The sequence below is a fragment of the Mytilus edulis genome, chromosome 13, assembly GCF_963676685.1.
Source record: "Mytilus edulis chromosome 13, xbMytEdul2.2, whole genome shotgun sequence".
NCBI classification, from domain to species: domain Eukaryota; kingdom Metazoa; phylum Mollusca; class Bivalvia; order Mytilida; family Mytilidae; genus Mytilus; species Mytilus edulis.
In genome coordinates this window covers 24,586,092-24,713,639 of record NC_092356.1, presented here as the reverse complement: position 1 = coordinate 24,713,639, position 127,548 = coordinate 24,586,092, and the positions used below count along the sequence as shown (strand labels likewise).

The 127,548-nt window shown below is 32.8% G+C and overlaps 4 protein-coding genes and 1 long non-coding RNA gene across 8 annotated transcripts; 3 read left to right on the top strand and 2 right to left on the bottom strand.

The window, feature by feature from the left end:
- The first annotated feature begins 20,574 nt into the window (after positions 1-20,574).
- On the top strand, positions 20,575-34,807 carry LOC139500006 (alpha-1A adrenergic receptor-like). The gene is made up of 2 exons (XM_071288697.1): positions 20,575-21,371; positions 34,018-34,807. The coding sequence occupies exons 1-2, from the start codon at positions 20,960-20,962 to the stop codon at positions 34,737-34,739; spliced, it is 1,134 nt and encodes a 377-aa protein (XP_071144798.1). The 5' UTR covers positions 20,575-20,959; the 3' UTR covers positions 34,740-34,807.
- A 14,002-nt stretch (positions 34,808-48,809) lies between these two features.
- Positions 48,810-50,341, top strand: LOC139501211 (uncharacterized). The gene is made up of 2 exons (XR_011658487.1): positions 48,810-48,982; positions 50,284-50,341. It is a non-coding gene; the product is annotated as an uncharacterized lncRNA (long non-coding RNA).
- Positions 50,342-61,100: 10,759 nt separating this feature from the next.
- LOC139500998 (serine/threonine-protein kinase DDB_G0283821-like) lies at positions 61,101-85,867 on the top strand. 4 transcript variants are annotated; one of them, XM_071289937.1, is made up of 9 exons: positions 61,101-61,232; positions 61,417-61,519; positions 62,273-62,423; positions 65,687-65,826; positions 69,596-69,637; positions 71,063-71,188; positions 78,145-78,280; positions 81,913-82,117; positions 85,478-85,867. In XM_071289937.1, exons 3-9 carry the CDS (start codon positions 62,318-62,320, stop codon positions 85,698-85,700), a joined length of 978 nt encoding a protein of 325 aa, XP_071146038.1. In that variant the 5' UTR covers positions 61,101-61,232; positions 61,417-61,519; positions 62,273-62,317; the 3' UTR covers positions 85,701-85,867. The 4 variants fall into 4 exon arrangements, with proteins under 4 accessions (XP_071146038.1, XP_071146041.1, XP_071146037.1 ...); XM_071289940.1 differs by lacking the exon at positions 61,417-61,519 and having other exon boundaries at positions 61,103-61,232; positions 81,997-82,117; XM_071289936.1 differs by lacking the exon at positions 61,417-61,519 and having other exon boundaries at positions 61,103-61,232.
- Positions 85,868-104,026: 18,159 nt separating this feature from the next.
- Positions 104,027-107,171, bottom strand: LOC139500202 (uncharacterized). The gene is made up of 3 exons (XM_071288941.1): positions 107,070-107,171; positions 104,390-106,898; positions 104,027-104,170 (listed from the first exon to the last, which is right to left on the bottom strand). Exons 1-2 carry the CDS (start codon positions 107,169-107,171, stop codon positions 104,691-104,693), a joined length of 2,310 nt encoding a protein of 769 aa, XP_071145042.1. The 3' UTR covers positions 104,027-104,170; positions 104,390-104,690.
- Positions 107,172-107,206: 35 nt separating this feature from the next.
- On the bottom strand, positions 107,207-107,995 carry LOC139500201 (uncharacterized). The gene has a single exon (XM_071288940.1). It carries the CDS (start codon positions 107,993-107,995, stop codon positions 107,207-107,209), a length of 789 nt encoding a protein of 262 aa, XP_071145041.1.
- Between the last annotated feature and the right edge of the window lie 19,553 nt (positions 107,996-127,548).

Sequence of the window (127,548 nt, the reverse complement as noted above, 5' to 3'; positions counted from 1 at the left end):
TTTCTTCTGAATTTTCTTATTGTGACGTCATAAAAAAATGACGACCATACTTGATGACGTCACATCAAAAGTACACAACGTTCCTAAAATCTTTTAAAAGGAAGGATAAAAATCATGAGAGAAACATATTCCACCACTGTAACTAGTGTATTACGATATTTCTCCACTCTCAACAGTTAAATTTTAATTATTCAAAAAGCTCGACAAGCCTCGCGCTTTAAATGTTAAATTTCTACTGTCTCGAGTGGAGAAATATCGTAATACACTTGTTGCAGTTGTGGAATCTATATATATATTTTTTATGTAATATAATAACAGTTGATGCGAATTTGTATTATGCATGCAATTATTTACATTAAACAAATCTGTTACATATATTTATGTATACTATAATAAAAAAAATCTTTATTCAATCTATTGCATGTGTTTTCTTACCGTAATTAAATCCACAATAAAAGATGACCTTCATATTTTTTTTTGGTAGGATTGTTGTCTCTTTTAAATACTCCCTGTTTTAATTTTCAATTTTATATGATGTATATTTAACAAGCAGCAGACGGTTTCGATCAGATGTGGATTTGTTTTTTTAATACAGACACTCAAAAAACTTTCAATTCAATTCTTAACCTTTTGGTAATATTATTAAAACCGTTAATGTTTCTACACGTTACACTCCTATCACTAATGATCAATTAAAATATCAACCAAATCGTGTCATTTAAAAGAGCTGTTTTCGACAAAAAATGAAAACTTGGATAAAAACTCAATTGTTTTTGGGGTCGTGATCCATCTTGATTTGTGAAGAACCACACGGATTCCGACAATAACATAATACAATACTGGATTTCTTTTTACAGATAACATGTTTGTTCAGATTGCAATTGACAGGTTAATATTTCAGAAGACAGTTGTAATTCCAATTGGAACTTTTCATGAACAACTACTGTCTGATTTTATTTGTACTAATACGAAGCCGAATTCACACAGAACCTTCCCAAAGACTAAGAGTAAACAACTTTGAAAGTCTTACCCTTCCGGAGCACCTGAGATCACCCCTAGTTTTTGGTGGGGTTCGTGTTGTTTATTCTTTAGTTTTCTATGCTGTGTCATGTGTACTATTGTTTTTCTGTTTGTCTTTTTCATTTTTAGCCATGGCGTTGTCAGTTTGTTTTAGATTTATGAGTTCGACTGTCCCTTTGGTATGTTTCGTCCCTCTTTCAGCAGATATAATTTGATGATTTTCTGCAACTCAGTTATTCACATTTCAACGAAAGCGTTGATCTCATATATACCAGTGACCTTTGAGCTAATGATACCACCAAAAGAAGAAGTTCCACTTCATATATTGAACTTTTACTTGATATTGGCACAGATGAAAGACTTTATTATGAAACCTACGATGAACGTGAAAATTTCGAATAACACACTATCGGCTCTGTTGTATGACATTTACATAATAAATATTATTCAGATTCAGTCTCTTAAATGTTTCGATTTGCTGACATCGTTAATAAAGGAATGTTCTCCTTTGAGAAATATTGAGCTAAGAGGAAAACTACTTATATTGATGTGTATGAGTTTCAACGCACTTCAGCTAACGACAAGTTTTCGAGGTATTATATCTTTAGATACCAGTATATTAACCATTCTGTATTGTTATTGTACCGAGTGTGTCCTAACACCGATTTACATTTGTGATGGATTTGCATTGCAGGTTATGTAAGTGAAAGCAGATTACTTACCTTTCTGGCGCATCCGTGTTTGTGTATGACTTTGATTCGTCTTTTCTTAATCAATTTTTCTAGATTAGAACACCGGAAAACTACTGTTACCTTAAATAATAGTAAACTTGTAAGGATAACGTCTGTTTGTAACGAAGGAAATCGGTTATTGTTTTATATTGCTTACTTTGCTGTCAACTGTAATGGAATGATTTTTTTCTCCAAAATTCATATAACTAAGCTAGATACCACATACGTGTAGGTAGGCTCTGTAAAGTGTAACGACCAGGATTATGGAACCCAATTTGGACTTGCTCAATTTGAGTTTAATGGAAGGAAGCAGCAGTTTGGCTGGTTAATTGACCCTCAAAGATTTGCTTAAAGCATTGAGAGACCGTATAGTATTAAACGATGCATTGCACATACTAATTAAGTAGGGCTTAATGCGCGGCGAACTATGGATTCACTTATTTTTGTGGTTATCAATTTTAGTGTATGGAGGATATTGGTGCATTTCGTAGATATTTTTCTTTCGCGGTTTTACCATAGTCTGCATACAATCAATTGTAAATTTGTAAATATTCAAACATGTAAATTCATAGCTTCTCTGTAACGACGAATTCTACGTAAATCGGTATCCGACAAAAATGATGAATCCACAGTATTTATACATCAAAATAAAATGAAAGCTAGAATTATCAATCCAGATAATGCACAACAGGTTCCGCTCACGTTTAATGCGGTCAAAAACATATTTTGACTGAGGAACACAGATGTGCACATATGCCTTAGTTCTTTATTCTTAAAAGTTATGGACTTCGCTAATCGATGAGCCATATTTTCTTCTTCAACGACGTATTAGACCAAACGGTGCATGCATGTGTCAAAATGAGCATTTCCCTGTCTGTGGACAAACACATATTTAGTTGCCAGTGAAAGCATCTTGATGGCTCAACGTGATAGAGACGACATTTTGCAAAAACGCATGTTCATTATTATTGACTAAAAAGGTAGTTTTTCGGCAGAACAATGCCAATCCCCATATTAAGAGTAACCAATGTTTCACTCATCGAAACACCCCTGATGTATGTCCATGGCCCTCAAAGTCTCCGGATTTAAACATCACTGAATATCTTTTGGACAAACATGATAGACGCGTTCTTAAACGCAAACCCTATCCTTAATTACCGTTATTAGACCGACACAATCGAGCATGGTATAGTGATGGCAAGTAATAAAAGCAACCATTGAAAAAGATAATAAAATCTCACATTCAACTTTATTGTAGACCGGCTATGTGTGCAACACATTATTACGTAAGATTATTCACAAGAAATGGGTAAATACTTAGTAGTCAGTCATCATTTATTTTAGTGTATTGTAAGATAGTCGAATAGGAATTAAATTAAAGATCATTCCAATCTAGAAACGCATTATTGTAGAACAGATCTTATGGTGAACATATCTTTTACCTAGGTACACAGATGGGCACATCTGCCTTGGTTCATTTATTCATTGAAGTTATGGACTTTAAGGAACTGTAACGGACTTGATTATGCGATAAGTAGTTTTCTTCTCCAGAAATGTGTTGGACGAATTGTTGTTTTCAAGTGTGAAAAAAAAACGCAACCCTATATGAGAACAAGAAAAATAATTTGTTTGCAGTGAAAGCATCATGCTGGCTGAATGATAACGAATCGATAGTTTGCAGTAACACACAGAAACTTGCATTAGCTGGTTCAATGGCCCTGAACGGTCCCCTCTCATACAATATGCTTGCTTATTGTTGTATTTAATAACGAACATACCACCAGTATTAAACGATGCATTACACATAGTATTTAACGTAGGAACTTGTATCGGGCCTAATGCTTTTTTATAAATCACACACATTTAAAGTTTAAATTGTCAATTCTCTCAAGAACGAGTACAGCTAATAGTATACAGGATTTATAAAGACTTTCAGTCACGATAATGGACAACAGGCTTCGCTCGTGCTTAATAAGATCAAATAGAAGCAACATTAGTATACCGCTGTCCTGCCTATGAGACACAGAACAGTGTTGATTAAGTTGCTAGTATCAATTGATACTGATTTTAAACGCAACGAAAACTGATCAAGGAATTAATTCAAGGCTCAATTAATCAATGCATTGCTGCATAAATGATCTTATGGTGGACATATTTTGACACAGGTACACAGATGGGCATATATACCTTGGATTATTTATTCATTGAAGCTCTGAAAAATTCAACTATTTCGTAGAGCGACGAGTCTTGTTTTTATTCTCCAAAGCTGGGTAGGACAAATCTGTCGAAAGCTTTAGGCGTCTAAATAAGCATTTCGCTGTCTGAGAACAAGAAAATGATATGGTTGGCAGTGGCTGCTTCATGATGGCTCAACGTTAATGATACAATATTTTGCAGTCACACATGTACAATAGTATTGATTGAAAGATGGAAGTGTTTCAGCAGGAAATGCATATCCCCACATTAAGAGTAACCAATGATTCATTCATTGGAAACGTCTTTGGTGTATGTCTATGGTCCTCAAAGCCTTATGATTTAAACAATATCGCATGTCTTTGGGACGAACACGATAGACGCGTCCTTCGACGCAGACACTGTAAAAATCTATTTGAAGTACACTGAATAAAATTGTGACTAAATACACTCTGTATTTATTTTCTATTTTTAGTTCACCTGGACCTTTCTCATCACTTGGCGTCCGTTGTCCGTCGTCGTCCGTCGTCGTTACATGTAACTTTTACAAAAATCTTCTCCTCTGAAACTACTGGGCCAAATCTAACCAAACTTGGCCACAATCATCATTGGGGTATCTAGTTTAAAAATTGTGTCCGGTGACCCGCCAAACCAACCAAGATGACCAACATGGCTAAAAATATGGGTAAAATGTAGATTTTGGCTTATAACTCTGAAACCAAAGCATTTAAAGCAAATCTTACAAGGGGTTAACTTGTTTATCTAGTAAATATCTATCTGCCGTGACATTTTCAGATGAATTGGACAACTGGTTGTTGGGTTGCTACCCCCTAAATGGTAATTTTTAAGGAAATTTTGCCGTTTTTGGTTATTATCTTGAATACTATTATAGATAGAGATAAACTGTAAACAGCAATAATGTTCAGCAATTTAAGATCTACAAGTAAGTCCACATGACCAAAATGTTTAGTTGGCCCCTTAAGGAGTTATTGCCCTTTATAGTCAATTTTTATTAATTTGGTAAATTTTGGTAAGTTTTTACAAAAGGTTTTCCTTTGTAACTAAAGGGCCAAGTTTATTACAGATAGAGAAAATTGTAAGTAGCAAGAATGATCAGTAAAGTATGATCTACAAACACATCAGCATCACCAAAACACAATTTTGTCATGAATCCATCTGTTTCCTTTGTTTAATATGCACATAGACCAAGGTGAGGGGGACACAGTCCCTTGAGAGCCTCTAGTTAGAGTTTATATAAAATCTAAATTGTTAATCGGATACTTGACTATTGAAGGACACCCATTCAAATTGCTGGACCAATGTGATTTAATGAAAGAGTTCAGTGATATCATCTACAATTGTTGACATTAGACGTCTCCAAATAGATATTATAGATTCCATAATGCTGATATTAAATGACATTTATAATGATACTTATCATTATCTCAATAAATGACCTGTTTAATGGCCTATTTATTTAACTGTAAAGTATTTAATATTCAATATTTCAATAATTCGTTTGGTTTTCAATTGATATTGCCTTTTAGATTGATCAATTGAAAGAATCTGAAAAATACTTCTTGACAAATCTTAAACCTTTTTATAATTTTCAAATTATTTTCTTATATCATTACACTCTAGTTTCAAAGCTAAAATATTTTTCTTTTCAAGATATGAATAACGAGAGGTGTACATTGAATACAATCAACTTTGAGTTTTGTCATAAAACAGAAAAAAAATTGTTTAAAGCATTATGCACGAATTGGGGAAGTAGATAAATATGTTTTGTGACAAAACCAAACGACATAAATTAACAACATACATAAATATTTAACCAGATTTAAGTAAATTTGAGGAGTTGATGGATATACATTAATAAAAAAAAGTCGCATAACTAATATCAAAATCCTATCAAAATCGCTCTTTTACACCTTTTTTTTCTTCTAAATATTAAAGACATAACATAAGACAATCTATATGAAGATTCTGAATATGGACATACAAACATTGTGTAGCTGTGGAACCGTAGATAGTAGGTCCTTGTTATATTTGATAGTTTGCGGACCATTTGAACATCTATGATTGTAAAAAAAAGACCATACGGAAGGACCTTTTAATTTTTTTTCTAATAAAGGATATTGTTGTTACCTTGTTTAGCTCATTGCCTCTTAGTCTGTCACGTCTGTTATCCGATACGCATAACATGATATAAATGTATCTATCTAGAAATTAAAACATTTAAATATAGTAACGTGTAATGAGATAAACATAATATATCTAAAATTAGAAGAGTCCGAAAACTAACAGCCATTCACACCTGTATCTTACTAGAGATGCAAATCAATCACAGCCCCTGCTATTCATTTGAGATGTTATCATAAAAATAACAAAGGTAAACGGAAGATACATTTAGCTGAAATCACGGCGTCTTTTCCATCTATCTTATTTTAAGTTAGTAATAAATCCTACGTGTATGTAAGTCAATACGATATAAACAATAGCAAGCACTTGACAAGCCTGTCATATTTTAAATAGAGTTAGTGCAATTTGAATGGGTGTGCACCGAATTAATCCTCATTTGATACATCATTTTAAGTGGTTGTATTTTTTTAGCTGTAATCTCTGTCCTGCCTTTTTTTAAGTTTATCCTGACTTTTTTTACCTAAATTGTTGTCCTGACTTTTTTTTTTTGCAAGTGTCTCATCCTGCCTTTTTTTTTACTCAAAACTCTGTCCTGCCTATTTTTTCAAATTTCATCCTAGCCCCCCTCCCCCCCTAAAAATCAAATGGTAGCTCCCTTGGTTTTTTTCATAATGGTCATCTTGGAAGTACCTGACTTCAAAAACACCTTTAATGAATGTCGTAGTACATGTTCATGTAGCTATATAATTTTCTATATTGTCATCAGAGTTAACAATGATACAGTCCGTGTAACGTAAAAGTTAACAATACGAACGATGCCCGAACCATGAACGGACGATGCCCGAACGATGTACGTACGCTTCCCGAACGGTGTACGAATGCAAACGAAACGCTGACCGAACGTTGTGAGGACGCTGAACGAATGATGTACGAACGAAACCATGTACCATAAACCATACCATAAACGATAACATAAGCGCCCTTTTATCGTATATCCTATGGTTTTGCGTAAATCGTTTCATTTAGCGTATACCGTATCGTTTAGCGTACATCGTTTCGTTTAGCGTATATCGTATCGTTTAGCGTACATCGTTTCTTGGCATGCATAGTTTCGTTTAGCGTATATGTTTTTTTTAAATATAAAACATGAATTGTGTTCTGTTAAATCTTTTTATATAGGTGATAATATGCGTAAAATTCGGATCAATCAACATTTTTTTGAAAATAGCCTAAGGTATCACCCTTTTTTTCAAATGAACAATTCAAGTTATTTTAGATGGAAGTCGGAATTAATGTTATGTTCTTACAAAAATATATTCCGGGTCTTAAGGTTGACTTTTTGTTTAAAAAGATTATTAAATATTTTTTATGTATTCTCTTTTATAGCATGTATTTTAAAATCGACTGAATAGCAGTTTTATCTATATGTCGTAACTAAACCATTTAGTTTTGTATTATAGATTTTTTTATTCATTTCAAAATCAGACGGAAAAAACAAAATATTCCAGAAATTTCATACAAAAACAATTACTCATTATGTGCCTCATCAACTCCAAACATAAATCCCTACCAATGTACAAACGATTGTGTATTATTTTACCAGTCCTATAAATGCACTTTACTTTAAACAATCATCAACAATTGTCCGGCAAAAAACTAGACCATTTCCCTCTATTCCTGATTTTTCTTATACCATTTTCCTTAATTTTCTTTTACGATTTTCCTCTGTTCTTTATTTTGCCCGTTATACTCTTAGACTATTCCAATTTTGTATTGTTTTTTTGCTTTATTTTCCTGTATTTATACCTCCTTAATTCGGAGCAACCCACCCTATATATACATAAGATACACACGGTCTATAGGTCATCGCTTGTGCCGAAATACACATGTTTGCATAACACAGGATGTCCTTGTTCATATTTATTTTAAGTATTGAATGCTTTTTTTGTAACTTCATTGGGGTGTAAAAGCGTTGACCGAAGTACATTTTGTAAGGAGCGCTTCATTCTAAAAATATGCGCACGGTCAACGCTTTTACAACCCTATGAAGTTACAAAAAGAAGCATTCAATACTTATAAATACATTTTTTAGCTAGGATTATGAAAACACGATTTTTATCAAGTTTTTATTAAATTTTCCTGTGCACTCTATTGTGGGACCTCGTGTCATCCTGAATGATACATTTTATTGTGTAATGAAATTGATTAAGGAATAACGCAAGATTGCAGTGCAGCCAATCAGAATAACGTATTATTATATCTTTATTGCCATAAAACTACATATTTATATGTATGTGACACAACATATAATAAAACATACATCTAATTATTATAACATTGTAAATGTCCTCCTAATGATGCATTTAATAGTTGCCACTGGACATTAAACAGCTAACTATAACTTCATCCGTCATATTCTTAGTTTTGTTATAATGTGAAAATCAAACAACATGATAATATGTAATAATTATTGCAGATTTTCAATAATGGGAAATAATTGTAAACAAAACCACTCAATCATATCCCTACGACACAAATTAAAGTCTAGCCTTTTCACCTTAAAATACGTTATTTTTATCTATTTCAATCTATTCTGAATAATTTTAAACAATTTCAAATCAAACGGTCATTTTTCTTATTTGCCATAAAAAAAACCAATTATTTTCATTTCTCATTTTAAACAAATCGATTGTTTTTCAATGGTCGGTGCCTGTCAGCATTTATAAAACCGTGTTTGCCAGAAAAAAAGCTACATAGAACAGGAAAATAGCAATGTCTTAGAAATACTTCGAGTCCCTACATGTATTTTCTAATTTCTGTTGTAATGTGGTGTAATGCAAAGTGGTAGTTCATTGCTGGCGAATGTTAAACATTGATCTCTAGGTTTTCAATTGTTTAGTTGTTAGGTTACTTTCTGATCTCGCAAATCTGACATTTTATGGTAATTATTGTTTGCATCCAATTGCACCAATGCATTCAAAAGATATAACGCGACACCGTACAAGAGTCGTTATTTTACATAAACTAATAAGTATTTTTTTTTCTTTAACGAAAACGAAATACGAAACCACTTCTCGCAATTCGCTTTGGGGTTATTGTGCTTGTCTTTTGACAAAATATAGCATTGTTTCAAAAACAAAACGTATAAGAGTAATATATAAAACTGAACTAGAGTGAAGAGTTGAGAAGTAAAAATTCCGAATTTTAATTGAATGTTCTAAATCTTAGTGTATTTCTGATATATGTCACCGTCACCAGCTAATAAAAGCAACATATAATTATATAATATTTTTAAGATGAACAATTTAAATTTTTTATACCAAACATTTAAAATTTTACTCGACGTTTATAAATAGCATTGAAAGTACAACATCTTATAAACGATAATCATTGATTAAATTAATGTAAATGAGCCACTTTTTCTCAGGTTGAGATGGAATATGTTCGTTATTTGATTCAACGAGTTTAACAATCGAAACCCCTGAAATATCGTCTTATGACAAGCACGAAAAATGGCAAAACTAAACTTCCAACAGCAGACAATGATTTCTTATTATACGATATTCTTTCAATGGATGTTTTAAATGCAATGCAGAACTTATCAAGTAAGACATTTCTTATCCCTTTTCAAATATGAAGTCACATGCACGAAAAAGTTTGTCTGACAGCATATTTCATCCTGGCCACAACCCCCCCACCCCTACCTTGTAAAAATTTAATGGTATCTCCCTAGTGTTGATTTCGACCTCGAGCTTTAATGGTAACCGCAGAGAAATAGTCAATTGTAAGTCGATTTGCCTCTATCCACCACCAACACATTACCACAAGCTGAGTGAGGAGACTTTCTTGCTATAAGACGTCTAGAACTATTTTCAACCTTGTCGTATTATTTTTTAAATTATGTCATTGATGATCTGATCACTACAACGCTTTAACAAAATATTCGTTCTCGTGAAAACTAAAATTTGTTTAACTTTCAAGTTTTATCGTGGTCTCTTCTCATGATATAGCGGCTATTTGTATGTTGGCTTTACAGCTAATTTCCGTATGCATGTAAAGCGAGACTTTGGTTAGCTTGCTTGCTTAGTTTGTATATTTTACAATTGTAATTGGGATAATGTCCAATCAAATTTAAATGTAATATATACAGATTAAAATATGCCTCTATATTGTTTGAAGATGTCAATGTTATTTACAAAGCTGGAATCCATGTTTATACAAACAGAGCAAGGAAGCCTATCAAAGCTTTACTCTACAAGCATTAGGAAATTAGCTGTAAAGTCGACAAGATAACAGGTTAATGTATTCAAGTGAATTTAAGATCGGTTGCAATTACAATGGTTCAATCAATCTTAAATTATCTTTGATGTGCCATATTGGCATCCCTATATAAGATAAGACAGTCTATGCGTGACCCATGGCATTAAATATTATGCATGTCAGTGGATATTTTCTTTGTGAAGCTAGCACTAATAATTAAGTAAGTAAGTAAGTACTCTGTAAGTAAGTAAGTAAGTAAGTAAGTAAGTAAGTAAGTAAGTAAGTAAGTAAATTATTTATTATAGTGACATGTGTTTTTCACAAAATATTATATAATACAGTGAGATATAAAAACAATAATTAGAACACCCGACCTTTTGGGTCTATAAGTCACTTTAAACATAAATTACAATGGTACGACGAACAAAAATAAATAAATGATATCGAAAATTTTCATAATTTTTTTTTCTCTTACTAATAACAGTTATTATTACATGTAACGTGTCTGAAATATTTTGAAAAGTGAAATTAAACTCTTGAACAGACCATTTATGAACGTCGTTTGTGTGAATTCGGGATTTACACGTATTAAAAACTCTTCACTTTTTGGGATTCGAGGAAAATAAATATTAGAAAACACTGTTGAGGAACACAAATAAAAAAATAATTCTGTATCATAAATTTAATTTGTTAATATTTGCAACTCTTAAAACCAGCTGATATTATTTTGTTTCTTCATGTTGAATAACCTAACAAATGGGGATACATGTATAAACGACTTCCCAAATTTAATCTAAAATTCAACTACGTTACCCAACACCTTTAATATTGAAACAATACAAGATATAAATATATATTTTTTTTTATCAAATTTGAATACTGGGAGCTATCTGAATTCGAAGTCTGTTCATAGGATCTCAGTTTTAATATAGGCGTGGCAATCCATCACTTTTATCCAATCAACTGTCCTTAATAATAAACAGTGACGTGCAATTGTGTCTGTTTCAAGTTAGATAAATATTTATAATTATTTATATTTCTGGACGTACATATGTCAGAGTTTAGGCTATTTCATTCGATAATAGTAGATGAAAAAAAAAGGATTTTCTGATATTCTATCTATAACTAAAAAAATGGCATTAAATCGTAGAGGCAGTCCCACTTCATGTGAAGAATAGAACGTATTCAGCTTTTTAGATTTTCTTCTGTCCACTAGCAAATGTCTGCCTGTACCACTGAAAATATATATTACTTCCGGACTAGCGAACACAGGCAACCCAGTTACTAATCTTCCTGCTTCCAACTGAACGACATGTTCCAGATTGTTGGAATCTTGTTCTATTTTAATATCATCCGGAGAAGGACTACAGGAGAATAGCATAGTAATAGTCTTGTTCCGATTAAAATCAATAAACCAAATGAATCCTTAGACCATACTAAAATTTGTTCTAAATTGCTATTTAAGACATTCGCTAATTTGTTAGGACTAGTATTTGAATAAGAAAAGGATTTTTCATCAGCACCCAATAGAGTTAGACTTATCAAATTACCAGCTTTGTCATATACATGAATAAGGAATAGTAGGGAACCTAATACAGAGCCTTGTGGAACTCCTGCATAAGTATTCTCTAAGGGCAAATATGAACTTGAAATAGAAACGCATTTTGTATTTTTGAAATACAGTGTATAACTAATTAAGTGATTAAATACGTTTTTAAATACTGTGTAACATTTCTTTTTCAAATACTTTGCCCACTTCTGATAATAATGAGATTGGTCTAAAATTGGAAATCAGTGATGTGTACCCGGTTTTGAAAATAAATAAATGCTCAAAGTCAACTCATTTTAAAGAAGTTTTGAAAATAAAATGGTCAAATGCATTTTTTTTTTTACATAAAGCACAAATAAATTTACATGTTACATTATGAGATCAAAATACCTTAAATACCCCAGTCCAGAGATATCGTATACCATATCGAGAATTTTACATTCATACTTGTTACGTAACAAGATCTGGGCCCAGGTAAAAAGATCCAGCAGGTGGTGTATATTCTAAAGTGTTTATCGCTTTCCATTATACATGCTGACGATGACATTTAGCTTTAGGGCCATTTTGTTTTCGCAAAGACAAACAAAAATTAAATAATTTTATATGTATAAAATATTCTGTTGAAAATTTGTTTAATCATTTTTTTAAATTAGAGGTAAACAGATAAGCATAACGTCTTCGCAATTTCTTGTTCAGATCCATGGACACAGATGTCAGAATGAATAAGAAAACACTAAATTCGAATTCTTTAACAAATATATTGTAAAATGGACACCAAACACATTTTGATAGAATAGTGTACTGATAAATTTTCTTGTGTATTTTGTATGTTCTAGAAACTTCAACATCCCATCAACAATACTTAAATTAAAGTCCTAAGTTTAATAAAGTAAATATCTATTTTTTTAAATATCATTTGCAAGGCTGCATGCCCATTGCATCTATCGTTTTCATATATTTCTTTTCCGCCATGCATAAGTTTAATCTTTACTTTTACTTTATTCTATATTATATATAATTTGTTTCAGAGATCGATTTATGAACTTTATGCTTAAAATAATTAACCCACAATGTATGTATATGGTATACGGCATTTATATACATGTACATGCATAATAATAATCCCTTAAATATATTTTAGTTGATTGATTGTAAGTTGTTTTATGTCCAGGGTAAACTATGTCAAACATTTTTATGAAGAAAAAGAGTTTCTAATTCGAAGGAAGATTTTACGACATATTTTGCACAATGTAATTTAAAGTATTATTTCCTTGTTTCAAAGTAAAAAAAAAAAAAATATTGTTTTGTTTTTTTTTTACTTTGAAACAAGGAAATAAATATTATTTTTTTTCATATTTAAAAAAAAACGTGGATTTGTTTTGTGAAAAATAGAACTTACTGCCACCGGATTTATAATGAGGTTTATATTTAGGTGTGTGCCAAATAGGGAAACAATAAACTGGTAATTGGTGACCATTTAGACTTCGTTTAGATAACACACGTCTTCAAAATTAATAGTTTAAAATAAAATTTTGGGAAGTTAAAAATTGAAAATTGAAACGCCAAAATGTATATACAAACCTATTCTATCACTTTCCTCTGAGCAAAGTCTTAAGGGAAATATATATATATACTGTAGGAGATCATAGTGGGGTTAACGACAACGAGCCAGCAATCAAACAACAAAAACACATAAGGACAGCTAGTTGGTAACATATATAGTGTTCACCAATAGATAGGTGTATACACAAAATGCCAATTTCTAAATCATCCCTTATTTCTTTATCATTGTGAATAATTTATCCCTGAAAATAGAATACATGTACTACATTGTACATGTCTTTGATTTAACAAATGATAAAAGATCTGGCGTAAAAACGTGATTCTTAATATAATTTAAAAATTGAGGAGAAAGCCAGAATAAGAAAGTTATACAATTTAAAGAATACCAATCTTAAAGTTTTACTACTTAGAGGTATATTGTCCCCCTTCTTTTAGGGCAGTGGCCCGGACAAATAGTCAAAAATGTCTATTCATCCGGCAAGCCGGACAAATAGCATTTTTACGGTTTTTCGCTAATATTTGTCCGGCCAAAAATCATAATGATGAAGATATAGCATTGTGTTTTGAAAGTTTTAAATAAAGCACGAGTTGTTTTAAAATAATTATATTGTCTAACATCGTTTTATGAAAAAAAAACTCATTCTAATAAAAAAAAAAAACTATACATGTGATTCAGATTTTTTTAATTCTAATATTCTAAAGGAATTTGGATAGGAGGGGGGATGATTCTCTCTTTTGTAGTTCTGCCTATGAATTTCATGAAAGGTAAATAGATGGGCCAATCATTATTGGCTTTATCTGTGATTCCTAAAGATCCCGAATTTATTGTTTCTGTGAAGTTTGGTTAAATTAAGGTCCCCATATGATTATGCACGATTCTTAATTAGCGTAAACGTCAATTAATGGACAAGCAACACAACGAGAAAAATATAATTTAAGAGGCATCTACATGTACATGTATAACTAGTTTTGAGTTAGAGAAATCATTCAAAGCCATATGATTCTATTCAGATTTGTGCGTTTTCCGATTTACGAAAAAGTCAATAGGATAAAAAAGTAATTGAAGCAAAAAAAAAATTAAATATCACTTGAATGGGTATTTCTGGTGTATATACATGTATCACACGTGCTATCTACATGTACATTATACGGAAATGACACGGCTGGGTCTTGTAAAGTTACTGAATGAAGATTACTGTCAGGTGTAATATCCCGGGCGAAGAATTTACTGGTTTGTCAAAACGGTTAGGTGTAATTTGTGATATTGTAAAGGTTTGAATCGCGCTCATCTCTTCTTTTTTATAATATGAAATGCGCCAATAAATGGAACTTGACACATTCCCCATTTCCATTCCCCATTTCCATTCTCAATATTTTATTAATTGTGTCATATTAACCTCGAAACGATTAACCTATTTTCACCTTCATGTAACATCAGAATACTGACTTCAACTGTTAAATAACTTTATAATTACTAAAATTACTAAAATTTGAAATTATGTACTTCTCCTTCCGTATGCCATGTTCTTGTGTCAATTCTATCTTTCCATCAGGTCCCTAGTGCACTATTTTGTTCTAAGTGCAATAAGGAGGCCCTTTAAGTTTGCGGTATCTGTACCTGTAAATACCGGAAAGGACCTCCTCATTGCATTAAGAAGAAACATTTGAAAACAAGTCTATAATATTTGCGCAATTAAATGATTGTTTTATTGGCGCAAATTAATGTTGCAGTTTTTAAAATAAAGTGATGCAAAAAAAGAATTGGCGTAATTAACTTGTGGCGCAAATTAATTCTTTTCTAGCGAAACTGGATATCGGCCTTCAAAACATTGTGTGTACACAAACAAAACAGTATTTATCTTTTACGCAGTCTAGCCGGAGAATAAAAGTTTTTGCAATTTGTGTAGGATTTTAATTTTAGAATTTAATGAACAAGTAAGAAGATCGTTAGAGACCTTAAGTGAATCGGAAAATGAGCTATGCACGATGAAAGGGAAAAGTTTGGTGCGTCGATAACAAATTTCATGGATGCATGTGATAACTGTAAAATGTCAAGTCTTTTTAATATAACATCCATTTGTAGAACTGATTATTTCGATCTTTCAAATATGTGTAGAATAATAATAAAAAAATATATTATTTAGTCTCTTTCATATAAATACTGTAGATTTGTATTTGATCATCGATTGCAAACATAACGTCCAGTGAGAAATATTTCATGTATTCGTACAAAGAACAAATCAACTTCTTTTATAATACAATTGATTGGTTATTTAGGTAAATGATTTGAGACAGAATAAGTGAAACTTGGCCAGACGCTTACCTCTAAAATAAAGAAATATAAAAAAAGGTAGAGTTATTTTTTAATTCTGTATTTTACTCATAATGGACTTAAGCACTTTTTACAGTAAAAAAAGCAGTTTTAACACAGACAGCATTAAGCACAAGCGACGCTGGTTCCATAGATATCTTCAACGAATTTTTATATACCCCTGGCAGTTTTCGGTTTATATCATACTCTCACATAGAGGAGAACAAATACCATGCATGGATGTGTTGACTTTTTTTTTTAATACATTTAGATATGAAACATGTACTTCATATAAAGCCTCATTTATAGAGCATTCTTTATAATTTATTGTGTCAAGGAAATATTTGGATCAGAGAAATGTTTGGCGGAGGAGAGAGAGAGAGAAAAAGAGAGCCTGACTTATATCGCGGTATTTGGTCTCATGTTATTCATGTCTAAATGTGATTGGAGGAAACGTTTCCCATTCGTTTTATATATATTCCATAATGATTTAATCCAATCCAAACTAATATTTTTTTTTTATCCCACATCTTTTTTTATATTAAATCACTTTAACTCATAACTATAATAATTGAAATAACTTTCTGAAATAAAACCCTAACAAACGTGTATATCAGACGCTTAACAAAACGATATACCATACGATTGATGAAACGCTAAACGATATCACATACCATACGATAAACGAAACGCTAAACGCTAAACCATACCATAAACCATACGACAAATAAAACGATTAACGATACCCCATGAACCATACGTTATACAAAACCATCAACGGTGACATTTACCATACGATGAACGAACGATGAACGAACGCTGACCGAACGTTGAACGGACGCTATACGAATGATGTACGAACGATGACCGAACTCTATACGAACGATTACCGAACGCTGTACGTACGATTCCCGAACGAAATAAGTGTTAACTTTTACGTTACAAGGACTGTATATGGGCATACATATGTGACGTACATGTATGTCATGCTATGTGTGCTATTCACTGAACCAGTTTGACGCTTAATTAAACAAATTACATACAAAATGTTTACAAAATTGACGGCGGGTAACAATTGTCAGTTTCTTTATAACAAATGTATACACTTAGTTGACATGAGGTGGCCTCTTAGTACTGATACTATCGACAGGTTAAAAATTATTTAACTGACACGATTATGCAGAAGTTTCTACAACCTATAATCTTTGACATTTCAATTGTAATGTTTAAAAAGTAATGTAAAATGTAAAATGTAAAAAACGGAAAGTCCCTTATCAAATTGAAAAATCAAAAGTTCAAGCATCCCAAACGAATTGATAACAGCTGTCACATTTCTGACTTTGTACATGTATTTTCTTATGCAGAAAAATGGTGGATAGAACCTGGTTTTATAGATGGCTAAACCTCTCACTTGTATGACAGTCACATCAAATTTCATTATATTGACAACGATGCATGAAAAAAAAACCCAGACATAATAGGTGAAAAATGTCTAAAATAGGGGTACAGAATTTAAAATTGTGTTATAATCTTAATCACTATAAAATCAAACAAATATGTCAAATCGATGCATATAATTATTGACCATTTACATGTTGTAAATAAAAAGATATGTGGGATATACACCCATCAATTATGCAACTCAAGAACGCGAAAAACAAACAAAACAACATGTTGATCACGTCAACAAGAAAGCTTTATGAGGCAATAAGTTAACAGGAAAAACCATTGTGTTTTTCTTTATTTTCACATACATACGATAACGTGTTCGAACTTTAAAATTTATTTAAATCTCGAATGAAACTAATTGTAAAAATAAATTCTCTTGAGATCTGGGTCAAATCATTACAATATAATAAAGCTTTGATATGTAACGAGTCTAATGACACAATGCTGAGAAATGAATGAATGGATGATTAACATTCTCAGTGGCAAATATTGCAATCGTTTTCTACAATAAAAGTCAATTTCCCTGATTTATGCAAGAGGGGCACGCTAAATATTATTTTAAATTATCCCGCTCATACGATATAAGTCTAAAGATATACAATGATGGTATGTTACATACACTATTCTTGCTGCAATTCGATTATTATTTACGCTTACTCTACGTTCATAAAGGAGCAATGCATACTTGTATCAATCTATTAGGTTAGACCAGCCCAGGAATGCAACCAATGTAATCACAAACTCGAAGCGACCACATGGTCTCAATTCATAATAAATGTATACACGTTGTCTAGTTGGCAATCATACAAAATCTTCTTTTTTATATTGATACATGTAGATACAGTTGTAATTACCAACAATGCTAGTTCTTCTCGTTTTAGTATTCAATTTGTCCGAAGGTTCAAAAGTTAAGACGAAAACACATGGCTCAAATCATCTGAAGATTCATACATGATGTATACATGTACATAATACATGTACAAATAAACCCTAAATACCTACAATGCTAGCGCTTAAAGATTAAGCATTCGACTTATTCATTCGAAAGTTTAAAAGTCAAGATATATTCAAAGATTTTAAGAAATGTAATATAAGAGGATTACAGACAATAAAAGGTATTAGAGTAACAAAAACACTTCGGTTTTAGTATACTAGTCTTATTTGAAATATCACTTAAATTTTGGCAGGGTTAACACTGAATATGTCTTATATATGTCATAACAGAATTACACGATCAAAGATTATTCACACTCTATTAACAGTCATCATTACGACAGATTCGATAAGATTGGTCTTCCCAATTTCCACTAAGTACATGACTGTATATATTGAATTTTGATATAATATTATTAGCAGATTTTGATATGTTTTGCCAAAAGTAGAATCTGCATAGCCATGGAAAATGTAGAGTTATGTGTACAGAGTCGTTTCTTTGTTATGTAATTCTGCTCTTATTAAAAAAAAACATTAAGAATATACCAAATGTATCTGAATGCTCTACACATGCACCTTTTAAATAAAACGTGAAGTGTTGCATTGTTTTAACCGTAAACAGGATTCTCATATTTTTGTATGTGTTCGTAGTACTTATTTCTAATTTTTTCAATCGTATCAAGATGACTGTTTGACGTATATTTCTCATATTCTGAGATTCGTTTTCGTCTAAAACCCGTCCAAGGGTGAACTGGGGTCTACGAAAAAAAATTACCCGAGATTCTTCTATCCGACTATCAAAACATGCAATGCAACATATGTCTGTCAAGTTGGCTACATGTGCAGGATGTATACATACGCAGCCACGTCTCATTCCAATAGGGATATTACAATCATTAGATTCGTTTAGGTATGAAATATAATATTCAACTGTTTAATATTGGTATTCTTCAACAATACACATTTATTATACCTCAGTATGTTTTTTCTATGTAAAAAATAATGAAATAGTTGTGCTAGTTCATTCCACAGACTATATTCCAGTCAATAGTTTCAAAGACTATTACCCCGGTTAATAGTTTCATAATCATCTTTCCCGTACTTTTTCATGCTTATTTTTCATTGGACAATAATGATGTCATTGACTATTTTGCCTGGCAACGTCAAACTCTAATATTGTAAACGGTATCATCTGTTTGTGTCGATTGTAATTTCACTTACAAGAAGCAATAATACAAAAGAGAGAATATTTTCGCGCGATTTTTTTTAAAGAACTATAAAAAAAAAACAACAAAAAAACGTATAGTTCATCTTGTGCATGCCAAGTTATGTGACATTTTTTTCTTTACTTTTAGATGATATATGTACACTTTTAGAAAATTAGTTAATTTGGTATATAAAAACACTTAATGACTGTGTTGTTCAGTATAATAGAACACCTAATAACTGGTTGTGCGGGTAATAGCAAGTTTGTTGTCCCTTCGCATAACAACTATTGCTCTCGGCTTTGCCTCGAGTAATAGTTGGTATCTCAGGGACAAAAAACTTGCTATTACCCTCACACCCAGTTAATAGGTGTATAATATTGCCTTTTTCGCAATCTATGGAGGCTGTCCTTAGAAGAAATAAAGTGGAAAATTAGATTGTGATCTCAAGCAATTCCACCCCCTATATGATCAGAGTTAGAACATGGCTTTAAAAGCGAAAGAAACGAGTCATATCAGAATTTCGATAGTCGGATATTTGAAATGATTTGTTCATGCATTAAATTCATTATTTGTCTTAGTCTATATCTTAACCTTTTCACTTTATAATTAAAAGTCGTATACGCATAAAGAGAAATATTGTATTTCAAAGTAGAGCATTTTAAATAGTTAAAAAATAATTACGTAATCCGAACATAAATTAAACATTAACAAATTTTCTCTCTAGGGAATACATATAATTTTTATTGTTAAACATAATGTACGAGTCCTACGTATTTAGTATGTTCGTTTAACAGATATTTATCAATTTTCTCCAGTCGAATCTTAATTTCTAAATGCGTGGCATGTGAAATGATGTTTAAATTATTTTAAATAATACCCTAATACATTTTGGTCGACGTAAACTCAGAAATTCCTAAAACATTATTTGTTTTTCATTGTGGACATATTAGAATGTAGTGGACTGGAAGAGTAACGAAACGCTCGAAAAGACACTGTTTATGTTTCATTGGTCGAGTAAGTTTTATATCAGCCCCGAGAACCACCCGGGACGGTATTAACTCGTATCTAGATTGTTCTCACGATTAAGGACATCTGATTGTAACATGAAATTTAAATCGAACAGATTAAAATGATTTCGATTTAAAGTAGCTTATATACCCCTTTAATTAACTATCCTTCTTTTGTCATACGTGGTTCCGTTTAAAAAGTTTACACACTCAACACGACAGTGTCATAATACTTGTGTATTAGTTGTAGATAAGTCGATATTTTCGGTTAAATGGATCTTTAAAAGGAGAAGTTTTCTTCAGACGGATACATTTTTTTTCGTTCAATTTTGTGTATAATGTATTCACGTAAATTTTGAAATATATATTCCTAGGTAACAATACTATTTAAAAATCAACAATGTTTAACATATGAGTTTAACAGAGCGTTGTAAACTTTGTATAGTATGAACGACGGGAAAATTTGCAATTTTATTACTAATGGATGTATATTTTATAGTTATATAAATAATTGGATTGCAATTCATCTAAAGATACAGATGTGATTTTAATATCTTTTGTCCACTGATAGTTTATCCATCAATTTATAAAAGATGAATACCACAGTTACAAACAGCGAGAGAAGTGTAGCTGGGACCGTAATTGCTGAAATATTTCTAATTTTCGTGTGCATTTCTGCAATAATTGGTAACACTTGCATGTGGATTATAATTTATCGGACACGTAAACTTCGGACGATCTCCAATGCATTTATTTTGTGTCTAAACAGTGCCGATTGGTTAGTGTCCGTTCTGAATATGCCAACGACTGTCGTGGCACTTGCTCTAGGAAGATGGCCACTGTCGTCTCAGGCGTGCCAAGTTTTCGGATTTTTTAACATGTTCACTTTAGTTCAGAGTGTTCTTTCGTTGTGTAACATTAGTATAAACAGATATGTGATAGTCTGTAAACCTTTCAGGTTTCCATCAATATATACAACTAAAAGATCTATCATGATGATAATAGGTTAGTATGCTTTTATAATCATCATGGGGGTTGTAAGGGGGAGGGAGAGGGATACGTGTACTTGTACATACAGGGGAGAATATAAAAAGTAAAAAAACATTTCGGAAGGCGAAACTCTACACAGTCTTGTCGTGGCCCTTATGGTCGATTAAATGCAAGATACGAATATGCCACGTTCTCCTTACCAATAAAATTGTAAACAATTCTTCCTTATTTAAGATTGCGTATGTTATGCACGTGATTTTATGCATGTTAATCTAGAGTTCTTTCTTTAATAGCTTGACTTACTTAGCTAAACATTAGTCCTTCAAATTTTATGTCCGGTTTGTCAAAGTTATATAATATGATTATTTACGATTACATTAATAAAATGACAATTAAATAGAACCAAATACCTGTTGCACATAAGCTACATTTGTAAAATATAAGAGGCGTAAAGATAAAATGTTACAAATCAGCATAATAAATGATTACATTTACATAATACAATCAAGTTGAAAGGGGTTGTTTTGATTTATAACATTTAGATTTTTGTCCTTCCTTATTTATCAGGTTTAAATAAGTACCCCAAATAAGATACATTTATGACAGTAACCCAAATGTAGATTTGTACGTTTATTGTGCCATAAATCTTTAGATGTTATCGGAAATTTTAAAACTTTTAAAGTGCATCTATTTGCACATAATGGTAAGTGACTTTTTCCATATACCATGTGACGAGCATTAACATATCACACATAGTTTTAAAGATTATGTTTAGGAGAAGAACTGAATAATAAACATCAAATTCCTAGCGTCTCGTTAAACCCTTTCGCATCAGCGCACTATATATGACAGCTCGTTTAAACTTCATGGACAGTTGTAGTTTATATAGAGTAACCAAGTGTGAACAGTAAATTATAGTGTGAATTAATTTGGGCCATCATCTTCTCTTAGAATTTTGCTCTTCGAGTTTGATGAACATAAAGCATTTTATTAATTTTCAAATCAAGCATAACATGTAATGCTCTGAACCAGAGCACGGCTTGCTCTTACCTTTAACATCAACAGAAGTAATAATGCTTACCATTTTCAAGCTTGACCCAGGGGTTAAGTTACAGTTTTCCATGGTCATTTGAAAACATCTTGGACTTTGACTTCTGATAATTAAATTGATACAGTTCATGAGGAATATTTGATCTACTTCTGATAAATTTTGTTCGAGTGTTTTACATGTACATGTAGCTACAATATATGTAGATAATTACATATTGTCAACTATTCATGTGTCGATTGTTGCATTCTGCCATCCATTTCATGTTTTAACTCATCTACATCAAACACACCTTTCTTAATTAATCAGAATTCAAGTATAATTAACATTTTGATGAACTTTGTTTAACTTCCCTTAGAGGACAGTAATTAAATACCAACTGCTATGAAATATTGTCCTGTGGGAGGACACTGTTTTATAACTGTTGCTGTAAAATTCTGTCCACTTAAATAGAAAAGAATCCATGATAATGGATATTACCAGTATTTACTACACAAATTATGTTAGAAACTGTACAGATGGACACTTTTTCGAACTTACACAAAAACACTAACGTACCAGTATGAACCAGATTTATTCAATATACAATTCAGAACGTTTTTAAATTTTTTTTTTCAAAGAAAATTTCGCTGAAGGTGCTCAATGTTAAAATTCCAAAGACATTTTTATTGATCTCATGACAATAACAAATGCCGATGAGAATATCAAGGACATCATTATCTAACAATATTGACTCTTCAAAGATCAGTTTTGTCAGAAGCGTTTAAATGTCTTATTATCATTCCACTTTGTCAAATTTATCTATCATATGTTGTCACCCGTAAAAATAAATATATACCTAATAAATCAACAATCTTTTGAAAGCCATACCTATATTGACATTGGTGTCTAGGGTCCGTAATCCTTGAGACAATAAAACCGGCCTATGAAGAAGGGTATTTACAAAATATAATTTAAACATATACATAAGGGTATAATAAAAAAAATGTCAATTAATGTTGAATGTAAATGTTCATGATAGGTTAGTAAACTCCTAAGTCCTTTCCCAATGGGAATCTATAAATTTACACAAGAAGAAATATATGGGTTTTTTTCTACAAATAAGACACTTGATGCTTTGAGCATGTTGTGATGATGTCAAAACATGCTAGGTATTTGTCTTATTTCATAAATCTAATGGATACATATCTCCGTAGTCTAATCCTGGGGGGAGACATCATTAAAAGAAATATGTGGAGAGTTAATCATTTATATTAGTATTGCTAACATTGATCTTTCAAAGAATTAGGACGAAACTGGGCGCACTACGTTTGCGCGCATTTGAGGATTAAAATGTTTTACGTTTGCGCGCAACTTTTGATTACATTTGCGCGCATTCATTTTACAGGTAAACTCAGGTAAAAATATAAATAAAAATGAAATTAAATTATAATTGACTATATATTTTTTTATTTTCATAATAAATATAACTATCAATTATCAATTTTGAAAATATTTCTTAATTCAAATTATATATTGTTCATATTGAATTATGAAACCAATTATAAAGTGATCATTAGAAACTCCGTAGTTTAATACATGTAACTTCATTGCGAATATTTCAATATTTCAGAGTGAATGTAAACGAATAGTGATCGTTTTTAAAATAAGTAATTCAATTTAAGTTAGTTTGTAAAGATACACTTAGGCACAAATATGGAGTTTCGACACGTACCTACATGTAAAGTAATGAAATTATCAATACTTTTACCTTTAAGATTAGCTATGTTTTAGTATTTTAACATTTTTATCTGTACATATTTCTAGGATTTAGTGCTTGTGCATAATAAAACGGACTTATTTTGCTCGAAATCCCACTTCCACCTCAACATTGGTGAGTAGGGGACCAAGACTAACGGAACGAGTACTTATACTTGTAAATAATTGAACAAATTATAAATAAATTAGTATTATTACCTGTATTTTACCTGAGTTTACCTGTCATAAAAATGCGCGCAATTGTAATCAAAAGCTGCGCGCAAACGTAATAATTTTTGCGCGCAAATGTAATGGTAATGCGCGCAAACGTAATGCACCGAAACTACACGTGTCAAATATGCAACAACTCGACCGTCTTGGGGTACAAGCACTGAGTTAAATCGTATCAAGAGCCTTTTACATATGTCAATAGACTCCAAAAGGTATTCGACGCTAAAACAATTTCAATGGCATGACAAGACTTTGGATTATAAGAGTATCAGAAACGCGAGAAGAAGGCGGTATAATATAAAAAAAGAAGATGTGGTATGATTGCCAATGAGACAACTGTCCACAAGAGACCAACACTGACTACTTCAGTCTGAATAGAGAAACATGGTATACAATACAGTAACAGGGGAGGTAATGACGTTGCTAACGTAAAATGTTATTTTCGCGACGTCAAACTGTGACATATATATCGGGGAAAAGATGCATTTTTCAACTGATTTTTATCATTCAAACTGATTTAATTTGAAAACGAGTGCATGGACTTCTATTTTTTAAAACGAAATTTTGTTTCATTTTGCAGGGAGATTATGTGGACCAAATTTTATAAAACTGTAAATAGTGCAATTTTTTTAATATTGAAAAATATACAGCAAAAAAATACGTTTATTTCTCAATTCATGACCATTTCATAAATATGAGTTATTTCTGAATAAAAAATTAAAAAATGCATAGTTTTTTAGGATATTTATGGAATACAGAAATTACAAATTATTTAACAAAAAACTATTTGTGTTTATCTCTAAAAACAAAAAAGTTATGTCTTTCTTTCGAAAGGAAAAATACGGGCACAAATCTAAATTTTGAGCAAATATACAAAATTTCGACCTCATTTAACTCAACAAGTAGCACATGAAGGTATATTTTTTATTACATATTTGATTTAATCGGGCAAAAAATAGCTTATATGGAAATTTTCATCAAACTGTAAATACGGCATCAAAACTTTATCGTATGCCCTTAATTAAAGTAAAGTATCAAGTTGTATAGAGAAATAAATATATAATCTTTTTTAAAAGAATCACTAGAAAATGAAATTTGACGAACAATTAAGTCAAAAGGGTCTATAGTCCAGGACCTATAATAGATATGTTAAAAACTTCTAACCTTGATAGTTTATTTTTTATGTATATAGTTTAACTGTAATTCTAAAATAACTCAAGTACAACAATGTAACGAGTTCCGGACAATTAAAATAATTTTTGATTCACAAAACCGTTTGTTCCTTACTTTTAAAGTGATTTTTAAGTGTTCTTTCTTACAATGCTTTTTCATAATTTAATGCAATTACAAGTAATCAATGGTATTTCAGAAAATAATTGCTGAAATTATTCAATGGGGGTTTCTGGTGCGATTTACTTAATTTTAATTTTTAAATTTCGGGTCTATTCTTATTAATTTTTGAGATCTAGAGGGATACAAAAATTATAGATATTATTTTGTTAAAATTTAAAAAAGGACTTGTGTTCCATAAATTTAATACTAATCAATTTTTACATTTAACCAATTTTAAAGTATTTGATTAATCACACTAGTGTTTTGTCTTCTTTTCTAATTCGGGAGAATATTCGAGTAGAAGTTTAAAATGAACGGGAGAGCAATCATTATGTATGATAGGTAGTTCAAGTATGATGTTATTTCTTCCCATAACAATATCCAATACGTTCGTAGCACATAACTTATTGTATAAATATTTAAGTTTAGGAAAATAGCGCAAGACTAAAATGTTTTAAAAGTTGTTTGTTTGATTAATATTTCTAAACGTCTAGTTGACAATATTTCATGCCTCCTTTGGACGAAATCTGTTGTACAATAGCCTTGTTTAGATAGAGATTGAACAATGAAGATATTTGAGGATTTTATTAGGATTTGGTACATGTACATGAATACTTCATACTACGGTCTAATTTTGTAGGTTACATTAAGCTTTTATGAATCAAATATAAATATCAGTATCTAAATATAATAATATTCCTATCTATTTTCTACAGTGCTCATCTATGCATTGTATTTCACTTTAAACCAAAGGTATTTATTTTTATTTGACGGATCAAATTTTGAAAAATTAAGGATATTACATTTTTTTTTTATTGCGAAAGACTTGATTAGAATTAAAACCAATTCAGAGCAATTCAAGTATTACAATGTAGTTTTGCTATAAGATTTAAGGTGGAAATACAACGATTAAAATAGACGTTAAGGAAAAAGACAATAAACGTCCTGCAGAAAGTATTACAGTTAATTCTCGGCTAACAAAAGATAATATCCGTTTAACAGAATGTCAACTTTCAAGCGGTCTTTAAAACGTGACCGGGCTGTGAAATAAATTGCTATTAAAAAGCTGAGTTATGTCATGAAAAATATGTGTAACGATTGTGCCTTACTAATTCTAAATAAGTCGGCACCGGCTGCAGTTTGAATTTTAAATCGTCAGGCACAGGCAGGGCAGGTATGTAGACCGCTTCTAGATTTTGATAACTTATTGAAGCTAAGTGTTAACCTAAAAATGTATCAGGGGAGGGAGGGAGTATGTTAAACGATTTGATGTATTACTTTATACAGTATGGGCAACGAAACTTTTGTCCGTTTCATCTAGTCTACGTTCAAACTTAATTCAGGGAGAAGTTGCTTTCTAAGACCAAAAATCGAAAATACTTTTTTTTTTTTTTTTTTACACACCCATTGACAGGGTATATATGAATATCCAACAAAGCTATTCCACCGGAGTGAAGGGTCTCGCCCTTAGCAAAGAGGAAACGTTTATTAAGATTGGGTTATACTTGCCACAGGCCACATGCAAATGTACGTAATTTGCAAAACAAAAGTGGATCTCTCCTTGTAATATATAAGGTTTTCATATTCCACGTCACCATTCCGAAATGTGTGTGACTGCGTATTTATACATCCGCAACTCCTTACAGACGCCCTTCTTATGCATGGGATTTACTGGCGGACGAAGACATTCCATTTGACCATCTGTCAATACCCAACTCATTCATTATTTAATCATACGTTTTTTGATTGAGTTAAGTCTGCCAATTGATATTTTATCGTATGTTTTTCTTTGTTGTGATGTTATGCTATTGTTTCAGAAAAAGGGAGAAGGTTTGGATCCATTAAAACGTTTAATCCCGCTGCAAATGTTTGCACCTGTCCTAAGTCAGGAATCTGATGTACAGTAGTTGTCGTTTGTTTATGTAATATATACGTGTTTCTCGTTTCTCGTTTTGTTTATATAGATTAGACCGTTGGTTTTCCCGTTTGAATGGTTTTACACTAGTAATTTTGGGGCCCTTTATAGCTTGTTGTTCGGTGTGAGCTAAGGCTCCGTGTTGAAGGCCGTACTTTAACCTATAATGGTTTACTTTATAAATTGTTATTTGTATGGAGAGTTGTCTCATTGGCACTCACACCACATCTTCCTATATCTATATAGCGTGGGATAAGAATAAAGAAGATGTTGCATACTAGATATTTTTGAGACAACGTACAACAAAACACGGCCTATATCATTCACATGTATAGATTTTTGTGTATAGTCTCAGATGAATGATCGCTAAAACAAACTTTAACATTAGAGTTTACAATCCACCCTAAATTCAGATTATAATCATTATTTAGAGAACAAAACAAATTTATTGCGTGCAAGTCATGTAGACTAGATAGTATATCTGTACATAGATTGAATTTCAAGAAGAATATTGTGACACAATTAATATTTATGGAGTATTTACATTTTTACGGACCATAAAATACCCATAAGCAAGAAATATTATGTTTACTAAATTGTCAGTTTGTCAGATGATGCAGCAAAAAGAAACCATTAACTGTTTCAGTGTTGTACTATTACGTATTGTTATATACGTTCCAATGTGGGTACATATTTGCTAGTCTATACATAATGAAATATCACTGGGGTCGACCGTTTCAAAACCGTATGGTCGATTTAATCTTCCAAACCTTGCGAAACCGAAACTATAATAATAAATTGTTTGTTTCACTTGTTTTTTTTGTGTATAGGAAATATTTATTGATTTAAAAAAAATGAACAGTAAAGTCAAGTTACCAAATATAACTGGCAGTTGTTTTATCCCTTCCCCTCCCACAATCTTCAAGTTGAAAATTTACAGATATATGCATGGCTACTTTCACATGCTTTAGCTTATATGTAAAGGTGTAAAGCATCTGAAAATAGGAGTCTGAATTATATATATAAAGAGATTTTTAAAGAAAATGACTAAAAGAAACAACACAATTTCGCATGCACAATCAAGTTTTGACGATATGTTTAACCTCAAATAGTGTTTGGCTGTCCATTCGATAAAAAAAAATCCAAATTTTAAATGATACATAATATTACTGATAAATCCCTCCCCTGGGCACTTTATTTTAGTAATCAATCAATTGATCTGTATGTACAGTTGGTTATCTGATTATTTAGATTTATAAGTCTAGCGGCCAATATTACATAGACGTACATACACAATCTAACATCAAAAGTCACTCATGCCTTTTATTACAACAACTATCTTACAAGTTTCTAAACATAAACAATACAAGGCATTCGAAATCTTTTCTAAGTTCTATTCTTGAGTATCAAAGTGAAATTGTAAAATATTTTTACTAGTTAAAATTATGTACTAAGAAATTTTATACCTTTAAGTTCAAAAATGTCACCATAAATTTGAGTAATATAGATAAATACAAAATATAATAAGCGTAAAATTCACCTAATTATTACTATCCTTTAATCCTATATGAAGCAGGTCACATTGGACAATTGGCCTGTGGTTACTTTAAAAATAATTATAGCAAATACCTAGTAAGTGCTTTAATCCTTTTCATGGTTAATTTCAACATCAAGTTGAACAAGTACTTTTAAGCTTAAAATTAAGATATATCTTAGGGGAATCGTTATCTCCATCTTACTAACAATGCATATGGAAGAAGGAATGGACATATAATCCTTAATGATGGATGTTATTCAGTTTGTTTTTTGTTTTTTGTTTATTTTTATAATACCCACGCGAATAAATGACGAGATTTAAAATAGCTTCTTCATCACTTGTTATTTTTATAATACCCACGTACGAGAATGAATGACTGATGTAAAATTGCTTCAATCACCATTATTAGTCAATACCAAGACTACAGTTACCTTTTAGGTTATTTTAATTCGAACGCCAAGCCTAATCTTGAAATGATGTCAGCTTATAACGTATAAACAGACTTTGAGATTTTCAAGTTGTTCCTTCTTGTTTATTTGTTGATAGCGAGGTTGTGGTTTTGTTTTAGTTAGAGTAAAATAATACGAACAGTATATAGAAGAACCAATCTGATATAAAAAAAAAATCATTCTGCTAAAGAGTTAGAAGATGACGTATGAGTGTCAATGAGACAAATCTTCATCCAAGTTACAATTTAGTAAAGTAAACCATTATACTAGGTCAAAGTACGGACTTCAACACAGAGCCTTGGCCTATACAAAGCTGCAAAGGGCCCCAAAAATTACTAGTGTCTAATCTGTATATATAACGAGAAACGAGAAACACATTTGAACCACATGTACATCAGCAAACGATAATCACTGAACACCAGGTTTCTGACTTTAAACACAATATGTGGGGAATGGACTCAGAAAAAGATGAACGGGTCCCTGTTTAGTTAAAAAATTTCAAAATTGGAGCCGGGTATTGAAAGTATGTCAAGTGTATGTACCTTTTAAGGTAGGCGCTGTAATGTTCAGTAAAGACTATTGTACCTCCTAGCATGAAGGGCCGTTCGGGTCATCATTCATTTAAACAAATTGTCACGTGTTCTCCTAGGGTACGTAACAAAGCGCTAGGTGTAATACTTGGGTGCGTGAATTACCTGTTACGCGTACATCTAGCGTATGTCTAAAAGAATGGAGTATTGCCCGAACGGCCTTTCATATCCCAGTGCCTATTTTACCATACTCATATCAATCGCTTAAGAATTTTGTATCAAAAAGATATATTAATAAGCTTTTCGTTTAGGTTCTTGTTTGGTCACATAGCTCGTAACGTGTCTACGTATTAATACAGTGGAGATCACTTCTAACCTCTCATTAAATCTGTCAGAATCTGTCAGGAGAACTGTTCTAGGACAGTACGTAGAACTGTCAGCCTGACACCTTTTAGTCAGTTCTAGGTTAGAACTGTTCTAGCTAGAACTGATTTGGTCAGTTCTACCTAGAACTGATTTGGACAGTTCTACCTAGAACTGGTCCTGACAGTTCTACCCTAGAACAGTTTTAGACAGATTTGGTCAGTTCTACTTCTAGAACAGTTCTGCGGTTAGAATTGATTACAAATTCTACGGCCAGAATTGATTTATAAATTCTACGGCTAGAATTGATTTATAAATCCTACAGCTAAAATTGATTTATAAATTCTACGGCTAGAATTGATTTGGTTTAAATTTAAGAACTCTTTGTCTAAATATAAAGGCTTCGGCAAAATAGCGATTAATATTATAAAGAGTTTTGCTATTTTGCCGGTTTTAACCCCGCCATATTCTGCATGTATGTGACTGTTCCAAGTCAGGAGCCTGTTATTCATTGATTTTCTTTTGTTGATGTGTTACATAAAGTATTTGTTTTTCTTTCATTTTTTGAACATAAATTAAGCCGTTAATATTGGGGGGGGGGGGGGGGGGGGGCATTATTATTTCATTTATTTTACATTTGTCATTCGGGGAGTCAGGATGACTCGTTTTACATAACAAAATTATCTGACCTTAATGTAATACGCTATTCCGGCCCAAACCACCAGTGACGGATCCAGCAGTTTAAAAAAAAGGGGGGGTCCAACTAAAATTTATTGTCCTCATTCAAATGCATTGATCGTCCATAAAAAGGGTGCTGTACAGTAATTCAGTATAATTTTAGGTCAAGAGGGACTGTAATATATACAAGTTATAGCAATATTGGAAAACAATGACCTCAAACTTTTGTTCGCATGAATTTATAGTGCCAGCATGTCCTCTTTTTATTCAAAGTATTGAATCGTAAACAAATATCAGTAGTTTTCATACTTCAGACTGAGTCGTGTAATAAAATCTTTTGACCGCATCATTCCTAACTGACCATATTTGCTCTTTCTTTCTGCAAATCTATATAGCTGTACAGCAATTCAGTTATAATTTTAGGTCAAGAGGGACTGTAATATACAAGTTACAGCAATATTGGAAAACAATGACCTAAAAATTTTGTTCGCATGAATTTATAGTGCCAGCATGTCCTCTATTTATTCAAAGTATTGAATCGTAAACAAATATCAGTAGTTTTCATACTTCAGACTGAGTCGTGTAATAAAATCTTTTGACTGCATCAATCTAAACTGACCTTATTTACTCTTTCTTTCTGCAAATCTATATAGCTGTACAGTATTTCAGTTATAATTTTAGGTCAAGAGGGACTGTAATATATACAAGTTATAGCAATATTGGATAACAATGACCTCAAAATTTTGTTCGCATGAATTTATAGTGCCAGCATGTCCTCTTTTTATTCAAAGTATTGAATGGTAAACAAATATCAGTAGTTTTCATACTTCAGACTGAGTCGTGTAATAAAATCTTTTGACCGCATCAATCTAAACTGACCTTATTTGCTCTTTCTTTCTGCAAATCTATATAGCTGTACAGTAATTCAGTTATAATTTTAGGTCAAGAGGGACTGTAATATACAAGTTACAGCAACATTGGAAAACAATAACCTAAAAATTTTGTTCACATGAATTTATAGTGCCAGTATATCCTCTTTTTATTCAAAGTATTGAATCGTAAACAAATATCAGTAGTTTTCATACTTCATACTGAGTTGTATAATAAAATCTTTTGACCGCATCAACCAAAACTGACCATATTTGCTTTTTTTTATGTGAGTCTATATAGTTGCACAGTACTTCAGTTATATTTTTTTTTACTGTAGTATATATAAATAACTGCAATATTGGAAATTGAACAAACATCAGTAGTTTTCATACCTCAGACTGACTCATGTAACAAAAATATGTGTCTGCATCAATCAAATCTGACCATATATGACTGCATCAGCCAAAACTGATCATTTTGCTTTTTTTAATGTAAAAAAGTGCGAAGCGGGTTTTTTAATAGTGTGCACCATTTTTTATGTTATTTCGAATAGACAGAAAAAATTGATAAGTCATTTCTTATAATTTAATTCTAAATTCCATTTTAAACCTTGCCAAACCATGAAAAAACGTTGATGACATTACGGTCACATGACTAACTTAATATGTCTATGGGCGCTGATAACACAATAACGACAGAAGACCCGTTACATCCAAACTTAAATTATTAAATAATGAACCGTCACAAAACGTGACTTTTTAAGTCAGTAGTTCATGATGGTTTTTTTTTTAAACAAAACTATTTAACGGCATCATCCAACACTCACATCACTGATTCATATACTTTATTTTAAAATGAAAAGTACATGTATGAGAAGTTCTCTTCTTGGAAAGGTATACTGACTTTACTGTTAATATAATTTGAAGAAGGAAAATGATTGGTTTTGTTTGTAGCCTTACGTCCAGTGGCAAATATTTCATTCATGTTCAGATCGAGTATATTTTTCTGACGTTCCAGACTCCCAGATATTATTCATTATCGTTATGGATAAGTTTGGCAACGAGATAATGCAAATATGAGACCTCAGTGCAAATGTACATAGTTTTCTTGCGTTTTTAAAACAACACTGTGTTCATTACTATGATATCCCATATTTCATCCATTGTACAATTTTCGTTTGAACTTTTGTCAAAACAGAATCTTAAATCATGAATGTAAATCCAAGGCAAACAAGGTAAATTACGATTAAAATTCCATGAATTAAATGCAGAGTTATATTTACGAAGAGACTGTTAAAAACGGGGAACGAAGAAACGTAAACAATGATGTTTTATTTGCAATCTCATAAAAATATTTCTCCGATGAGTTGGATAACCTCCTATCCACTTCGATATTTGTACATGTAACTTTTGATCAGTAAAAAATATAGAAACATCTGCTATTATATATAGTAAAGTAATTGGAACTGATTTTTTCTTCTAAATTCTAAATTGCCCTTTCTGCAGTGACGTAATTTAAAACTGTTCTACAGTCCTGACTGATTTAGTCAGTTCTGCTGACAGTTCTACTGTTAGAACTGATTTGGTCAGTTCTACCTAGAACAGTTTTAGACAGTTCTACCCTAGAACTGATCCTGACAGTTCTACCTAGAACTGATTTAGTCAGTTCTACCTAGAACTGATCCTGACAGTTCTACCTAGAACAGTTCTAGGGTAGAACTGTTCTAGCTAGAACTGTTCTAGGACAGGTTAGAACAGTTCTATGACAGAATATTCTGACAGTTCTAATGAGAGGTTAGAAGTGATCTCCACTGTACATTGCTGGTTTTAAAAGGTTCTGTGTTTGGGCTCTCATAACAGGATAAGGAATTATAGTTTATTTGCTGAAATATGCATGCGTGATTTTTTAATGATGATATATGTCCTGTAATCTTGTTTACAATGTTAATAAATTTCATTATTTTATTTTCAGTCTGTACCAGCATATCCATAATTATTTCAATTCCGCCATTGTTCGGTTGGGCCGAGTATGGTTACGTTGATACACAATTTTATTGTTTTTGTTTATGGCCTAAATCTCCATCGTATGCATTTTTCATGATTGGCGTTTGTTTTGGTATACCTCTTACCGTTATGGCTATATGTAACGTTCTCATTTTCACCGCAGTGCAAGCAAGTAAAAAACGAACAGCCCGTTCCTCAAGATCAAGTATGGCAATAAGCAAAAACATTTCAATTCAGGAATCTTCTAGTGACACAGAAGTTCCAACTAAGACCGAAAAGAAGAAAAAAGATAAACCAGAAACAGAAAATAAAAAAGAACGTAAACATGTGGATATGGTCGATGTTCAAGTAGAGATGTCCGATTCAAATACGGAAACTAACGATGTGAAAAAGAGGCTAAGTAAACTGCCGAGTAATAAAGTGAAAGCAGAAGATGTTCGACTTGCACTTGCGTTAGCAATTTGTGTAGTGTGCTTTTTCATTTCTTGGTTTCCATTTTGTATAAGCATGCTTATTGGAATTTATGCTCCAAATTCTGTTTCGAACGATTTCCATTTAGCTACACTTCTTATTGGATATTCAAACAGCTGTATGAATCCAGTGATATATGGAATAATTAACAAAAGAATCGGAAAGGGATTCAAAGATCTGTTTTGTCGATGTCGATGTTGTAAAGAAGAAAAATTATAAGTTAAAGCATTTTCGTCAATAGCATTTATTTTATGATATTTATCCATTTGTTAATAATATATATTATATTAATTAAACTTTCGTGTTTTTTATGTTATATGATTTGAATTTTAAAATATGTAAGAGACATATATGGTCGAAATGCGCATCAGGTGTAGTCCAAATGGTACCATTTACGTTATTACTATCACTGGGTCGACACCTTTGCTAGTTGACGGTTAAAAAAGCCAAGAAGTGATTGTCAGTACCTCTTTACTGGTATTGACATACGGATATTGCTTTTTGTACTGAAGAATATATATCCCTTATGCAAAGCTCTGATTCGTTGTCCGGATTTGGCCATATTTTTAGTCTTGTTTTCGTTTTATCAGCTTTCCAACTAGGTTTTTGATTCTCAAATATTCAGGCCTGGAGGATTTCTGAATAAATAATGATTTTCGATATGGGCATCTAGTGCAGCAAGTGTAGTACCGTTCATGTTAATGCTACCGTCAGGTCGATACCAATACAGGTGGGCTTTTAGTCCCCAGAGTATCACCAGTACATCGATACTGACTGGGTAATATTATTTTGTTAATCAAATTTGAGTGTTAAATTTGTTATTTCGGGACCTTCTAGCTGACTATGCGGTATGGGTTTTTCTCAATGTTGGCTACCGATAGTTGTTATTGTGTAATCATTTGGTCTCTTGTTGAGAGTTGTATCATTTGCAATCATATCACATCTTCTTATTTTTATATAATTAATGGATGTAGCACGGTTTGTCTGTGAGTGCTCAACTTCCCTCAAACCTTGCGCTGGAAATTAGAAAAACGTGCAAGAGATGAAATGTAAGAAACAAGTAAAAAACAACCAGTTGGAAGAGGGAATGGACTCGTCAGATTGACACTAAGCACAGGCTAGTTAAAAGACAAAGTATACACCGTACCAATTCAAAGGGTACAGGAAGTTACTGAAAGCTAACTGAAAGCGCCAATTACAACTTATGTGTATCAACCATTTGATTTCAGACGAAAGTTTTAGCCAGTAGATATTCAAAAGATTTAGTGTTAAGACGTCGTTAACAGTCTGCAAAAAGCATGACCGTTTGCAATGCCAAATCAAGTACATAGACTGTTATAGTAACGTCAGGATCCCGAGTGTTTATAAATGTGCAGCAATGCATGTACAGTTATGTCTTTAATTTAAATGTAGTTCATTTTAAGTTCTAAACACTTATCGTTTTCGTAAAACATTTACATGCATTTGCTTTGGTCAAAATAGTCTTCACCAAATCTATGTTATTTTACGTGAACACTTGGTAAAACTCTGAAAATGTGTTGAGAGTGCATAATTAAGACTCTTTGCTCCGTGTTGAAGGCCGTACTTTGACCTATTATTATTTATATAGTGAATTGGACTGAGAGTTGACGCATTGGCACTCATACCACATATTCGTGTTTCTATTTTAAAACTCAAAGCATTTACCCAATGTGTGAAACAATTTACAGTGAAAAGTGGTTATTTTTATTGTTTTGGTCAAAAGTAATGGTTTTAAATTGGACAGATATACCACATTTACCTTGAAAAAAGAACTATTTAGCTAGCTACTATATGAATTCGTTTTAATTCGTGACTCAAATAGATATAAGAAGTAGTGGTATGAGTGTAAATGAGACAACTCTCAATCCAAGTCATAATTTGTAAAAGAAAAACTATTATAGATCAAAGTACGGTCTTCAACATGGAGCCTCACACCGAACAGCTCATTTATACAAAGTCATTTGAAAAGATGAGAATACAGCTCAATAGACGAATCTACCCGTCTGAACTAAATGCATTTAACAGTTATACTCGGGACAACTATCTGTATGTCTGTGTAGATCTAGAGAGACATATGTAATTATACATTGTCTGTACATATAAAGCACTGCAAACAAATAATATAAGAAGTAATAAGAAGATAACAAACACATATAGAAAGAAATATATAATTATATATTGTCTATACATATAAAGTACTGTAAACAAATATATAATATATATAAGAAGAAACAAACACATATATTATATTATAAAAGAAGGTTGGTCGATATTTTTCTTATCTAAAAGAAAAACCATTTGCACAGTCGATATTAAAAACAGAAATTTTGAACTAAGTATAGGGTTTAATTGATATCAAATCCTCAACAGGTATTTATTATTTAAGTTTCAATTCATACTTTCGTATAGAAGTTAGATTGGCATACAATAACGGCTTTCGAGTAGTAGGTTTAATACATACCCTTCGTTCGACAAGCCTCTTAAACCAAAACCCTACTTATTATAAATGTCATTTATTTCAATTTCATTGTACAAACAAATAAAACTGTCAACCACGGATTAAAATACGTACTGGATACTTTGATATGTTTATATACGAAAGTGTTGTGACTGTTGTAAAATGTCTTAGCTTTTCTTATTTAATTTTACTTAGAATTAAAATCAAACAAAAAATGACACTCTATTCACCTCCAATTTTTAATTGAATTTCCCTTTTATTTCATTTATACTTCCAACTGATTCCTCGTTAAAAACAAATTCTGAAAGACAAAAACATATGCCAGAATTGTTGACATATTTGTTTGATATGGCAATATGAGAAAAAAGACAATTTTAATTGTGAGCTTTCCATTTCTAAATAGCAATTTTTAATCTGCAACTGCATAATTTGATGTGCATGTATATACCTCCCAGTTGATACTATATTCCAGACTTGCATTTCCTATCATGATTTTTGTGATAGCGATTGCTTCATACATGGAAGCTACTTAAACAGAAGTTCTGAGCGGTAAAATTGTACAATTTTGTTCTCAAATTGGAATTTTATGAACGTACGTAGTTACACTTACTAGACCTCCTTACATTATGGATTATCTTTCCGGTATTTGGTCAAATCTCGCTCAAACGTTTGACTGATCAAGAATTCAAACCTTCCGGTGAATCAGATCAAGCGTGATAAACTCTTCAGCATTTTTCGGCGAAATCCAAACAGATTGCCAAAAGAATTACTAATTGGGAGGAGGTGGGTAGTATATCATGTAAGTGTAACTTCGTTCACAAAATTCCAATTAGTGAACACAACTGTACAATTTTGATATTACTTGTTACACTTACCTGATATCCGTACATTATGGATATCATTAGATTCCAAAGCAGTACAAACTCAAGCGATGGACCGTATTTTTTGTTCAAATAACGTATTCTTTATATTATACACTATATACAAAGTCTAAAATGTTGACTGTAAACACATTAATTTTAATAGATGTCTTTTTTCATCTCACACACAATTGTTTAAAAACTTGCATCGCATCTCGTCGGTTACGAACAGTGCCAACACTGTACAAACTATGTTACAAGTTAAAAACTGTACACCATTTTTTTTTCGGTTTTTTTTTTGGAATTTTATGAATTTTTCTTCTTAGTCTTCTTTTTTTTACATGAGGGTCTATGTGACGTAAGTAAAATTTGGTGAATGTGGATTCCCTGCTCCAATCAGCAGCTTCCATGATGTTATTCATTGATGCACCTTTATAAAGAGCCCAAGAAGGACCAATAGCTCTTGTCGAATGAGCTTTAACAGATTTCTTTGTGTCGTTATATGCCATCTGAATGGTACTTACAATCCATGATGAAATTGTTTTACATGAAAATTGGATTATGTGGATTGCTAATTGCTAAACCAATTTACGATCTTGTATGTTCTCACCACGAACATTGTCAGTGCTCTTTGAATAGTAAGTTAATGCCTTTTTTAGGACCAAGACGCTTTTTGCATCAAAAACAGGACTGGTATAAAAATTGCTTGGATGGCATAGTTTTGTCCTTTGCTGATGTAGTAGATTGGTATTTTCATGGGATAATCTGATACAATTTTTAACGGTTCTGGGTACCAGTGTCTTCTCGGCCAATGAGGAGCTACTATAATTAGCTGATAAATGTATCGATTCATGTGTAATTGGAACATTCAGTTCCAGATTTTGGGAAGTGGGGCGCCAATGACTCAGCAAATAAATTTGAATTTGTCTCATATGAATAAGTCTTGCATAGGGAATCATCTCTAAGCAACAAGCCATAATTCCGAGTAATTTCAATTTAATATCTATGAGTGTTTTTTTTTTTGAATTTCAACACTCTTTCTTGTGTTGGCATTACTTTTCCTAAATCCAGATGGAACAATGCACCTTTATATATATATATATATATATATATATCAGTCTAAAGATTTGCACAACGGTACTGATATAAGATGTTATAATACGAAAATGTTGTTATTAAATCGTGCTGACAAATATTTCGGCTCAACAAATGGCCTTCTTCAAGTGTCACAAATTTGCTGGTTGGTCGTTTTTATAGACTTTTATTATATATATATATATATATATGTTATTATCTGTGTTTGAGTTAAAGATGATTTCTTTTGATTTATTATGAAACCCAACTTTACCAGAAGATTCAACACTATCTCTCAATTCTGGATTAACATGAGAGATGCTTGATTTACTAGAAACCAGTCGTCCAGGTATACTACCAGTCTGATGCCTTGTGCTCGTCAATTTGCAGCAACTACCGATACTACTTTGGTAAAAACTCGAGGAGCTAAAGTTGGACCAAATGGTAGAGCTGAATGTGTAAGAAAGGGCTGTTTTTTACACAAAACCTCAGATACTGTGTTTTTTTAAATACAGGGATATGCATATATGTCACGGTCCTTTAGATCGAGAGATATTGCCCAATCTCCTTGATTTACTACATTCAAAACCGTTGAGTTCATTTTGAAGTGTTGTTTTTTTATATACCTGATGAGGGCTTTAGATTTATTACGGGTCGCAAGTCCCGTGCTTTTTTCGGAACTAGGGAAAATGTGCTGTAGAAACCATTTTAAACGTCCGCTTGGTTCTTTTACTTCTAAATGTAAAATTTCTAAATATTGTGCAGGAACAGAAGTTATTTTTACTCCAGTTTTTGGAGTAAACTGTTGAAATTCCAGATTGTAGCGCTCTTTTATAATTGATAAAACCTACTGATCGTTGGTTATATATGTCCATTCCTTTAGAAATAGGCTTAAACGACCACCTACAGGTATCTCACGAAGCAACATTTTCACAAGAAAGTTGCTTACCTTAATTTGAAAGTCATTTCTTTTGTTGCCCTTTTCCATGAAATGAGTCGTTAAAGCGACAAAAATTGTTCGTTGTACCAGAACTCTTGTCGTCCTTATCTGGTCTTGTTGCTGTACTAGTTCTTTGTACCCTGTACAATGTGTACCAGTTTTTGCACCTGTAATTGTAGAACCTTGTTGTGCATTGTCAAATTATGGTGTCTTAGACAAATCATTAGAAAATAAATTGCCTGCAGCTTTCCTTTTCCCTGTTAATGTTTTACTCACATGTAATTCAGGCAGTTACTCTTTGAATTGTTTATTTTTGTCAAACCTGTCTTTAAGAGTTTGTTCCATGTTATCACCAATTACACCTGACTTTGTCAAAGGTAACGACACAAGTGGATGTTTAAGTTCTTTAATATCATTAAGACCTGTGTCCTCTAACCTTGCTTTTCTACGGATGAAGTGGTGAAACGTACCAGCCCGTGGCACTTGGTCTAAATATTTTGTAGACATTGCAAATATGTCTCTTACTAGTTGAATAGATTGATCTAAATTTACTTCCTTTCCTGATAAAGTATTTAACAAAGCTTGTCAGGTATATGCTGTAGTGATAATCCCCATGCGTGAAGCTACGTGGTCTTGATACGCTAACTTTTCAAGGGATTTTAAACAAGGATTGTTTAAATCGCTTTTATGGATTTTCTGGCTTACTGCATAAGTTTAAGAACCATGTTTTTAACTAATAAATCAGGTACTTCTAAAATGTTTTCTCGTAAACAGCAAAACTGTGTCTATACTCATCATTATAGGCTGTCAACCTTTCTGGATTTATACACCTCCAAGAACCAGATAAAATATCAATTGATTTATCAAGAATAAGACCTCCAGAGCTTGTCTCTTTTTTGTCTTAACATCATCCCTAAATAAAGTTTTTAAGTGATCATTATTGTTCGCATCTGGATCACTTTCATTACCCTTCACATCTTACTGAATCTTGATGAAGATTTTTGAGGATTTTCAGTTTCACTTTTAAAGAAGGCTCATCTTCTGCTAGTAAACATATGTCATGTCCTTCTCTATGGCCTGGTGCCAAAGATACAACATCATCAATTTACATTTCACGAACTGAATCGGTTGGAAAATGTTTATGATTAGAATCCGCAACATGTCTGTGCGCTCCCAAAGAGCCACTAGATTGTTCATATTTATTCTGACAAGATATCTGCTCACCCAAAGTGACAGTATCCTTGTTTAAACAAACATCGTTTGAACTAAGTTAATTAATTTTTTTTATCAAACCTGGATTCTATCTGTGAGAAACGGCTATCCCATTTTTTATTCATTTCCTCGACCACATCCTTTTTCTTTGACTTGCGAGACAGTTTTGGACTGCTTGCAGTAGAAATTTCCTTGTCTTCACTTGACGTGCGGTGAACAGTGACTTAAGTCATCCAAGCACGAATAAAAAAAAAAGAAAAAAAAAAAGGGCAAAAATTGTGTCAAAGACAAAAATACTGAAGGGGTTCACACGCTTGATCTGATTCACCAGAAGGTTTGAATTCTTGATCAGTCAAGCGTTTGAGCGAGCTGTAACCAAATACCGGAAAGATAATCCATAATGTAAGGATATCACATAAGTGTAACACGTAATATTAAAATTAAAATCATCCCTCCGAAAATTTTTACGCATCCCATCACGAGTTTGTTAACTGGTATGAAAAGTCTGTTTTTTTAATATATGCAGTCAACCCCTCGGAGTAAACGTGTATCATTTCATTGGTACATTAAGACAATTAAAAGTCTATCTATTCAGCCAAAATAGAGAAGATACAACTTGTGAAGATTATCTATAAATTACACATGACAAGAACTGTTTTATCTTGTAGTATACGATGCATGTATAACCCGACGAAAAACAATATGCTTAAACGGTAGCTTTATTTTCCTTATCCAGTAGTAAAGATGGGTTGCAATAAATTTTGCTGTTATGTTTTAAGATTTAGCTTGGTTTTTCAGCAATTCTGTTAACGTTGTAGTGTACAATTCGGAAAGCATTTATTTTCAATTTACGTAATACCATGCACATTACATTTTTTTAAAGATTGTTTTATTTCACAAACGGCGCACGGTTATTGTGTTCTAAAATATGTATAATGCAATTTTGAAACCTTTCATTTACTATTGTCAACTACATGCATAAACTTAACATGGTCCTTTAAATTGTAATTATCGTTCAAACACCATGAATTCAAATGTTTTTATTTCACATCTGATACATGTTATGACAGCGAAAATTAAATGCAATTTAAAAAAAAGAGCATAAAAACAAGGTCTTTTATGTTTCCGTAGGTTAGAAACGTCACTTCTTTTCCAATAGAAATACATAATTCAAGACTGAGAAAAAGTTTCAAAAATTTTTAACTACCTGTCAGTATTTTTCATACATAAGATAATGAAATTCGATGGAGTATTTAAACTAATTGCAATTCAATTTAAATTTGATATGACACACTAGTTAAATGATTTATCTACAAATTTTAAATCAAAAGATGGAATAAATTAATAGAATATGATTGTGTATATTGCTCTTGAGATTTTTCACAACATTATGATACTATTCAAACATTGATACCTGATTTGGTGCTTAAATATTCAAGCAATTTGAAACAGTTCATAAAATACCATATCAAATTTCCAATAGTTGTACTTAAAATTATTCTATTCACATGGTGTTTTAGTAATGTACTTTTGATGCATTTAATTGCATATGTACAATGTAATAATTATCATAATTATACAGTCTGGGTATATCATTACACGGTAACAATAATGACTTATGTCTAGATCTTTCTTGCATTTATAATTGAACGAAAACTAAACAAATTGGTTAATTAACTCTGATGAATCATATCATATGGTCGTCCCATTGTCTTTATCACTATGCTCAGCCCTTAATAAAATTCACCAACATGGCTTCTTGACGCCAAATATGTTGACCCGGCTTTAATAACTTAGAACCATACATATCAGCGACGTCATAATGTTTGACCGACGTTGATAAGTGTGAGCCGAAATTGTCAAGTCATCCTCTGGTTTGCTGATGAAATAAAAAATACACTTTCAAAAGACACGAGTACAGACCGATAAATCTATTATCAGGTTATCCGAATATTGAATCAGCTGCTTGCCACAATATGAAGGCTTTTTTATATAGTTCGCTGCGCTCACTCGACAAAATGCTTCATATTTGTGAATCGCAGCTGATATTTTCCATTATCTTACCTCCTATACATTTCTAGGAATGTGATTGGTTAAAAGCGCCCTTGTGGAAACCGTGTATATTTGATATTAGGTTAGTAGGGAGGCGGGGCTTATCTCATACACGGTTAGTAGTGGTGTTAAGTCCCTTTATATTCCATATAAGGTAGTAGGGAGGCGGGGCTTATTTCATACATGGTTAGTAGTGGTGTTACGTCCCTTTATAAAAACAAAACGGTACTGAGAAAAAAAACGTAAAGGTTTCAACAGACGAAGAAATTAATGATTCAGATTGAAATAAATTCACAAAACACATTGAAACCTAGCAAGTTGTTATTGTTGGTATCTGTTTTTGTAAGATCATGGAAGTAGTTTCTAAATGCTAACAGAATTGAAGACTTGCTCATTTTAATAGGTCTTAATTTCACACATTAAGATAGTCGGTAAGATAAATTCGTTACACAGTGTGCTAGTGACCTGATATGGTATATATGGGGTCAGTAAATTCCATATGGGGTGAGAGTTATTCGAGCTTCGCTCTCACCCCATATGGGATTTACTGACCCCATATATACCGTATTAGGTCACTAGCACACTATGTAACTAATAATATCAGTATGCAGACATTCTGATAATCGGTACAAACTGAGAAGTGTCAAACCTGATAACTTCTTCACAGATTTATTTATACAAAACCACTGTGTCTGTATCCACTATCTATACTGTTTGCTGTTGTACTAATATTATTCGTCGGATACTAATATTCTAGTTAAAAACTGAGTTTCAAGACTCAGAGCTTTTATCAGAAACTTAAAATACAAAGGTCACATCAAAAGGCCTTCGATAAAGTAACACAAAATTATTTCAACAGAATTTAAAGGATACATTAGCTGTATTTGGCAAAACCTTTAGCAATTTTTGGTCCTCAATGCTCTTCAACTTCGTAATTAATTTGGCCCTTTAAACATTTTTTGATTTGAGCGTCACTGATGAGTCTTTTACGACGAATCGCACGTCTGGAGTAAGTGTAAAATTTTAGTGCTGGTATCTATAATGAATTTATTTATACAATCGTAATGACGTTTCCAAACAGTTTAATTGATGTACCAGACTCATTTTAAGAAACTTCAAGACAGTTCAAACTAGAGAGAAAGTCAAGCTCTCCGCATTTTAACAAACGCTTGCAACAATACCTTGAAGAATCAGTATGTGGCTGGTTACAAAACAAAACTCAATCCACTATACAAAAGAAGCTCATTAGCATTTGCGTCGAAGTTTCAGTTATTTTATACTTAACATGGTAAATAAACTCATCATAGATACCAGGATTTTCGCTAGACGCGCGTTTCGTCTGCAAAAGACTCATCAACAGTTGAAAAGGCCAAAAAAAAGTATGCAGTTGAAGATCTAGAGCATTGAGAACCAAAAGTTCCTAAAATTTTTGCCAAATATAGGTAAGGTAATATATTTAAACCAACTTCTTAGAACCTTCTTCTTTTGTACTTTTGTCTACTCACCCCGACTTTGTGCGATTTTTTTTACACTTAACGCAACGCAAACATCAATAAATAAATCATATAATTGTCTGTACATTAATTGTATTTTCCTTTGTCAATGTTTTCGTCTTGTTGAATTGTCTGACATATCCTACTGGTTGAGGTCAGGACTAAAAATCTTCTTTTTTTATATTTATTGCAGGGTTTTCTACTCGTGCTGTGTGGATGCAGTATAATGCGCCCCAGTGACTCTAGTGTATACCCTTATAATAAAACAGTTAGGGGTGTTTTGCTTGTTAGAGAGGTGTCTACATATTCCATTATTATGATTAATGTTCTATTTCTTTTACTGTATTCTGTGTCATTTGGTCTCTTGTGGAGAGTTGTCTTAATGGCAATAGTACCACATCTCCTTTTTAGCTCACCTGGCCCGAAGGGCTAAGTGAGCTTTTCTCATCACTTGGCGTCCGTCGTCCGTCGTCGGCGTAAACTGTTTTACATTTTGAACTTGTTCTAGAGAACCACTGAATGGAATGGAACCAAACATTGCAAGAATGTTTCTTATGAGGTGCTGACCAAGTGTTGTTACATTGTAGCCGATCCATCATCCAAGATGGCCGCCAGCGGGGGACTTAGTTTAACATTGGACCTTATGGGAAATACATACAAATGTCTTCTTTTAGAGAACTACTGAATGGATTAAAACGAAACATAGCATGAATGTTCCTTATAAGGTGCTGACCAAGTGTTGTTATTTTGTAGCCGATCCATCATCCAATATGGTCGCCAGCAGGGGACTTAGTTTAACATAGGATCCTATTGGAAATACATACAAATGTATTCTTTTAGAGAACCACTGAATGGAATGAAACTAAACATGGCATGCATCTTCCTTATGAAGTGTTGACCAAGTGTTGTTACTTTGTAGCCGATCCATCATCCAAGATGGCCGCTAGCGGGGGATTCAGTTTAACATAGGACCCTAAGGGAAATGCATACAAATATCTTCTTTTAGAGAACCATTGAATTGGATGAAACCAAATGTATCATGAATATTCCGTATGAGCTGCTGACCAAGTGTTGTTACTTTGTAGCCAATCCATTATCCAAGATGGCCGCCAGCCGGGGACTTAGTTTAACATGGGACCCTATTGAAATACATACAAATGTCTTATTTAAAAGAACTACTGAATGAAATGAAACCAAACATAACAATATTAAACCAAATTTGGCCGCAAACACTATTATAAGTACATGTATCTGTTACATTTTTTACATTTTTTAACATTATTTCAAAATCCCAGGTAGAGTCAGGTAAGCGACACAGGCTCTTGAGAGCCTCTTGTTTATATTATCATTACATTTTAATGCAAATCATTTGTTTAAGTAAATGCATCATGAATCACTTGGTACATGTAGTCTTCATTATATAAATTATATATTTTGTCTTCACAGAATTGTCTTGACCTTAAATAAAAACAACAGTAGTATACCGCTAGCTATTCAAAAGTCATCAACCGATTGTAAGAAAACAAATTCTGGTTACAAACTAAAACCAAGGGAAACACATCAGCTATAAGAGGAAAACAATAAAACAACTGAAAGTGCAACAAAACACAAACGACAATGCAACACACAGAAACGAACTATTTCTCGTTTGAATTGTTTTACCTTGTCATTTTGGGGGCCTTTTATATCTGACTATGCGATATGGGCTTTGTTGATTTTTTAAGGCCGTACGGTGACATATAGATGTGTGTCATTTTGGTCTCTTGTGGAGAATTGTCTCATTTGCAATCATACCACATCTTCTTTTTATATATACAAGATAACAACTTGACCTTAAATGGGTGAATTCGTTCTTACTAGTTAAGTGATGTTGCAGTTGAACAAGAATGTGTCAATAGTACACGAATTCTCAAAATACACTTGCATTATCTATTAACAGTGAACCATGAAATTAGGTGCAAAAATTTTCTTAATTTGGCATTAAAATTAGAAAGATCATATCATAAGGAACATGTAGACTTCAACTTCATAGAAAACTACCTTGACCCAAAATTTATTATTAAGCGGAACTGACGGACGAGCGAACGGATGAACAAACGACCGAACTTACAAACAAACATACAGACCGAATTCATAATGCCCCTAAATCGGGCATAAAAATACCAGCAAATAAACTCATCATAGATACCAGGATTCAAATTTTATATTTACGCCAGACGCGCATTTCGTCTACAAAAGACTCATCACTGACCCTCGAATCGTGCATTAAATGTCAAAAAGTCAACAAAAAGTACGAAGTTGAAGAGCATTGACGACCAAATTGTCCTAACAGTTTTGCCAATTACAGCTAAGGTAGTATATTCCTAAGGTAGAAAAACCTTAGTATTTCAAAAAGGCAAAGTGTTGTTAACAGTTAATTTATAATTATGAACATATCAATGAGCAAAATGAATGCCGACTATCTGGATGCCCTTTTAAGTATACAGTATGTGTGTTTTCAATTTGTTGAAGATGACTTATTGAAATTTATTGGTTGTCATTTTCTATTCTTATTCTAACAAACGTCCTGTATAACCCTGGACTAGTTGCTTCTTGAAAAAGGGAAAAGAAAGAGGCAAATACAAAGAGTAATGTCAACGCATAAGTCGATTAAGAACATATATTTGATATTCGTACATGCTTGTGAAATGATTTCGCTTATTTCCCTTTCATCGTGTTGTGTTAGTATTATCTGTAGATCTTTTTTGTATGAGGCAGTAGGTGTAAGTGGTTCGCGTGGTTTGTTTAAGTCACACTTTTCATCTTGTTAGTGTACATTTTTTGATCCAACCTAATTGACCTTGTTTTACTAGATTTTAAACAGTTAACCTTCTCAATTGTTTCAATGTTTACTTTTATCTAATATATGGCAATTCTATAGGCAAACCGTTGTATCATGTGTTGTTTAGCCAGCCTTGTATGTTTCATGGACTTTCAGTAATTAATGTGCCCGAATACAAATGGGTTGATACGTGATGAATCGTTAATGTAGTTTTTGGAAGATATTATAGTAGAGAGCGCCTAGTCGTATATATTATCAAACCAAATGGTATGGAAAGAGCGTTAAATGTAGTAAGAATTTCATAGCTTGCTTCAACAGTTTAGACAGAAAATGTTCACTTACATGTAGATGACGATAACACTGAGAGTTCTGTATCCTGTTGGATAGTAATGCCCGTTGAAATTTATATTGTACCCCTAATTTTGACATTTTTACCTATTTTGTCTTTGTTATGTTCACGCATCATTGTCAATAAAATGGAATTTGATGCACTGTCATACAAGTGAGAAATGTAGCTAGCTATAAAACCAGGTTCTACATACGAAAATGCCTGTACCAAGTCAGGAATATGACAGTTGTTATCCATTCGTTTGATGTGTTTTAGCTTTTGATTTTGCCTTTTGATTTAGGACTATCCGTTTGGAGTCTAAATAAAGGCAACAATATATACCACTGTTAGAAATTCATAAATCGATTGAGAAAAAAAAACAAATCTGGGTTACAAACTAAAACTGAGGGAAACACCAAATCGTTCAGTAATTTCAAAAATGAAGATTGTTAATTAAGTAAAATTGCAAAATAAAACCAACAAACGTAAACATTGTGAATATGGACGATTAATGCCTCACCAGAGTGAATGTTAAATATTACGTTGATTTTATGACAGATATAAATAAAGCAAAGGAATGCTATTATAATTTAATTTCCGGCAACTTATTTTAGAAAATTGAAATTCACAACTCTAGAACATTTATTGTGACAATATTAGAAGTGTTTTTTTTTTCAAAAGTAACTTTAAAAGGAAAGCACAAGTATTATCCGTCACGTATTTGTTCATGTAGTAAGTTCATCAACTCAAATCCATTCAACACGATGCCCACCTTAATACAGGAGAGAATGTTCATAATAAGAAGATGTGATATGAATGCCGATGAAGAAACTTTCCACAAGGGACCAAATGACACATAAATTAACTGTGATTTGTTTACAACTGACACATATTCATTTGTTTTCAACGACACGTATTTTTCGTAATCAGTCTGCGTGATGAGTTCTTATCTAACAAATACATGTGGTCTAGCTGTATGAACTATACCTTCCATCACGTTTTGATTGAACTTTTCCTTATCATATCTTGAACAGGTGACATAATTACCGACATTCGATATATGTCTGTTGTTATTTTGAAACGATTCTAGAATGGTTGTTTCAAAGAAACTTGTCGTTGTATTAGTGTTTTGTTTATATGGTATAATTCATGGTAAACAGGTCGAGGATGTTGAATCTATTGCTGATATGAAGAAGATTCTAGGTAACTATTTTCTTGAATTCGGATTTATTAGAAAACACAATGCAGTTAGTTCTTAAATCATTTAAAGGAAAACGTGGAAATTTGGATGTACACAAGATTCAATAGTTGGACCGGAAACAAGGAAACAACCATTGTGTCATAGGATAATAGATTTATTGCCTCTTTTTTATCGTAAAAATAACATTGTAACTCATTATATTTTAACATACCTTTCTTAAATTCGTAGAAACTGATAAGAACAAAGGTTCCAACTCCCTTAATAAAGGTTAACGTAAGAGGAATTTAGACATTATTTTAAAGTTCCCTGTGACATGTAGCTCCTCGAATATTCAAGTGTGTAAATAACGTTGGGTTTTGTATGATTGTCATTTTGCCTTTGTAGGTTTCCGCTGAAGGCTATTTTATAACTATTTTGATCTGAGTGTCACTGTTCGGCCTTAAGGTAGACGAAACGCGCGTCTGGTGTATTAAATTATAATCACGGTAACTTTGATAACTATTTACACCTCTGGGTCGATGCCACTGCGGGTGGACGTTTCGTCCCCGATGATATCACCGGCCCAGTAGTCAGCACTTCGTTGTTGACATGAATATCAATTATTTGGTCATTTCTATAAATTTACTTTTTACCAAACTTTGAACTTTACGAAAAACTAAGGATTTTCTTATCACATGCATATATTACCTTAGCCGTATTTGAGGCGTGCTTGAGATTTTGATTTTGCCATTTTAAAAAGGACCATCCATGGCTGACTTTCTTTGGAGTTCTGTATTTCTGTAATTTTTTTTTCTATGGGATCTTTTGTCTGTGGGATGTGGAACTCACAAAAAAAAAACAAAAACAAAAACAAAAAAAAACAACGATCCCTGAGAGCTTCGTACGACATATATGTTATTTAGAAATCCATTTGTCGTATAAATTAAAATACTAGAAATAACATTTATACCTTCCTTAGTTGTCATGTAACTTTAATACTGCACTAACCACACTTCCTGTTGACTTTATCTACAAAAATTGTAACAGTTTTATTTCGTGTAAATATTTCATATCACGTCAAGTTAATTCATAATCTGGGTTCTTTAAAGGATGCACTATACGTTTTAAATTTGTTTGATTTCATATAATTACTATGACTGCAGCCATTTTTAACCGCAATGCATCATCAATATTAGTAAAAAGTCACAAAATAACATATGTTTGTATTCGGAACAATTCTCGCCTTTCGCCAATTTGTTACTATCAATACATATCAATATTATATTTATGGAAAAATAATTGTATCAATTATTTGTATTGAAAGACAGGGTATTGGATGAAGTTACTCATCTAAGACTTGAAAACAAAAACATGAAGAGTGATACTAACAAAAAGTCTTTTAGACATATACGTATATAGATTTAATTTTCTTTTTTTTTCATCGTGCTTTAATCATAACAAAATAAGAGGTCCAATGGTGAACTGGAAAGATGCTTTTTTACTGTCCGGGGGCGGTAGAAGACCATGAGAAAATGATTCAAGCATATATATTAAACTATGACATTTTTCCATAAAAGTTCGTCACCCTTATTTGACTCTTGCTGAAACCATATTTTTCTGTTGGAATAAGAATTTGCCTTTTCCTTATTTTAATAAGATAGAGTCGATTAATCATACCTGATTATTTATTATGGTGTTTCCTTGTCACCATTTCGTATTTTACTTAACTTGGAAAACATAACCCTTGTTTTGTGATTAACAGGTAATCAAAATTTTGCGACAATTCATAAGACATGCCTATACTCAATAATCATATATATGCAAATATATGATATTATAATTCTTGCAGTTCCGACTTCAAGCATTGTTGCATTTTCTGTCGTTTTGGACCACGAAGCCACTCTTGGACCACTTCAAGTAGTCAAATACAACAAGATACTTACAAATGTGGGCAATGTGTATGATCCACGTCATGGTCATGCTAATATTCCTATAAAAGGAATATACTTGGTCGCTGTTTCGTCCATGAATCACATAAATGAAGACATGCATGTAGAACTGGTTCGAAACGATGATGTTCAAGGAAGTATGTACACGCCGGCTGGCCAATCATTAGAGTCAATGAGCCAAACACTAGTATTGTCTTTAGAAAAAAGCGATCTTGTTTGGGTTCGTGTTTATAATAGTAATACCTATACTGGACATCGACTTTATGGAAATTCAGCTGCGTTCTACAATTCATTTTCGGCAATACTTTTATTTCCGTTATGAGAAGTATATTGATATTAAAAGTATATTTGTAATTGATTTTTCTTATTTGTGTCTTTGGGTTGCTGTTTATTGTAGTATGGCAACATCTAGATCTCCTTTTATTGATATTGATAACAAAAGAGATACAACTGATAACCATTATTTTTATAATTTAATTCTTCAAAGTCTAGGTTCATATTTAGGAAAAATAAGCCACACAAACAGCTGTAAGCCAGGGAATCGGTTAAATTACAATTTGCTCTCTGTATTCCATGTTTATAAGCTGAGGAGTATGTAGCATGATAGTCAATGAAAATACTATCCGTAGAATAGCTATACAGACAAATAGTAATGTAAACATTTACCCTTTAGTCGAACATTTCACTGTTTAAGTTTGAATTACTAACATTTATATGAATCCTTTCCCGATGGCATTGTTTTATAATTTTATGTTCATAAAGATGAATCATTGTTGAAATCTAAAATGAAAGTTTTCTCACTTTTTCAGTTAAACAAGTAAATAAAAATCTGTTTTAATTGCAAGAAAGTTTAACCTGTTCAGTGGTCTGGTCAAATACAACACCTACATGCACTTGCGGTCAGATTCACCATTACACATAACACAACATAGACAACTAATGACAAGATACTAGTATAAATACATGCATATATTCACCCGGAAAAAAGTATTGACTTCCATTGACAACAATGTAAATTGACATGATTTTAGAATGTGGATAGTTTAGGCCATAAACGGATTAAATTTTTTTGGTATAAACCAATATTATACACACTTTAAAATTATGTCATTTTACATTGTTTTCAATGGAGGTGTTTCTATACTTTTTTTCCAGGTTTAAAGAAAACATTGTGCCTTAAATTGCAGTTATATTTGCAACAAACATCACTTAACCATTTAAATTTCGCATCTGATACATTATATCACAGAGTAAATAAAATGCAATTTAAAAAAAAAAGGTCTTATATTTTTCCGTAGTTTCTAATGCTTTCCAATAGAAATACTTATTACTTATATTGAATAGGAGGAATATCTAACTAAGCGCGGATCGAGTATACAGGTGTCAAATACTTGGGAAAAAATGTCGGATTTAAAAATGTAAAGTACTCGGTATATGGTTCATACATAAGTGAATGAAATTCAATGGTGTAGTTAAACTAAACTAAATTATAATTCTATTTAACTTTATATGATACACTAGGTAAATTATTAATCACCAAATTTAAATCAAAAGATACCCTGAAATAATAGCACACGATTGGTCTTGAGTTTTTTCACAACATTTTAAAAACGGCAAAACATTGATTCCTTATGCGGTGCTAATATATTCAAGCAATTTGATACAATTGTTAAACTAACGTCATTAAATACCAATCTTATCTTTATCAGTTGTAGCTTTAATTCTTCTCATTAGATGATGTTTAAGTAATGTACATGTAATTGTGATACATTTAATTACATATTTGATAAATATTATATGTATACAGTCAAAGTATATCATTACAGTGTAACAATACTGTCAAGGTCTTTCTTGCATTTATAATCAAATGAATCCTTTAAATTTCGATTAGTATTTTAAACTCGAAAAAACATGACACTAAGACTAAAATCGAGGATGTTTTCATAAATATACATGCATAGGATTATAACACAAAAATGTATCGGTATACTTAGTTTCTATAATTATCTATTCTTTGTTGCAATCATATAACAAGCAATCTCTTCGCGTATAATGCAGTATTGTATAACGGTTTTACTGATACTAAACACTTCAGACGATATCAATGCAAAGCTTGCATCACAATGCCTTCGATGTAATTTTACACATTTAAAAAAAGTGTCAAGGAAACATTTATACAACCGAAATGACAGTTTCTAACAGTTCTCCTGACGGTGTCTGACACATTTTTTGTGATGATTGAATTAATTTTAACTGTAGCTATCCCATTGTATAGAAATCGATCCCATTTTATCTGTAGAAGTACGTCTCCATCGTATGGTATACCAGTAAGCCTTTGCGGGATGTAAAAATACGTTGCAACAAAGCAACAAATAGTGTCGGCATGTTGAAGCAATAATACAATGCTTTGTGAAGCTTGTCACGCTCTCAGCATGTAAAATACCCATTGCAATAGGTGACTGCAAGATTTTTAGTTACAGTCGGTTATTCCTAGTTGTCATCACGGTCGACCAACTTGGTAAACCTATACTTATTGTGTTTAGTGTAGTTATCTTGATTATGTATGAAATATTTGACACTAGAAAGAACTTATCCAATCAATAATATAAGTGTTTTGCATTTTAGTACATTTGCCAATTTGAAAGCTTTGTATTTGTTTATTTGTATAACCTATCTTTGTGATCGAGGCATGACAACATTAATTGGCATTATATTCATACTCCTTTGTCTTAGTATGTCTGTTTTAAATAACGAGTCACATACTTGGTAGTCTTCATTGATATATTGTATTAGTTTTTTGTTCATAAATGAGTTACAGGAGTTCGTTCACGACTAGTCCACAGACGGTGCAACTTAAAAGAAATAAAAATAAAACGTATGCCGATTATTCGTTGCCTTTTAATCAAATTCGTTATGTCAGGTTGATATCTATGAATTTTAACTTTTTGTATGTTTTACATTTTATAATAGACATACTTGGTAGGCGTCATAATATTAATTATATCTTTTGTCTGTCATTTTTGTCTGTGAGGACTTGTCTCGACCTTAAATAAAGGCAACAGTAGTAAAACTGCTGTTCAAAAGTCATAAATCGATTTAGAGAAAAATCATCCGGGTTACAAACTAAAACCGAGGAAAACACATCAAATATAGGTCTAAACAACAGAAACACTGGAGTGCAAAAAAAAAAAACAAACGACAAGACAACAACTTTACCTTAACTGAGTGAATTCGTTCTGACTAGCTTAGCGATGTCGGATAAAAGCTCTACAAAGCTTATGTTGTATTGTTGTATTGTTATATGTATAACCGACTTTAAATAAATCTTTTATGCTTTATGCTTTATGCGATGTTGCAGACAATATTCCAAACATGCATTTTATATACCCAAAAGAATTATAAAATTGAAGTCTAAACTGCACGTAATTTGGCATTTAAATTAAAAGGTCACATCATAATGAACATGTTGACTTCACTGAATAATAAACTACCTTGATCAAAAACGTTAACATAAATCGGAACTGACGACCAAATTTGCAATTATCAATGATCTAGTATAAAATCACAATGTATCATCTGTTTGTATTCTGAAGAAATCTGTCGCAGGGCTCGACAATTCTTACCCTTCGCCAATTTGTTCGTCTCATCAAAAAAATGAAATTCTAAGAAATTGACCTGATGATGTATACATGTATATGTATATCAATATTTCATTGATGGAAAATTAATTGTATCCATTGTTTGTATTTAAAGACAGGGTATTTGATGAAGTTACTAATATAAGACTTGAAAACAAAAACATGAAAAGTGACAACAATAATCTTCAAATGAAACTGAAGGAACGGGACAATTCACAGACAGAGTTTTTACAAAGATTCCGCAATGTCGAATAGGACAATAACAAATTGAACGAAAAGGTGCAAAGTTTGTCAATCCTCGTACGAGGACAGTGCAACGAAAACAAACATAATAGAATATTACCAGCCACATTTACGGCCAACAGGGAAAATAAACATACATTGGTGAAAAAACCCGGTGATAGACGAGATTCTGAAAAGGCTGCTATCAAATGGTGAGTCTGCTTTATTGTCATAAAGTTTTAGACACGGAGGCGATACTAAACAAATTAAATGTGAACTTGTAGACATTAATATAGACATCATTATTTTTTTTCATCATGATTTAATTTAAACAAAATAATGAACTCGAAAGATGTTTTTTTATTCATGCAGAAGAGGTAGAAGACAAGATAATAATGATTCCATCATTCACATTAAACCATAACATTATTTAACAAAACAATTAATGCGACTTCGTTACCATTTTCTGACTCTTCCTTAAACCGTAAGAGCAATGATGTAGTGGTAAGTGATCGGACTACTAAATAAAGGCAACAGTAGTATACAGTTGTTCAAACTCATAAATCCATGGACAAAAAACAAAATAGGGGTAATAAACTAAAACTGACGGAAACGCATAAATATAAGAGGAGAACAACGACACAACACTACAATGTAACTAACACACACAGAAACGGACCAAGCATCAGACAAAATCCCACGAGAATTACAAATATAACATCAAAACCAAATACATGAATTTGGGATAGACAAGTACCGTGACACGTCTTATCGCAATGTCAATTTACACTCAAAAATAAGAGAAAACAAACGACGCAACGTTAAATTGTAACACACACAGAAACGAACTATAATATAACAATGGCCATTTTCCTGACTTGGTACAGGACATTTTTAAAGGGGAAAATGGTGGGTTGAACCTGGTTTTGTGGCATGCCAAACCTCGCCCTTTAATGGCAATGTTAAATATAACATAGAAATGACAACATAATATTACAGGACTACAATACAAATAAATAGGAAAACGTATTAGACAAAGAAACACATGATTAATGAATAACAAAAAGCATCAGGTTTAAAATTTAATACGCCATAAACGCGCCTCGTCCACACAAGACTCACCAGTGACGCCCAGATATAAAAGATCGAAAGCGAAAAAAAGTACAAAGTAGTACAGCACTGAAGACCAAAAGTTGAAAAAGGTTGTGTCAAATACGGCTAAGTTTTTATGCTTGGGATAAGAACATCCTTATTATTTAGAACAATTAATGCTATTGCAAACAGTAAATTTTATCAAATGAATATAACAGATATACATAATGAAACTGAAGTATTAACTCCTTTCATAAAACAAACACGAATACATAATGAATGACCAACACAGAATAGACAAACCCGACTCAGTCCAGGCCTCAACGCAGTAAGTTATGAAAATGACGTCACATACGATGGTGAAAAGGCATTAAAAATGACGTCACATTTGAATATATGAAATTTCTGAAACAGCAGAAAAATTACGTCACATATGAAAAACTATATCTTAAACGTAAGATAGAATTAGCATTGATAAAAGATTAAAATAGAACTAAATACTGATATTGCATTTAAACACAATGCATATTGCAATACTTATTAATAGCAATTAACTATATATGTGCAGTTTGTTATGAATCCAACTTCAAACGTAAATTATCGTACAGATTATGTTGACAAAAATTAAATCTAATAAATGACGGCGGTGATTAATTTTTGTTTCCATAACACATAAATATAATAGAAAAGACGTAAACACATTTGACAAAATCCGATGAGAATTACAAATATAACATTAAACATTTAAACTAAATACATGAATTTGGGATAGACAAGTACCGTAACACGTCTTATAGTAATAGATTAGACGACATAATGACAAACCACAATCTACCATGTGGTAAAAATGTCCTTAGCTAGTTTGGTTAAACACACATCGTATGGATCCACCAATTCGTGATTTGCAAACAGTAAATTTACTAACACAAATGTTCCTGTTTCGATTCCCGCTCGGGAGGGGGAATTGGAGGGTCAGAATTTTTTACTGTCCCTTGACACCATTTGCGAGTATGGTCTTGAGGAAACGATGATAGTCCGTCGGAAGTGGACGATAAATGGCTAACCCGTGTTAAAAGAGCAATAACTCTTGCTCGTAAAGGACACCCTTATAGATTTAGAAAAAGAGCAGATTAATGCCGTTACAAAGACAGAACTTCCATCCACAAAGTGGGAAGGATTTAATATAAGTTGCAATAACTTATTTTCCAATCCACTATATATGAATATGTTTAAACTCTTCCTGAAACATCATGATTTTGTTGGATTATAAATTTGCCGTTTTTATATATTAAATATATATTAACATATATTTGGAAAATCCTATCTTCTTTTTTGTATTTTCCAGGTCATTATTGCGTATTTTGCTTAACTTAAAAAAACACACCACTTGTGATAAACAGTATTCAAAGTAAAATCACAAAAATGCTGAACTCACAGGAAAATCCAATTTGAAAGTCCATAATCACATGGCAAAATCAAATGAAAAAACACATAAAAAACGAATGGACAAGAACTGTCATATTCCTGACTTGGTAAGGTTTAAAAGTAAATGTAAAAGTTTGGGACAATTAATAAGACATATTCTACTTGGTTACTGTTTATGAATCACAATAATGAAGAGATGCATATAGAACTGGTTCGGAACGATGATCTTCAGGAAAGTATGTACTTGGCACCTGGCGAACAATATGAATTAATGAGCCACACACTGCATTGTCTTTAGAACAAAGTGATCTTATTTGGGTTCGTGTTTACAATAAGGATACCTATATTGGACATCGACTTTATGGAACATCATATGAATTCTACAATTCATTTTCGGCAATACTTTTATTTCCGTTATGAGAAGTATCTTGATATTAGAATATATATTTCATGCATTTTGTTCATTTGTGTCGTTGGGTTGCTGTTTATTGAAGAATGACAACATCCATATCCGCTTTTATTGATATTGATAACAAAAGAGATACATGTACAGCTTATCACTATTATTTTTATAATTTACTTCTTAGAAGTCTAGGTTCCTATTTAAGGTAAAAAAACATTAAATGGGCCATGTCGAGGATATTGCTATAATTTTGCATGCAACCTTGGCTCGTTGAACTACAAATGAAAATCAAAAAAATAATGCATTTATCTAAAATATTACAAATTATATGCTTTCCATATTGGTGCATATTTGTAGTGAAAACGTAAAAAATCAACGTTTTACGGCCTGCAACGTGATGACGTTACGAGTATTTCGACGTTTTGCTGGACTTTTTCATAAAAAACACAAGCGTGAATGATGTATACCGTTATCTTGATCTTTATTTTGCATCATTAATACGGAAATTTATGCATCAAAAACATATGTTTTTTTAAGAAAAATATATTAATTAGAAATGAGAGATTTTATAATTTTCAGACATATTTTAGAATGTATTTGGCCAATTTTATGTGCTTCCCATACAAATGATCACCAATTTTGAAAGAATTCAATCATTAATATTAAAATGATAAATGAGATAAATTCGTTATTATTTCGATTTTTAGTTATAGTTCATCGAGCAAAAGTTGTATGTAACATTTTACTGAAATCCGTGACATAGCCCATTTACCGTTACTTGACCGTAAGAAACATGAGCAACGCAAAGGTTGTTAGCCAGTGAATTGGTTTGAATACAATTTGCTCTTTGTATTCCCTGTATATGTTGACGAGTATGTAGCATGATAGCCAATGAAAATAATATCCGTACAATAGCTATAAAGACAAATAGTAAAGTAAACATTCATTCTTTATTCGAACATTTCACTGTTAAAGTTTGAATTACAAACATGTATATGATTACTTTCCGCATGGCATTGTTTTATCATTTTATGTTTAATTAAGATGAATAATTGTTGAAATCTAAAATAAAGTTTTATTTTGTATTTTTCAGTCAAACAAGTAATACAAATCTGTGTTAACTGCCAGAAAGTTTAACCTGTTCACTGGTCTTGTTAAATACGCAACTTACATGCACATGCAGTCAGATTCACCAGTACACATAACACAACATAGAAAACTAATGACAAGATACTAGTATAAGTACATCCATATACAAAACATTGTACTTTACATTGCAATATATTTCCAACCATTATCAATTAACCATTTAAATTTCGCATCTGATATGTTATAACAGATTAAATAAAATGAACGTTTTGAAAAAAAGCTCTTATATTTTCCGTAGCATTTGCTGCTTTCTAATAAAAATACTTATTAATTATATTAAATAGGAAGAATAATGGTCCATACATAAGATAATAAAATTCAACGGTGTATTCAAACTCAAATGAATTATAATTTAATTTTAACTTGATATGATACACTAGGTAAATAATTAATAACCAAATTAAAATCAAAAGATGCCGTGAAATAATAGCACACGATTGCTCTTGAGTTTTTTTTATAACATTATAAAAATTACAAAACATTGATTCCTTATGTGGTGCTAAATATTCGAGCAATAAATTTTATTTAATACAGTTGTTAATCTAACGTCATTAAATACTTATCTTAAATTAATCAGTTGCAGATTTAATCCTTCTCATCAAATAATGTTTTATTAATGTACATGTAACTGTGATACCTTTAATTACATATTTGATAATAATTATATATATACAGTCCGATTATTTCATTACAGTGTAAATAAGTACAATGAAATATACCAGAGGGACTTTCAAACTTATAGATCGAAAATAAACTGACAATGCCATAGCTAAAAAATAAGAAGACAAACAAACAAATTAGAGTACAAAAAAACCCAACATAAAAAACTAAAGACTTAGCAACGGGAACCCCACCAAAAACTGGGGTAGATCTCATGTTCTCCGGAAAGAGTAGGCAGATCTTGCTACACATGTGGCACCCGTCATGTTGCTTATGAGATTACAAATCCGGTAAATAGTCTAATTCTGAAGGTCAAAAGGGAAGTGGGTTGTAGTAACGACATATGGAAAATATCCGATATCATCTGTGCAACGGTTATTCCCAAACAGTCAACCAACTCGTGAAAGCTTCCGTAAAATTTACGAAGGAATGATTTCAACTTCACTATTTTGAACTTTTGAATTAATAGCTTCCTTGTGAGCAGCAACCCTATATCAAGGAAATCATAATAGGAACTATACGTTCGGGAATATCGTATCAATTGGGAGATATAATCGTATAAGGTGCTGCTGGAAGGTAGCTGCATAGTAATAGAAAATTCACAATTTGGAAGCTGAAATTATTTCTTTTGTCGTAAAATTTTGGTTTCAACCGACCATTATTGTAAATTTCTAGATGTAAGTCAAGAAATGAGTTTCACTTAACTGTATCTATTGTAAAAAACTTTACTAGATTTTACAGTGCACTTTTTTATTTACTAAATTAAATCTACTTATCATTTAATAATAGTTTCAGTTTATTTGAATGGAGCGATTGAATGACTGATGGATAATACGGCTAAATTTATTAAATGGTTTAAACTAAAAAAAGTATCGACAATTACAGGAGCTAATATGAAAACCATTAAATATCAATATAAACTATTTGAATGGAATTTTCATCATTTAACTAGTAAATACTAATTAAAAGTAGGGTTTCCTGTTCAATATGTGTATTTAAGTAATTGCATTTTTTAACGCAATAGTTGTTATCCTTATTTTATATTCAGGTATTACCTATTTTGAGATTTAATGTTTGATTCCATCCCTCGAAGGGATCATATTGTTTTGACCTTAGCATATAAGTGTGAGGTAAACGTTGAGTTTAGTAAAATATGTTTTACTACAATGCTTATTATTGTGTTTGCTGGTGGTTGTTTTAAATTGCGTTGCTTCTGCTGAACATTAACTTTTTAGTTTGTTTCGTGTAAAATCTAGTATTTGCATGTGATTATATTTTCAAGACATTATTACATACATTATTTTTAATTGAATAGTTTGTAAATAATCGATTTAACTCAATTAGATTACATTGACATATTTTGTTAGAATAATGAAATAGAGAAAGTTTCAGAATTTGTTTAATTTCTTTTATTTTTATTTGAAAATGTATTGAGTTCTGTTTGTAATCATGCTATTATTCTTTAAACGTTGTTAATATTTTATATTTCGTCATATGGTCTTTTAATTGCCAACCATATTTTTCGTATCATAATACAAACGAATCCAAAACCTGAGATGTGTTATTGGCATTTCGCAAGGGTCCCAACGTAATTATTGTGATTATCGGAAATATTGGGAACTAGCCCGGGATCTGTATATCATATTTGAACAGTGCACTCAACCGAGATATCTACATTAACATCCGGTGAAAGCAAAATCGTATTTTCTGCAAGGACTGACTGCTTGAGCTTAAGGTTTGCATTTATATTTTATATATTACATTTATCTACTTATGGTTCATGTTGACCCTTCATTTGAAATGGCTGCATTTTAACTTAGATATACCCCGAGTACAGACAAACTGTGCATCTTGGATAGTATTGAGGCATTGCATGTCCTACCTAGATAGATCAAATTCAAATATATTTTATTTTTTAGAAAATTAAAAACTTTACCAGATTGCGCAGTACACTTGTTTCATTCCACCAGAAAGTACCAAAATAAACTAACTTGGGAAAGAGGTTTCAGATCTTCCTCACAGGTAAACGTTTAACTGTATTGATTGACATGGACAATAGATACCTGACAAATAATTAGCGATTTAAACTGTGTACCTGAGTGAACCATCTCAAGTAAAACTCAACTGTACCTGATAAATCAAAGTTTTGTTGTTGAAATGCAAGACATGCTCTCTTTACGTTCTTTTGTACAATGTTGTACCTTTCGTCAAAATGACAAAAAGCTCTAATAATACGAATCCTAAATCTCAGAAGTGTTATATGCGTTTCTAAATACCTGGAAATCCAGGTAAGTACACATATATAGATTTAAATTTGTTATTAATAAATCAAAACCTAACTAAATGTTATTATTATACACATTACATGTACATTTACGATTACACAATATGTCGATATCTATGTTTGCGCATTGTACAAGGTAATTTTTCATAAGTTAGTACATATCATGGATATATGATTCTTGTACTGTATATATATCACACCAAATTAATAAAAAATATTGCAGATCTCTAGGTATAATTTCTTTCATTGGACTTAATGAAGTAACATGAAGGTTCTTGTTTTTTTAGTGAGAAAATGACAACTAGTTGCTTGTCAGACACTTATTTTGCAAGAAATCAATATATATATATTTTTTTTATTACAATCAATTTTAAATCTATCGTTTCATCTCACATAAAGTCCAATTTGCACTATAGTTTAAAAGCAAATAATACAAATACATTAGTTGTGTAAAAAATAAAAATTAATATGACTAATGTTTTATTTTGAAGGACATTTGTTAAAAAACAAACAAGACAACCTTAACATTTTTTAATATGTATCAACCATCAGCAGCGTCTGTACATTCAACACCTTATCAACCGTTTTTAGAACCAATTTTGCCTACGCAAACACCATTTGTTCCACGGATTGATAATACAGGTACTTTATTATGTGATCGTATTCATCATTTATAGTATATTGACAAATCAGACAATTGAAAAAAGGCATAGCTATATTAATATTATATGACAGTATAAACATATGCACATCCATGGCTCTACACTATGTCGACACCTGTATCTTAGTATTGCAAAGGGTCATGTTTTTCTCTGACTTTTAATGGCGTCTTAATGTTCACTATATATTCTATATATTTATGATGGATGTATACTGATGGATTTGTTAGTCAAAGATGAAAGATTTTTTAAGAGTTGTTATTTGCTTTGAAACTGATTGTCAGTAACTATGAATACTTACATATACAATGTATGTAATTAGTGTCTTTCATGTGAATGTATAAAACCCTGCCACCAGTCTGTGTTTTTTGTCAGATATATATCTACATTGTAATGATTTGATGCGTAAGATGTTTATAGTTTGTTCTTATTTTGTACTGTTTCACCACTGTCCAAAGTAAAGAGAGAGGGATGGGTTTTTTGGTTTTTTAAAACAAGTTTTAATCTGTTTCTTTCTATATGTATAAAAACAAGATGTGGTATGATTGCCTATGCGACAACTTTCAACAAGAGACCAAAATGACAAAGAAATTAACAACTATATGTAACCGTACGGCCTTAAACAATGAGTAAAGCCCATACTGGATAGTCAGCTATAAAAGACCCCTAAATGACGGTGTCAAACAATTCAAACGAGAAAACTAACTAATTTATGAACAAAAAATGAGCGAAAAACAAATATGTAAAACATAAACAAGCAACATGTGCCAACGCAGGAACCTGTAATTTAGTAATTCTCATGTGTTGCTGTTTATTCTATTGTTTTTTCATTCATAACTTCGTACATAAATGAAGCCGTTTGTTTTCTCGTTAGAACTGGTTTACATTTGTCATTGCGGAACCTGCAGAGTTGACTTTGCAGTATGGATTTTGTGCATTGTTAAAGACCGTACGGTGATCTTTAGTTTTAACTTCTATGTTAGTTGGTCTCTGTCGGAGAGTGTTATGATATTGACAATCATACCCTTTTTATAGTGCATGATTCGAAAAAATATAAATTGTTGCATTACAGCATCATTCACCTGAAAGATGATAACATACAATTCAAAGAGTAACAGTTATATGCATATTTTGAACGGTGTTCAAACTTGTGAAATAGAATGATGTGTTTAGGGGTATAATTAGTAACAGAGCAATACACAAATTATTCATTTGTTAAATTCGTAACAGAAAAAACTATATATAAAAGCTAGAAGATGTGGGATAATTGCAACTGCGACAACTCTCTACCAGAGACCAAATATAATATAAAAGAAGTCTACAACTATATATCACCGTACGGCCTTTATAATGGAATAACAAAGGCTTCACTCATCGGATGAAGTAGAAAAAACAAATAACAAAACACCGGACCGGCATGGTATGTATACATCCTTTGTTGTATCCATACAATAATAAAACCCCTACTTTTTACAGAACTGACCGAACTCGCAGTTGTTGACAGCTAGTTCAAAGCTAATAACAACTTATACAAAAATCAAGTATCTAAGACTCAAGTATAAACCAGAACACATCCAACAGTATATGGATTCGATGTGATGTTATAGTCATTAACAGTCAGAGAAAGCATGACGTTGTGCAATGACAAAATGACAGTGTAAAAAAAAAATCATCATAGATACCAGGATTGAAATTTTATATTTACGCCAGACGCGCGTTTCGTCTACAAAGGAACCATAAGTGACGCTCGGATCAGAACATGTTAAAAGGGACAAATAAAGTACGAACTTGGAGAGCATTGATGACCAAAAAATTCCTAAAAGTTTTGTTTAAAATTCATAAACCGATTGAGAGAAAAAACAAGTCTATTTACAAACTAAAACTGATATAAAAAAATATAAGAGGAAAAAACGACACAACAGAAACAGTAAAATGCAACACACAGAAACGAACTATAATATAACAATTGCCATTTTCCTGATTTGGTACAGAACATTTTAAAAAAGAAATGGTGGGTTTAACCTGATTTTGTGGCTAGCCAAACCTCCCGCTTTTATGGCAATGTTGAATATAATATTAAAATGGAAACTTTACATGACAGGAAGCTATCAAAAGGTACCAGGCTTATAATTCAATACACCAGACGTACTACTTAAATAACGAGGCACAATCTGTTAACGGACATGACGTAAAAACGACGAATCAAAGAATAATTCAGCTTCAGATATTACTCATATATGACAATGGTGTTGTTTTAAAAAACACAATCACAGGACACTTATCGTTTTCAATATAATTAAGTTTACTAATCCAAAAAAAAATAAATTGACAGGTTGAATCCGAATCCGATGTCAATACCATAGTATAAGTCACATGAAGATTCCGGTTGCAGTTACCTGTCAGGTTCTGTAAATCCCTCCTCTATCAATAATACCTTGTATAAGTTCAGTAGTTGTTTAATACATATGTTACACTAACGTACACTATTTTATACTATTTGTCTGTTTTCGTTCAACTCAGTACCACTAATAATTTTGAGCATTACAAATTAGTGAAACAAATTAGTTTATAGAAAGTTTATTGTAATAAGAAAACAAGGACGGATGCAAAGAGAAGGTTTTAAAAGCAGAGAAAACTGTGCATCTTATTATCAGCATTATGAAATGTCAATAAGAATAATAAAATTCCAGACTTTATTGTTTGAACCATGTTTCCCAAAAGAACATGTACATACAAACGTACAAACCAAATATTTGTATGTATTCAAAAGAATTTTGTGAATGATTTGAGTAACTTGTGGTAACGAATTCCTTGACTTTATGATTTACCAGTAATACATAGATTGCATTCATTGAAATCCAAAAAAAAAAGACGATACACATACGGGCAAAGCGAATCAGTTGCGAAACATAAGCACCGTAAGATGATACCAAAGGAACATATTTATCGAAAAAAAGGAAGTTAACAATAGGGACAGAAAAATGGTCCCTTTTTGTCCTAAGTGTAGAGTTTCCTGTGTAAAACTAAAATATATTAACATAGGAAAGAACAGTTATTATCTTTTATATTTGATTTATTTAAAATTAGTTCCTTTGGGTAAATTTCGGTGCATCTAGAAAGTCTTGATTTTTTACAATAAAATATCACCAATTAAAAATATATTTGTAGCTCAGAATTTTTAGTCTGAATGTAGATCTGCTGATTTTATTTTTAGCTTTTTGCACTATACATTGCTTTGTTTTGCAGACACCATATATGGATATACCCTTCGCAAATTGATTGGAAAGGGAGGATTTGGAGAAGTTTATTTAGCCTTTGATAATGTTAAAAAACAATATTATGCAATAAAACGTGAAGAAAGGAAACAAATGTCGCAGTCAGAGTTGGTAGGCTTTTTAATCTCTAGTACAGCTTGTATTGTTAATAATGTATCATACTAACGTATATCGATATATATGTTCGCAGTAGCTAGCGAAAATTTCCCTGCATATTCCCAAAATTATCAAAATAACACTATTAATTTTGTAGTCTTTTGTGTTTTTCAACAGAACACAAGAATGAGCATCTTAATTAAAATCTATGTTTTCATAGTTAGTAATTGAATTAGCTTCAAACATATGTGTCACACCTTTTTGACATTTTAGCAATCAGATTCTAATTTGTAACGAGCTATTGTATTGATAGGTGTCATAAACAAAACAATAGACATTTAATGTTGTATTAATAGGACAGGAGCGTTGATATATTTGAGGAAAAAATACAAGAAATAGACCAAAACGATACAAATCATTGAATATGTTTCGAGAATAACAAACAAACACTATTCAGGAGATACATAACCTTTCCTCTACATGCAAAGATAAACAAGAACAAGTAAATGCTGCTACAACTGTGAAGAAATTGATCTTTATACTATTGATTGCCAAATTAAGCCTAATTGTTTCTTCTAGAAACCTAACGGTGACGTATGTAAAGCTTGATTGATTGATTGTTGGTTGCTTAACGTCCAGTGGCAAATATTTCATGCATATTCAGGACGAGAACAAGTTTACAAATGCGCATCTGGTGCAACAAAATTGGTACCGTTGATTTTATTACTACCACTGGGTCGATGCCTCTGCTGGTGGACTATTAGTCCCCGAGGGTATCACCAGCCCAGTAGCCAGTACTTCGGTACTGGCATGAAAATACGGATTTTTTGTGTTATTTAAATTTGCTGTTACAAAATATTAGAAATTATTATAAATTAAGGAATGTATCTCCCTCATGCAAAGCTCTGATTCCTTTCACGAATTTGACTATACTTTTTGGACCTTTTGGATTATAGCTCTTCATCTTTTATATAAGCTTTGGATTTCAAATATTTTGGCCACGAGCATCACTGAAGAGACATATTTTGTCGAAATGCGCATCTGGTGCAACAAAATTGGTACCGTTGATTTTATTACTACCACTGGGTCGATGCCTCTGCTGGTGGACTATTAGTCCCCGAGGGTATCACCAGCCCAGTAGCCAGTACTTCGGTACTGGCATGAAAATACGGATTTTTTGTGTTATTTAAATTTGCTGTTACAAAATATTAGAAATTATTATAAATTAAGGAATGTATCTCCCTCATGCAAAGCTCTGATTCCTTTCACGAATTTGACTATACTTTTTGGACCTTTTGGATTATAGCTCTTCATCTTTTATATAAGCTTTGGATTTCAAATATTTTGGCCACGAGCATCACTGAAGAGACATATTTTGTCGAAATGCGCATCTGGTGCAACAAAATTGGTACCGTTGATTTTATTACTACCACTGGGTCGATGCCTCTGCTGGTGGACTATTAGTCCCCGAGGGTATCACCAGCCCAGTAGCCAGTACTTCGGTACTGGCATGAAAATACGGATTTTTTGTGTTATTTAAATTTGCTGTTACAAAATATTAGAAATTATTATAAATTAAGGAATGTATCTCCCTCATGCAAAGCTCTGATTCCTTTCACGAATTTGACTATACTTTTTGGACCTTTTGGATTATAGCTCTTCATCTTTTATATAAGCTTTGGATTTCAAATATTTTGGCCACGAGCATCACTGAAGAGACATATTTTGTCGAAATGCGCATCTGGTGCAACAAAATTGGTACCGTTGATTTTATTACAATAAATACAATAGGTAGGTCTTGTCATAAAAGAGACCGATCGGGATGATAGGGAAATTTGGACTGCCACTGGAAAATGAGGGTATATTGGATAGGGACAGAAATGTAGCCTTGCAACAGGTCACCTACGGACCCCCAAAGAGTTGTTGAAAGGGTACTTAACGTGCAAAGAGCGTTGCACTCTCTTTACACGAGGCATCGGATTTATCGTCCTTAATCTGACCGGACGTGACTGCGAACTTGATACATCCCACACAGCCAACGGACGCCCCAATTCGGCAAGCGTTTTACTGCCGGTCGGAAGAAGACCAAGTGACCATATTTCTATCCCCCAGTCACCCTTGGGGAACGTATGTAAAGATGATTCGAAGTTAAAAACCATGAAAAACAATGGTATTTATGCAGACGAAATTAAACCACCACTTCATAAATTAAATACGTTCGAGGCGCTTTTCTAAATCCAAATATTTGAAAGCCAATGATGTATAAGAACCGACACAATTAGAGAGCTACATGGACCTACGTAATAGATAAAGGCAACATTAGTATACTCCTGTTCGAAATTCATAAATAAATTGAGAAGAAACAAATATAGGTTGCAAACTAAAACTGTTGAACAAACATTAAATATAAGAGGAGAACCACGACACAACACTGAAATGCGACACATACAAGACATGTTAAGAAAAAAATAGATGGTTGAACCTGGTTTTGTGGCTAGTCAAACCTCCAGCTGTTATAACAATGTTAAACATAACACATAAATGACACCATAACATAACAGGAATACAGTACAAGTAAATTAATGAACGTTCAGGACAGATAATTACGCAAATAATCAATATGATATAGCATATTTCGACAACGAAACAACAGCAGCACTGAAGTGAACAATAACAATAGACAATGCAACACACACAGAAACAAAGTATACGATAACATTTGCCATTTTCCTGCTTTTGTACAGGATATTTACGCGACAGGACTACAATACAAATAAATTAGAGAACATACAGGACAGTGAAAGACACACATACTAGCTATAAAAGAGTTTTAGGCTTATAATTCAATACGCCAAACGCGCCTTTCGTCTACATACGACTGATCAGTGACGCTCAGATTAAAAAGTTCGAGAGCCAAAACAAGTACAAATTTGAAAAGCATTGAGGACCAGAAGTTCTAAAAAAAAATGTGCCAAATACGGCCAAGGTTATCTGCCTGGGACAACATTATCATTAGCACCTAGAATACCCGAGCAAGTCTATCCTCCTTAAACCAAGCAGAGTTGTGGTCAATGATTTTAATGGTCAGTCGATTGAGATCTGTAGCTACTTTACTCTGTCAATTTCAAATATTTTAAAATTTAGATCCTTCAGTGCTGTCTATTTGGTAATTTTACAGACGTTATCATGCTTATACATGTTATACCATCATAATTGTCGTTCCCGATAAAGTTTTAGAATTGTGCTGGTTTAAATCGCACATTATTATTTGTATTTAAAGCATATATGTGAGCTCTGTTGTAATAAGCCATATAACCTATGTCATGTTTAACAATTTTTTTAGAATGATGCAAGCGTCTTAACTGATGTTCGGTTTGACTTTTTTATTGTATAAATTTCAAGATTTAGTAAAAGTTTAATCTAAGAAGACTTGAAGGTGATTCATTTAACATCAGAATCTGACTGACGAAGGATATCTGTTATCCGAAATATTTCTAAATAATTACATTTCTTTGTATTTGGAGTTGTTGTGTACACTTTTTTAGGCGTTTATATAATTTATTTATTGTGTACATGTATCGTCACTCGTAACGATCCAGCGCCCTCGTTGGGAAAATCGTTGACTACTATTCAGACGTTTTATATATATATATAAATATGTGTCCTTTTGTTCTGAATTCATTTGTTGGTAAAGTATTATAATTATGATTTAGTTTCATAGATTATTCTACTGTTCATTTATATTAATAACTATATTTTGTTTCATTTTTCGATAATTCTAAAGATCAACCATCTCTATGACGGGCCTTACTACAGAGAAGAAGGGGTGTGTATCAAAAGTAACACTTATTTTTTAAGACATAAATAAGAGTAACTTAATTGAATTCAAAGATGCCGGAATCTACAACAAATGAAGTTGTATCAATAGTAGTTCACAAATATTATTTCTAGCGACAAAAATATCAATGTAAACAGATTTAAAATGTTGATTCTTCTCTTTTTAAATTGTTTTATTTTGATGACAAGGAAGCTGTGCGATATACTGTGCCCATATCATTGATTTACTAACACAGAACAGGACTGATAAAAATGTCATATAAGCCAATACTGAAAACCAACTAGTTTTCGCGAGATATTTTTTTTTCGCGTCATTCGACAGTAAAATATAACGCGAAATTATAAATTGTCGCTAATTTGTAAGATTTGGATCTTTCCTTATTAAACTACATAAAATAATTAGGAATATAGCGAAATTAAGTCGCTGCGAAATGGAATAGAAAGGGCTATTTTTTCATTTTGTTTTTTTAGTTATGGTTGGTTTGCTTGTGTATAAGAGGGGGAGTAGTTTTATTTTAATCAAAGGCATCTGACCTTTTGAAGTACCCACGCTTAACGCATTTCAGGATATCAATGTATGTTAATGTCTTCAGCGACTTTGCTATTCAATGTGTAATATATTCAGGTGGCATCACTTTCATTCAATTTCGAACTATTCCCACATTTATTGCTAGACGGAAAACACATGTTCATCCAGTCTTTATCAGTGTTAATTATGTCCAGTTATTATCGTAGTGCAGACCAGTATATCAACATTCGGGTCCCCTTTGAGTTGGTTTTGGTTATACTGTAGGGGGACCTTCGAAATTGACTACGGAAAAGTGACTAACTGAACACACTGACAAAAATCTTCCAGAAAAAGTATCTAGATTTAAAGAAAACTGCTTGTCAAATTGCGTAGAAAATACATAAAAACTGTTCAGAATAGGATGAAAATATAGTATGATAAAGATGCCAAGGAAGAGTTTTTGAGCCTGCTGATAAAATACTTGTATGTCTGCTAATACCTGGAAAGAACGGATTTATCTGTTACATTTTGAGCAAAAATACATACAAACTTTAATGATTTCGTTGATATTGATTCCTACTATTTGAATTTAAGCAGTATTATGAATTACGTGTTCAAATATGTCTTAGAATTAGTAAACGTTATGAAAATAGCTATAATTCAAAAATGAAAGTAGTATTTGTTTTAAGTGAATATAAACTTTATTTGAATATTCATTGAAAGCTTATCCATTTTCAAAACTTTTAATTTAATTACATTTCAGTGTTTGTTATTAAACGCATGAATTTTCAATTGAAATTAGAAATATAAGATGATGGTAAACTTTAATCTTGTAATAAAAATGTTGATATTTTGGAATTTCAAAACATGACAACGGTCTTGTTCTATTTTTATTTTCTTCTTCAGGTAGATAAAACGTTGTTTCGGGAATTCAACTTACTCAACGAGTTGTCGCATATAAATATAATCCAAGTTTTTGATTTGTTTAAAACTGATACCCATTGGCATCTGGTTATGGAATTTATGGACATGGTAGGTGTTTTAGTTCTATTTCGTAAATGCCAGATCTTTTTTTTAGTAATTGCAGTCATACATTTACCGTAAATGACGGTTGCAATAAATATCATCAAACCAACACCTGCTATGCGTTATTCAATGCATAGGTTGATCATAGGTATAAGTTTAACCGAGATAGAATTTTTGTATACTCTCCTTAAATGAAGATTTTTCTATGCTCTTTTCAAAAATAAAATAAAAAAGGATGGGTCACCGTAATAGTTTTCGATCTATGAGTCGTTATGATTTGTCTAAATTTGCTTAGAATGATCATGCAAAAGCATGTATTTGTGGATAAAAAGAAATCTATGAGAATAAATTGTGAGAAAGAAGGTTTTATAATATGTTTTCAGAAGATAAAAAAAAAATGGTGTCATCGAACTTGTTTTCTTGCTAAAAATTAAAATTGAGAATGCCCTATCAGATCAGTATATTTTTTTACTAAAAGAGTTATCTCCCCTTAAATGGCTCAGTTGAAGAAATGATTCTAAAACATAAATGTGTGGTAATTGTTTGAATAATTTGGATAATGCAATAAAACAGCAAGTTTTCTTCATATACATAAACAATGTAACCAATAAAATTGCACATCTGTCTACAAATTTGCAGAAATTGGACATATAAATAGACTGATTGTATACTGCGATAGTACAATCCAATTTCGGTATACCACGAATCTACCTAAAATGTAACAATCCTAAGTTTAATTTTATTGACATAATCTTAGTCAATATAAAATCTGAACACGTCATGTTTTACATTTTGTACATTTGGAAAATTTGTTTTTAAAACAAACAATTTGTATTCCTTTTAGAAAAAAATATGTCTGTCTATTATGTTTACATGTATCTCTAATTAATATTAGACATACTCCATACATAAGTTTTTCAAGGAGTATCTTTAATTACACGTCTCATATAAATTATGTCCTTGCACTAAATAATTAAACGTTTAGAAACTATGCTGAATGAATCTTTCCAATCCAATCAAAACTTAGATAAAGAATACTAAAGATAAAGTGAGGTCTGCCTCATATCTTGAGGAACATCTAGACGTCGTCAATGGGGGTCGGTTGAGAACGAAACTATAGGACTAAAGTACACACTTTATAAAAGTAGTGTGCCGATTTGATGCACTGGTTTTGGATTTATCTTCAGAAATTCTCACTTATAAACGTCGAAAGGCCAGTGTTGTCGTCATCGATATCTCTTGTCTTTTATTGTCACGTCTTCAAATTGGAGTATTATACGAAATTGTGTACTAACCCTGCGTAACATGTTGGATTCACACGGGCAACAGGATCTGCAAACTCGTCCGGACCTCATGAGATTACCACTTAGCCTAAAATTTGGTCTGGTTCGTGTTGGTCAATCTTCTTTATATGTGGTGATATGAGGATATGTCTATCTTTTATGCTTATTTCGCCATTTTGGTTGCTTTGTGCTCTTCATCGCATGCTATCGCATGCTATCACATCCTATCTTTCATTTGGTTGCATAGAAATAAGTACAAAGTAGTTATACTCATTTGTGGTAGTTAATGGTATTTGTATGTCTTTTCATTTTTTGCTATTGTGTTGTTACATGTAGTTTCTCTTCCTAGATATACACATATTGCGATATAAACAGTTTAATCGTTGGATGTAAATTCTTTAGCATTTAAATCGTTAAAATATGATTTATTCATTAGTTGTACTAATTGACTTTGAGGTAGTTTTATGATCTTGTAAGAGTATTTTTATTGGTAGGGTACCAATTGTCGTGGTTTTCGTGGATGGCTTTATCGGCGAATTTAAGTGTTTAACAACATATAACAACTGTTGCTCAAATCTAGTTAAAAACAGATCCCATGTAGGTTTTACTATATTTTTGAACACATATTATTGAAACTAAAAGTCAGACTCCAGTTGAAGATATAAGATAGTACAAAGTGTTTTTTTTTTATATCTTTATAATTATCCCACGAATAAAAATGATAAATGTACATTTGGATTGCTTTCTAATTTCATAAGCATTATTTCACTTGTAAGTTTTAATTGAGGTACATTTGAAACATTTTCCATGCACATTTTTTCTTAGAATGAAATGTTTATATTCAATTACCACCTTTGATGATCGTTAATCTGTGGCACATCTGATCACACCACTTCTGATAACACGTGTGCAACAATTAGAATGTTTTATTTTCAAAATCCTTCAATCGATACAATTTGTGAGCAGAGATGAATCAGCTCATTTAAAAAAGGATTTTTTTATTCTAATTTGTTTGAATTATTCACTCGGTTTTGTTGCTTTCTTTCCAAAAAATCAAATGCACGCATATTTAAGTTTTGCTTATTCCAAGAACATTGATACTCGCGAATAAAAGTACTTTCACAGTATTTTTTGTACATCAATTTGCCCACATATTTTCCTGTTTGAACGGGACCGATTTTGACTGATCAGACGATATGGATTATGCTTACTGTTGAGACGATGATCCATATTTTCTCACACCGAAGGCATTTCGTATGTTATGGATGGTTATTTGATAGGTAATCGTACAATTTTTGTTTACATGCACGCATGTCGGCAATTTTAAAAAGTTTACGTTGTAAACGAAGTGCCATTCAATGAACAATCACATGCACCCAGTAAACAGTTAATTACATGTAGAGATTAACTAACTGTATTTGATAATACAACAAATTCTGTACAACATGTCAATCCTTAAAATTACCCGAGTTTAACCAATTGAATGTTTAAGTAAGTTTTGAATAGACTCATAACACCTTAAATGGGAAATACAACATACATAATGAAAACAAAATTACAACCAAGTATTGGTGATTGCCGTACAACTTACGAAGAAATTACCAAAAAATAAGCACTTCGGTGGCCTAGTTGTTTAATTTGTCTACTCCACCAAGTAAGCTTCTAAACAATGAGGTTGAAAGTTCTTACTCCCATGAAAAGGGTGTAAATTACCAACAATCAATCAATCAGTTAAAACAATAATGCTCAATTCATAAGTATAACCACACCTATATATGATCTGTGTTCGCCAAAATAAAGTGATCATTATTTTTTTCTAAGTATAGTTTTTTTTTCGCAGATAGCTCGACATATGGATAGTAATCCGGCGAATTCGGCGGTTATAGTGACTACAGCGGCAGCGCCTGCTGTTAGTTTACTTCCTAAAAACTTTCTATTTTAGAAAGTGGAAGACCTGGATGCTTCATACTTTGTATATATATGCCTCATGTTACGAAGTTGCCTTCTGTCACATGTCAACTGTCCTTGACCTCATTTTCATGGTTCAGTTACTACATGATTTTTTTCAATTAAAAAACTATATTTGGTAAACTGGTTCCTTGCAACGTTAATGTATTGCAATATTAATTTCTCTCTTATTATGAGTAATAGACGTATTAGAAAAGTCGACTCTAATGCTGGCGGTCGTGTTGGATGGACGAAGAATACAATATAAGTACGAATACTAAATATTTGTGTTACGTTTTTTGATACCGCTGAGATAAGTCTTAAACAATAGACAACTTTCGAGTTCGATGCATTTCCGTCAAAAACTCTGGTTTTAGTGAACATCATTCGTGAGTTGAGGGGCATCCTCATTTCCGTTCAAATGTTGAGCGAAAGGCCGGGAAAACTATTATGTAACATTGTACAAAATATTCGGCAAATTACATTCTAATAATTGACAATCAGCACTGCTGTCATTAGGGAGTTGTAATTAAGAACTTACAAAACAAACATTATTTCTAGTTTATCCTGCACAATGACGATCACTTAGACGCTGGATGAACGTTAATAGTTCTGGGATACAGGCGATCCCCTCTATCTGGTAAACGACGTCATAAAGGCGCGCATAATTGACGAGGTTTTTTTTCGGTGACGAATGAACTCGAAAGTGGTCTATTGTATCTGTGATTAAAGTACGCAAGTGAAGATCAAATTAGTATTTTTAAGAACGAGAAAGAGTTCAATGAATACATTTTTAGATAAATTAATATTAGTCATGTTTTAACATCGTGTAAAAATAAGGGAAAAGTGTTTTGTCGTTCATATAAGAAAGACATAAAGGGACACAGACAAAAAGAAACCTCTGTGATCTCGGATTGGTAATCCATGATATCGAATTGACAATCCTGATCTCAAATTGCTAATCTATGATCTCTGATTTTTTTATCGGTGATCTTAGATTGACAATCATGATCTGAATAATTATAAAAATTGAATCACATTTCATAAGGTAAAACTCGTATTTATTTAAAGCTAGCTCAGAGTCATCAACAACTAATGAATACTACAATGTCCCTTTATACAATCGGAAGCCGTAGTTATTACTTTGAGTGAACAGTAACTTCAAGTACTCTAATATTGGTTCTTTGTGTCTTTTATATTTGTGTTAATTTTTTTAACGCTTCCTGTCAATGACGTCATGCCGTTTTCAACCGATTTCTATAGTATGTACTTATGAGTCACTGTTCCAAATTTCGCCACTGTCCGAGGATAAGGGGAGGGTTGCGCGCTTATGAAAATATCTAGCCCCGCAATATTATGTAGGAACCTGTAACACACCAGCAGCCTCTTATTCAGTGATTGACGTTAGTTTTAATTTGAATGCGCAAACTGTTAGTAAACACACCAAATAAATAAATAAAGGTAAGTAAAAAGGAAATGTCAGAACACAAATTATAGAAACACAAAATACCACCCCCTCCCTTTTTTCAGGTCATCTTTTATAAGACCAGAATAGGTGTTTATGATTTTTGTTTCTATATATCACAATCAAACGGTATAAGCTTTTCTAATCATTGATTTTAGAAATAAAACTTTTGAACGATATCGAAAGGAAGATAAAGACAAACTGTGCTTCAGTTGATATTTGACACGCTTACTAGGTAAATTTGACATTGTTTTCCGTAGCTAAAAATTTATACTCTATAACGGGTTTTCATTAATGCAATTCAATAACATTTGTCTGCGTTTCTAATTCCAATGGGTTTCATCCTCTCGCCAACAAAGTTCGAGGGGATCTTGTAACTATACCCTTATGAAAATCTCAATTTATGTTCAAGTTCATAAATCAATTGACCATCGTTAAACTACATAAAAGATATCAGTTAAGAAATAGAACGCCAAGGAAAAACATGTCAAAAAAATAAATAAATAAAAGAAGTGTGAGTGTCAACGGAATAAGACGTTTAGAGACAGTCAGGGTCGTTTGGAACTTTATGGAGACAGCAAAGGAACGAACTAAAAATAAACTCATCATAGATACCAGGACGAAATTTAGTATATACGCCAGACGCGCGTTTCGTCTTCAAAAGACTCATCAGTGACGCTCAAATCCAAAAAAAGTTAAAAAGGCCAAATAAAGTAGGAAGTTGAACAAACAGTTGAATTGTGTGCTAGATTTTCGGCAAACATTAAAGAAAATGCTACCTAATTATACAATGCTATGTTATTATGCAATTGGAAAATAAAACCCAAAATGTGCATTTAAAAATAAATCTTCTTTTGGATAAAGGGAGTTGCGTTTTCCAAAATACTTTTTATTTTCCTTTCCTTTTTTTTTCCTTTTTTTAAAAATTGTACCAGAATGAAAGAAAACGATAATTTGTTTCAATTTGGAGATCAAGTGCCAAAACCCTTGTTCCTTTATTTTTGCAAGAATTTGTTGATTCTGAGAAAAAATAAAACTTCATTTACCGTACAAGGTAAAATGTTGCCCTATTTCTTTTTTTATAATACTTTGCATTCTTAAGTCAAATAATTACAATTACATGTATAGTTATGATTATCTGCAATATACAAATGTACCACGTTATTAATTTTGGTTCTTTAAAATGCTCGATTGATCATGTCTTGCTCACTATAAATAATGTATTTTAGTGGTCGTACAGGTAATATTTTTTTAAATTTTGGAGATGACCCACATCATTTTGTAATCATCTTCTATCCAACACGAGCGCAAACAGTTGTATTGACTTTTCGAATACGTCTAATAGAATAACTATATTTGGTATGTGCCTTCCTTGCAAGGTCTTTATGTTTGTAAAACATTTTTCACTTGACCTCGACCTCATTTCATAGATCAGTGACCAAGGTTAAGTTTTGGTGTCAAGTCTATATCACAGACACTATAGGCAAAAGGTCTAGTATATTTGGTGTATGGAAGGATTGTAAGGTGTATATGTTCAACTGGAAGGTTTCATCTGACCTTGAATTTACCTTCATGGTTCAGTGGTTAAAGTTAAGTTTTTGTGTTTTGATTTTTTTTATATTGTTTGAAATAGGTCTATAATAGTTAGTGAATGGAATGATTGCAAGGTGTACATGTCTTGCTAGCAGTGTCATCTGACCTTAGCCTCATTTTCATGGTTCATTGCTCAGTGTTAAGTGTTTGTGTTTTTGTCTGTTTTTCTTAAACTAAGAGCAATAGGTCAACTTTATTTGTTGAAAGGAAGATTGTAAGCTGTACATGTTTGCCTGGCATAGTTCATTTGACCTTGACCTCATTTTCATGGTTCATTGGTCAATGTTTAGTTTTCTTGTTTAAGGATGTTTCTTAAAAACTATAAGCAATACGTCAAGTATATTTGGTGTATTGATTGATGGTAAGGTGAACATGTATTTCATTTTTGATTTATATGACCTGACCTCATTTTCTTGGATCATGTTAAGTTTGTGTGATAGCTGTAGTAAATTTATACTTAGGACCATCAACATCCTATCAATGATTAGTAAAGAAGGCGAGATATTTCGGCGTGTCGCTCTAAGACTTGTTTTTATTAAACAAACTATTTTGTTATTGATGTATCTTTTAATACACGAAAGTTTGTAAATGTAAAAAGTCAATGAAAAAATAAATAATTATATCCTTCACTGCTGTCATTTTATATCATGTGTTCTATTTAATATATTTAACAGGGATCTATTAAAGGAATAATAAATGGAAAGGTTTTGAAGGAGTTGGATGTGAAGTATATAACGGGACAAGTCTTAAACGGACTTGTTTTCCTCCATTCACATATTCCAAAACCAATTGTCCATAGGGATATTAAAGGTTAGTACAAGTAAGTCAAAAAATTGCTTTTAAAACTCCCCTTCTTTGATATTCAGCGTGTCTTTTCACGTGTCGATTTCAAAACATATAATTTGATTTTCTATTTTTTATTTAAAAAAATCCACACAGCAAACTTGTCAGGTAGAATATCAAACAATCATCATAACCTAAATTTACGATGAATTAATATCTAGTCTGATTACAATACACTAGACTATAAAATTTACAATAAATTAATTTCTAGTCTGATTACAATACACTAGACTATAAAATTTACAATAAATTAATATCTAGTCTGATTACAATACACTAGACTATAAAATTTACAATAAATTAATTTCTAGTCTGATTACAATACACTAGACTATAAAATTTACAATAAATTAATTTCTAGTCTGATTACAATACACTAGACTATAAAATTTACAATAAATTAATATCTAGTCTGATTACAATACACTAGACTATAAAATTTACAATAAATTAATATCTAGTCTGATTACAATACACTAGACTATAAAATTTACAATAAATTAATTTCTAGTCTGATTACAATACACTAGACTATAAAATTTACAATAAATTAATATCTAGTCTGATTACAATACACTAGACTATAAAATTTACAATAAATTAATATCTAGTCTGATTACAATACACTAGACTATAAAATTTACAATAAATTATTATCTAGTCTGATTACAATACACTAGACTATAAAATGTACAATAAATTATTATCTAGTCTGATTACAATACACTAGACTATAAAATTTACAATAAATTAATTTCTAGTCTGATTACAATACACTAGACTATAAAATTTACAATAAATTATTATCTAGTCTGATTACAATAAACTAGACTATAAAATGTACAGTGAATTAATATCTAGTCTGATTACAATACACTGGGCTATAAAATTTACAATGAATTAATATCTAGTCTGATTACAATAAACTAGACTATAAAATGTACAGTGAATTAATATCTAGTCTGATTACAATACACTAGACTATAAAATTTACAATAAATTAATTTCTAGTCTGATTACAATACACTAGACTATAAAATTTACAATAAATTAATATCTAGTCTGATTACAATACACTAGACTATAAAATTTACAATAAATTAATTTCTAGTCTGATTACAATACACTAGACTATAAAATTTACAATAAATTAATTTCTAGTCTGATTACAATACACTAGACTATAAAATTTACAATAAATTAATATCTAGTCTGATTACAATACACTAGACTATAAAATTTACAATAAATTAATATCTAGTCTGATTACAATACACTAGACTATAAAATTTACAATAAATTAATTTCTAGTCTGATTACAATACACTAGACTATAAAATTTACAATAAATTAATATCTAGTCTGATTACAATACACTAGACTATAAAATTTACAATAAATTAATATCTAGTCTGATTACAATACACTAGACTATAAAATTTACAATAAATTATTATCTAGTCTGATTACAATACACTAGACTATAAAATGTACAATAAATTATTATCTAGTCTGATTACAATACACTAGACTATAAAATTTACAATAAATTAATTTCTAGTCTGATTACAATACACTAGACTATAAAATTTACAATAAATTATTATCTAGTCTGATTACAATAAACTAGACTATAAAATGTACAGTGAATTAATATCTAGTCTGATTACAATACACTGGGCTATAAAATTTACAATGAATTAATATCTAGTCTGATTACAATAAACTAGACTATAAAATGTACAGTGAATTAATATCTAGTCTGATTACAATACACTGGGCTATAAAATTTACAATGAATTAATATCTAGTCTGATTACAAAATGTACAATACACTAGACTATAAAATTTACAATGAATTAATATCTAGTCTGATTACAATACACTAGACTATAAAATTTACAGTAAATTACTATCTAGTCTGATTACAAAATGTACAATACACTCGACTATAAAATTTACAGTGAATTAATATCTAGTCTGATTACAAAATGTACAATACACTCGACTATAAAATTTACAGTGAATTAATATCTAGTCTGATTACAATAAACTAGACTATAAAATTAACAATGAATTAATATCTAGTCTGATTACAATACACTAGACTATAAAGAGAATTAAAAGTAAATACCGTTTTTTTTTAACTATATTGTTCAATGATTAATTGATTGATTAGTATCAAAAGCAACCAATAAATCTGAGCATGGATTCTTTTGTAAACGTTCTACGTATAAGCAATGCATCTTTATTGAGGTGATTGTCTTATATGGCCACTCACGCATTACAGTACTTGATATTTCGTTTGCTTTGAAAGTTTGGAAGTGAAGTGGAAAAGTCATTAAAAATTGGCTTCGAAATTTACAACCTGTTAAGGAGGCTCGAGGGTATAAACATTTCAGAAAAAATTAAACATTTGTTTTTCACTACAAATTTTATTTATTACCTTTTGTAGTTGTTACTTTATCATATGGTACAAAAATCATTCGAAACAATCAATTCGTGTTGGCCCCAGATAACATTTAAAATGTGTACATCATTGAAAAAGTTCCAAATTATCTCCCTTTGGTGGAAAAATGCCCTTTTTTGGCTTTAAAATTGAAATATCTTTTTTAACTCATCGGTGACATATATTTTTTAATATAATTTCCATATAAGCTGTACTTAAACTAAATTATTGTAAATTTTGAGCGATTTCTGTAATAAATTTCTTTTTTTATTTCGATATTACCTATATTTCTCCTATTACTTCAACCACCTTTACAAAAATGTATGCTTCTTTCGAAGGCAGATTGTGAGCGCAAGTGAACGGTGACCCCACTTTTTTATTTTAATTTTCTATTAACTATAAGATAAAGTTCATTTATAGAAAAATATAGAGAAATCCTATATAAATGATTTAGACCCGCGAACCCCCTTAACCAGGTTTCTTAGCCCTCATACAATTTTTATGCTGTCGAACTGCAAGTTTCGGAGTATATCATTAACTTAATATTACTCAGTGCTTAGCGTTTGACAAATTATACTACATCAGGTCTTTAAATCCTTCATTGATTAATGTAGAAATCATTATTAATAACAGCTTAAAAGCTCGGACCATTGGCGAAGTTGACTTAAGGAGAATTGGCCTATTATTGATGTCTATTTATTGGTCCATTAGGCTTTTCACGAATTGAGTAGCTAAACATCATAGTTTTGCATAATTCTAGATAAAAGTAATTCAAGCAAACAACTTTGGACATACAAAATGTTCAACGTTTTATGTGAATGTTTAGCATCAATTGGATTTCGCTTCTGTTACATACAGATTGTTAGTCCATGGCGGTATTGTCAGCTCAGTAATTAGGATTGGTGGTACGGCATGATCTATTACATTTTTTTCTGAAATTTGTAATTGATAAATTAGTTTTAATTATCAAGCTAAGAATATATTGAAGAAAATATTTTGACCGAGTATGCTTCGCTAACCTGTTCTTTCTATCATGACATTACAAATGTAGACAGCTAGTATAGTAAAGAGTAAAGTTATGATATTATTTTTCATGTATGTTATATTTTCATCAAAAGAATTTCTAAAGACTCATCATATAACTTTACAGCCGACAACTTACTGTTAAATTCAGCGGGCATAGTAAAGATAGGAGATTTCGGTATCACAAATATGCTTTATCTTATACATGAAGGAAATTATGGACTACAAACAAGAGCAGGAACACCTTCCCACGTGGCTCCAGAAGTTAACCTTGCAGGCACCAATTTGTTTCCCAATTCTCCAAATTCTTATGGTGCTCCTGTTGACATATGGTAAATACATGCATTATAGCACAATTGATATTAGATGTTTAATAAAAATATACAAAAGCTTTACATACATGTTTGTAAAAAAAAAAAATTCCTATATCTAGATATGGTATTTAATTGATTTTATTAGATATTGCTTGTCTAATTTTTAGTTGCAAATAATACACCCATGTCAAATAGTACAAATACAATAATAATTTAATAGGTAGTTTACCTAATAATGGGTCGATCAGGATTATAGGCAACTGACAAGTTTTGATAAATATGCTTTGGTCCTTTTAAAGAGTTTTTACAAGAGTACTTATTTAAACATCTTTTTGAATTCAATAAAACACCTATACAAACTATTGTTTAAAATAAAGAGTTAAAGAAATCAATCAAGTGATATTGTAATACAATGAGTTTCCTTCAATTAACGTATTGCTGTCTTCGAAACCGTTCACACAATCTCATTACAAAATATAACCATTCTCCCTTTTTTCGGATTCTCTGCTATATCATCTTTGACGTTTTAGTTGTTAGATTGATTAATAACCGTGACTTTTGATTTTTTTTAACATTTCGAGGATGTATTTTTTTTTAAGAAAAACAAAACACTGAAGTTTAAATATACTATAGTAACATACACTTGTTTTCTTCCAAAACAATAATATTATGAACATTTATGGTACATAACTGAAAATAGCAATTGATTTTATATCAAAATAATTCAAAATTTCCAACTTTTAACATGTAAATAATAATAAATTAAAGTAACATCCCATATTGGTTTACTCTCACACACTAATATTCCTTATTCTCGTCCTAATCCAGAATTTTTACCAATCTCATATTGTGGAAATTCAAAAAGGGGATTCAGAAAGGTAAAGGGAGAGAAATTTGCATCTTCTCTAATTAACAACATTTGACTAACTAAAATGTACCAATACATATATGGGCAAAAATGTTGGTTCTCAAGTTTTGCCGCTTCATAAATAACACATTTGATAATACTCTAAACTGATGGATAGTTTGATGATATAGTTTACCAACCATATAGTAGAGGTGCATGGGAAATCAAGCTGGCTATGCATTTTTTTCATTTATTAGTTTGGGGCCTCGGTGGCCGAGTGGTTTCAGTATTTAAACGAAATATTATTAAAAACAAATTGTTCAGAAATCAATTGAAGGTCTTCCCACATCAAAGAAATTTTCCTTGGTTTTCGCACCATAACTTTAGTATAAATAAATAGAAATCTATGAAATTTAAACACAAGGTTTATAAAATGTTGGGATTGATTTTGGGAGTTTGGGCCCAAACATTTAAGGAATAAGGGGCCCAAAGGGTCCAAAATTAAACTTTCATCAAAAACTGAATAATTGGGGTTCTTTGATATGCCGAATCTAACTGTGTATGTAGATTCTTAATTTTTGGTCCCGTTTTCAAATTGGTCTACATAATTTTATTAAGGTCCAAAGGGTCCAAAATTAAACTTAGTTTGATTTTAACAAAAATTGAATCCTTGGGGTTCTTTGATATGCTGAATCTAAAAATGTACTTAGATTTTTGATTATGGGCCCAGTTTTCAAGTTGGTCCAAATCAGGGTCCAAAATTATTATATTAAGTATTGTGCAACAGCAAGAAAGTTTCAATTGCACAGAATTCAGTAAAAGCAAGAAATCCTCAATTGCACAGTGTTGTGCAATAGCAAGAAATTTTCAATTGCACAGTATTGCGCAATAGCAAGAAATCGTCAATTGCACAGTATTGTGCAATAGCAAGTATTTTCAATTGCACATAATTGTGCAATAGCAAGAAATATCTAATTACACAATATTGTGCAATAGCAAGAAATTTTCAATTGAAGTTACCTTTCTTTGTCCAGAATAGTAGTGAATCAACTTAAAGCATTGTTTTATACAATATACAATGTATATTCACTTTTACTACCAACTGATAAATTAAAACAATCGTTACCATTTTTTTACATTTTAATATTTTATGATGTATTTAAATGAGTAGTTATTGTGGCAAACTCCATTAGTAATTTGAATTGAGATCAGCTTTGGAATAAGGGAAAGTGGGATGTGAAAAAAAAATTGAGGGGGGGGGGGTTTCAATTTAACTCATTTCAGATTTCATAAATGAAAAAAAAAATTCTTCAAACATTTTTTTGAGAGGATTAATATTCAACAGCATAGTGAATTGTTCAAAGGCAAAAAACAAATTTTAAGTTTATAAAACCACATTCATTCTGTGTCAGAAACCTATGCTGTGTCAACTATTTAATCACAATCCAAATTTAGAGCTGAATCCAGCTTGAATGTTGTGTCTATACTTGCCCCAACCGTTCAGGGTTCAACCTCTGCGGTCGTATAAAGCTGCGCCCTGTTCTGGTTTCTGAACTATAATGAAAAGTATGGTTATAATTACAATAATTTTTTTTTAAGTTAGACATATTTTTTATGAATTTTAATAATTCAACAAATGTTAGAAACAGTTTACATAAAAATGTAATAATGTATCAAAATTCTGTGTTATAAAATCTTAAAGATTTTGTTTTTTCAGGATTTTTCCCAATCTATTTCAAGAAATTAAAATGCATAATTTTTGCTTGTCGATTTTATTTCGGGATTTTGGTAAAAAAAACTCAAAATGCATAATATTTGCTTGTAGATTTTATTTCGGGATTTTTCCCGAAGTGGGTACAAAAAATCAATGCATCAAGTGTGTGCCTGATATAAGTTTTATATTTTCGGGATTTTCCCCGAAATTTGAAAAGAAATTATTAGTCAAGAGATTTAGCATATATACATTTGATTTTTCGGGATAAATCCCGAAATATTTGAAGACATCTGTGTTATGCATTTTGTACTTACTTATTTTTGTCAGGATATTTCCCGAAAATGTGTGTTCAGATCTGTTTGTTAAAACGCTTTGCCAAGATATATATGTCATAAAATTAATGTTGAAAATGATTTCGGGACATTTCCCAAATTAATAGTTGTCATATACATTTTTACCACAAATATTTTAAACTTTCATATATTTTGGGAAATTTCCCGAACATTTATTGTAAGTTTTATCAAGTATGAGAATAAAAGCATGAACTATTGTTAAAGTTGTGTATTTCTTAATGAAATCTGTTTTCATTTATAGTAAACATTGAAAAAGATTATAAAAAGGAATAAAATGGATTTTACTCTTTTAAAATGGAGTCTGTTTTTTATGTTATATAAATCTGGCAATAATAACGAAGGAGAAGGGGTAAAAATGGTTTAACAAATTTATGTATAAAATTTAGCTATGAACTCATAGCTAGAAATGTAAAATATACAGAACAAATATGGGTTTTGTTAAAAAAAATATATTTATTTTTTAGGAGTTTAGGGTGCACTGTTATGGAAATGCTGACAGGGAGATGTCCAAATTCTGAAGGTTACTTCAAATCCATTTACTGGGGAAATCCGCCTTTTGATGCATATCGACCAGCAAACATATCAAACAATTGTTGGTTCTTTATACAAAGCTGCCTTTATCCAGATCCAAATCCGCGCTTAACTGCTTATCTTTTAAAAGGTCACCCATGGCAGATTTTCTGTTAATTCGATCAGTTCATGTACACCTTGATTCAAATTTTATGTCAAAAAAAAAAAAAAAAACTGTCTATCACGTCTGAGGTTGTATTGTGTTTTGGTATGTTCCACTATAACAATTGAAAATTCGTGTTGATTGTTTGATTTTAATATATAAAAGTATAAATTGAAAATTGTATACCGAATTGAAATTTTACTGTACATGTATACATACATATTAATATAATTAACGCGCAATACAGTATTTTTGTAATAATATTCTTTAAAAAATCGAAAGACAACTGAAATAAAAACAAAGAGGAAGATATGGTATGATTGCCAATGGGACAACTCTTCAATAGAGACCAAATATCACAAGTTTTTGCAGCTATATGTCACCGTACGGCGTACAACAATGTGCAAAGCCAAGACCGTATAGTCAGCTTTAAAAGGCCTCGAAATCACAAATTTAAAACAATTCAAACGAAAAACTAACAGCATAATCAATGTACAAAAAAAAAGTAACACAGCAAAAACGACACCCCCTGAATTGTCTATTTCAACATTATTGGTAGTCCCTCAAACAGATTTCATTTGTTAACTTTTTTATTTACTTAATTGTAGAAACCGATGAACATTCTCTATGCAGTATAAGAAACAATGTGTGCAACACAGCAAATGGAGTCTTTGATTTTTTTTTATAAAATTGTCAAATGTTTCACTTCATTTCGATTCAAAACGTGAGAAGCAGTGATGTTAAAAAAAATAAGTTGTGGCAAAATTTTTATATAGTTCAATGTTTGAAGAATTGACCACATGTGGAGCAGCTTTTCATTCAATTTCAAGTCTTTTTTTAGAAACATTGTAATGTAATACTATTTATTCTCTGTTTTACCCAAATCCTCAATTTGTTATAATTTAGAGGGAAATATGTAAAGTCCGTATTATATTGATAATAGTGGAAAGTTAACTGAAAGTTGAAATCCAAATGTTTTCTTCACCATCAGATAATACAAACTATTGTATTGTACTTTTCTGTTGAATTTGTTACATCAATTTCGCCAAAACGTAATACTAAAAATAAATTAAGGACTGAAAGTATATATACATAATACTTATGTTATATGAATTTAAGGCGCAATTACTACATAAGTAAGTCGCCTACCAAAATCAATAACAACAACACCATCAATTTCATTGAATTTGGACTTGGATATGTTTACTATACACAGGCGGAAACCCGGTTGAAACAGAACAAAATAATCGAAACTCTTTGTTAGAGAAGGCGATAAATGCTTACTGTAATGTTTACTATAGTAACAAAAAATTTAAAAGTTAATAGAAACAAAGAAAATGACAATTTTCTTCTCAATAACGAATTGTTCTATCTTATAAACACCATTTGCATAAGGTTTCAATTTATCTATTACATAGTTAAGCAGAACAATTAGATATCAAGTCGACGACATGGGTATCTATCAATTTGGATGTAGAAAATGCATAACCTACGATTTTTTTTGAAAAAAAATACCACGGACGAAGAGCATATTAATCTGTTAGTTCAGCAATTTTCGTGTCTGCCCTTCCACTATGTAATGCAAGAATAAATTCTAAAAAATGGGTAACAGTTGTATCGAAAAGAGAACATCGAATGCACTTTTTTATATTAGGGCGTGTTTGAGTTGAATATTTTGTCTTGAAAACGTACAAAGTTAGAATATTTGATACATCATCTCGCTTCAGATTCTATCATTTTTATATATTAAAGCTACAGGTTGACTCCATAACATAAAAAAATCACAGTACTAAAAGATGAAATATATGGGTCAAGTGAAATACCTATCTAATGAATCATAAAAACAGAGAAGGTGTGTTCGAATAGCTATATTTTTTTACAAAAAGTACTTGACGACAGTCTTTCAAGTTGGGTGATGAAAATGCATATCTTCGAAAAAAAATATTTGTTTTGTGTGTGATAACTACGGTTTATAGTCTTCAACCACTAAACAAATCTAGTCTGCCCTTCCACGAAATATTAAATTAGAATTTTTTGAAATGTTTATGAATTTTCAAAAATTCCACCTGACAACCGATAAGACAATAGTTTTAAGTTGAATCAATGCAGACAAACCATTAACTGATGCTCATTAGCTAGTAGATATATTTGTCTTTTAAAATACAACTGACATATAAGAATCGTGTTGGTGCTATGCGGATAAATTTATCGGTTCTCAAGAGCAAAATTGGCAGCGCGTCATCCCTTCAATGGCTTCAATTTCTACGATTGTGAAGATTAACTGGCGTCATGGGGAGATAATTTTAACGAAGTAGAGTCCTGACTGTTCACTCTTACAGGTAAAATAGATTGAAATGTGTCCAAAAGTGCATATGACCTGATGATTCAATCTAGGTCAGATTAAGATTAAATGAATAAGAAATATAAAAAGTGTTCTTCATGTCTACCTTATTTATCTTGTACTAAGAAGTAAGGTAATGTTAAGGGACAAATGGATGTTCGTAAACTCTGTGATATTTTCATTTTCAAACTGCAGTTGTGCAGGGTTTTGCATTTGTATAGTATGATTCTGTTTCTTTTCTATCGGAATGTAAAAGATTATAGTTTGAAATATATGCATATATTATATAAAGTAAAGACACACAAGAGCATAACAATGTTTCATGAGTGTGGAATACACCAAAAGACATTTATCATCTAAACTGTCTATTAACGGCGTTAACATTTAAAATTACCTGTTACTCCGTTTTTAATTTTTTAGATCTTTTTTGATTCGATGAAAGACTATTGGAAATGAAATTTCATTTGCAAAGTAGTCTAAGTAAATATTTCAAGCAGTTCATTGATAGAAATGATATTTTTAGATGATGTAATGGCGCTTAGTCCCTTCCACTTGATAAGGTAATAATCATTTCATGGTTGAACTAGCAAGGAAGACATAAAGATGTTACTCTGAACTACACGTTTGTTTTAACTTACATACATATGTATGTACATTTTCCAGTTTTTTACATTTATTTTATATTTTCATTTTCCAATCTGCGCACGATCATTGTGTTCTAAATTAAGACTTAGTATAATTCAGTAATTTTGAACGGTATCATTTACTATTTTCAACTACATGCCTAAATATGGTCCTTTAAAGTGCATTTATCATTTATTTAGACAAGAGGAATTCAAAATTTAAATTTTAAATCTAGTACATGTTATAATTCAGTGGCGTAGCGAAGTCATTTTTTCGTGTACGCCCGAACCTTGACAAGGGGAATACTCTTGTATATCCCTAAGTCTAAAAAACAACTATTGAAAGCTGGCTTAACTAAGACATACTCCAGGTAGGCCATTATACCAGAAGAAGAGGTAGTCAAACCCTTATAAATGGCTTATAGCACTTATGTCCTGGATCTACACGAGTTTATCAGCAACGAATTAAAAGGGGCATGCGTTTCGCCGGTATATCACGAAGTAAAAATAAACCTCATTATTGCCAGCTCTTCAAACTAAGAGATTCTCCACGTTGGCCATTATACCAGAGGTATAGGAAGGCAGTGCCTCTTAAATGGTCCATGGGCCATGGCACTTATGTCCTCGACCCGTACGAGTTGATCAGAAGAGGGTAAGGGGAATACTCTAGTATATCACACAGTCCACCAAAAATAGTGACGGCTGCCCAAACTAAGACATTTTTAGGTGCGCCCTTATACTAGATGTTGGAGTAGTCATTCTCTTAAAAATGGTTCATAGCACTTATGCTATAGACCCGAACGAGTTTAGCCTGGTATATAACGAAGTTGAAATAAACTGTTGCCCGCTGGCTAAACTAAGAAATTATCCACGCGGGCCATAATATGAGAGGTAGAGGAAGGGATTGCCTCTATAAAATGACCATGAGCACGTATGACCTAGACCCGTACGAGTTAGTCAGCAAAGTGTAAGGTTGGTACCCTAGTATATAATAAAGTCGAACTAAACTATTGCTGGATGGCTAAGAGATTCTTCACGTGGACCATGATACCAGAGGTAGAGGTTGTCATTGCCTCTAAAATGGCCTAAATCACTTATTCCCTAGAGAAGTACGCGGTATCATCAAAGGGTTTAAAAGGGAGTTGGAACCTCTGTTTACAAAGAAGTCGAAATAAATTATTGCCGGCTTGCTTAAGTACGAGATTCTCCAAGTTGGCCATTAATCCTAGGTTAAATGTGTGCATTGCCTTTTAAATGGCTGATAAAACTAACGCCCTAGACCTGTACGAGTTTGTCAGCAAAAGGTTAAAGGGGGGATGCGATGCCTCTTTTTACAACGAAAATATAAATTAAGCCGACTGGCCTAACTAAGAGATTCTATACGCGGGGTATTATATCAGAGGATGAGGTAGGCATTACCTCTAACATAGCCATAACACGTATGTCCCAGACCCGTGTAAGTAAGGGGGGTACCTAAGTATATCACAAAGTCGAAATAAACTAATTGCTGGCTGGCTAAACGAAGAGATTCTCCACATGGGCCATGATACCAGAGGTAGAAGTGGCCATAGCCTCAAAAATGGCCACTTATGCCGTAGACCCGTACCAGTGCTTCAGCAAAGTGTTAAAAGGGGGAGGTGGTATCTATGTTTACAACGAAGTCGAAATGAATTATTGCCGGCTGGCCAAACAAAGAAATTCTCCACATAGGCCATTATAACAAAGGTAGTGGACATTGCATCTAAAATGGCCCATACTTCTTATTCCATTGATCTGTACGAGTTTGTCAGCAAAGGGTAAGGAGGGTACCCTGGTATATAACAAAGTCGAAATAAACTATTGCCGGATGGCCAAAAATAAAAGATGATCCACGTTTATCATGATACCAGAGGTAGAGGTGGGCCTTGCCTTTAAAATGGTTTATAGCACTTATGCCAGCAAAAGGAAAGGAGGGTATTCTAGTATATCGCAAAGTCGTTATGAAATATTGCCGGCTGTTCAAACTACGAGATTCACCACATGGGCCATGCTACCAGAGGTATAGGTGGTCATTGCCTTTAAAATAGCCTATAGCACTTATATGGCATATACCCGTACGAGCTTGTCAGTAAAGAGCTAAAATGAGGAGGTGGTACCTCTGTTCACATTAAAGTAAAAAAAAACTGTAGCCGGTAGGCCAAACTCCGGGATTCTCTACGTGGATCATTATACCAGAGGTAGAGGTTTATTTCGACTTCGTTGTAAACAAAGGTAACACCTTTTATTTTTAACCCCTTGCAGGCAAAATCGTACAGGTCTTTGGAATTAGTGTTATATGCCATTTTAAAGGCAATTACCATATCTATCTCTGGTAAAATGGCCTACGTGGAGAACCTCTTAGTTTGGCCAGCCGGCAATACTTTATTTCGACTTTGTTGTAATCAGAGGTACCATCTCCCCCTTTTGATTCATTATTGTCAAACTCGTACGGGTCTAGGGCATAAGTGCTATAAGAAATTTGTATGGCAATGCCCTCCTCTATCTCTGGTAAAATGGCCTACGAGGAGAATCTTTTAGTTTGGCCAGCCGGCAATTATTAAAGTGTATTTCGACTTCGTTGCAAACAGAGGTACCACCTTACCCTTTTAATTCATTGTTGTCAAACTCGTACGGGTCTTGGGCCTAAGTGATCTGTGCCTTTTTTAAGGCAATACCTACTTCTACCTCTGGCATCATACCCAGCCGGCAATTGCTTATTTCGACTTTTTTATATACCAAGGTACTTCCCTAACCCTTTGCTGACTTACTCGCTGGCTTATCCCTTATTGTAAGTAAGTAAGTTCAATAAATATAAGACTATATGCCAGGTCTTTCTGACAATTACAAACAAATTGGGGTTTATCTAATGAGGCTTTTCCCAGGATGCAATTGCTCGTAGACTGTATACAGTTGACCAAATAATCCACAAATTCCGCAAAAGGATCTTTTAATTATAGGCATTTAGACATTAAGCAACAAAAGCCCAGCATGACCGATGCATTTGTCTTTAACATCTCCGATATTGATTCCGCGTGGCCTTCCAATTGACATGAGTGTCCATTGGTGTTCATTGTTAAACCTTTGGAGCTATATCAGTTTGTGTGGAAATTAAGAGCACGATGACCTTCCCTTGGTGATAACAACATGACCAACAACCATATCGTGTGTTACCAAAAGCCGTCAGCGATAGTCACACCGACAATTTGCTACCTTCGTGGACAAAAGCCTGGCTTTTCGCTGGATCCTAATTAACATCTAGTGTTGTCACTACCATTTGCTGTAGAGATTTAGTTGCACAACATAACAGAAACATTCTTTGTAAATACTCTATGTTGATATTTTGACATTTGGATGGTTCATATACTAGTACTAATTGTAGCCGAAAAATGATAATGAAACATTTCTGTTTAATATCGATCTATTGTTGGAATTGTAAATTTTCATATTCAATTTTTGTTTGTTTAAAGATGACCATTTTAAATAAAGATTTTAATTTTTTAAAAAGCAAGTGTTCGACTTGTGCTTTTATTGCCACTCAGTTCATATAACCTGTCATTTTAGTCGAGCCTGTAACTTTTGTAGCAGAAAGCTCGACATATGAATAGTGATCCGGCGGCGGCGGCGGCGGCGGCGTAAGTTAACTTCTGAAAAGCTTAATATTTTAGAAGGTGGAAAAATTGGATGCTTCATACTCTGTATATAGATGCCTCATGTTACGAAGTTTCTGTCAGTCACATGTCCAATGTCCTTGACCTCATTTTCATGGTTCAGTGATCACTTGAAAAAAAAGTTCAGAATTTTTGTAATGTTGAATTCTCTCTTATTATAAGTAATAGGATAACTATATTTGGTATGTGCGTACCTTGCAAGGTACTCATGCCCGTCAGACAGTTTTCACTTGACCTCGACTTCATTTCGTGGATCAGTGAACAAAGGTTAGAATAAGTTTTGGTGGTCAAGTCCACATCTCAGATACTATAAGCAACAGGGCTAGTATATTCGGTGTATGGAAGGACTGTAAGGTGTACATGTCCAACTGGCAGGTGTCATCTGACCTTGACCTCATTTTCACGGTTCAGTGGTTATAGTTAAATTTTTCTGTCTTGGTCTGTTTTTCACATACTTTATGCAATGAGTCTACAATATTTGTTGTATGGAATGATTGTAAGGTGTACATGTCTAGCGGGAAGATATCATCTGACCTTGACCTCATTTTCATGGTTCAGTGGTCAAAGTTCAGTTTTTGAGTTTTGGTCTTTTTATCTAATATTATATGCCAAAGGTCACTATATTTGGTGCATGAAAATATCTTATGATCTATATATAAGTCTCCCAGGTTTTATTTGACCATGACCTCAATTTCACGGTTCATTGCACAGTGTTAAGTTTTTGTGTTTTGGTCTGTTTTTCTTAAACTATAAGTAATAGGTCAAGTATATTTGTTGTATCGAAGAATTGTTAGCTGTTCATGTCTGCCTGGTATGGTTCGTCTGACCTTTACCTCATTTTCATAATTCATTTGGTCTTTGTTTAGCTATCTTGGTTAATGTTAAGTTTATGTGGCAGTTGTAATAAATCTTTATACTTAGGGCTATCAACATAATATTAATGATGAGTAAAGTAGGTGAGACATTTCAGTGTGTGCACTCTTGTTTAAATGTGCTTATTTATCCGAGTCCTGGACTGCATTCCAGTGGCTTTCATTCGTTTACTTTTGTGTAAATTTTATATAGATCAGTATTTTTTCAAATGTTTTACCAATATTTTAGCTGCATGTAACATCTTGAACACTCAGAACAGCAAAACAAAATTTAAATTTCAGAAATAAATAGCCTTTAGTCATCGACGAATAGCCGATGATTTCAAGAGTTGTTTCCATTAAATGATGATTCCTTTTTTTTGTGCAATACTTGCTCTTTCGGAGGCTCGAGGGTAATTTCAGCAAAAATTTTATCATTTTTGTTTTCATTACAAATTTTATTTATTACACTATTAGTTATAACTTTATGAATTGGCTCAAAAATCAACCCAAAAAATCGAATGATTTTGGCCTCAGATTTATTTTTCAAATGTTTTATATCACTGTAAAAGCTCCAAATTGTCTCCCTTTAGTGCAATAAAGACATTTTGTTTTGGCATTAGAATTAAAATGTCTTTTTCAACTCATCGGTGACCTATAGATATTTTTCAAATATGCTTTACGTAAACTAAACAGTTGTAAAATTAAATCGATTTCTGTAATTTAGTTCTTTTTTTATTTCGATATATATATCTCTCTATTTCTCCTATTAGTTCAACTTAAAAAAAGTACCTTAACAAAAATGGTTGCTTCTTTCGAGGGCAGATTGTGAGCTTAAGTGAACGATAACCCCATGTTTTTATTTGATTTTTCTATTTAGTATATGATAAAAGTTCATCTATAGAAAAACAAGCAAAATCCTACATGTATATTTAAAAAATAATGGATTAATACCCTCCAGTCCCCTTTCACCTACAGTAGTTTACAACCTCCATTGGTGATACATTATATGTATTTCTGCTGTTGTTTTATATAAGTTATTGTCCGGAATAAACATCTTTATGCGTTTTTGCGTTTTTGCGTTTCAGTTTTTATTGTGAAATTTCTTCAATCAGCCAAGACAAACTTTAAATTTCGCCTTAACGATGTTTTCGCGAGAAATCCATGTATTATTATCGAATTACTACATTTAATCATTGTCTAGTGCCCTAAAATGAGATTTTCCGAGACGGTGGGTTTGAAATGGGATACCCTATTTAATTTAAACAATATTTGCAATCTTTTCAAAAAGATGCAGATGGGAATTTTAGTTCCTTATGAAAGTGTTCGCAAGGAGTTAAATTATAAACTCCTTATAGGATTATCAATAAGCAACTATTAAGGACCCCCTTGGAATAAAGATCTTCCAAGACAACGTGTTCGAGAGTTTGAGTTTAATACATGACTTTTTAAAACTTAATGGACGGAGCAGGATTATCTTACTCTTCCAGTTAACCATACATCATCACAGTTGCATTGGTTCTTGTTGCTCAGATTTTAAATTTCAATGATTTCGTCCGAGACCACAATTGTCGTCCCTTGATTTTCGTTATTAGTCCCTAGTGATAACAGTGGGTTACTTGCCAATAATTTTTATACCCCTTCCAAATTTATTTCTCCTTGTTTAATGCCTCACATTGTAAGTAGGGGGGGGGGGGGGGGGGGAAATTACACTGTAAAAAAATTTGGGTCCAGAATCTTACAGGAAAGTAGTGATTTGGTCCAGCTGAAAAAGGTTAAAAATTAGCACTTCGGAAGCTGTCAAAAGATTTAAAGACACCCTAAACACAAAATTGTCCTTATTTTGAGTTAGACGCGATGAAGTTTTCTATAATTTTGATATAATTTGTCCCAAAATTAGTACAACACACTGTAAAAGTTTCATTGAGAAAGCGCAGGTGGGATTTTTTTAATTTTCATTTATGTTCTAAAAGAAATGCACTACGAATTAATTGTGTTCTCGGACCATTTGTTTTGTGGACTGTTGTGTATCTTGTTGTTTTTCATTCAGCTGCGGCTTTGTTGGTTTGTTTCAACCCTTTTTAGTGTGATTATCCTTTGGTACACTTTGCCTCTCTCTTATATATGATATCGCAATAAGTATATATATGTAAGCGTTCATATACATTTATATGGATACAATATTGAATTAAAATAGACATAATAATTAGATGAGTGAAAAAAAGAAAATGAAGTAATAATTGTACGTGTGAGGAGTTGGCATTCTTATAAAAAAGAAGATGTGGTATTATTGCAAATGAGACAACTATCCACAAAAGACCAAAATGACACAGACATTAACAGCATTAGGTCACCGTACGGCCTTCAACAATGAGGAAAGCCCATACAACATAGTCAGCTATAAAAGGCCCCGATAAGACAATGTAAAACAATTCAAACGAGAAAACTAACGGCCTTATTTATGTCAAAAAAATAAATGAAAAAACAAATATGTAACACATAAACAAACGACAACCACTGAATATACAGGCTCCTGACTTGGTACAGGCACATACATAAATAATGTGGCGAGGTTAAAGTCTTTTACACTAGAAATATTTTAGATCTTGTTATATAGACTAATTCTAATTCATTCTGGTCGTAAGTTAGTCTGTCATCCTCAAACGTGTGAGCAATGGTGTACGTACACCAATTTGTAGAATGCATGGGATATTCAAAGACTTAAACGAACGTTAAGTCTCAGAGGCATGACTTTTTATTAGTTGTTAGTGGCTTTGAAATAGCTGTCAGATAACTGCGAGTACTCTCAGATCTGTTCATTGTGACATTTTGTGTCGGGATGTATAAGTACCCGGCCACGTCCACTTGTATTTGTGTCTATCTGATGAGTTAAGCCTTTTTCAACTGATTTTTATAGTTCGTTCTTATGTTGTGCTGTTATACCACTGTCCCAGGTTAGGGGGAGGGTTGGGATCCCGCTAATATGTTTAACTCCGGCACATTATTTAAATCTGTGCCTGTCCCAAGTCAGGAGCCTGTAATTCAGTGGTTGTCGTTTGTTTATGTGTTACATATTTGTTTTTCGTTCATTTTTTTACTTAAATAAGGCCGTTAGTTTTCTCGTTTGAATTGTTTTACATTGTCTTATCGGGGCCTTTATAGCTGACTATGCGGTATGGGCTTTGCTCATTGTTGAAGGTCGTACGGTGACCTATAGTTGTTAATGTTTGTGTCATTTTGGTCTTTTGTGGATAGTTGTCTCATTGGCAATCATACCACATCTTCTTTTTTATATGCTCGAAACTTTAGAATAGTTTAGAAATTTATCAAATCAAATAATCCTTGAGTGATGGTTTCGTTATTGAAATTCTAAATTGATGTTTAACCGCGCTAAATATTATATATGATAATCATACGAATAAGTCAGGAACAGAGTTTCAATCTGTAATTCAATAGTTGTTGTTTGTTTCTGTATTTGTTTGTCGTATAGTGTTTTGTAAATCAATGGTTTTCTCGTTTGAATAGTTTTATCATTATGTTAAATGGTGTCGGCGTTTGCTACATGTGGAAGTGCACACATTTACGACATGTTATTGCTTAAACGCACAGTTTCTTCTTCCCGCTAATAATATATAGTCACCATTTGCACTTATATGCGAATGGCCGATTGACAGTCGCTCCAAAATATTTTGCAACATTTCAGTTAAAAAAAAACTTTTTTAAGTCTGCTAATATTTTCGTCATATTTCCAACAACTTTATTTTTCTTAAACATTACAAATATTACAAATATAACAAACAAACAAACTTCATTTTTGGAACACTATCACAAAGTTTACGTAATACATGTGTAGCTATTTATTTAGATAAACTGTATTAATCCATACATTTCGGAATTATTTAGCAACTATATCCAAATGACGAGGAAGTTCGAGGTTATTCAAGTAATAAGATTAAGGAAACTTTGGTTAACACAACAGCATTTTCAACAAAGTAGTTTATTTTTGTTTGACAAACTCGAAAAGAGGGGGAAAAGTAATAAAATGGTTACTTAAGCATTACTTAATTTCTATCACGAAATAAATGCGTTTAATATTTTAGATACAGATACAATATAGTGCATTCGTAAATGTAAAACACTTTTTAATAGAAAATTTAAAAGAGATACATCAACAGTGTTTATTTTAGAATTGCTCAAGTCTGTAGGGCTTATTCCCGATTGTCCCACTTTTTTTTAAATTAAGAGCTCATATTGTCCCACATGAAAAGTTCTGACTGGTCCACATTATTTTATGAGGCGAAATGTTCTTATCCCTTGTTAGATTGTCTCTATGGTTTGGTCTCAGATATATAAGCCAAAATCTACATTTTATGCGATGCTCTTCTTTTAGACATTACGGCCATCTTAATTATTGGGCGGGGTCATCGGATACTTTTCTGAAACTAAATACCCTAAGGATGATTTTGGCCATGTTTGCTTTAATTTTGCCAGTAGTTTCAGAAGAGAAGATTTTTGTAAAAATTAATGACGACGACGAATAATGAGAAAATGAGAAAAGCTCACTTAGTCCTATGGTCCAGGTGAGCTAAAAAGCAAAACGGACAAAAAGCAACGGACAAAAAGCAAAAGTGTCGGACAAAAAGCAAAATAATCGGACAAAAAGCAAAACGGACAAAAAGCAACGGACAAAAAGCAAAAGTATCGGACAAAAAGCAAAATTATCGGACAAAAAGCAAAACGGACAAAAAGCAACGGACAAAAAGCAAAAGTATCGGACAAAAAGCAAAATAATCGGACAAAAAGCAAAAGCGGACAAAAAGCAAATCGCGGACAAAAAGCACCGTATCATACGAGTCTAAATTGAAAACTACGTTCAAACCTATGATTGCGTTGAATAAAAACCGCAATTTTTATACGTGTGCATGTAAAACAAATTTCGTTGTAGAAGGGTCTAAAAACAGCACAAAAAACATTTTCCAAAAGACCAAAAAAGTGAAAAAGTATATTTAAACAAAACGCATGCGACTAACAGGTCGAACAACTGGTGTTCTTTAACCCTACTGACTGCCAAATAAAATTGATCACAAGATGTAACAAAATGGATCTTAAAACAAATTTAATACTAAACAGAAAAAAAAGAAAACGATGTTATGCCACAAACATACGGTGTCAATATTTTTGTAGTACACCAGATCCGGATTTCGACAATAAATGTCTCTTCAGTGATGTTAGGGATCGAAACGGTATTTGGAAGGCCATATAAAAAGTACCCTCATATATATATATATATATATATATATAGTGGGTTAGATGGGACGACGCCCCGCGAAGGTTAACGAGATATCAAGAATGATATCTATATAATATCCGTTCTGTCATTATGAACTCAGTAGAAACATATATAGGTAACACCCTGCCACCGAAAGCTTTATTTTTATGAAGCCCAGGTGGTCGTGTGGTCTAGCGGGACGGCTACAGTGCAGGCGATTTGGTGTCACAATATCTCAGTAGCATGGGGTCGAATACCGGCGAGGGCAGAACAAAATATTTGCGAAAGCAAATTTAGAGATCTAACATTGTTTAGTTGATGTTCAGACGAGTTGTATATACATAATGAATACAGACATATATCACCATCACTGCTGGTGATCCGATGGGTAAATCTGTTGTAGAGTTGTCACTGGTTAATACTTTACAGTCTAATTCTTGAAGGGTTCCGTAATATCCTGGGTTTCATCAGTGATTGTTGCTTTCAGTGTAAACGTGTAATGTTGACTGCATCAATTGAATCCAATTTTTCAGTCAAATACAAGATTAAAACAAAACGTTTTCTTTTGATATTTTTTCTTGATCTTGAATATAAGCTACTGCCCAAGTTTCATCACAATGTATGAAGTATTAAAATTTTGTCATTTAAAAAATACACAATCCAAGACAGTCTGTTAATTGCAATTGAAAAAAAATAAATCTGAATGATACTGAAAAATGAAGAAATGAGGATTATACTTTCAAAATTTTGCTTCATAAATAAGTCATGAAAAAAGCTTCTGCTAAAGTTCCATAAAATTGGTTGAAAGTTTGAAAAAATCATTCTGTGAAACAAACTTTACCCAAAACTGTATTATTCTACTTGTTTTACTTATGAGTAAAAGAAATATATATATATATATATATATATATATCAAACGTCTGAATAATAGTCAACGATTTTCCCCACGTGGGAGCTGGATCGTTACAAGTAACGATACATGTACACAATAAAATAAATTATATAAACGCCTAAAAAGTGTACATAACAACACCAATGATATAAAAAGGAACTATAAATGTAATTATTTATAAATATTTCGGATAACAGATATCCTTCGTCAGTCAGATTCTGATGTTAAATGAATCATCTTTAAGTCTTCTTAGATTAAACTTTTACTAAATCTTGAAATTTATACAATAAAAAAGGCAAACCGAACATCAGTTAAGACGCTTGCACCATTCTAAAAATTTGTTGAATATGACATAGGTTATATGACTAATTACATCAGAGAGTTCACATATATGCTTTAAATAAAAATAATAATGTGCGATGTGAACTAGCACAATTTTAAAGCTTTAACGGTGTCGATATTATAATGTTACAAGAAGGATTGCGTCAATAAGAATTCCAAATAAACAGCACTGAACGGTCTAAATTTCTAAATATTTCAGATTTGACAACTGTAGTGTAGTTACATTAGAGTCTGCGATGTTTAAAACAAACGGCCGTTAAAATATAATAACAAATTTTGACTAAAGTAAAATAGTTGGACGTGGCTTGGTACTTATACATCCCTCAAAAAATTAAGCAATTTAAATTGCTATATATATATATATTTAACACTATGCTCTTTTGATAAAAAAAAACTTCTGTTGAACTTTCGTTTTTGATGAAATTTTGAAAAATTTATTGATGTTTACATTTTTTTAATACTAAGCGAAATTATTTCTTCAAACCTAAGCAGATCATGAATAGCTTTAAAAAAAGGAAAGTGTATGCTTTAGTACTATACTTGTGATACATTTAAATAGTACATAATTATTATGCTATCTTGATTGGCCGATAAAAGTGGCTGCCAGCTTGAGTCTGGTAATTATTATTTATTATTTATACAGTCATTGTAAGAATATCATTTCATCATGGTTACTATGTTGTCTAGATCTTCCTTGTTTTTTTTTATAATTAAACAAACACTAAAAGATTCAGTTAATAAACTCAGATATTTATATTAATGGAATTTAATTACGTATACAATAGTTATTATATTCTGTGTGGGTATAATTTCACATGGTAGCAATGCGGTCAAGATCTTTCTTTCATTGATAACTAAACGATACATACAAAATCGGCACATAAACTTAAAAAAATCATGAAACTGAAAAGTATCTACAATAGATATGTTTTATCATCACAACATTGTGTCTGTATCCACTATCTATACTATGATGTGTTGTTCTGTATATGTAGGATACCAAAGTTAATTCGTGTTAAAAAAAAACAAAAAACCTCAACTTATCTATGATGAGTTTATTTAAGACATAATCAATGCAAAGACACATCAAAAAGCTTTTCGATGCATTTACACATATTTTAACGGAATTTTAAGGATATATTTACGACGGTCCCAAACAGTTCTATTAGTGGTGTCTGACCTCTCTCTCTCTCTCTCTCTCTCTCTCTCTCTCTCTCTCTCTCTCTCTCTCTCTCTCTCTCTCTCTCTCTCTCTCTCTCTCTCTCTCTCTCTCTCTCTCTCTCTCTCATCTCTCTCTCTCTCTCTCTCTCTCTCTCTCTCTCTCTCTCTCTCTCTCTCTCTCTCTCTCTCTCTCTCTCTCTCTCTCTCTCTCTCTCTCGATCTCTCTCTCTCTCTCTCTCGATCTCTCTCTCTCGATCTCTCGATCTCTCGATCTCTCGATCGATCGATCATACCTGTATCAGTTTGGCTGTGCGGGGTGCAATTACACCTAGAAACGGCCGGCCGGAATTTCGCCTATGAAGAGCGTCAAGCATGTTTAAAATAGGCGGTGTCATTATTTTGAGAAACTGTGGCTGGTTTGCAAAAGAAATACATTCCCTATTGAACAATCGATCATACCTGTATCAGTTTGGCTGTGCGGGGTGCAATTACACCTAGAAACGGCCGGCCGGAATTTCGCCTATGAAGAGCGTCAAGCATGTTTAAAATAGGCGGTGTCATTATTTTGAGAAACTGTGGCTGGTTTGCAAAAGAAATACATTCCCTATTGAACAAATCTTCATTTGCAGTTGTCTTCGACATTTCCGGCCGTGACCATGGTGAACCAGCTTTGCAGAACCTAGTTTTTGTATTTTATTTGATCACCTTGACTTTTTATGAAATATTTGCGACTGGACATAACACAAACATTAACGAGAAAATCATGTATCATAATTTATGTTTAAGTATCGCTGTTCTAAAATACCAATCACATAACTGATAGTCTTCATTTCTGAAATATATCTTTTAAAAAATAAGGAGATGTGGTTTGATTGTCAATGAGACAACTCTTCAGAAAAGATCAAATGAAACAGAAATTATACAACTATAGGTCACTGTATGGCCGTCCACAATGACTACAGACTTATCTTAACATCGATGGGTGAATTCGTTCACAGCTAGTTTAGAGAAGTTTGTCAATAGAGAAGATTGCCAGCAAAACGTATTTCAAATATTTGTATATGTGTGATGTCAATTTGTTTACTATGACTAATCTACATCTATTGGTTGTCATTTTCTATTCATATTCTGCAGAGGCATTTTCGTTTTGCTACTTAAACAACGAGGAAAAAAATAGAAACTAAAGATTTACTTCAACTCAAGAACGTACATGTTTGTGAAGGCTTTTGCTTATTCCACTTTCATCGTGTTAATGTTGTTTGTATTGTTATGCTTATGCTCAATCCGATAGTATGAACCCTCAACAACTTAATTGACCTTTTTGTCACTGGATTATTAACGAATAACGTTCTCAAATGTTTCGAAGTGTACTATTTCATCAATCAAACGTGTTTCCATGGAACGTAGTTGCAATTCTAAAAACCGAGCCACAATTGTAACATAGTCATCATATATCTAGTTTTCCAAGCTTGTTTTTATTTGTTTACAGTGTGCATTTGTACAATCATTTTTGCTTTTTTCGATAGCTCTGTATGGTCCTAAGACAATCAGTTATATTAATGTGCTGGAACACACAAATGGTTTGATACATAATGATCCGTTAAAGTAGTTTTGGGAGAATGCATTTGCATTGGGCGCCAGGTCGTGTGTATTGTCCAACCAAATAGCGTACAAAAAGTTGTTTTAGGTAAGCACAACATAGATTTCTTCAATAGTTGAGACAGAAACTTTTTACATAGATGACAATGAAGGTATCATTACTGTAATAAACTGTTCGATTGTTACGCACATTCAATTATTATGATAAATTCATCCCCACAGTGATGGTTAACTATTTAGTGTATTTCATGGTAGAGATACGGATATTGTTTGTGGTATTAATATTGATTTTGCCATCAGTAACTTAAAAACATACTGAATATTATTTTTATAATATTTTAATATACATATGACTTGTACATTCATGGCTTTACAATCTGTCGATACCTGTATCTTGCACAAGGTCATGTTCTCTCTGACTGTTAATGACGCCTTTACTCTACATACATTGGATGTTGGATGGGTACTGGCTGATTTTGTAATCGTAGATGCTTGATTTGTTTTATTAGTTGTTATTGGTTTTGAACAAACCGTCAATAACTTTGAGTCGAAGTACTCTCCGATCTGTACTTGTGTCTATTTATTTTTTGGGATGTATAAGTACCCTGCCACGTCTACTCTGTGCTGTTTTTAGTTATTCTGAATTGTATCGATCTGATGAGTTAAGACCTTGTCAACTGATTTTTATAATTTGTTCTTATATTGTACTGTTAAATCACTGGTCCAGGTTAAGGGAGGGTTAGAGAGCCTTCAAACTAGTTTAACCCCACCACATTATGTATGTGTCTGTCCAAAGTAAGGGGCCTGTAAATCAGTGATTATCGTTTGTTACTGTATATTACATATGATGTTTGTCCACCTTTTTGTTCCTAAATCAGGCCGTTAGTTGTCTAGTTAGTTTTGTTTTATAATTGTCATTTTGAAGCCTTTTATAGCTGACTAAGTAGTATTGGTTATATTCATTACCAAAGGAGGTCGGTGACATATACTCTTTTGGTCTCTTGTGGAGAGTTTTCCCATTGGCAATCATACCATATCTACTTATTCTTATAGTAACGAGGCAGAGGTGTGATTTAAGTCTTCTCTGGAAACTAATTTGAAAAAATTGACATAAAAAAGAAAGTCTTATTCGTAACATATTTTCTTTAGGTAGTTAGTTCAAAGTTAGTTCGTCAACTAGTGCCTGAGCAACAAGAGGCCAACACAACACAACGAGAGAAATCAGCTAACAGTGTCATAAGATGATTTTATTTACCACTGACAGAAGTACATTGGCTTTCAACAAAACGCATTATTCTTAGACAGTATTCATTATAAATTTTTATCTAACATTTATATGTAGGTCTTGCTGTATGCACTGCTCCTTCCCACACATATTGATTAAAGTTGTCCTTGTCATTTATCAAACTGGTGAACTACTTATCGACATCAGATAAATGTTTGTTGTTATTTGTATACGGTTCTAGAATGGCTGTATTAAAGGAATTATATGTATTAGTGTATTGTTTATATGGTATAAATCTATGAACACATGCTGAGGAAGATGAATCGTTTGCTGACATGAAGAAGGTGATAGGTATGCTGAGCCGGACTCAACTAGTTTAACCAGGTGACTGCAATCGCAATCTCGATGAATATATAACGAACACAACTTGTTTTGATAAATTGTAATTAATATATTCCACCAGAAAGGTTTACAAGTAGTCAGTAGATTGGTAAACTAAAAGAAATAAAAATACAATATTTTACAATGTGTACGAATTAAATGTGAATGTTAAATACAAGATTATTAATCGAGTCAAAAACGAAAGTAGAATTTACAGTCAATTTCTCGGAAATAGATAACTTACAGTTCGTATGTATTTATATATCACTTATCAAAAAATATCGGAGTTAAAACAGATTAATTTATCACAGTTTATGATTGAATCAAACGTACTTGACAGTGGTATGTCTCGATTTCCGTAGGAAGTTCAAAAGTCGTCCATTTTCCATGTGTTGAAATATTGAAGCGGACGGTGTCTCAGAAATTAAAGGTAGTCGATAATACGGTGATTTGAGAAATCGGTCCAGTTCAATTTGTTCCGGATAAATATGAAAACATGTAATAAACATTGAATGTGAAACAGAATACTCCCCGTCTGAAATCTATCTGATATCACTATTCCATAAAATATAACACATGTGAATGTCCTATCTAAATCCAATATATATATATATATATATATATATACACATAATTACACAGGGTTGTTCTCTACGAGAAGAATCATGTCCACGATAGGGCGTGTGTAGGTTGTGACTTTTCCGTTAACGATTACTCGCACTTCTGCTTTTCGGACATGTTCGTCTGAACTTTTAAATGAGTTCACTATAATTCCAACGGGCCATTGGGTACGGCAAAGGTTTTTGTCCTTTAGAAGAATGACGTCTCCTTCGATGAGATCACGGCGATCTTCGGTCCATTTTCGTCGTTTTTGTAGTAACAGCAGGTACTCTTTCCTCCAACGGGACCAGAAAACACTGGCAAGAGCCTGTACTCGTCTCCATTCGGCAAGACATAGATCTCGTTTATCGAATTCTCCAAGATGATCTGAGGTGAATATGTAGTCGGTTTTCTGTGTCAATAACATAGCCGGAGTTAATATTAACGGATTCTCTGGATCTGTTGATACCGGTACCAGAGGTCTAGAGTTCACTATTGCTGAAACTTCTGCCATTAGTGTGTTGAGAACGTCATGCGTAAGGCTTCTTCCGGCTGCATTTAGAAGCATAGAATCAAGAATTCTCCTGGTGATACCAATCATTCTCTCCCAGGCTCCACCCATGTGAGACGAATGCGGCGGATTGAAGATCCAAGTTGTACCAGAATTGTACAGAAAGTTCTTGAAGGGTCCATCTTCAACGTTGATTGAGTCAATCTTTAAATCGTCGATTGCGCCAATAAAGTTTGTTCCACGGTCGGATCGGAAAATTTTAACTTGACCTCTAATAGCGGCGAATCTTCTGACGGCGTTTATGAAGGCTGAAGAGCTCATTTCCTCGATAAGTTCGATGTGAACAGCTCTAGTCACTAAGCATGTGAAAAGAATTGCCCAACGTTTTGAGTTTGCGTATCCACCACGTGTTTTACGTGAAACAATTGTCCAGGGTCCAGATGTGTCTATTCCAACGTTGGTAAATGGAGGTGACGGTTCAAGACGGTCCTCTGGCAAATCAGACATGATTTGGCACTCAGTTTTTCCTCTAAGTTTGCGGCATTTCACACATTTGTGAATGATAGAAGAGATCAAGCGTTTAGCTCCGACAATCCAGAATCCTGCAGAACGAATCGCTCCATCTGTAAAATGGCGACCTTGATGTTTTATCTTGTCATGGTAGTGTCGGACTAATAATGTCGCTATATGATGACGTCCAGGGACGATCAATGGTTTCTTTTCACGGAGGTTTAAGTCAGATTTAGCAATACGGCCTCCTACTCGTAATAGTCCTCGTTCGTCCAAAAACGGATTAAGGTTAGCTATCGGACTCCGCTTATGAACTTGTTCCTGACGTTTAATGCAATCTATTTCATCTCCGTAAACTTCATGTTGAGCAGATATTAAGATGAAATTTTCGGCATTCGAAAAGCCTTCCAGAGAAGTCACTGGTGCTGTCTGTTTTGACCCGTGTAAACGGGAGAAACGTTCCAAAAAGGCTATCGCTCGCACAAGTGATGTCCAGTTGGAGAATCTGTTGAATCTATCAGTTCCGATACCTTTTTGCTCAAGTGTGGCAAATGTTTTTGCAACATTAACAGTTGCACGTATTTCTCCATCTTCTTCTGGATCTATAAGTTGGTATATGTCCTCAGAGTTCTTCTGTTCTGAGGAAAGAAGTTGTTTTGGTCCCAATAACCATTCACTGCTGTGAATTTCATGGGCTGGTACGGACCTTGTTCCCGAGTCTGCGGGGTTACGGTTAGTTGGTACATAATTCCATTGACTTGGAGAGCTAAATTTCCTGATTTTCTCTACTCTATTGGCGACATAGATAAAGAACCTTCTTGTCTCGTTACTGATGTAACCTAAGACAACTTTACTGTCTGTGTAGAATTTCACGTTGTCTATGTGTAAATCTAAGTTATCCACAATGGTTTGTGTGATCTCAACTGCTAATACGGCAGCAGATAGTTCAAGTCGTGGAATAGTATGACCACTTGTTGGTGCAACTTTAGCTTTCCCAAGAATAAAACCTATGTTAGGTTCACAACTACTGTCGGTCGTGCGTAGATATGCGACAGCGGATATGGCTTTTTCTGATGCATCAGAGAAGACATGCAACTCCTTTGTGGCGGTTTTGCTGAGATACGGCACGTAGGTACGTGGAATGCGCAATGTTTCTATAGCAATTAGAGTATCTCTCCAAGATTTCCACTCAACTGCTGTCTGATCAGAGAGAGGTTGGTCCTAATCAACGGTTTCTGATACTATTTTCCTTAATAGGAGTTTGCCTTGTATAATCACTGGAGCTAAAAATCCAAGAGGATCATAGAGACTGTTTATCGTTGATAAAATTCCTCTCCGAGTGATCGGTTTGTTTTCTGATGATAATTGAAATAAGAAGTTGTCAGTGTTTACGTCCCAGCTGAGTCCAAGACTACGTTGTAGGGGTTTGCTGTCAGATTCTAAGTCTAGATCCTTTAAATTTGAGGCCAAATCGCTGGCATGAAATGCAGACATAACTTCTGCACAATTAAAGGCGAACTTGTGAAGCCTTAAGTTTCCATACTTTGTACTGCTTTCTGTGTGTCCTTCATGAGCTTAATAGCTTCCTCTTTGGTAGGACATGACGTAAGACCGTCGTCGACGTAGAAGTCTCTTGTAACAAAGCTAGTCACGTGACTGCCGAACTCATGTTCTGATGCCTGGGCTGCTTTTCTGAGACCAAGCGTGGCAACGGCAGGTGACGGACTATTTCCAAAAACATGAACTCTCATGCGGTATTCGACAAGGTTTTCTTGTAGATCGTTGTCTTTATGCCATAAAAATCTAAGATAATTCCGGTGGTCTTTTCTCACTACAACGCAGTGAAACATGTGTTGAACGTCTGCAGTTACTGCGACCATTTCTTTCCGGAAACGCAGCAGTACTCCCAAGAGATCATTGGTCAAGTCTGGGCCTGTTAGCAGGACGCTGTTGAGTGAAACTCCATTACATTTGGCGGAAGAGTCAAACACACCCCTAATCTGATCGGGTTTCTTCGGGTGATAAACACCAAACAATGGTAAATACCAGCACTCTTCATGTTCGCCCAACGGTGGTGCGAGCTCTGCATGATTATTATCTAAGATTTTACTCATAAATGTAAGAAAATGTTCCCGCTTTACTGGGTTCCTATTCAGACTGGCGTCTAACATGCTAGCACGATGAAGAGCCTGTGGTTTGTTGCTTGGCAATGGCTGTCTTGGCACTCGGAACGGTAACGGTGCTACCCAACTTCCTTCCGAGTCTCTTACAAATTCATTGTCCATCTGTTTCATGAACATTTTGTCTTCATATGACATTCCAGGCTTATCATCGTCCTTTGTTTTTTCAAAGAGTGGCGATTGTAAATCTTTCTTAACGGGGTCTGTGTAGTTTTCCCGAATGTCAAACTTGCTTGTACATGGTTGAAACGTTAAAGGTTGTCCTGTAGGTAAAATGTTAGTTATTTTGACATTTAACTCAAGAGGTACGTGCTGCTTGTTAATGCAGGTCTCTCCTATCACTACCCAACCCAGTTTCAATTGTTGTGCATATGGAGTTCTGGGTGGTCTTATATATGCGCTGGTCAAGGACATGGTGTGCCTCTATAAGGTCTCTGCCAATTAAGAGAATAATTTGGCAATTTTCCTCTATTGGTGGAATGCTACCCCTAAGTTCTTTTAAATGAGGGTGATGCATTGTAACTTCAAGAGTAGGTATTTCGTCCCTATTATTGGGAACATGATCACATTCAATCAGTACAGGAAGATCAAACTTGTCATTACCATTGATTGATTCCATGACGAAACCTCTTCCTCTTTTCCCGGAAGTGACTACTTTGCCGGAGCATGTTGATAAAGTATAGTTCTCCGGTTTATCTTTGACGTCGAAAAGATTAAAGAATTCGGGCGATGCTAGTGACCGGTTGCTTTGGTCATCAATGATGGCGTACATGCGAATAACTTTGTACTGGTTATCTTTGTGATAAACATTCACAGGCAGTATTTTAGCACACGATTTCCCGCTATATGTATCTTTGCAGATCTCAGTACAGATAGAGTTAACTGAGGTTGACTTAGTTTCAGCCGATTCTGTAGGCTCCCCGCCGTAGGCTTGCTTAGATGAGCTAGACTGAGAACTTGCAGGTTGCTGTGGTCTAGTGATGTGTAGTGCGGTAGTGTGTTGTTTACTTCCACATTCTTTACAACTTATGCGTGCATTGCATTCCCGGCTTCTGTGTTTGGTAGAATCACAACACTTGTAACAGACATTGTTTTCTTTCAAAAGACCTTTGCGTTCCTCTATTGATTTGGCTCGGAACGCTCGACATTCATTTAAGGAATGCTTTGTATTGTGCAGAATACAAAGATCTTGTTTGCTGGCGTCTCGAGATTGCTGCTCAACCGCTGTTTTACGAGTACCAACTTTAGTCTTGGGGTAAGACGTGAACCTTGGCGCAGCACCTTTTGTATTTGGTGTGACTTTTGACCCAAAGATTAATCCAGGATCGTTTTTAATTCTACTGAGTTCACTGATGAAAGCAGATACCTCTGTAAAGGGAGGAAAGGCAACGCCGTGGTTAGATTTGTATCTAGACGCCCTTGTAATCCACTTTTCCTGAAGTCCATATGGTAGTTTTTCAATGACAGGGTTTATTCCGGTCGGCGAATCAAAATAAGCTAGCAGACATCCCAGCTTGGGATTTTCCTTGTGGTATTCTATTTCTGATAGAATGTCAGATAGTTCATAAAGACGTGCGTTGTCCTTATTCGTCAATGTTGGGAATTTGTCAAGTTTACTCCTGAGAGAGGCTTCCAACATTTCTGGAGCACCATACCGCTCGTCAAGCCTTTTCCATAATCTTTGTATACCTATTGTAGGATTATTGGCGTTCGACGCTCTTATGCTTATGGCATGTTTAGCAGACTCTGGACCGAGCCACTTGATCAGTAGGTCGATCTGTTCTGAATCAGAGACTTGTAACTCATCAGTCACGTTCTTGAAGCTCGCTTTCCAAGTATGGAAGGATATTGCCCGATCGTTAAAGCTTGTTAATCGGGAGAAAAGCAGGTCCTTACGCAAGAGAAATCTAGTAATCTCCGATGTGGGATTGATTTGTTGCTGGTGTGCAACAGGGATCTCTTCTTTAACACCTTGTTTTTTGTGTTCAGCAGGGATTTCATCTAAAAGGCCTAATTTTTGTATGCCAGTTACTTTTCCCAGATCTGGGATTAAGGTAATTTCCGGGGATTTAATATCGGAAGGCAAGACAGCAGATGTCTGTGGCGGCAAGTTCAATGCCACGGATGGCACGAACGCTGGTGCTTCATGACTCAGCTCAATCTTAACAGGACTTCGTCTTATCTTTTGAGTTCCTGTTACTTCCTTTACATCAGTTGACACAGGAAGTATATTGACGAAATCTTGCACACGCTTGAGAGGGTCTTCCGTTTCGTCAGGGAGATCACTAACTGCTTGGCTGCCATCGTCTTCCAGGATACGAGCCTCGGCTTCTGCGGCTGCAGCTTTTCTTTTTGCTTCGAGAATGTTCATAGCGGCCTTAAGTTCGGCTTTTTCTCGGACCGCACGTGCGGCTTCTTGTTCCATTTGAGTTTTCCTGCAAACGGCCTCCTGTTCTTTTTAGCTTTGATGTGCTCTTCCTCCTGTTCAATTCGAGCTTTTAGGTGAGCAGCCTCCAGTTCCATTTGAGCTTTTCTACGTGTGGCCTCTTGTTCCGCTTCAGCTTTTCTACGTGTGGCCTCTTGTTCCGCTTCAGCTTTCCTACGTGTGGCCTCTTGTTTTGCACGAATGGCTTCTTGTTACATTTTGGCCTCTATTTCTGTTTGTCTGTATAGGGTTTGTTCCTGTAAAACGGCCTCCTGCTTTAGGAGGGCAGCTTCTTGCTCGGCAAAGGCTATCTTTGATCTAGCGGACTCTGCCTTGGCACGCTTTCTCCTTGCTAGGCTCGACATGTCGGAGGCATGTGAGCTCCCACTGTGCGAGGTGGTCTTTCCCTTAGATGTCCTCGTTTTTGTTGATTTAGCCCTTGTCAAGGTAAGGCGATGCTCGTGCAAAGTTTCAATTGCTAGGTCTACTTTAGACATTCGGATATCCGTTGAGAATTTGCATGTATCAATGTCTTGAAGGCTGTCTAATGTTTTCGTATTTTTGAGAAATTTCAAGTACTCGTCTGTGAGCCTGCGATAATTAGTACAGGCTTGTACAATTTTATCTTGTGCTGTTAACAATTGCTAGAGGTCGTTAGGAGGGTTGGTTTCTAATAACCGAGATTCTAGGTTTGACCATAGGGCCTCTAAGTCGTGATATAACTTGTCACGTTTTTCTATAAAGGCTCCCTGTCCCTTTTCGGTAAGTTCACGCACTCGCCTAGTTTCGGCATTTTCATCTAAATTTGTTGTTTTAGACGGATTTTCTTCTGGTTCTTCAGTGACATCTCCCTCCGGAGTCTGAACCTCTTCTTGTTGTTCCTCGTGACTGGGATCCATGATGTAAATCAACTATTTGTAGGCAATGTTTGTTTAACGTTGTTGGTTTGCTGCCTAGGACGCACAAGCTGTGTTGAGTAGTGTCAAGGTAACAGCTACGAACGATGCTTCGTTGTATTCTTGTTCAGGAGATGTGTATACAAGTTGTTGTCAATTTACTATGCTGAGCCGGACTCAACTAGTTTAACCAGGTGACTGCAATCGCAATCTCGATGAATATATAACGAACACAACTTGTTTTGATAAATTGTAATTAATATATTCCACCAGAAAGGTTTACAAGTAGTCAGTAGATTGGTAAACTGAAAGAAATAAAAATACAATATTTTACAATGTGTACGAATTAAATGTGAATGTTAAATACAAGATTATTAATCGAGTCAAAAACGAAAGTAGAATTTACAGTCAATTTCTCGGAAATAGATAACTTACAGTTCGTATGTATTTATAAATCACTTATCCAAAAATATCGGAGTTAAAACAGATTAATTTATCACAGTTTATGATTGAATCAAACGTACTTAACAGTGGTATGTCTCGATTTCCGTAGGAAGTTCAAATGTCGTCCATTTTCCATGTGTTGAAATATTGAAGCGGACGGTGTCACAGAAATTAAAGGTAGTCGATAATACAGTGATTTGAGAAATCGGTCCAGTTCAATTTGTTCCGGATAAATATGAAAACATGTAATAAACATTGAATGTGAAACAGAATAATAGGTAAGAGTTTCTTCTTGGCATAGGGAAAAATAATAAACTGGTAAGGTAGCCCCGATGAGAACATGTTACAAAAGGGAAACACAAGAAAATTTCCTAGCGGAAACAAGGACACAATTATTTTATCTAAAGCTTGTTGATTAACTACCTTTTGAAATACATCAGCATTGACATAACTTATAACAAACATTTCTTAAAGGGGCACTAGTTCACCGATTTGACTCAAATTATCATATATCAAATAAAATATTGTAAACATTTACATGTATCAATATAATAAAAAAAGTCTAAAACAAACGATTGATAGGACACGGACTTGAGAATATGAATATTTTTGTGTGTAATTTAGTCTGACGCTATCTAATTTACTATAGAGTGGACTTTCGAAGTCTTCCGATGGTAATATTAGAAATTGAAGCATAAATATAAATACACATAGAAAGGGAACTCGTGAAATTTGATTTTTCTTGGTCCGAAGTCTCCCGATGGTAATATTAGAAATTGAAACATAAATATAAATACACATAGAAAGGGAACTCGTGAAATTTGATTTTTCTTGGTCTGATTTTTTTCTTCATATTATAGATTATAAATATATTTTAATCATTGTTTTTACCTGTATAAGAATGATAGTTTGTCGATCGAACCAGTCAATCAATTTATTTTACCTTTGTTTCACTTTCAATGTTGACCTTCTTTTTCTTTGTAAAACCCAACTAGCACATTGCATACGCTATTCACATCTAGCTAAGGGGTTAATTGAAGTTCACATGAACACAGATTCAATGAGGTCGAATTATTCACTTGTTAGTAAATAGTTCATTATCAATGTTTCTTAAGCTTTTTTTGACAATATTGAACCATACTGGCCCTTAAAAGCAAATAAGTATTCCAATATTTGACTCTATTAATGATTGAACACAGTAAGTCGTATTTCAGATTATTTTATATGTATCGTAGCGAGTGCCCTCTAATTCTGCAGTCGATTAATTTTTATATGCACTCTGGATTCATTCTGATCATCTACATGTAGTTCCTAAATAAACTCCGTTTTTGGCTTTCTTAAAATTCTTTTATTCGTTGGCATCAAGACTCATATTCATTGAAACAGTACATATCCAATGAAAGCTATAAATGTGTATTTGTTTGCAAACATTTAATGTGGATTTGTAACAGTGGTATTCAAATGTAAAATGAACGAAGAAAGAAGTTTTGAAAGGGGTATGGTACATATAGCTTCTTGCAACGCCTTCAGTAAAATAGCAGAAGTAAAAATCATAAGTGGAAATGGTGAGTTTTGTTTTTACCGCCAAAAAAAAATCGGAAGTTGACAAATGGAAATTATCACGTTTTTCATAGATTCTCGTTTGAAGTTGTCAATCACTACTTAAAAATAGATTGAAAATAATACAACGTTTTATATGCCAAGCTATATCGCACTGTCTATCTAAAGGTCAACCCAGGCTGTCAGACAATGGATGGTTTATAATTCAACCGATATGGGAGGTGTATTGAAAACAAATGGGACCGTCAATAGAGTCAATTCAGTCCATAAGTGCTGCAAACAAATAGGAGTAGGATTCAATTCGAACGCATTTATCAGGACATCAAAAACAAGATGTTTACACGGTTCTACTAAGCCAAGCATTTGTATCTTTTTGACTTTTCTCTATTTGGGGGTTTGAGCGGCCCTGACGAATAATAAAAAGAGTTATTTTCACTTTAAAATGCATTCTGATGTACGAAATATTTACCAAAAAAATATAATTTCACTAGTGCACATTTATGTCATTGTAGACATTCTACTGAATGATGTAAATCAGCTTAAACTGTCAAATAGAAAAACGGACTACGAAAACCGACAACTTCGAATGAAGATAGACGTATTTGAATTGAAACAAAATGAAATCTTAAATGAATTACATGAAGTACGAAGAATTAATCGGCATTTGCATTAACAAGTGAACAAACTGACTTTTGCAAACAGAACCGCAAGTTCTGAGGTACAAAGTTATAGCAGTGATAACAATGACAAGATCAATTTTCAGCCAACACAAGAAGAAGAAAAACGTATTGATGCATATCCGACAGACCAGCATCAAAAAAGTATTCCTGTTATATTTGCTCAAGAAAACTATACTGGGAAAAAAGGTATTCGTCAAACAGACGGAATGAATATTGCAGACAATGAATCAAAAAGGTTGCTTCTCAATAGTGAGTATTCCATGTATTCATTACACAAAAGAATTAAAAACACAAAAATACCGAACTCTGAGGAAACTCAAAAAGGAAAGTCCAAAATCAAATGTCAACACATCAATTTCAAACGAATGGATAACAACTGTCATATTCCTGACTTGGTACAGGCATTGTGTCATGTTGAAAATGGTGGATTGAACCTGGTTTTAAAGCTAGCTAAACCTCTCACTTGTATGACAGTCTCATCAAATTCCATTATGTTGACAACGATGTGTGAACAAAACAAACAAAAACAATAGGCAAAAATGTCACAAATAGGGATAAATAGTCTAATTCGATAGGTCACATTCGTGAAAAGGGAACGGAATTGTAGTTAAGACATAAGAAACATATCCGATATCATCTGTGAAACGGATATTCCATAACGGTCAACCAACTCGTGATGGCGTCCGTAAAATTTACAAAGTGGTGATTTCAACTTCACAATTAAATGTCTTTCCACCCTAAACGATATAGTTTGATTTGAAAAGTTAAAATCCGTTTTAAATTTACAAGTCATACAAGTGAAAGGTTTAGCGCTATACAATCAGGTTCAATCCATCATTTTCTACATTGGAAAATGTATGTACCAAGTCAGGATTATGACAGTTGTTGTTCATTCGTTTGGTGTGTTTCATCATTTGATTTTGCCATTTGATTAGGGACTTTCCGTTTTGAATTTCCTCTGAGCTCAGTATTTTTGTGATTTTATTTTTTACAATGTCAAATGCTAGCTTTTGTTTGCAGATTTCAAAACATGTATGGTTTATATGCATTTTTTTAAACTAAGGAGATAATTTGTTTCTTCTGGCCTAAAGTCTCTTTCGGTATTATATGATAGTTTATATGTTACCTGACACTGATTCGAAAAGTGCCCATATTTTTTATTCACTTTGCATTGAAGAAGTACAAAAACAGGTACAGTCGATATACGCATTTCCGGTTGGCTTGCTAAAGGTCATGTGGCTTGCAAGAGAATGTATAAGTATAAAGTTGCATGACTTTCTCATGTATAGATTTGAAGTTTCAAAGGTCAAATTCTATAATTGACTAAGTCCGTATACGTTAGGTGGAAGCAAGAAGAACGTTTTAAGCATTGCATTATTTACATATTTGCTGTCGTACACGTATCGACGTATCGTATTACACGTGTATAAGGAAAGGATAAATTTAGTAAAGTTGGTCCCGATGAAGTATTCTATAATGCATTTAATTTTCATTTAGTTTTAATTGAGGTCGGAGCTAAATCATTATTTTATACATATCTGTCCGATACGTATTCGTCGATCCGTGCACGTATCTAGATACGTAAATAGTACAAATGCTCTTTAAATAACACTTGCAAGACACGCCGAAAGCACGGATAATTGTCCCAGGTACGAACGGAAAGCGTGTCAAATACGTGCTAGGGACTTTCGTCCTTCGTAGCGTGCATTTAATCTGCGTTAGACAAACGCCAGACTTACGCTAACATACGTTACTTGAATGCCCGATAAACGCTTATTTACGGTTCTCGTACGCCTAAAACACGCATAAAGCTCGTTGTGCACACTACACAGATATGATTGACAATTAAGTCAAATGCGTACGAACGTACCAGCGTATTGATAGCGTACATGGTTTTTGACTACGCCCGGCGTACGTCGGTGCTGTAAGCTTTGGTGTGATGCCGGTATTATAAATGTAGACGAAACGCGCGCCTGGCGTACCAAATTATAAGCCTGGTACCTTTTATAACTATTAAGGTCATAAACTAAGGACTTCAAAACAAAAATCCGAAGATCATTATTAAATATGGTTTATGCTGTATCACTATACGCATAATTTTAATTCTAAAATGACATCGACCGCTTTGAGTACACACCCGTGGTGAAATATGAATATATTGCATGCGCTGTTCCGATCGTACTCCCGACGTCATAGAACGAATGTAGGTGAAATACCACCATTGGTTTTCCCCAAATAGTATTTGTTAAATTGGCATTTTTAAAAACATTGTACAGTATTTACCTTTATTTCAACCAAAGAAATACTATGCATGAATAAAAAATGGAAAAACACCAATTTGGAATTTTAACTGTTTTTAAATCACTCTAAAAATAGAAAATTCAAATTTTAATAGAATAATAATCATATCAAACAAAATTCATAGTTAAACAAATTTGAAAATAGCTGATTTTTGGTGAAAAAAGCTAAATTTGGCCCAGAATTATCAAAAACTGGAAAAAAACTGATAAAATTCATAGTTTTTCAGAAATCATTTAAGATGTTAGTAATAATCAATTTAAATTCTTTATATGAATAAGTGCAATGCTTAAATTTATACTATTGTTATCCAACTAGTAATTTTAAGGATGTTTGCTTGTCATGTTTTGGAATTTTTGTCAGATTTTGAAATACTCTGGTTTTATCCATTTGAATGCCAAAAAAATAAATTGCCCATCGACCCCCATTTTTCTTTTTATAAATCATTTACATGCATAATTATAAGCCATTTGTAAAAGTCTTATAAAATCGTATTTATTTTTTAGAAGGTTTTGAGAACTTTACCTCGCCAATGATAAAGCTATGAGAAATCAAGAGTTAAACCATTGTGGTGACGTCAGCCTATTCATTTACCGTGGATTCTTTTTCTAGAATCAACGCTTCCTAAATCTGTCGCTCAAATGGGTTCACCATATTAGATTCTTTTGCTTCCTTTGTGTGCTTAATTTCATTAAGTTTGAATTGACTAATTCACTGATTTCTGTTCACTAATGGAATTGTTTTAAAAACTTACCTTTAATTTTTGTGATTTCTGTATGCCTTCACTGGGATTCGAACCCGTCCATGAATTCTGACACGTGTTACTGACATCAACATATCGACGAAACCTCTGGGCTAACAATTGGTTACTATTTAAACTTCTATTTTATTTATATAAATGAATATATGATATATATCGGCACAACAGTCAAACAGGGCTTCTTCCTTTATATATACATAATAGGCAAACGAATAGTATGAATTGGTTAAGATAAATGAGTTCAAGGTACGGACTTGTATTTTTAGGTTCGAATCCCTGAATTCTCTCTGTTGTCCCTATTTTCTACTTTTCCAGTTTTTGTTCTTGTTTTGTATGTTATTGTGGATAATTTGTGTAATAAAAGTGAGTTTGGTCGTTTTTTTTAATTTTTTATTATTGTTGGCTATTCCACGTGTTGGAAGCAAAATTGATTACATTCTCATGATTTGTCCATGTATGTTTCATAAATAAATATAATATAATATGATTTCATCTGTTTAACATCTGTTAATTCGTAAATTCCTATGCTAGAAAATCGTGATGTGCCTAAAATTAGGCTATTTTGTTAGAAAGTTCGGAAACATACTTATTATATGCACTATACATATGTTCTTTGTCGGGATGTATTCCCTTTGACACATTCTCCATTTCCATTTTCAATTTTAATAGAAATAAGTTCGAATATATCTTATTTTGTAAAAACAAACAACATTCTAGATGCTTGATAGTATGAAGATCTTTAAGGACAGACGTGTTGTGTTATAATATATTTGTATTTTTGTTTTAACCATTTAATTGTGATATTCAATTTATTGTAATGAATCGTTTGACACGAATACATGGTTATTTCAACTCACTTACAATACCTTCTAATTAAGAATAGGCGTTCATTTTTAAAAGACATTAGCACAATAGTTTAAGTTATAGATACAATGGATAAGCGTTGAATCATGAAAAACAAACCATTCGCCCTCCGGGCTCATGGTTTCTTTTTCAAGAATCAACGCTTATCCATTGTATCTATATCACATTGTCCCGCCAAAATTCTAATGGCTAATATCTCAAAAACAACCACATTGACCCCTGTTTTATTTTTTGCTATTTTGATTCCTCAATTAATCCCCTATCAATATATACTGGTGTTATTGAAAGCTATTTATTTTGAAACTGAGCAGTATGTTGACCATGCATAATGAGAGGTAAAAAGTTTCATTGACCAAAACTGATGCTCCTGCTTTGATGGTATTTGCTTTAATGAAGCCTTTTTCATGAAAACTTGATCTTGTTGGTTAAGTATTTTTAATGAAAGTCCTTTGTGTATTCCAAAAAGCCTAGATGATGAGATACAACCTGTTATAGAATGCAAAAAGAGTAGCAAATTACAAACATCCTCCCAAAGAAATCCTTTAGACTGTTCTATGTTCCATATTTTTCATTTTTTTCAGATTTAAAAATAACCTGTTTGCACTGTTGATTAACGATGAATAAGTACAGTAACACTATTAGATCTGTATCTTCACCATTCACTATGACTACGAAAGATAAAACACAATCCAAAGATCTGCATCATGAGTCATATTCTTACATTTAATGTTACATGTATTATCCTGTAGCTTCTCACAAAGCACCTTAATAAGATAGATATAGGAAGATGTGGTTTGTTCAAACGGTTTGACATCAAAAGTTCTGTTTAAGTGTTGCAAGTCATAGATGAGGTGCAATTGATGTTCTTTAAAATAATGGCTTTTGTTCTACTTGAATGTATAATATCTTTAATTGAAGGAAGTTCTTGATAACTTTCAAAAACAATTACAGGGTCTTTGTGTGTGCAATGTCTCCAAATGATATAACATGTGCCCAATGAAGTCGTGCAATATGCATCCACCATCAAGGACATACTGAAGACCCTCACCATCTATTTGTATATGTTTTTTAGAAAGTCTGGATCTGACTTTGACCTAGCTTTGGCTGCCAATGTTGTTGATTGGTTTGACTTCTTGAAGCTTTAACTCTATTTTTGTCGCATTTCATCGATTCTAACATTTTATTTCAAAAACTTACTATTTTTTTTTCAACGTTAATAGCAGGCTCTGCGTTAACACCTGTTTCAATATTTCGAAGTGAAACATAATTAGTAAAATGATTTCTTTCAGAAAGGTATTCAAGAATTGCAAGAGTGTCTAACCTGTCTCGTTCTTTCCTTGTACGGTTAGCTTCTTCGTGCTGATCACTAGTCCAGTATGCAACACCAGTGAGATCTTGCATAGCACTGTTTAAGTTTACACAAGCTGGCATTGATAATATTCATTGTGATCGTTGGGATTCACCCATACCTCTGCCTCAGGTTAGACCTCCATAAGATTTGACACTTCTCATCAAGATCTGTTCTATAGTCAGATCTGTAGAAAACGGTCTGTACATGTATGTAGTATTGATGAAGAAAATAATATATTATTCAAAGGAACTTTTCGTGCCAAACAGTCAAAACAAACCAGTTCTTATCAAAGTGCTTTGTGACAAGCTAAAGCATAATTACATTAAATGTAAGAATGCAATTGATGATGCAGATCTTCTTATTGTGCAAACAGCATTGTCTTTAGAAGTCATAGTAAATGGTGAAGATCGGGATCTATTAGTGTTATTGTACTTATTCATCATATGGTCCGAGACCACAATTATTTCGTAGTGCATTTCTTTAGAACATGTGTTGTACTACTTTTGAGACAAATTATATCACAATTATAGAAAACTTCATCGGCTCTAACTAAAAATATGGACAATTTTATGTTTAGGGCGTCAAGAAATTTTTTCACAGCTTCCGAAGTGCTAAATTTTAACCTTTTTCAGCTAGACCAAATCACTACTTTCCTTGAAAATTCTGGACCCAAATTTATTTACAGTGACTGTGTAGTTTCACCCCCTACTTGAAACATGAGGCATTAAACATGGAGAAATAAATTTGGAAGGGGTATAAAAAAATTGGCAAGTAACCACTGTCAACACTAAGGGCTATATTCGTGGTCAACGAAAATCAAGGGACGACAATTGTGGTCTTCGACCATATTCATCAACAGTGCAAACAGGTTAGGTTTTTTTAAATATGAAATAATGAAAATATGGAACAAAGAGCAGTCTAAATAAACTCATCATAGATACCAGGACTAAATTTAGTATATACGCTAAAGGATTCTTTGGGAGGATGTTTGTAATTTGTTGCCCTGTTTGCATTCTATAACAGGTTGTTACATATCATCTAGGCTTTTTGGAATAGGCAAAGGACTTCCATTAAAAAAACTTAATCACAAATATCAAGATCAAGGCTTCATTAAAGCAGATACCATCTAAGCAGGAAAAGAAGCGCTAACATGTTTATATGGAGGAATTGACATTTTTGTCTGAGGAAAATTAAAACCCAAAGTAATTACTGGAAACACATTGGTTCAGGTGAAAAGTTTACCACCAACATAAGACACAGGGCAATTTCATAGTCTTCGAGTGTATTATCATAAGAAGTTGACATACATCCTACAGATTATGGTTGGGAAATAAAAAATGAAAAACTTTATCCAATTTTTATGGCACTTCCACAGACCTGATAAGCTTCTTAACATTAGTAGATGCAACTATTAACAAATCTATGACACCAAACCAAATGGTTTCTGAAAAATATGAATAGTAGTTTTTTCTTGTGTTAGACGATTTTTAGACAAATTTAGCTGTGTTCACCTAAAACCAGTTATTTAATATTTGTTTTACAATGAATTTTGTTTGATCTACTTATAATTATATCAAGATTTCCATTTTGATATTTTGGAGTGATTCAAAAGCAGTTTATACTCCAAATTAGTGTACTTGCAGTTTTTAACGATTTTTTATTGATTTTGCAATATTTTACCCAAAATCATCATTTACACAATAAGGAATTGCTTTAAAGTTTTGATATGGTTAAAATAATGGTGTTTGTCGTTATTGAAAAATCATATGAACTACTTTTACCATTTTTTGGTATTTTTCCTGTCTGTTTTGGTAATCGATTCAAGCTATGTGAATCTCAAATTCCAACAAAAATCGGATGTTCTCAGTTTTTCGCTATTTTTGACAAATTTTGCTATTTTTCACCCAAAAAATACATGTTCCCACTCAGATATCTCGGTAGACTTTTAGTATGTTACAAAGAAAGCCATTTGGAATTGAAAAATATAAAAACAAATTCTGTTGCAATTTTTTTTAGGTCAAATGCTATTTTGAATAGACTATAAGCCCTATTTTTTTCATACATTTAAGACATATAAGTAAATTATCATTTAAATTCATTCAAAATTATCTGAATACATTATTGTTAATAGTTTAAGCATGTCACTAATTCAGTTTGCTCCGTTCTTTTACACCAATTTTAAATGCGTTTATTTGTGGGAACGGTAAATATTTGCCTCCACTTAGACCGCTTCGATCGAAAAGAATTGCCGTTTTTGTCCTATTAAAATCGAAATAAGTCATAGGGCCTGTCGCTCAGGATACAATATTTGTCATAAAGGGCCAACCCGTGGTAAAATCACGATACATTCAAGCCCCATGAATTATGTTTTAAATATAATAGGAGATAAAATTGAGAATGGAAATGGGTAATGTGTCAAAGAGACAACAACCCGACCAAATAAAAAACAACAGCAGAGGGTCACCAACAGGTCTTCAATGTAGCGAGAAATTCCCGCACCCGGAGGCGTCCTTCAGCTGGCCCCTAAACAAATATATACTAGTCCAGTGATAATGAACGCCATACTAATTTCCAAATTGTACACAAGAAACTAAAATTAAAATAATACAAGACTAACAAAGGCCAGAGGCTCCTGACTTGGGACAGGCGCAAAAATGCGGCGGGGTTAAACATGTTTGTGAGATCTCAACCCTCCCCCTATACCTCTAACCAATGTAGTAAAGTAAACGCATAACAATACGCACATTAAAATTCAGTTCAAGAGAAATCCGAGTCTGATGTCAGAAGATGTAACCAAAGAAAATAAACAAAATGACAATAATACATAAATAACAACAGACTACTAGCAGTTAACTGACATGCCAGCTCCAGACTTCAACTAAACTGACTGAAAGATTATGATTTCATCATATGAACATCAGGCACAATCCTTCCCGTTAGGGGTTTAGTATCATACCATCATAACATATATGAGAAGAACATAACCCGTGTCATGCCAACAACTGTTTTTAGAATAAATGTGTTTAGTTCCGATGCAAAGACCTTATCAATGACTCAATATTAACGCCAAAATATGCAATCTTTAATGACTTGACAACAGTATCGTAATTATATCCCTTCTTAATAAGTCTATTTAAAGGTTTTGTAAGTTTCTGAGGTGAATACTGACACATTTGTGCTTTATAAAGAATATTACCATAAAAAAAAGTCTGCATGTTGAGCTATATTTACGAATAATGTCTTTATACCGATGATAAACTTTAGTAAATGTTTTGACTAGTTTGTGATATCGAAAACCCTGGTGTAAAAAATTTTCAGTAATACATACATTTCTCTCGTTAAAATCTAAAACATTGTTACATACACGAGCGAATCGTACAAGTTGAGATATATAAACACCGTAAGATGGTGACAAGGGAACGTCACCATCTAAAAACGGATAATTAACGATAGGAAATGAAAAATCATCCCTTTTATCATAAATTTTAGTATTCAGCTTTCCATTAGTGATATAGATATCAAGATCGAGAAAAGGGCAGTGGTCATTGTTAGTATTAGCTTTATTTAAAGTAAGTTCAACAGGATAAATTTCATTAATATACATACTGAAGTCGTCATTATTGAGAGCCAAAATATCATCCAAATATCTAAAAGTATTATTAAATTTGTTTATCAGATGTTGTTTCGATGGGTCTTTGCTTATTTTTGTCATAAATTGTAACTCATAACAAATACAAAAACAGGTCCGCAATAAGTGGTGCACAGTTAGTCCCCATTGGAATTCCGATAATCTGACGATATACGGAATCCCCAAAGCGAACAAAAATGTTATCTAGTAAAAATTCAAGGGCATATATAGTATCAAAGCATGTCCAATTAACATAGTTTTTTTGTTTATTGCTACTAAAAAATGACCTAAAAGAGTTTGAACATATATATTCACATTCTAATTTTTTGAATGCCCATTTAATTAGGTGTGTGAATTTTTTCTTAATGAGAATGTGAGGCAATGTGGTATACAGGGTAGAAAAATCAAAACTTTGAACAGATTCAAAATCACCAATATAAGCATGCAATTTATCAAGTACTTCCAACGAGTTCTTGACACTCCAAAAGTAATTTATTCCACTATTTTCGAAGGCCTTATTTGAACAATTTATTATCAGGTTTTTAATTGTACCAAGTGTGCTGGAAAGAAGAATAGACAATTTAGTAGTTGAACAATGGCTTGAAGACGAAATAAATCTATATTTGTAAGGGGTTTTGTGTAGCTTCGGAAGCCAATACATAGTTGGGACTTTCATTGTATTTGGCTCTGCTTGTAAAGTGGTACCTAAAAGTTTATGTTTGTTACAGATTTCGTTTTCTGAAAATGGAGTCAGTTGGAATGTTGGTGAATTGGTGATTTCCTTTTTCAGAACCTCAATGTAAAATTTACGTTAAACAATAATAATATTATTAGCAGCTTTATCTGCCGGGACAAAAACAAATTCCTTGGCTAGTTCTTTTAGTTTATGTTTGATACGAGAAATAGGTTTATTGTTGTAAGGGTTTATAGTAAAATGTTCTTTAAAATGTTGAATACGTATATCAACTATCTTCATTACTGAATTAAAAAAAAGAGTCCAAAGATTTTTTGTCAGCTTTTTCCCGTTTTATCCATTTCATACAGTATGAATGGAGTGAGTCGTGGATGATATTACGACACTCATTCCAATTAATAATTGACGGGGGACGATATTTAGGTCCTTTACTGAGGAATGATTTTAACTCTCGGTCTTGAACGATGTTAAGATCTCCTGTTATAACATGGGAAATGGGGCCATAAATATATTCGGAATTACTGCAATTACATGAAGTAGGTGTATTTTCACTGATATTAACATCTTTACACAATTGACTATAATTAAACACAAATTTCCGGGTAGATTTCTTGTAAATATAACAAATAAGAGGTAGCTCAGTATTGTCAAATTATCCAGGAATTTGTTCTTTAACAGAATGGTCGTTAAATATACCGGCAATATTTACAAAATCAAAGCCTTTATTGACATACTTAATTTTAATAAAATGTTTTTTATGATCTTCAGGGCGATCAATTTTGGGAAATAATTTAGAATAACAATATGCCATAATAATTTGAACAATTTCATACTTAGGACTGCTATATGAAATTGTGTTGCAATCCTCCAAAATTTTATTTAACTTATTAACCGGAAACGAACAGAGTTTTGTTAACAGATAAGTCTGCCGTTGTTTTTTGAAATAGAAATTAGGTCCGAAATATTGGTATGATTGGCCCGAAATCTTCGATTGCGATTTGTTCTACGACCGTGAGAACGTTTTTTACGAACAGTTTTAGAAACTATATCCAAAATGTTAACGGAATTGGTTCTAGATATATTACCAATTCCCATGATATTATCATTTAGACCGAGAGGGTAAACTGTCTTTAATTTTTTAATCCAATTTAATTCAATTATTTTCCGTGATCGTACAAACTTTGAATGCGATTCACCAGGCTGCTTATTTACTACTTCTAAAGGTTGAACTGCTAAATATTTAAAAGGATGGTTGTGCTTCTTAAGGTGTTGGTAAATGATACTTTTAAATTTATTGGGTCTTTTAAAACGATACAGATGTTCTTGAGTGCGTTTAGATAAATATCGTCCAGTTTCTCCTACGTACTGAATACCACACCCCGGTTTGTTTCATGTGAGTAAATAAATAATACTGTGTTTTTCAAGTTATATCAGTTTCAAAATTTAAAGAAAATGTGCGACCATTAAACGTGGACCTTACCGTATTGTTGGTTGAAAGACGGGGACATGTAAGTCATTTTTTGGCATGACACTTATCGATAGAAGGGTAACCACGTTTTTTATTGTTAAAAATGTTAGCGATGGTAGTATTTTTAGATAACCGATTTTGAAGATTGAGACGTGTGGATACCCTTTGAACAAGTTTAGTATTTAGTTATTTTCCATTTCTAAGCTTCATAATTGTTTTGTTAGTGAATTATATAATAAAGGAGCAAAGATTGGCGTCCAGAATATGAACCAGCATACAATAATTGAAGTATATAAAATGGATAAATTGTTCGGCTAAAAATGTCAAACGCTATCAGTATTAAATAGTAGAATGGGGCTGAATATTGAAATACTACTTTTTGATAAATATTCCTAAAGTAATGAATTAGAGCAGTTCTCGCTCGGACACACACTCCATAATCTAGTATATTATAAGAGCATAAACCTGAAGCACGGGGAGGCACTCTACTGCCTCCACACGGCCTTAAAGACAAACTCTGTAAAAAATAAAATTGAGAATGGAAATGGGGAATGTGTCAAAGAGACAACAACCCGCCCAAATAAAAAACAACAGCAGAGGGTCACCAACAGGTCTTCAATGTAGCGAGAAATTCCCGCACCCGGAGGCGTCCTTCAGCTGGCCCCTAAACAAATATATACTAGTCCAGTGATAATGAACGCCATACTAATTTCCAAATTGTACACAAGAAACTAAAATTAAAATAATACAAGACTAACAAAGGCCAGAGGCTCCTGACTTGGGACAGGCGCAAAAATGCGGCGGGGTTAAACATGTTTGTGAGATCTCAACCCCCCCCCCCCTATACCTCTAACCAATGTAGTAAAGTAAACGCATAACAATACGCACATTAAAATTCAGTTCAAGAGAAATCAAGAGAACATTTTAGTTAAATATCAACGTAACCTTTGCGCCAAAATTTATATGTCACGTCCAACAGTTTAGTTAATAAATTTTGTCGATTTCTTATACGATGTTTTAACAGAACTTCAAATATACCAAATTCAAAATCAAAAACATGACCTTGATCTAATTTTCGTCTTTCTTTATCCAACGACCTTAACTCAAAAGTTACAAATGTATATTATTTATAACAAATGCATTATGGTACTATATATCTCTCATTAGGAGTCTCAAACCAAACTCAACATCCCAAGGTGAACCGCGTCTTTGTACACGTAGGATATATCGTAGTTTTTATTGGAGTTGAAGGCCCATTAGTGGCATTCGGCTGTTTTCTGCTCTTTGGTCGGGTTGTTGTCTCTTTGACACATTCCCTATTTCCATATTTTTTATATCATGTGCAGCATGCTTCTAGTGGATCAGGATAAGCCTAGCTATCAGAAACATAGAATCATAAATATTTTAGTTTTTTCTATGTAGTGTTTTTTTTAGCAGTTAAAATGTACATGATGTAACACATTACAAATCAAGATAAGAAAGACCAGTTAAGGTTTCAAGTCGTCCATTTGATTGAAAACAGAAGATGTGTAGGTGTTTTGAAACAAGTTTGATACGGAATTGATTTAAGCATAAGTTGTGTATCTGTATATTTGCAATTCACTCCTTAAAAAACCCATGCGATCAATTTGAACATTTACATCACCTTTTCTCAATGGTATACTTTATAGTTATAACATACACAAATATATTGTCTTCAATTTTAGCAAATCCGTAACAAAGTATACGGTGGAAGTATTTAATATACACGATGAATTCCATTTTTCAGTTGCATCTTGATTGTAACCTTGAAAATAAGTTGGTTCTTTTTTTGTAGGTCCATCTACAAATATTGTTGCATTTTCTGTCATTTTGGACCACACAGTGACTTTAGGACCGCTACAAGTAGTCAAATACAACAAGATTCTTACCAACATTGGCAATGCATATGACCCACATCATGGACATGCAATTGTGCGAACAAAAGGAATATACTTAGCGTCTGTGACCGGCATGAACGATGGTGTACAGGTTATTCACTTGGAACTTGTCCGCAACGATGATTTAATAGGATCATTGTATTTAGGCAAAAATGAGTGGTTTTCAATGAGTCAAACATTGGTATTATCGCTTGATGAAAATGACCTTATTTGGGTTCGTGTTTATAATCATAACAATTACGCAGGCCATAGTATTGTTGGTTCTGCAGATCAGTATTTTAAGACATTCTCACTTCTACTTATGACTCCACTCTAAATATTTGACACACAAAAGTCCAAAATTTAGATTAAATTATAAAACAATAAAAACTTTTATTTATTTGATAACCTGTAGTCTGTCGACTTCCATTTCCTCGGCAGTAGCATGCTGTTTGCTCCGTCGTTTGAATTTTACATATATATCCTTTCGATCACGTTATGCTATACGGACTTTTTATTATAGGGTATGTCCTTTTCACCAAAAAAACACAAACAGAGTAATGAGGACGAACAACTGAAAACGAAAATACATAAGTTTCACGGCTAATATAAGAAATTGATTAACCGGAACGATGTGTCTGTGTTTCAATTCACTAGTGACATCTTGTTGAGGTATTAAATCATAGATACAGTGTACCATTGAAGTCGTATAATCTGTAATTTAA

Excerpts from the sequence above, each read along its gene's own strand:
- LOC139500006 (XM_071288697.1), top strand. The coding sequence starts at position 20,960 with ATGAATACCACAGTTACAAACAGCGAGAGAAGTGTAGCTGGGACCGTA. Across the intron at positions 21,372-34,017 it reads ATCTATCATGATGATAATAG|TCTGTACCAGCATATCCATA; the intron begins GTTAGTATGCTT and ends TTTTATTTTCAG.
- LOC139500998 (XM_071289937.1), top strand. The coding sequence starts at position 62,318 with ATGTATCAACCATCAGCAGCGTCTGTACATTCAACACCTTATCAACCG. Across the intron at positions 65,827-69,595 it reads AAATGTCGCAGTCAGAGTTG|ATCAACCATCTCTATGACGG; the intron begins GTAGGCTTTTTA and ends ATAATTCTAAAG. Across the intron at positions 82,118-85,477 it reads GGTGCTCCTGTTGACATATG|GAGTTTAGGGTGCACTGTTA; the intron begins GTAAATACATGC and ends TTTATTTTTTAG.
- LOC139500202 (XM_071288941.1), bottom strand. The coding sequence starts at position 107,171 with ATGTCTGCATTTCATGCCAGCGATTTGGCCTCAAATTTAAAGGATCTA. Across the intron at positions 106,899-107,069 it reads GTCTTGGACTCAGCTGGGAC|GACCAACCTCTCTCTGATCA; the intron begins GTAAACACTGAC and ends ACCGTTGATTAG.
- LOC139500201 (XM_071288940.1), bottom strand. The coding sequence starts at position 107,995 with ATGTCATATGAAGACAAAATGTTCATGAAACAGATGGACAATGAATTT.